The sequence below is a fragment of the Amblyomma maculatum genome, chromosome 1, assembly GCF_055883805.1.
Source record: "Amblyomma maculatum isolate TAMU_Amacu chromosome 1, ASM5588380v1, whole genome shotgun sequence".
Lineage (NCBI taxonomy): Eukaryota > Metazoa > Arthropoda > Arachnida > Ixodida > Ixodidae > Amblyomma > Amblyomma maculatum.
In genome coordinates this window covers 464,177,774-464,321,952 of record NC_139344.1, presented here as the reverse complement: position 1 = coordinate 464,321,952, position 144,179 = coordinate 464,177,774, and the positions used below count along the sequence as shown (strand labels likewise).

Genomic DNA, 144,179 nt, shown 5'->3' with positions numbered 1-144,179 from the left:
AATATTTTTTTTTGTTTTTCAAGACAGAGACCCACAGTGCTGAAGGTTTCCTATCTTCTAGGAAACTGCAAAACACTACGTCGCTTGAACCACCAATGCACACGGAACCGGAAGCCGCGCAGACAGCTACAAGCATTCACACGAAATGTTTTCTTGAATGGCACGAGGAAAACAGTTTTAGAACGTCGAGCAAGATTTATTTTACAACTGACCAAAAGAGGATCACTGGTCGGAGGTCGTCGAAGAGCAAGGCGCACTACTTCTGAATCGCTGCCTGTCTACTGGTCGACCTCATGGAATCTCTTACCACGTGGAATTTATCAGCCCAGTTCAACAAAAGTGGAGAAAACAATTGCTGCAGCTTTTTCTAGTTGCGCCTCTTGGTGCACTTTGCGATAAGGCGAACTCATGGTAGAAATTACGACGTTCAGAATGGTCACATATGCGCCATAATTAAGCCTTGCTTTACAGATCTGTGTCAGCACAGGGATCAGGCAGAGCTGTGGGCGCGCTGCTCACGAAGGTACTCCAATTCCTTTTTTGACATACTTCCACGTGAACCGCTGCTGAACTTGTAGACATTCGGGCATTCATTAGCTACATATGTGGGGAAGCACATAAAATTTCGAGTATATTCACGGAATCAAAGACTGCACAGCAAATTTTAAAAAATATATTACGGTACACCGTCTACCAGTCTCGGGCACTAAACATTATGGAGCTCCTTACATCTGCCCTACTGCAAGGCCACAAGATCATGTTTTAATGGATCCCTGCAAACATCGGGCTCCATGGAAATGAACAGGCAGATGTTGAAGCAAAAAGTGCCCTCAATAATGGCCTCCAAACAGCTATGCCTTTTTCAAGAGCGGATAGGACGCGTCTTCCAATGAACTGCATGAAAAGGGCTACGGCAGCTTACTGGGCCCAACCAGACAGACGCCCGACACGTTCGCATAAGAAGGATCGACGGAACATTAATATTTTATGTTCCGCTTGAAATCCGCACCATCATGTATGCTTGCTACATAAACTGAGTTTAAACATGGCACTCATGTATTTGCGTTTAATAATTAGGTGAACTCCCCGGAATGTTCAACTTGTGGCATCCCCGAGACTGTGGACCATATATTATTGGTGTGCCCATTGTACGCGCGCGAAAGAACAGTTTTAGCCGTCTCCTTGAAGCGTTTCGACAAGAGGCCTATGTCGGAGGAACTGCTGATGGGTGCTTTGCAGGACAAGGGGAAATGTGCCCACACTATGCGGGCTGCTTGCCGTTTTTGCGCGCCTCCGGACTCGGTTCACGCTTGTAAAGCGGACTCTCGTGCCTGTATAATTTTATTGCGAAAGCAATATTGCTAGCACATTTCTGCAGTCGGTGGAGGTCGTTCCTTCGCTAAGGAACGTGACAGCGTGACGTCACGACCAGATACGAGCAGGGGCCCCAACTCGCCTCTTCGGCCGTAGTCGTTCCTTCGCTTGGCGCGCGGCTACCACGTGATAGCGTGACGTCACGACCAGAGAATAGCAGGGTCCCCAACTCGTCTCTTCGGCCGTAGTCCTTCCTTCGCTCGGCGCGGCGGCTACACGGGACGGCCTCCTGGGGCGCCGCGTGAGGGCGCTCGCTAGGAGAGGAGAAACGGGGCGCCGCAGGCGAGCTCCGCTTAATCATGTCTGAGGAGTTGTACAAGGCGTCGCTTTCTTTTTTGGAGAAACGTGCTGCGCGCAATTGCCGGCGCCATGCCGAGGAGACAGATGAAGAAAGGCAAGAGCGGTTGGCTAAGCAACGCGCCTATGCCGCAGAATGGCGAACCCGGCGGCATTCTTCAAGTTCAGTGAGCGAGAGTAGTTTCATGGACTCTCTGAATTCCGAAGAATCGCCTACGAGTAGTACAGAAGCATATAACTACCACAGAAGAAAGCGCCGTGTAGAAGAGCCACCGGACCGGATAGAAGAACAGCTTGCTAAAAGAAGAAATACGTATGCAGAGAAGAAGAAGAAGAATGTTGTGGTGAATTACCAGTGTTTAGACTAAGAGTCACTTCTTTACGATTTTACGGACCACCAAAGCATGTTCATTGGAATAAACAAACAGTAGAACCCATGCTGTGTCCAGCGTAAATCCTTTAGTTGTACAAAAGGCGAAGCCATGCCAAACCACCAGCAGAGCCAAGCGCAGCCAGGGAGGTATTGCTTTCGCAATCACTCAGGCTTAACTAGAGCTAAGCCACAGCTAATTTTTTCATATGCCTTCTCCCACATCGTTAGACGTCATGATCCTTTCTTCTCCCCTTCCCCTAGTGCAGGTTAGCAGGCTAGAGATTATTATTTTCCGGCCAACCTCTCTGCCTTTCCTCTCAAATAATTCCTCTATCCATCTATCAGGTAGACCTACCTACCTACCCACCCGCCCACCCACCCACCCACCTACCCACCTACCCACCTACCCACCTGCCTGCCTGCCTGCCTGCCTGCCTGCCTGCCTGCCTGCCTGCCTGCCTGCCTGCCTGCCTGCCTGCCTGCCTGCCTGCCTGCCTGCCTGCCTGCCTGCCTGCCTGCCTGCCTGCCTGCCTGCCTGCCTGCCTGCCTGCCTGCCTGCCTGCCTGCCTGCCTGCCTGCCTGCCTGCCTGCCTGCCTGCCTGCCTGCCTGCCTGCCTGCCTGCCTGCCTGCCTGCCTGCCTGCCTGCCTGCCTGCCTGCCTGCCTGCCTGCCTGCCTGCCTGCCTGCCTGCCTGCCTGCCTGCCTGCCTGCCTGCCTGCCTGCCTGCCTGCCTGCCTGCCTGCCTGCCTGCCTGCCTGCCTGCCTGCCTGCCTGCCTGCCTGCCTGCCTGCCTGCCTGCCTGCCTGCCTGCCTGCCTGCCTGCCTGCCTGCCTGCCTGCCTGCCTGCCTGCCTGCCTGCCTGCCTGCCTGCCTGCCTGCCTGCCTGCCTGCCTGCCTGCCTGCCTGCCTGCCTGCCTGCCTGCCTGCCTGCCTGCCTGCCTGCCTGCCTGCCTGCCTGCCTGCCTGCCTGCCTGCCTGCCTGCCTGCCTGCCTGCCTGCCTGCCTGCCTGCCTGCCTGCCTGCCTGCCTGCCTGCCTGCCTGCCTGCCTGCCTGCCTGCCTGCCTGCCTGCCTGCCTGCCTGCCTGCCTGCCTGCCTGCCTGCCTGCCTGCCTGCCTGCCTGCCTGCCTGCCTGCCTGCCTGCCTGCCTGCCTGCCTGCCTGCCTGCCTGCCTGCCTGCCTGCCTGCCTGCCTGCCTGCCTGCCTGCCTGCCTGCCTGCCTGCCTGCCTGCCTGCCTGCCTGCCTGCCTGCCTGCCTGCCTGCCTGCCTGCCTGCCTGCCTGCCTGCCTGCCTGCCTGCCTGCCTGCCTGCCTGCCTGCCTGCCTGCCTGCCTGCCTGCCTGCCTGCCTGCCTGCCTGCCTGCCTGCCTGCCTGCCTGCCTGCCTGCCTGCCTGCCTGCCTGCCTGCCTGCCTGCCTGCCTGCCTGCCTGCCTGCCTGCCTGCCTGCCTGCCTGCCTGCCTGCCTGCCTGCCTGCCTGCCTGCCTGCCTGCCTGCCTGCCTGCCTGCCTGCCTGCCTGCCTGCCTGCCTGCCTGCCTGCCTGCCTGCCTGCCTGCCTGCCTGCCTGCCTGCCTGCCTGCCTGCCTGCCTGCCTGCCTGCCTGCCTGCCTGCCTGCCTGCCTGCCTGCCTGCCTGCCTGCCTGCCTGCCTGCCTGCCTGCCTGCCTGCCTGCCTGCCTGCCTGCCTGCCTGCCTGCCTGCCTGCCTGCCTGCCTGCCTGCCTGCCTGCCTGCCTGCCTGCCTGCCTGCCTGCCTGCCTGCCTGCCTGCCTGCCTGCCTGCCTGCCTGCCTGCCTGCCTGCCTGCCTGCCTGCCTGCCTGCCTGCCTGCCTGCCTGCCTGCCTGCCTGCCTGCCTACCTACCTACCTACCTACCTACCTACCTACCTACCTACCTACCTACCTACCTACCTACCTACCTACCTACCTACCTACCTACCTACCTACCTACCTGGCTGTCGGTCTGTCTGTCTATCTTGCTTTACACTGAATCTTGTCGCCGTTAGGGACACCAGTTCACTGAACTCCTGACACTTCACACTACATCAAAAGAATTCTAGGCTGCACTTTGGATCCCTAAACTTCGATGAGTCAAAAGTCTCTATGCGCGGTGGTCCGAAGCCCTCCACTACAGCACCTTTTTCTGCCTATTTTCACTGCCACCTTCGCTATTACGCGAGAGCATATGCTATCAGCCAACAACAGTAGATATTCCCCGTAACAATATATAGCCCCGCTTTAACCAAGCCATATGAAAATGCTTGCGCGGCCTAGTGATAACGTGAAGGCAAGGGCTTTGGCATCCTCCCTTATGAAAGGAGAGGCCCGAGTTGGCAACTACTGTAAATTGTAATATCAGATAGCCTTACGTCCAGTTAGTACTAGGCCATGTCAGCTGCCAACTACCGCCTCCCACGACTACTACTAATACTACTAGTACTTCTTTTTCTTCTTCCAGCCTTTGGATGTAAGGGACGAATGGTCACCAAGAGTATGATCGCTTAAAAGATTTCCCCTTAATATAGAACACAAAACAAGACATCCAAACCAGTTAAGCGCGAAATAGCAAGTGGGGGCTTACTTCTTGTACAAATAAAAAAGCATGTGGCCTTCACTTCTTCTGTTGTCTATTGCTTATAAGCTATGCATAGCCAGGAGTGTAGAGCCATAGCCTCTTTTATACACTCTGTGCCTGTCAACTCCGCGCTCCGCGGCCGTCGCCGCCGCTCCTCCTCCGTTGGCAAGTTACGCTGCTGGCTGCCGAGAGATGGCGACAGCGACGTAGGGTCACTTTCGCCAGGCGAGTGCCGGGTGCGCTGTGAGTGTGCCGGGTGCGCCGTATTGCAAAGCGTTCCGGATAGCCACGCACTGCCGCTGTCTCGCTGTTTCGTGGACTGTTCTGTTGTGTGCAAGGTCATGCTTCTACATTTCTCTGCCTTTGGGTGCTGCAGGAATACAGCATTGCACCAACTAGTAAGTTCAATTCAATTCAATTTATTCAACACCGTGAAGATGTTAGGTGCGCCGACAAAAAGCCAGAAAAAGGCTTGACAGAGGTCGACGCACCCTACAAAAAGTTGGCAGCAGTATGCACAAACCAGCATTAGTTACATAATAAGTGAAATCTCTACAATACAATAATAGCAGCTAGGTGTATATGAATATTGTATAAAACAGAATGTGAAACACATTACCAATAATAAAAAAAAACAAGTAGAAATCACAGTGATGCAACATTGTTGATAGTGTTTTGTATACATTAGTTTACTTGTACATTGTTTAGCAAATAAGGAAGAGTATAGCGCAACATTTGGCGACCATAATTGGTTCTAGTTTTTGGCACAGTTCATGTGAAACGAGCGCGAGTAGAATAATTTTGGTCTTTCGCTTTTAAAAGAGACAGCTGCGTCATGAATGAGCTTTGTTTTAAAATATTAGTCTTGTACCTCCTAAAAAGTATGGTGTCATGCAGCTGGTGAATGGAGATGATGCCAAGTGCCCCAAAAATCGGTTTAGTGTGATCAAATCGCGAAGATTTGGTAATACTACGAACAATTTTCTTCTGAATGAGATGCATCCGTTTAATATTGGTAAATGACCTGATACCCCACACCAAAAAACAATAATTAAGAACAGAAGAAAACAGTGGATTGTACAACATCTGTTTAATGCGCTGCGGCAATAAAAATCGCATTCTGGATACAACATCAGCAACCTTCGGCAATTTGTCCCCAACCATTTCGACGTGCTCATCCCATGACATGTTTTGATGAAAAATCACGCCTAAGCTTTTGACCGAACGGACTATTTGAATCAGCGATGAACCAGTGTTTAAGTGGAGTGTGAGACATGGCGGACACGAAATCAGTTTTTTTCAAAGCCTAAAGAGTACAGCCTTAGTTTTTTCGGTGTTTATAATTAGCGAATTCCATTCAGATCATTCATAGAGAAGGTGCAGACAAGCTATGGCTTGCTGTTCAAGGCCTTGTATGTGTGCGGCTTTAAAGAATATAGTTGTGTCATCAGCATAAATTACAAAGCTTGGAATCTTACTTATGCATACGATGTCACTGACATAAAGGAGGAAAAGCAACGGTCCTAAAACGCTACCCTGCGGAACGCCAGAAGAGAGGCGTTTGAAATTTGATAATTCATTGTTTGTGATCACTTGCTGCGCACGGGAACTAAGGTAGGAGGTAATCATTTCAAGAAATTTCCCGCGAAAACCATAATGTTCAAGTTTGGCTAACATTGTTTTGTGATTGATTCTATCAAAAGCTTTTGAAAAGTCAACAAAAATGCCGAGTGTAAGAAGTTGCTGCTCAAATGACTCTAACATTAGTTGTTTTTGGGTTAGAAGTGCGGTCTCTGTCGAAAAGATTTTCCCAAAGCAATGTTGAAAAGGTGTTAGTATATTATATTTATCACAAAAAGTGGACATTCGCCTATACAGAATTTTCTAAAAACACTTCGAAAATATGGGCAGAATAGATATTGGATGATAATTTGACAGTTGATTTTGGTCTCCACCTTTGAAGAGAACGGTTACCTTGGCAATCTTCATTCCTTCGAGAAAGACTGCATATTCGAGGCAGCAATTAAACATGTATTCTAATACTGGGCTACTTATCGACTACATATTTTACCGGCAGAATTTTAAGGTCATCTATGTCCCGTGATCTGCTGTTGCGCAGAGCCAACAGGCAGTTCTTAATTTCAGTGGAATCTGTTGGCATCAAGTATGCTGTGAAAGGAACCCGCGAGTCAAGGCACTTCACATTCTGCGGGCAAGGATTATCATCTACCAGGGACACGAAGTATTTATTAAATGTATCTGCTAGTTTTTTTCCGCTCAGTCGTTCCTTGTCTACTAAGATATCCAGCATGCCGTCAGCTTGTCGACCACGGTTTAAAATTTCATTTATAGTTTTCCACACAAGGTCACTCCTTTCCAGTACAGCTGGATTAAATAATTTTTCCATATATTCTTGTTTTGCTTGACGAAGAAAGGACGTTACTCGGTTTCGATACGTCTTAAAGCTTGCTAGATCATCCAGATTTCTGCTTTGGATGAAACGATTATAAAGATCTGTTTTTCGTTTTATCATCCGAAGACATTCAGTTGTTATCCAGGGCTTACGTGCTTTGGAAGGTTTTTTTGAAAGTGACAAGTGCAAAGCTGCGTTCATAAATAGACCTAAATGTAGTAATAAACGTATTATAAGCATTTACTGGGTCATCTTCGCTGAGCACAACACTCCAATTCACGGCCGCGAGTGTTTCCCTAAAGGTGTATAATGTGTCATCGTTTATACGCCGATATTGTACAGCAGGAACCGTGCACTGTTTTTGAGGGGAAAAGCGGTCTACAAACATGAATATGGGCAGGTGATCACTTATCTGGGCATTAATGACTCCTGAGCGAACACAGTCAACTGGAGAATTACTAATGAAGACAACAATTGCCGTCGCTGTCTGAAACCGTGTTGGTTTGTTTATGGCATTGGTAAATCCATTGCTCTGCACTACGTACTCAACCTCATGTTTACTTGCACAAGAAGATAACAAATCTATGTTAAGGTCCCCTCCTAGAACTAGGTTGAGCTTATTTACTGTTATCCATTGCAGGTAGTCATCAAGGAAGACAGCGAAATTCGAGGCGTTTCCTTTGGGAGGCCGGTAAATAACAGAGAAAACGTTTCTGCCACTTTGTAGCGAAAGCACTTCGTAATCTTCGTGTGTTACAGTAAAGTCATCCAGAATGCTGCATTTGAAAGATTTTGCCAATGCTATCAAACACCGCCTCCTCATTTACCTGTGCGGTTCTGCAGGTATGTGTTGTGATCAGACAGATGCATAGCTTCGCTACTATTTTGATACAGGTGCGCATCTGGTAAGTGCCAGCTTTGCTTTGTCCTTCCAGTGATCGCTGCGTAGTATTCAGCTGCTTTGAGGCTTGCAAAAAATAGTGCCAGCACCAATGTGTTTATTGAGCGTCAATACTGCAATAGTAATGTTAGATTCGCACCTGTGCTTTCTGGACTGCAATGCTAATTGCTTCCCTGCCTAGCTCGTCTGCGTAGTGTGTTAGTGTGCTCCTGTGAAGCTTTTTTTTTGCAGTGTACGCTAATTACGAAAATTTGTGATAAAATAGAAACCCAAGATTTACCTATTGTGAAGATGACTACTTTAAAGTGAGTTAAACCAAATCTTGCAAAGCCTATATTAATTTCCCTTCTCGCACTCAACCGCATTAAGGCCTGTGAGAAATAATGACAGCACCAGAAGTGTGTTTATTACGCGTCAGTAAGGTAATAATAATAATAAATGTGCTCGTGTATTTTCTGGACAGCGATGCGAACTTCCTACCTGGTGAGCTCCTCTCTGTGGTATGTTACATGTGCTCCAGCGCAGTATTTTTTGTTTTGCTAACTGCGCAATTCTGTGAAAAAAATAAAAACACGAGCTTTGCCTATTGTGACAATTATTTTGGAGTGATCGAAACAGAAAGATACAACGCGTATATTTGTCTTTCCTTGTTTTTCTAGTTACAAAAAAAAAAAAAAAAAAAAAAACGTTTGTACGACGCACTGAATCATTGAAAGTAACAGCTGATACCAAAATTGTTCTCCTTACAGATCTCAATGGCATACTGCGATGCAGTTCCAATCATCTGTAAATCAAGCTGGCTTCTGAAGTGCTATCAGTGGCAGCAGTCACCGTGAACTTTTTTTCCTACTTGTGGCAGCTATTCATCACACCACTTCTACATGGTACTCTTGAAGCACAGTTGCGGTTGTGCAATGTGTAAATAAATGCTGGTGCCTTTCTTCTGAAATTTTGTTTTCTTGCAGCGTAGACTAGCATTGTAATTTTTATATTACCATTGGCGCTAGCGGAGCAGTCATGCAGTTTTTCGAGCCCTGCGCAATTTCTTCAAACTGCCTGACATAAAATGTCGTATAGCGTTGGTGTTATTGCCTAACAAGTATCATGATCACTTGTTATGCTTAGTTTATGTCGGCCTTACAAGTAAATATGCTGAATATGCACGACTCATGCTTAGGAACAGTTATCCCGCTAGCGAATAACAGCGCTCCCTCCCCGCGCCGAATTTCGTACCCGTGCGCCTCGACCCCTACGTCAGCGGCGCCCACAGCGAGGGGACCGCGCAACTTTACTCGACGGCGCCGCTCTATTGTTCGCAGGGCGCGTTGACAGGCACAGAGTGTAAAGGAGGCTATGGTAGAGCATAGTGTCACCAACTAGCCCGCACGTACGTTTTATGAAGTTCACCAGCATTCCTGTCTCGCAGCATTTGTGTTGTGCAAAAATTGTTTAGGTCACGTAAACTGCTTCTGGCCTGGAGGCATTTATTCTAGAAAGTGAGCACGATGGCGAAGAGTGCTCTCCCTGCTTTGCTGGCCGGCTCGCCCGAACACTTTTCAGACATGATAATCTTTTTCGAACGTACCCTCACTTGCTCGCTGTCATTGCCACGCGAGCCGCTGCTTATATAAGCTAAACAAACTTCATCAATTATATAGACCCTCAAACTTTTAGGCAATCGGCTAAGAACTGTGGTAGAAAGCATTTGTACGCGTAGCTATTAGACTAGGCAGAAGCAGATTTTCGTCGCTTGCTAGTGTCCGCCGATGCTACAAAACTAGGTAATGGCACTGTTAAGTAGGTTTGCTCAGAGTCGGATTTGTCTGCTCATGTGCTAAATTAGCAATGTTTTGCTTCTCCCCAACAGAGCAAGGTTGCTGGTGCCGTGCTCTTCGACCTAGATATGGACGACTACGAAGGCATTTGCGGCAAGAGACACGCCCTCACAAGGACTTTCTCAAATCTCCTTAATATGTCTTAGCATTGGTGCCAGGCCCGAAAGACTTCGCACTAGCAGACTCATTTCTTTCGTTTGCTTAATAGATAACGCAATATAATAATGTTGAAAACCTACGCTTTTCCTCCCGTTTCTGCGTCTCTGCAGCATACAGCATTTCGAATGCGCAGTCCGTTGGAGTTAGTTTGGGCACCAATAGACGAAACCGTGTAAACTGTAGCTTCTCGAGACATTTTCGCCAAGGAACTGGTATGAATAACAAGTAAACAATTTACTCAGTATCTGCACGATTGGATAAAGAAGGCTGCTAAAAGAGCCACTACGAGTCCGGTGCGCGGAATTAGGACTTCGTTCTCGATCATTACATCATTACCTATTGATGAGGTTACGCAGCATTTACTCTGCTTCCAAACGTTTTATTTCGTAGGCGTTTTTGACTGCGTTTAATATATAGGAGCTCCATATGCTTTAGACCTTTTCGATTCGCACGGGTTATAGAGAATGATAGCCTGCTATGACTGAGAAAAATATGAATGGTAATGTAAATAATGCAATAGCTTTAAAGGTCCACGGAAACGGCCCCCAAGAAACCACTGATAAACGTGTTCAGTGTGTAGAACACATACTTTTGAGCATTAACGCAAAGTATAACTCCTTGAAACAAAGCCAGCGATTTATTATTAATTTTTAAAAACAGCGTTTTTTGAAATTCGCGGGCAGAGAGAATGTCGCTTGGCGGTGTCGCATGGAACTATTTCCTAGTCCCGTGACGTCACGGGTCGGTTGACTGGCAAGGCTTGCTAGAAGCTGCCATTCGCTGCGGTCACTGCAACCATGACGTCACGGACACACTTCCGGTAGCTGCGAAAGTCGTCTGCTCGTGCGCTGCTCGAACTCTGTGCGGGCTGTTACACAGTTCGCCGCCCTTATCGGTTAGGTGGCCATGGCCCATTAAGTGCAACAACCGAAGCGACGCAGGGATCGGCAGAACGAAGCTGCCTTTACAAATATCTTATTTATATAACGTGGTTTCAGGAGTATCGGAGTGTCGTCCGACGAGGCGTCAACAGCACGGTCAAGCACCGCACGATGGCAGCACCTCCTCGACCGCCGTAAACCCCGCCGCTGTGGCCCCTCCTCCCGCATACCGTTCGCGAACGCCACGGCGGATCGTTAGCACCGATGTCCGAAATAAAGCGTGCTAAAATTTGTTGGCGTCTGGAATACTGAGCCGAATATCAAGTATGAAGCCCTCGTGAGGATCGCTGACCAGCAGCAAATTGCTGGTAAGAGCGATAGCCGTGATACAAGCTAGTTTCTGCTCAAGCCAGCTGCCGCTGGTGCATTTCGGCTGATCCGATCTGCTCGTACTAGCTCTGCGATTAATGCGTCGGCAGAGTTAATCCTATAATTATTTTACTATGACAGGATAGGAATCACTATAAGGCAGTTTCATAAGTAGACGATTTACGACAGCGTTGATCATGTTCCAAAGCGTCGACCGCCGCGGCTTCGAAGCGAAACAATGTAGGCCTAGCGACGACTAGGGACGGTCACGCACGGCGCCGGCGTTCGCCGCGCTCGCACGTTCCACCCCCGCGGTAATTGTGCAACGTACCTCAGCCTGCTCGCGGCATCCCGTGCTGCAAGCGTTGCAAACTCGTGTACTTTCATAGCTAAGGCCGCGTATTTTTTTCACGTTCTGCTCAGCAACAAGCCGTTCAAACGATACTCTAGGCAAGAAAAGGCTTCAGTACGCAGTCGCTGCGCTGTCGGCCGTAATCGAAGACGTCGGGCGGCACCATAATCTATACATCGATCTTTAAACGTGATACAGTGGGCAAATGAATAACTTTGTGAAGCAGACCCGCTCGTACGTTTCGCGCACTCGGGCGCCGATGAGTAGCTTCCGTCAACAGACGCCGTCATAACCTCGGTTAACGCCGCAAACCGAGGTCGTCAAGCTCGGTCTGCAGTAATCGCGGTTAGTGGTGCAACCATGGTTTGGTCCGCCGTGTAACATAGGATAACCACGGGTTCGCGGTTACACTAACCGTCGCTGCGCGAACTGGCGAACTCCTCAGGCGTGTGCGAGCGAGGACACGGCAACCGGAAGTTCGTCGAAGTGACGTATGTCTGGGCGGAGCTTGGAACTTGCTTGTATTCATTGGTTTTTTATGGCTCCCTTCGGCGTACGAGTTGAGAGGGAAAATTGGAAGGGTCATTTTTAATCGGCGATATCTCTGGTGTTGCAAAAGCTAGATCGAAATTTTTTGCGGGAGAATGATGGGTGGTTCAATAACTATCAGTGTTATGGCGTTGTTTACCCTTCTTTGTGACCCTTTTCAGGGGACCTTTAAGAAACTACACGGCTATAGTGTTAGGGATAAGCGAGAATAGAGGCATTTTTCTGGTACACCCCATGCTAGTCTCTGTAATCGAATTGAGTAGACATTCCATATTCTACTGTCTGTTGAGAAGCACCTGACAGCTGGCAGCAAGATCAACTTCTCTTTCGGGATACTGAACATTCAGGTCTCCAAAACAAGCTGACCAAGTTGAAACTTTCCACGAACCTCTTTTTAGTCAATCTATGGCCCGGCGTCTCATTGTTTAACTGTCGTTCCCTGGTTAAAGCCAAATCATTTTTGTTCACATATTCGGCAGTTACAGGTGGGTCAAGGTAAGAGGGTGAAATATCTTTATTTGTTCCTCTACTAAATTGCTGAGGAGAAATGTACGCTCTCCTGATATGCGCTTTTCGATAGGTGTATATGTTTCATGCTGATTTTTTTCTCAGTTCTGCTAATGTGGATACGTATTTCACAACTTTAAGCTATTTGACTATAAAGAAGCAATAAATCAATGATAATTCTATAATAAGCATCTTAGATCTTAGGCATTTCACGTAAGGTCTACCTAAACATAAAATAAAGAAATGGTCCTCTGCATTCGTCAAGTTAAGAACAATAAAGAGGTTGAGAAAATCATGAGTGAAACGATCTTATAACATTTTTAATGTTTTTATCCAGCACGGTCACAGTCAAAGTCGGATACATTTCAAGCCGAACTAAGATACAAGAAAATATTTTGAGAATTCATCCACAATGTCCATGTGTCCGTTTATGTAGTTGGTTTTGTATAATTTTGTATCTTGTACTCACCCCTGTACTCTTGTACTCACCCTGAATAAATAAATAAATACAAAATAGATGCCACCACCATGCCGCAACCTACTATCTGTACCTCCTGTTGATACCAGCGCTTGCAGGAACTCCATGATAACCAGCGGCATTAACGCCACGCTCTATGAAGCGTCAATACCTGGCAAGCGGCCCTATGACCAATAGAGTCACTGAAAAATTTTCAGAGTACCGCAAAGAAGCCTGCGGGCGCCATTTTGCTTCCTGACCACCAGGCGAGGCCGCTGTTTCCACGGCGAGTGACTGCTTTTTGAGGCTTGTAACATGTTTTTAAGGTGAACACAAGAGGAAGGTCCTGGCACGTTTATTCAGAACAGTGTCAACAGTGATTGTGTGCTCGCTAACTTTATTACCATAGTCAAAAATCGATGGGAAAAGTAAGTGTGTAGGTCGATTGGCGAAACCTGCAGGTCGCCTGCACTCGTGAATTCCCGGCTGCCTAAATCCCCTCGTGTTCTGCGCGCAGGGCAGTGCAGTTACATTATAAAATTAGTGTGTGGAAAGGAACCTGTTTGCCGAGATCTCAAGGACGTGAGTATATTAAGTCATGCAGAATGCCTCATATCCACACTGCTCCCTTACAAAAATGGATGTTGGGTGTCTATAGAAATTCAGATCAGATGTGTCAACATACGCTGTTGAAACTCTATTGATAATCATCGACATCTTTAAAGGTGCCGTGTTGACCCCATATTGAGCTCTTTTGGAATAGTGGCCCATGTGTTTCTTAGGAGCACTTTTCGAATTCGCACCACTGAAATTCTGTTGATTTCAGGCTCAACTGCTTCAGAAACTCTGCAAGTGACGCTTTTTGATTTTCTGCTACCTTTCCACTCCTGAACAACAGAAAATAGTACACGACCACCGGTTTGCCAGGAGCAGACATGAGGTGGTTTTCATTAATGCAAAAGTAGTACAGTACATCTCCTAGCTGCGATAACTCACCACATTATATGTTCTGCTCGACCAATCAACAATCCTGTCAGATCAGTGCTTGGTAATGATAAGTATAGTGAGGCTTAAAAGAACAACAAAAAAGATCTTGTTATTTTAAGCCCGATTATACATGCTCACTTAATAACGTATACTCTGACCTGGCTAGATTGTTGATTGGTCGAGCGGAACATAGAATGTGTTGACTGATCGCAGCAAGGATATGTGCTGTATTACTTTTGCATTAATTCAAACCAGCTCGTGTCTGCCCCTGGCTAACCGTTGATCATACATCATTTTCTGTCATTCCGCAGTGGAAAGGGAACACAGAATTAAAATCCGCGTTAATAAGAAACGAAATAAGGATTGCATCGTTGCTGAACCCATACCATGAGCTGGGTTGTTTATTCGCTTTATTTCAATACATGCACAAGGTATGACGCCAGGCAGTTCTTTGTGTAAGATGCTGATACATCCGGGAACTCCTCGCATGCGTAAACTGAAATAAACAATGGAAATCATAATTAAGGTGTGGTATATACTAACCAAAAAATAAAGCGAAGCGATCTGTACGCTGCCCCACGTCATAGGTCAAGAAATTTCATTGCTTGTCTAAAATGAGTTGGCACTCTTTTTCACTGCTTAGTTAGCATCGCCGCTGCCTCCAGAACCCACCAGCATTAACCTACGGCGCAGGTACCGTATCGAAATAGTACGACACTGTGCCGAACAATCCGTCAAGAACGGTCACCATTTAAAAGAAAGAAAATGTCGCGTCCGCGGTAGTGACAAACCTCGTTCTCTTTATCTCTTCCCTCCCCCCCCCCTCTTTTCTTTCCGACGAGGCTGGCTTTCCTGCCGGAAATATGTACGCGCTTCATTATCTTGTAGCACTTACTGTACAAGACTGGCATCAACACGAAAAGGAAAAGCGAAGCACTCACCGAAACGCAGACGCTCAGTCCGCCCTGCTTTTCGCCTTGAATCCAAAACGCCTGCGACTGTTCAACTTCTTAAACACGTTCTCTTCGCGCAGAAGCTCTATCCCAACAACGGACTCCTCCGAAGAGTTCAGTGCGTACGGGTCTCACTTCACTTCGCGCTCCGATGTGAACAAAACAAACTTCGTGATAATCGCAACCAAAGAACCTCCACACGATGCTTCGCTCACAGTGCAACATACGACCACGGTGGCGGGAAAGCGCCAACTGACCCACCGCCGCACTCACGCATACCTGCGTCGCCGTGGAAAGAAAACACATCCAGAAACGGGGCGCAGAAAAACGGTTTCACTTCGGTGAAAAGGGGAAGCCGCGGCCACGGCGCGAATCCGGCCATGCCAAGGCCGCCTCGGTGAGGAGAAACGGCCGAGAAGGCAGAGCAGAGACACCGCGGGGAGCCCCCTCCGAGCAACAGGAAGCAACCCCGACCCTCCTATCTTGCTGGCGCCCGTCCGCGGGGCACGGGGAGTGTGCGTACGAAGGGGACCGGCCGAAGCAGGCGGCCGAATGCGTGTTTGAAAAAGTCAGCGGAAAAAAACGCGCTTTATCCTTCTTCTTTTTTTTTTTTAATACAGCGAATGTTTTTGTTATTTTTGTTCACTAGTAGCCGTGTGATCAAACCGTGATTATTAGAACACCCCACTACTTAAAGTGACTTAATTTTGGCGTGGTGGCCACTTCAAAAAAGGAAAGAAAAAAAAAACTTTCGAAAGACACGCAGAGCGGTGGAGGATTCCAATGCAGACTGCACCTCATTTTGCGGCATTAAGCTGTGGGCAAAAACATCTAGGCTTCTGCAGAATGTCAGACACTGAAGCATATACTGAACTTTGCAACTGGTTTAATGAAGCTCTGCCCTTCCCTACATAGTAGGTTAAATCTAGGATCGTGTTCGTTAGTGCGATGACTCACTGAACTTATTTTTGATATAAAATATATACGTATATCCTAGCATTACAGTTACCTTGTGTGACATACAAAATATGATCTATTACGAGGTTTGAGTATATAGCATTCAGTGATGTGTTCGCATTAATAGTGAGGGGAGCCTTTGCCATCATAAAGATTTCAGGGCCATATTTTCGCTACTTTGTTGCGAACCATGAGCTAGGTGTGCACCGTTAATGTTAAAAACAGTCCATATGCACTTTAATAAACATGAACGTGCACGCAATTGGGCGCTGCTCTTATATTACGTTGCAGAATTTGGCCAATCGTTAATTTCAAGTGAGATCAAAGAAGCATAACGAAATCGCTACATGTTCTCAACATTTACGCCTAAAACCACTTAAAAACATGGGTCAGCCCTAGAGTATCCGCTATTTTCTTCGTGAATGTTGAAAACTGACCACAAAAAGAATATAGAAACAATAGTACAGAAAGTCTATTGGGTAGAACACAATGAAAATTTTGTTGGCCGTTTGAAGACTATACTCAACTGGGGCCGAAAGTCTATCGATATTCAATAAATTCAAAAGGCGGTCAATAGTCCGACAATGGAGTTTCAAAACCCATTTTTGTAAGGGAGCTGCGCTAGACAACAAGGAGGGGGGCTGAATTTGATATTTGATTACGTGATTAAGGTCTGTAACGATATATATATATATATATATATATATATATATATATATATATATATATATATATATATATATATATATATATATATATTGTGAGCACTGTGTGGCGCTTCATCTTCCACACGGCTGAACGTGCTGCTTCACCTTCATCCTGCTCCCTCTTGTAGTCTTGTAGATACACATTGTCATCGCGGAGTGTGCTTGGCTGCAGTGTGCGACCAAGGCTTCAGGTCTGCGATGAAACGTGATCCCCCAAGTCCGACCTTCGCGCTACCTTACACGTGGTGGAGGAGCGCCTTGATTTCCCTGCTGCTTCGTCACCTGCATCCACCTGGAGCTCCGTTCTGGCCGCCGTTTGACCCCAACCACCATCATCACGACCCAAGAGGGCCACTCCGTTGTTCTGGCTTCTATCAACTCGACCCCAGCTCCCCTTGACACTTGGACTGTCAGTAACCGTCAACGCGACCCGCAGATGTTCGCCGGTCTCCGCGGCGACGGCGCAGATAACTGGCTCGACAGCTACGACCGGGTCAGTGCTTTCAACCGGTGGGACGATTCTCTTAAACTAATTAATGTGTCCTTTTATTTGATGGATGTGGCTAAAACGTGGTTCCTAAATCAAGAATCGACGATTCTGGACTGGGCTACCTTTAAACAAAAGTTACGCCAGATTTTCTGTGCTCCTAATGTTCGCATGGAGTCCGCCAAGAAGATGATGCTAGAAGCCCGACTTCAGCGGTCCAATGAGACCTATACCTCTTATATAGAAGATGTTCTTCCACTTTTTCAGCGCATAAATGACACCATCAGAGGACGATCAGGTTCGGCACGTCCCTAAAGGTATTGGGTCATTCGCCTATAACGTCCTGGCCGTGCAGAACTCTACCACGATAAAACGCCTTCATATCGACTTGTCAACGCCGTGACGAACTACAGTCAATACGCCAGCAGCCTGATCCCACTTCCTATGGTTTCACTGCCGACGCTAATCTCCGTGCCCTTATTCGCTGATTAATTCGTGAAGAGCTCTCGGCTCAAGGTAATTTGTGCCGCCCTGCATCTGAGCCACATCCTTCAAGGGCCGGCCTGCGTAGCATTGTCAAAGAAGAGCTGGCCTCAGTGATCCCCCCCCCCAACACCGGTCCCTCCTACCATCTGTGAGGTGCTAACGTACGCCCAGATCACGTCCTTGCCGCCTGCAGTTGGAGCACCTAAGCCACCGGCGCCTACCACTGCTCATATCGCCGCATTGGCACCACCTGCCGCGGCGCCGACATACTACCCCACCTGGCGCCCAGTCCGCCCTGTTTGTTATTACTGCGGGTACCGACGCCAAATTTCCCGCTTCTGTCGTCGCAGGCTCCAGAATGAACGCCGCGGCTACGACTAATTTGAAGCAGACTACCCTCCTCGCTTCTCCAGCTCTAACCACCGTTCATTCCCTGATTATCCCCAACGTTCATCACCCCCGCCAAAAAGCCCCGCTACGCCTGGTGGTTACAGGCCTCCAAGACGCCGTCCTCCTTCGCCTTTTCGCCACTCAACCTCGACTCTCCGCCAAGCCTCTATGACAAAAGGGTGGCTTTTTGGGCTTGTTGGTGCGTGAACATAGCGAGACTGTAGCGCAAAGCAGACAGGACACACGAGAAGAACGAACAACACGAGCGCTAACTTCCAGCAATCTTTATTTCAGACATGCAGCACATTTATACGCCAAAGATAGGAAATCACTTGTGCTGACAGTATCACCGCCGGAGAAAAGAGAGTTCTTTATCGCATAAACTAATAGACGGAGTGCTAACACAAGTCTCTCCGCGCACGTAACGTCAAGAATGGAACACGCACGTAACGTCAAGAATGGGAAGGGTAGTACTCTTGTTGATCATATTCTTTCTTGTGAAAACTTGCAAACCGTACTTGGAACAAACAGTTGTGCTAGCAAGAAATTTTGACATGACCACGCGAATGATAATTGAAGCTGAGAAGATAAATGCTTGCGGAGAGACTTGTGTTAGCACTCCGTCTATTAGTTTATGCGATAAAGAACTCTCTTTTCTGCGGCGGTGATACTGTCAGCACAAGTGATTTCCTATCTTTGGCGTATAAATGTGCTGCATGTCTGAAATAAAGATTGTTGGAAGTTACCGCTCGTGTTGTTCGTTCTTCTCGTGTGTCCTGTCTGCTTTGCGCTACAGTCTCCCTATGCTCTCTGACAACCCCCCGTCTATCAGAAAACTGACCCCTGCAGTTATCGGAGGGAAAACTGCACTCTTCGGCCATCCCAAAAATCCTCCAGAACGTCCCTGGAATATTATTTTAGTTTGGGTTGAAGGTTTATCTGTTGAGGCTTTGGTTGACACGGGCGCCGCTGTTTCTGTGATAAACACTGAATTGTGCTCCCGCTTGTGAAAAGTGAAAACGCCTTACGATGAACCTGAAGTCCGTGGAAATAATGGTGCAATGATTCGGCCTTTTGCTAAGTGTACTGTGCGAGATTTTTTTACGGTGTCCGCCAGCATGCACAATTTGCCGTGATGTCACCGTGCGCTCACCCAATTATTTTAGGCTGGGATTTTCTGTCTGCCGCATCAGCCAGCATTTCGTGTCGTGACATGGTCATTTACATGAACAAAAGCGATCCGTCTTCTGAACCTCCCGAGCCCCGTCATCGCCTGCTTGCCGCTACTGACTCAGTGGTGCCCCCTGGATGCGAAAAACTTGTCGCGTTTACTTCTACTGACATTGATACCGGAGAGTTGCTAATTGCGCCTTCTGATCACCATCTAACCAGTGGAATCGCGCTACCATCAAGTCTTGTTCGGTTTGAGCATGGCACAGCGCTTGTCGCTGCTTCTAACACTTCCCCAGAGTCCATTGTGCTGACTAAAGGGACATGTTTTTCTTGCGCCCTGGACATTCATCCGGTGTCCCTCACCACCCTTACCGCCCCCTCTTCCTCCCCAGCAGCTTCTTCCGATGCTTCTCTCTGTGTTCTCTTTTGCACCATCAATCCTGACCTTCCTGCGACTCACCGCCAAGCTTTGCAGGAAGTACTTCGAAAACACAAAGCCTCCTTTGATGTCACTTCTCCGACCTTGGGCCGAACTTCTGCACAGCACCGCATTATTACAAAAGGTACTTATTTTGTTAGCCGCCGCCCTTACCGTGTTTTGTTATCACAACGTAAAATCATGGAAGATAATGTGAATGATATGCTCCGACGAGACATTATTCGGCCCTCAGCTAGCCCCTGGTCATCTCCGGTCGTCCTGGTAAAAAAAATGGATGGATCCGTGCGTTTTTGCGTTGATTACCGCGCACTTAACAAAGTCACTCGCAAAGATGATTACCCTATGCCACGAATTGACGACTCCCTCGACTGTCTTCAGGGCGCCGAGTATTTATCCACGTTGGATTTACGTTCCGGTTACTGGCAGATTCCGATGCACGAAGCCGACAAAGAAAAGCCGCATTCGCTACTCCCGATGGGCTTTACGAATTCAATGTCATGCCTTTTGGACTTTGTCATGTTCCCGCTATATTTGAGCGAATGATTGACACTGTTCTTAGAAGCCATAAGTGGAAAACACGCTTGTGCTACCTGGACGACATAGTTATTTTGTCTGCGACTTTTTCTGATCATTTATACCGCTTTGATCAAGTATTAACGTGCCTGGCATCCTCCGGTCTCCAGCTCAACACAAAAAAGCTTAATTTCGCCAAGAAAGAAATCAAGATCCTGGGCCACCTCGTCAGCCGCGATGGCATTCGACCCGACCCTGACAAGCTCGCTACAGTTTCGAACTTTGCACGCCCTCAGCGGACTAAGGATCTACGTAGTTTCCTTGGCCTACCTTCATACTTTCGCCGTTTCACTCGCAATTTCACTACCATTGCTGCACCACTCCACCACCTTCTTACCGTCCGTACTACTTTCAATTGGTCCGAAGAATGCGAAAAAGCTTTTTAAACCTGTTGCAAACGCCAGCGGCCGGCGTTCGCCTGCCAACGGGTCGGCGGCCGCGAACCTGTTAGAGCCCAACGAGACTGATGGCTGGGGCAGAAAGAACTGGGTTTATTGTGTGGCTTGGGATTTTATACCAAGCCAAAGAAAAAAGAAGAACGAAAGGAAAGCTGCAAGCAGAGGCTGCCGTGACGCTTGGTGATGACGAGCAGAGCGGAGGCGGGCACACGTGGCGCTGACGAAGCATTTAGCAGTTCGCAGCATCCCCCTTTTCTGGGAATTCATATCTTACTACGGGCCTCCTGACACGTGTTGACCGCCGCAGCACCGGACCCTCGATGTCGCTGGCTGTGGGAGCCTCCGTTCTCTCCAGCTCCACGTCTGAGTGATCCGCAGGTACTCCAGGGCAAGCAGGGGGAGTTGAAGCAGCAATGGGTGCATCGGTGCTTCTTCTGCGGAGCTGGTCCATGTGACGGTGAACAACCCCGTTGTCTGTCTCCACTTTCACGACACACGAGCCCGTGGTTTCCTTGACCTTGCCCGGCGTCCATTTCTCGCCGCTGCTATAGTTGCGGATGTATACCGGATCTCCTGGGGCAAAGCTCCAGCCGGCGTCTTCCCATGACTGGGCCTGGTCGACTGTCTTGCACCTGGGCGGGAAGCACATATCTAGTCTCGTGCGCAATCTGTACCCGACCAACATTTCGGATGGCGAGCGCCCTGAGCGTAGCGGCGTGCTTCTATAGCTGCACAATATTCTTGCCAGGGCCTTCGTTATATCCCCTTCTGAGCACCTTTTAAGTCCATCTTTAATGGTTCGTACAGCGCGTTCAGCCAAACCATTGCTTTGTGGGTGATACGGCGGTGTTCGAATGTGTGTCACGCCGTTCCGCTCCATAAATTGGGCAAATTCCCAACCGATAAAAGGCGTCCCATTGTCAGAGACAACTGTGCGGGCTAGACCAAACTGACTGAAAATTGTCCGGAGGGCCTTGACTGTGGTGCAGGAAGTGGCATTGGATAGGGGTATGGCCTCAATTTACTTGCTATGCGAGTCTACGATGACCAGGATCATCTTGTTTTGAATAGGTCCCGCAAAATCAATGTGCAACCGCGACCATCTTTCCTGCGTCTCTGGCCAGCTAACAGGTGCGTGGGTAGGCGGCATTGGAAGCGCTTGAACGCAGGTTTGACCCCCAGCAGCCGCCCGTTTAATATCTGTGTCGAGACTGGGCCACCAGAAAGTAGACCGCGCAACGGTCTTCATGGAAGAAGCCCCTTGGTGTGCTGCGTGTAATAATTTCAAAAATCTTCCTCTGGCTGCTACCGGAATCACAACACGGTGGCGCCAGTAGAGCAGGTTCTGACTAACGGACAGCTCGTGTCGCCTTTTCGAGTATTCCGCCATCTCCCTCCCTTCCATAACCAAGTGCCTCGGCCAACCCTCCAAGACACACCTACAGACCTTCGAGAGCACTGCGTCTGCTTGCGTGAGCACTTGCAACTCCTTTAGGGGCACGGCAGGCTGGTCCCAGGCGTCCAAGGTCAACACGTAGTCTGCCTCGTCCTCCGAATCCTTGGGAACCTGCTGAGATGGTAGCGGTAGGCGGCTTAAGGCATCCGCGACGAACATGTGCTTACCAGGCTTGTACTGTAACTTATACTTGTATGCGCCAAGCAGAATGGCCCATCTCTGTATTCGAGCAGCTGCCATGACGGACGTTTGCCTGTCATGCTTTAGGAGACCCAACAAGGGCTTATGGTCGGTAATGAGCGTGAACTCCCGCCCGAGTAGATAGTCTCGAAAACGCTGCACACCGAAAACTAAATCCAGGGCCTCCCGCTCAATGTGAGAATAATTCCTTTCAGCGGCGTTTAACGAGCGCGAGCGAAATCCGATCGGACGATGTTCGCCATCTATGCGATGGGAAAGCGTGGCCCCAACACCATAGGGTGATGCATCGCATTCTAAAAATAGCTCTTGTTTCGGGTCGAAGTGCGTGAGCACCGGGGCCGTGGACAGCGCCTCCTTCGCTAAGGAAAATGCATCTTCTTCCTTAGAACTCCACACCCACTTAACACCCTTTTCGAGCAACCGGTACAGGGGGGCTAGCAACGTAGCCATGTCAGGCAAAAACTTGTTGTAGAAAGTTACCATGCCCAGAAACGAGCGCAGCTCGCTCCCATTTTGGGGGGAGGGGGCTGATTTGATGGCATGAAGAGCTTTTTCAGTCGGATGCAGTCCGTCCGCATCAATACGGTGACCGAGATAAGTGACAGACGTCTCGTGAAATCGACACTTGTCAGCACGCAGTTTGATGCGATGCTCACGAAAGCGCTGAAGAACCGCCCTGAGGTGATTGCTTTCGCCATCGTGGTTTTCCGCAATCAGAACGTCATCGAGGTATGCTTGTACCCCGGGCAAGCCTTGCAGAACAGTTTCGATACGCCTCTGGAATATGGCCGGTGCAGAAGCAATTCCAAAAGGCAAGCGATTGAAACAAAACAACCCTTTGTGGGTGTTGATTACGGCCAACTGGCGGGATTCTTCGTCTAGCTCAATCTGATTGTAGGCATCCCTCAAGTCCAATACGCTGAATCGCTGCCCTCCTCCCAACTGAGCAAAAATATCATCTATAACTGGCAGCGGGTACTGTTCCATTTCACACACTAAGTTCAGCGTAACCTTAAAATCTCCACATATGCGCACTCGCCCATCTTTCTTGAGAACTGGTACAATAGGTGTGGCCCATTCTGCGTGAGTGACCGGTGATATGCCAGCTGCCACAAGCCTGTCCAATTCCTCTGAAACTTTATCGCGTAGAGCGTAAGGTACTTTTCTTGCCTTGCAGAACTTCGGTTGTGCTTGTGGCTAGACCTGCAGGTGCACTGGTGGACCTGTCATGCCTCCCAGGCCTCCGTGAATAAGTCTGCGTAGTCCTCCAGAACGGCAGTCTGTACAGCAGGGGTCAAGCTGCGGTCCTGTGGCGAACGCAGAACATGTAGCACAGCTGCTTCTTTGTTTTCGAGTTTCTGCAGCAAATCCCGGCCACAAAGTAGGGGTCCTTCGCAATCTAAGACGATGAGGTTGCAATCGACAGCTGCACTCTTATAGCGCACCCGCATAGGCAACACTCCGAGTACCGGCAGTCTCCCCAGATAGCAAGACAATTTAATCGTCGGTTTCTGCAACTCTGGCCATTGATTACTGTGTGCTTCGTAGGTTGTCCTAGGAATGACACACACTGGCGATCCGGTATCTACATCCATTAACAGCTTGATGCCATTCCAGCTGAACGTTTTTCTAATTGGTGGCACCAACAGTTCGTTTGTAGTCACTGACCATAGCTGGGCTGCACTAGTTTCGCTATCGCTCTCTGTATGCGCTGTGACGTTCACCGAATGGTTTCTTTCCTTTCGGCACATTCGAGCCAAGTGGCCTTGTGTGCCACAACTGTAACAGCGTCGGTGACGCATCGAGCAGGCGGCATTATCATGACCGCTGTTTCCACAACGCTCGCACTGCTTGTCACTCGCGTTCCGCTTCGCGCGCCAACGCCGCGGCATCTTTAATGCTAGCAAGTCAGAGGAGGCTTCTTCGTGCCTTATCTTCTGCGAATCAAGCTCTGCATGCTCGGATGCCATCGCAAGTGCTGTCGCTTCAGCTAAGGTAAGATCTTTTTTTGCTAGCAATTGTTTTTGCAAGTTCTTCGAACTGACGCCACATACGATGCGGTCTCTCAACATCCTGTCGAGCATTGTTGCAAAGTTGCAGTTCTGAGAAATTCGTCGTATTTCGACAATAAAATCTTGTACTCACTCCCCTTCGTGCTGTTGCCGGTGAAAGAACTTGAAGCTTTCGGGAATCTCGTTCGGCGTAGGGTCGTAGTACTTGCTTAACTCGTCTACTACTGACTGATAGCTCAAAGAGTTTGGCTTCTGTGGGGCGACTTGTCCGCAAAGAATATCAATGGTTCTTGACCCAAGCGCGGCGACTAGCAAGGCTCTTTTCTTGGCATCGTCAGTTACTTGGTTAGCTTCGAAATAGGCTTCAACTTTGACGAGGTACGATTGCCACTTATCTTTCACGTCGTCGAACTCAGGCAGGTGGTGGCCCATGGCTGCAGGAAGGTCCGAGGCCTGGATACTATCGACAGACCCTTATGTTATGGGAATCCTCGTCGCCACTGTTGCAAACGCCAGCGGCCGGCGTTCGCCTGCCAACGGGTCGGCGGCGGCGAACCCGTTAGAGCCCAACGAGACTGATGGCTGGGGCAGAAAGAACTGGGTTTATTGTGTGGCTTGGGCTTTTATACCAAGCCAAAGAAAAAAGAAGAACGAAAGGAAAGCTGCAAGCAGAGGCTGCCGTGACGCTTGGTGATGACGAGCAGAGCGGAGGCGGGCACACGTGGCGCTGACGAAGCATTTAGCAGTTCGCAGCAAAACCCTGAAGAATACCCTCACTTCGGACCCTGTTCTCGCTCATTTCGACGACACTGCTTCCACCATCTCCAGACCGATGCCAGCAGCCTCGGTATCGGCACCGTACTTCTGCAACGTGATACCGCTTCTCGGGAAAAGGTAATTGCGTTTGCCAGTCGAACTCTAACACCAGCGGAAAGCAACTACACCATCACTGACCAAGAGTGCCTCGCCGTCGTTTGTGCAGTTCAGAAAATCCGCCCCTACCTCTACGTCCGCCATTTCACGATCGTTACCGATCACCACGCACTGTATTGGTTATCAACCCACAAATATTTGACGGGACGCCTGGGCCGTTGGATGCTGCGTTCGCAGGAATACCACTTCGATGTCACATACAAATCGGGTCGCAAATATCGAGATGCCGATGCTCTTTCCCATTGCCCGCTCCCAGAATCACCAACTAGTGCTTCTTCGTGCCTTCCTGCGTGCACCCTTGACGTCCCAATGTCGTCCAGAGCTCCAAACATCACCTGTGCTACTCCTGCCACTGCTCCAGATCGCTACGCCACTATTTCACACCAGCGAGCAGATCCCTACTGTCTTTCCCTAATCGACCTTCTCGCCAGTGCTTCTCATCCTCCTACCGCTAGGATGCGCAGGCAACTCCAAAAGTTCAAACTTGACAACGGCGTGCTCTCCCATTATATTTATTGCCATGAAGGCACCCGTTTTGTACCCGTTATTGCGAGAGCGCTTCGCACCCGTATCCTGGCGGCTTTCCACAAAGATGCTACAGCCGGTCACTTAGGCTTTCATAAACTTACCACCGCGTGAAAACCCGTTTTTTCTGGCCAGGCCTCGCCTCAAGCGTGGCAAAATACGTCGCCTCTTGTCTGCCATGCCAGCGACGCAAACGGCCGACTTCTCCTCCTGCTGGCCTACTACAACCACTACCTTGCTCTGCTACTCCTTTAGCCGTTGTTGGCTTAGACGTATACGCGTCACTTCCATTGTCCGCACGAGGTAATCGCTGGATCGTCACCGCCGTCGACCACCTAACACGCTACGTTGAGACCGCTGCCCTGCCTAATGGCTCAGCACATGATGTCGCGGCCTTTTTTTTGGAATCGCTCGTACTGCGCCATGGGGCCCCTCAAGTGATTCTCAGCGATCGTGGTCGGACATTTCTGTCGACGATTGTAGCCGAAGTTCTTGAGGCCTCAACTCGGCAGGATCCTCTACCTCGGCTGCACCACCCCCACCGACTCTGCCCACACGACAACGCGACCCGCCGTCGTCGCGATGAAGACGTCGATGACTGGCTGGACACCTAAGCACGCTGCAGTAACTACAACCGGTGGGACGATGCTCTAAAATGTCTAAATGTTGCTTTCTACGTCATTGAGGTCGCCAGAACCTGGTGTAATAACTGCGAACCCCACACCACTAACTGGACCACATTCAAGCAGCAGTTCCGCCAATACTTCGCGGACCCGGCAGTTCGGACTGAGGTCGTGAAGAACAAGCTCTCTTCCCGCCTCCAAGGTCCCGATGATTCTTATGTGGCTTACATAGAGGCCATACTTGCACTTTGCCGGCTTATTAGTCCCACCACGCCGGAACCGGAACGCGTACACTACATCTTGAAAGGAATTATTTTGTAATCCTTCACCTGTTGACGCTATTATTGCGACCTGCCAACGCATCGACCAGCTGCAGACCTCTTTATTGCAGCCCGGCATCGCTCCTGGCCCGACTTCTCCTGACCTCGATCTGCGGGCACTAATTCGAGCTATCATCCGATAGGAGCTCCAAACCCTCAAGCCTGTCTGTCGACACGGGTGCGATCATTGGTTTGGTTAGTGGGGTTTAATGTCCCAAAGCAACTCAGGCTATGAGAGAGGCCGTAGTAGAGGACTCCGGAAATTTCGACCCCCTGGGGTTCTTTAACGCACGGGTGCGATCATTCTTCCGCACCTTCTAATGATGCCGGTCTCCGCAGCATCATTAAAGATGAGCTGGAAACAATCACTCGACCTATGGCATCCGACCCTCCTTCACCCCGCCCAGCACCGACTTACGCCCACGCGCATCATCATCATCATCATCATCATCATCATCATCATCATAAGCCTGACTGTACCCACTGCAGGGCGAAGGCCTCTCCCATATTTCTCCACTTAACCCGGTTCTGTGCTAGCTGCATCCACTTGACCCTGCGAACTTCTTAATCTCATCCGCCCACCTAACTTTCTGCCGCCCTCTGCTACGCTTTCCTTCCCTTGGAATCCAGTTTGTTACCCTAAGTGACCATCGGTTATCCTCTCTTCGCACTATATGTCTTTCCCATGCCCATTTCTTCTTCTTAATTTCTACTAGAATGTCGGTAACTTGAGTTACTTCTCTGACCCACTCTGCACGCTTCCTATTTCTTAATGTTTACCCCTACCATTTTTCGTTCCATACCCCTCTGGGTTGTCCTCAACTTCAGTAGAACTCTCTTGCTTAGCCTCCACGTTTCAGCCCCATATGTGAGTACAGGTAAGATGCGACTGTTTTATACTTTCCACTTGAGCGATACCGGTAAGCTGCAAGTCATAATCTGCGAGTTCTTGCCAAATGCGCTCCATCCCAATCTTATTCTTCCTGTTATTTCCTTTTCATGGTCCGGATCTGCGGTTACCACCTGTCCTAAGCAGACATATTCGCCTGCTACTTCCAGTGCTTCGCTACCTAATGTAAACTGCTGCTCCTTCCCGAGGATGTTGATCATTACCTTTGTCTTCTGCACATTGATTTTCAGGCCTGCCGTTCTACTTTTCCTGTCTAGGTCATAAATCGTTATTTGCACTTCATCCCCCGAGTTGCTTAGCAAGACAATGTCATCAGCAAATCGCAGATTACTGAGGTATTCTCCATCTACCCTTCTCCCTAATTGCTCCCATTCCAAGTTTCTGAATACTTCCTCTAAGCAAGCTGTGAATAGTACTGGGGAGATTGTGTCTCCTTGCCTAACACCTTTCTTTATGGAAATTTTGTTACTTCCTTCATGCAGAACTATGGTTGCTGTGCAGCCACTATATATATCTCCAGCCCTTTCACGTACGGCGCGTCTACCCCCTGATTTCGCAATGCCTGCATCACAGCCGAGGTTTCAACTGAATCAATTGCTTTTTCGTAATCAATGAACGCTATGTATAAGGGCTGGTTATATTCCAAGCATTTTCTATCACCTGATTGATGGTATGAATATGATCGATAGTAGAGTACCATTTCCAAAAAATTGCTTGAACTTTTGCTTGATTGCAGTCTAAGGTTGTCCCGATGCTATTAGCGATTACCTTAGTAAATACCTTATACGTAACAGACAGTAAGCATCACCTCCTCCCTTTGTTCCGCCGCCCCGACTGGCACCGCCCTACAATCACATAAATGCAATGGCGACGGCTGAACCTGCATCACCCTATTCCGCACCTTGGCACCCCTTCCGACCAGTCTGCTACTACTGTGGCATTAGAGGACCCATATCCCGCTTCTGTCACCGCCGCCTTCAGAACGAGCGCCGTGGTTACGGCGCCTTCGAAATTGATCTGCCTTCAACTTCATATTATCAACGGCAGTCTATTCCCAGCCCTCCTCTTCGGTCCTCTCCGCCTCCAGTGTCCTCGTCTGAGACTACTGAAGCCCATGTATCTCGACGCCGCTCGCCATCTCCATACCGCCGGTCAGTTTCTCCTCTCCGTCCCGCAACAACTCTTCCTGTCCGCCATTCGGAAAACTAATTGATGCATTTGCCGGAGGTCAAACTGCACTCTGCGAACTTAATAAAAGTTCTCCTGATCGCCCGTACAATATTATTTCTGTTTTCGTTGAAGGATAATTGGTCGAAGCTTTGTTTGATACAGGGGCTGCAATTTCTGTTATTCACGCTGATTTGTGCTACCACTTACGAAAAGTGATGACACCATATGATGGACCTCAACTAGGTGGAGCCAATGACGTTCCTCTGCGCCCTTCAGCAAAGTACAATGTGCGAGTTGATATCGAGGGCGTCCGCCACCATGTGCAGTTTGCTGTGCTCTCACCTTGTGTGCATCTGATGATTTTTGGATGGGATGTTTTGCCAATTGTTTCAGCGTTAGATTCCTGTGGCGACCGTGTCATCCATATGACAGGCAGTGATTTTGCATCTGACATTTCTGAACACCATTATCCCCTCATTGCCGCAGCTGATATTGTTTTGCCTCCTCAGTGCGAAGAACTACTTACCGTTGTTTCTGACCATATCACTGACGGAGACATACTCATTGCACCATTTCATCATCATCTTGCACGCGGCATCGCCTTCCCGTCAAGTCTTGTCAGGTTCGGCAACGGCTCAGCTCGTGTAGCGGCCACTAACACCTCACGTGAATTCCTCGTGCTGCCAAAAGGAACTTCTCTGCCTTGCATGGTGGATGTTCAACCTCTCTCCCTGATGGTGCTCACCACCCTTCTGCCTCAGCAGAGCGTTTTGACAGGCGTCTCACTTCCTGTTCTCTCAACGACTATTAATCCGAAGCTCACGCCTAACCAACGCCAAGAACTGGTGACATTGCTTCGACATCACCAAGCCATTTTTGATGCCACTTCCCCATCACTGGGACGGACTAGTGTAGCGCACCACCGCATCTTTACTGAATGTAACTCTATAGTTCGCCGAAGGCCTTGTTGGATTCCTCTCTCTCTCTCAAAGAAACGTTATTGAAGAAAATGTAAATGACATGCTACATTGCAATATTATTCGTCACTCAACAAGCACATGGTCCTCTCCAATAGTATTAGTTAAAAAAAGGACGGGTTGGTTCGCTTTTGTGTTCATTATGGTGCACGCAAAAAAATTTACCTGCAAAGATGTATACCCGATGCCGCGATTCGATGACGCCCTTAACTCTCTCCAAGGCGCTCAATATTTCTCGACCTTGGACCTCCGTTCTGGTTATTGGCAAATACCTATGGACAAAGATGACAAAGAAAAAACCGCTTTCGGTACTCCCGATGGACTTTACGAATTTATTGTTATGTCCTTTGGCCTTTTTACCGCACCAGAGACATTTGAAAGAATGATTGATACAGTACTTCGTGGACTAAAATGGATAACCTGTTTATGTTACTTGGAAGACATTGTTATCTTTTCGTCAACTTTAAGCGACCATCTTGGGCGTCTCAGTGAAGTTCTCACTTGTTTCGCTTCAGCAGGCCTTCAACTCAACACCAAGGAGTGCCACTTTGCACAGAATGAAATTAAAATATTGGGGCATCTGGTTCGTCATGACGGCATTCGTCCAGACCCTGAAAAAAGTGTGGCCGTCCTGAATTTTGCTCGTCCTCAACGGACTGCAGATTTGCTCAGTTTTCTCGGCCTGGCATCCTATTTCCGTCGTTTTATTAGACATTTTGCAACGATTGCTGCTCCCCTTCATGAACTACTTAAAGCACGCAGCGCTTTCGTGTGGACTGCGCAGTGAAAAACTGAATTCAAGAAACTCAAGCACGCCCTCACATCGGATCCTTTTCTTGGCCACTTTAGCAAAACCGCTCCAACCATCCTGCACACTGATGCCAGTGGTCGCGGTCTCGGCGCTGTACTTCTACAGTGCGACGCAACTTCCCGTGAGAAAGTATTTGCCTTCGCCAGCCGCACCATGACTCCAGCTGAGCAAAATGATACAATTACCGAGCAGGAATGTCTTGCCGTCGTCTGGGCGGTTCAGAAATTTCGTCCTTATCTATATGGTCGCCCCTTCACACTTGTGACTGATCACCATGCTCTTTGCTGGTTGTCCTCGCTGAAAAATTTGACAGGTCGACTTGGTCGTTGTATTCTACGCCTACAAGAGTAGTACCAGTTCGACGTCGTTTATAAATCGGGTCGCCACCACCAAGATGCCGACGCGCTTTCTCGCTGCCCACTTTCGCCATCAACCTGCATTTTTTCTATGCAATGTATTTCCTCCTCTGACCAGAGTCGATTTTTTCTTGCTTCAACGCATATCACAGCAGTTTAGTTTGCCGCCTCTGACAACAAACACGCTCTCCGGTCACAGCAACTAGCCGACGCCTACTGCCGTCCTATCATCGACCGCCTTAAAGGCGCTTTGAACCCACCCAGTGTTATGCTCCGCCCACAGTTACGCAACTTCAAGCTCGAAGATGGCATCCTACTCCGCTACGCGTATTGCCCTGAGGTAACCCTCTGGATCCCAGTCCTCCCGCGGGTGCTTCGCCCAAGTATCCTAACGGCACTACACGATGACGCTACAGCAGGTCACCTAGGTTTTCACTAAACCTACGACCGCGTGAAGAGACGGTTCTTCTGGCCTGGCCTGTCCTCCAGTGTAGCTAAAGGCATCGCTTCCTGCCCCCTGTGCCAGCGTCGTAAACGGCCGACCTCTCCACCTGTTGGCCTCCTACACAACCCCTTCCCTGTCCAGCCACACCACTCGAAGTAGTCGAAAACGACTTATGTGGTCCCCTGCCACTTTGTGATCGCGGCAACCATTGGAACATCACCGCTGTGGATCACCTTACGCGTTACGCGGAGACACCACCTGTGCCCACAGGCTCGGCTCAACAGGTTGCAAATTTCTTTTTGCGATATATTGTATTGCGGCATGGCGCTCCACGGGTGCTCCTAAGTGACCGCTGAACAACCTTCTTATCGACAGTCGTTGCCGAAGTTCTCCACGCATCGTCCACCCTTCACAAGACCACGTCAAGCTACCATCCTCAGACTAACGATCTGATGGAACGATTTCATTGCACTTTATCGGATATGATCTCAATGTGCATCATACCGGATCATCGAAATCGGAACACTATTTTACCATTCGCTACATTCGCCTATAATACAGCAGTACAGCGGACTACCGATTACTCTCCATTTTGCCACGTTTATGGCCGCCCTCCCACCACAATTCTCGACAGTTCATTCTTCTCTACGTCAGACCGTTCCTCCACATCAGTACCTGCCCAATTCGTATCCCGTGTGACCAAATGCCGCCACCTTGCTCGCCTCAACACCGCAGCCTGCCAGGAAGATCGCAAGAGTCGCTACGATTCTACTCATCCTGAGGTGTCCTTTCGTCTGGTGACGAAGTACTACTTTACGCACCTCTCCGTTCCCCTGGCCTTAGTGATAAATTTCATCACCGCTACCTTGATCCGTACACGGTTATCGCCCAAACTTTTCCAGTGAACTACAAAATGACACCTATTCAGCCCCCAGCCGATTGACGTCACCGTGGCACTGAGATAGTTCATGTGTCTCGGTTGAAGCCATTTGTGTGTCGCGATGCAGCAGTCGCTTAAGGGCGGCCAGGCTGGCCGCTTTCCACCCCCGGGTAAAATGTGTGAGCCTTCCAAGTATCTTCGATCTTCTTCTTTCACATGTACATACCATAATCTGCTTCATCTTCCCGCGGCGCCACCGGTGGCACGCGCCTCGGCTGTTCATCTGAATAAACGCCAGACACGGCATCCCTTGCCCTGCCGTGTCGACCTTGCCGTCTTGACCTGGTATTTTTCCACATTATATATATATTGTCACTAAGAAATGGATTTATGGTAAACGGCAACAGAGGCAGAGGGAAACGGGGGTTCACGAGAAACGCTAATACAGAGACACAGGCTCAAGAGTCTACAGTTCTAGCTAGCCGAAAGGCACGAGAGTCTATAACTTCTTCGTCTTTCAAGCGCTACCTCAAACCGCCAGGTGGCATTATTCTCCTATCGAAAAAAAAAAAACGCTAGCTCTCAGAAAAGACAGATCCGGATGGTAAATAAGGCGTTCAGCGGGTGAAATACGGTTTCATGCGAAGCACATGCACTAGGTCAGACGAGCACTGATGACTAGAGCTCGGTACAGTTACGTGTGGAATAACCTCGTACGTACCTATGTACCTCGTACGTACGTACGTAACACCCTGTAGGGACCAATGTAACGATCGAGAAGTTCTGACTGGCCTGGGCGCACAGGTGTCCACACCCAGACTGTCAGCAGGCTGGAACACGACGTAGCGATGTCAGTCGTTATATCGGCGCGCATCTGTTGCTTGCTGTTTTGTAATGTGATTACGGGCGAGTTGGCGAGTTTCCTCAGCGTATTTGGTAATTTTTCTGCATCAGCGCTAAGCAGCTGGTCGTCAGCCGCGCATGGCAGCATAGCGTCGAGCCTGTACAGGCGCCCCAAAAGTAATACGGAGCACGCGAGCTGTGGCCGAACTAGAAAAAACTGCATGCCAGCGCGCTCTAGCAAAAGATGCGCGGCAAAGAGCGTGGGTACGCCTGCACATCCGGCTGACCCATCTCGATAACTTGATGCTTGCGTTATTGCCGCCACAAGCGAAGCTGCGCTCTACCATCAGTACTCCCCAGGGGCACTTTCAATACACCATGCAAGGATTTGTTGTTTGTCCGCGCCGTGTAGAAAGTTGGCGTGCAGCAGCTCGCGCTTTTTGCTTTTTCAGGAATACCACCATGTTCAGCCTAGTCACCGCCGTGTTCGCTCTCCGCTTCGCGACGAGTTTGTGACTACAAAAACAGAGCAAAATTCATGACGGACGCAGAAAGGGAGGACAAGACACAGGCTCAGATACAGCAACAGATCATCTTCCCTCTTTGCGTCCGTCATGGAGTTTGCGCTGTTTTTATTGTGATGAACTACCAACTAGCTCATGATGTGTTCTGCGAGTTTGGGCACGAGCTATACAATGCAAACACTCATCCATCGCTTTAACAAGTGTGGTCAACGTTTTCTTGGCTCAAGGAAGCGCATGAGAAAACAAACATGCCGGTCGGCCGTTGTTGTCTTCATTTAAATTCAGGAGCTCAAAAGTATAGCAAGTGAGTTAATTAAGGATCGATTTCTTCGGCACAAATTTGTTTTCTTACGATGGAGGAAAAAATACAAGCAGGAAACGAAAATGTCTCTCATTTAGTTATCTGCGATCGGCTATATTTTGCAAACATGCAAGGAGAATAGAGCAACAGAGTGGAGACGAAGAAAAAAAAAACTTTTAAAGGCACTTTTTATGCAATGTCAAAGTTTACTGACAGGTGAAGCTCCCGCTCACGTTAATGACCTCGGTCATACGACGAGGAAGGGACTCATATAAAGAGTCGACGTATCCGGGTTGCTCTCGGAGGTTATCCCACTCCATCTTGATAGCCTCCCAAAGGTCACCTGGACCTATAATAATAATGCATTGATCAGTTGCCGCGTAATGCGTGATTAAAAAATGCATTTAACTCAAACCCATGATTATCAGGCCGCAGAGAAAGCGAAAAGCTTTTCGGCTAACAGAACATAAGTAACTGCTGCAAGAGAACTAGTGAAGAAAAAAAGTTTCATTTGTCTACTTTTACTTGCTTATGCCTTACTGTTTTTAGAATGCTATGATCTTTACTTGACACAAATCAATCTTATTGAGAGATGCCTGCAATTACATGCACGCCAAACACGCCACTGCTGGCCCCATCTTAAGAGGAAGTTGGTTTTATCTGTAAATATGACTTGTCGCCAGTCATTCACATTCCAATGCTCGTGGGCGCGAGCAAATGCTAGGCGCTGTGCTTCTGTCTTGCCGTCAAATACGGCTTCTGCGCGGCTAGACATCCACTTAATCCGGCTTCCTGAAGACGGTTCTGAATCGCGCCCACACTGATGTCTAGGCCGAGGACATCTAGAATTTCTTTGGCGCTCTGAAAAGGATCCGCAACGGCAGCAGCGACGATCAGTTGGTCTGCCTCAGCCGAAGTGCACCGCTCGTGGCCTGGACGTAAAGCATCACCAAGACGGCCGCCTTCATCCCTGTAAGCTTGTATTATCCGATTCACGGCAGTCATCAACATTCCAGTCATGCGGCATATTACTCATTGCTATACACCCTGCGCGCATAGAACAATTTCGCGTCTAATATCCAGTGGAACTCTGGCCTACATTTTTTGTTGAATGGGAATCTCCACAAAGTTCGTTGATAAATACGGGCGTGTGGGCGTGTTTTGCAAAAGCCGCCTAGCCTTTTTATCTATTATCAAGGTGACAGCATGAACGAAGTCAGCTACTGAGAGGCGCTCGGCCGCTATCTCATGCCATATGAATTGGAAGACCCTTTTACCGATGATGTATTCTTCTGGTAGTAACACTGTGGTCCCGTTCACATTGGGCGAGTCATAAATGTCTTGCTGGAAAAACGGGCTGTGCCGCTGTTGGAGTGGACGCCAAAGGACGCCGATATGAACATAAGTGAGGTCGTTTGGTGAACGTTGGAAAGCAATCTACCTCCTATCAGCCGTAGAACTAGTTCATATGACCTCTGGGTGGGAGACTGTCAAGACGATGTGGGACAACCTCCGAAAGTTACGTCAACTTCTCGTACGAATCTCTTTTTCGGCGCTTCGTTTATGTCGTAAATCCACTGGGGGCTTTACTGGTTATAAAACTTGAGTTTGCATAAAATCGCAAATTTCGACGTTATTCTTTTATAACTGTTTCCTTCTTGCCACCCATTTCTACTTTTATATGTTCTCCAGTGTAAGAAAATGAATTTGTGTTGAATAAATTGGGTTTGCATTATTAGGCCACTTGCAATATTAGCACCTATTTTCATCAAAGGCAGTGAATGCATGCTATTTTCTTTTGATTTTCATGCGTTGCCTAAAGCGAAACAAAATTTCACCGCAGTTGCCAAAGCGTTGCACGAGCGTTTATACAACGTCAGCGCAGAAACTCGTCACCAAGTTAGGCACAAAGTTCGGCTGTAACGTACACAAAGATAATGCGGTTGCCGACGAAGCATAAAGCGCACGATGCCGATAGTAAACATTTCTGAACAGCCTGGACGAACTACAAACCATGAGGTACTGAAAGTGCCCCTGGTGAACAGGGGTGGTAGCAGCGCAGCTTCGCACTTTGAGGCGGTAACGCGAGCATCAAGTTATCGAGATGGGTCAGCTGGATGTGTCGACGTCCCCTCGCTCTTTGCCGCGCATCTGCTGATAGAGCGCGCTAATATGCAGTTTTTTCTATTTCAACCACCGCTCGCGTGCTCCGTATTACGTTTGGGGCACCTGTACATCGCGTCCGTATACTAGGCGAAACGTAGTGAATCGAGTTGTGGCTTGGACGGCCGTATTACATGCAAATGTGACATAAGGCAACGTCTCTTCCCATGTTTTATGCCGCACATCTACGTACATGGCGAGCATGTCCGCTATTGTTTTGTTTAGTCGCTCGGTAAAGCCATAAGACTTAGGATGGTAGGCCGTAGTCTTTTGGTGATGTGTCTGGCTTAGTTGGAAAACTTCTTCATGAAAACGCGCTGTAAATACCTTACCACGATCAGTAATGACGTTTGAAGGGGCGCCATTGCGGAGGACAGTCTGCGTCATGAAACATTGCGCCACTTCGGAGCATATTGCACGTGGCATGGCCATAGTTTCCGCCTAATGTGTCAGATAATCTGTAGCCAAGATAATCCACTTATTGCCAGCAGACGATAGAGGAAAAGGGTCGAGAAAGTCCATACCAATATGGTCGAATGGTACAAGCGGTGGGGGAATAAGCTGCAGCAAACCCGCTGGCTTCAATGGCGGTGTCTTGTGCCGCTGGCACTCGCGGCAACCTCTAACATATCGATGAACGGTGGCGGCAAATTTGGGTACGTGGTATGCCTGGCGCACTCTGGTAAGAGGGCGTGCAAAGCCCAAGTGTCCAGCGGTCGGTTCATCACGACAAGCATGAATGATTTCATCGCGGAGACCTGCAGGGATGACCAGAAGATAAGCTCTCTCAATGTTCCGGTGCTTTCTTTGTAGAGGATTCCGTCGCGCGTACGGAAGAATGACAAGTTCTTAGCAAACAGTCGAGATACTGTAGAATCGAAACCCTCCAGACGATCGATCACACTTTTGAGGTATGTATCAGCCCGTTGTCGGGCCTTTAAATCAGAGGAACTGATAATGCCAAGAAAATAGGCGTCTTCGTCCGTACTGTCATGGGCCAACTCCACGGGTGATCGAGACAATGTGTCAGCATCTTCATGTTTACGCCTAGAATTTATAAACGATGGAGTAATCAAATTCGTGCATACGAAGACTCCACCGTGCAAGACGTCCTGATTGGTCTCGGAGACTAGCCAGCCTACACAAAGCATGATGGTTCGTCAAAACTTAAAATTTACGGCCGTATAGAGGTAAGGTCGAAATTTCATTGTGGCCCAAACGATCCCAGGTAGCACAAAGTTGGCTATGAAGGGTGGGCCCCGGTGGGCCCGATGTAGGCAATGCAGGACAGCCCCGGTGGGCTCAATGTGGGTGCTGCAAGAGGGGCCGACGTAGGCCCGAAGCGGGCTGTTGACAAAGCCCCAATTGGCCCCACTAGGGGCCGATGCAGGCAGCCCTTGCGGGGCTGCCCACATTTTTCCGGCATTGTTAAAAGGGCACATCCCGCCAACTCCCCGCGATGGTCCTACTTTGGACCGATTTGGGCAGCCGCTTTGGAGGAACATTTTTTTTTATTTCAGTTAGCCCCTCAGAAAATGACATAGGACCAATGCGGGTTCTATAGCGCTAGCCACACTTGGGCTTGCCCACATTATTCTCATAGAGGTCCGACGTAGGAAATTGATGGAAAGCCCTAGTCCAAGTTTTCCCAATCAATATTTAGGCATATACTTAAGTAATTACTTTATACATGTCTGCACTTTCTAAACAGCTTGAATATTAAATTTTACAATAACTCATAACATTCATATAGCCGAAATGACTTCCTGTACATCTTGTTCAGGCTATGGAGATGTGTGTTCTGAACAGTAATATTGTACTGCGAGTTGCAGGCTGTCCAAAGCAACCACATAAGAGGCAACAGTTAGCAATCAGTTTGTTTTAGTATATGTAGCGCAATTTGCACGAGCGCGAGAACTAAAGCCATGTAAATTTCTAATCGACTAAACATGGCCACAACTGTTATACAAACCATCTATAACAGTAATTTAGGGCAACATCTAATGCAAATAAAAGTTGGAAACAATGATTACGCAATTGCACGCACGCCTTCTAGCCGCATACGGCCGATGTGGGACCTACAGCGGTTTTGTGTGGGCAGCCCCAATTGGGCTGGGTGTTGGTTTTGAACCTAAAGCCCACTTGCTATTGCACGTGCCTTCAAATTCCCCACAAGGGACCAATTTTGGTATCATGCGGGCCCTCCCGCCTTCCAGCCCCATTACGGCCCATGTGGGATATAAAGCAGTTTTATGTGGGCAGCCCCAATTGGGCTGGACGTTGTTTTTGAACCTAGAGCCCCCCTGCTGTTGCACGGGCCTTCAAAGCCCCCACAAAGGACCGATTTTGGAACCATGCGGGCACGCCCGCCTTCCAGCCCCATTACAGCCTATGTGGGACCTAAAGCGGTTTAGCTAAGGCTGCCTCATTTGGGCTTCACGAGGGCTTGCCCAAATTGAGCCCTTATTCATATTTCACCTGCCCTCAAGTAACCTACAAGGGGCCGATTTGGGCAGCATGTGGGTATGTTCGTTTTCTTGCCCCACTACGGCCGATGGTGGTCCCACAAAGATTTAATGGGGGCGGCCTCACTTCGGATCTATGAGGGCTTTCCCATAAAAAGCCCACATTTAGGTTGGATTGCCCTCAAATATCCGGCAAGGAACCCTTGTGGTCTGGATGCAGGAATGTGCTCTGCATTAGCCAAAGAAACGCCGCTATGGGACCCATGCAGGAGGAGCAGGGGCAAGCCCAAATGGGGCTTGCCCACATTTGCCCCATCGGGGACCGATGCAGGTTTTATGATGGTTGCCCCAGCCCCACTTGCCTACATCGGACCTACTGGGGCCCAACATTCTGTGCTACCTGGGAGACGCTCCTTTTCAGAAGTTGAATAGTTTGATTCTGCCCGAGAAAGGGTGCGGCTGGCATAAGCGATCACTTTTTCCTCGCCTTGCTGGCGGTGGACCAAAACAGCACCCAAACCGACGTTGCTGGCGTCGGTGTGAATTTCGGTGGCGGTGTCCTTATTGAAGTGTGCCAGAACAGGAGGGTTGTACAGCCGTTGGCGTAGCTCGGTGAATGCCTCCCGCTGCTGGGATGGATAGATATACAGGACGTCATCCCGTGTCAGGGGCGTTAAGGCCTCTCCAATCTTGGCGAAATCAGCAATGAAACGGCGATAGTACGCGCACAGGCCCAAGAAACGTCGGACTGCTTTCTTCGTGGTAGGAATTGGGAAATTGGCTATAGCGGCTGTTTTGTCAGGTTCAGGCCGGACACCGTCAGCGCCAACCACATGGCCGAGAAATTTCAGCTGCTGATATCGAAGGTGACATTTCTTCGGTTTGAGTGTCAAATCGACAGAGCGAAGAGCGTCCAATACCGTTCGCAGCCGTTTAAGATTTTGGTCAAACGTTTCTGAAAACTCGATGACGTCGTCCAAATAAACCAAACAGGTTTGCCACTTAAGACCAGTAAGTACGATGTCCATCATTCTCTGGAACGTCGCTGTCGCTGAACACAGACCGAAAGGTAGTACTCTAAATTCATATAAGCCATCCGGTGTCACAAAGGCAGTCTTTTCCCGATCGCGCTCATCCACTTCTATCTGCCAATAACCACTTTTTAAATCGATGGAGGAAAAGAACTTGGCATAGCGAAGTCGGTCGAGCGAATCGTCGATACGGGACAATGGATATACATCATTTTTATGTAATTCAGTTTCTTGTTCTCATTGCAAAAACGCAGCGTTTTTCTTAACTAACACCACTGGCGACGACTACGGACTTTTAGACAGCTGCATAACATCGTCATTAAGCATTTCCTGGACTCGTGTCCGAATTGCCTTAAGTTCTTTGGCCGAAATACGCTACGGCTGCTGTCGAATAGGTCGGCCATCATCAGATGTTAAGATGCGATGCGTGGTGATAGAAGGTTGCCGGACTTTCAATGATGAGGCAAAGCATGGGGCGTACTCCAGCAGTAAGGCGCGCAGGTCGCGTTGCTGACAGGCAGAAAGGTCACTGCTAACATCGATGTGGTCTAGAACACCAGAAGTATCAGTAATGTCAGACGCAAAGCATTCGGAAACTTCGTTTAACAGGTCAGCGCGAGCGATGGTAGTAGAGCGATAGAGATGGCGAGATTCATTCATGAAGCTTGAGACGAGAAGTGACCATTGCTGAGAATAATTAAGCTTCGTCCTGCACAGATGCCATGAGGAAATAAAAGCGAACGGTTGCCGTCATCAATTATCGGCCCGTCACCCAGCCCGTCGTAAACAACACTCACAAACACGCTGGAGCGGGGAGGCACTGAAATACACTCGGCTGAAACTCGTAGGGTGCATGTACGTTGGCCGTCGGTGGGGCTGCCAGCCGCTTTCTTCGTTGAGAAGGAGAACGTAAGTTGTCGAAGATAGATGATGGCGCCATATTCCCACAGGAAATCCACACCGAAAATCAAATCACGAAAACATTCCCGGGGAACGACGCAGCTGACAACAAACGTTGACGTACTAATCTGGTATCTAGCCGTGCACTGTCCAATACGAGTAATTACATGCCCCCCAGCCGTGGGTATCTGCGTGCTACACCATGGTGTCATAACCTTCCTAAGATGCGCTGCCAGTTTCCCACTCAAAATTGAAACGTCTGATCCGGTATCCACTAAAGCGCTGACGTAATGACCATGGATGCACACAGGGATGTCCACCGATAGCCGGTCTCGTCAATCAAATGCTGTCGTGTCTGCTTCAAATTTCATATCTGTTCTCATTGGGGGAACTTCTCTGGGCTGACATCTAGTGGCCCCGCCCCGGAAGTCGCTCTACTCAGTCTTCCCGGCGGGGCCTTGGCGAGCGACCAAGCGGTGCTCGCGGGAAGTCACGTGCCATCCGGAGGTTCTCTTGTGCGAGGTCGTCTCCAATGTCATTAGGTTGTTGACCAAACGTGTGTCTAGGTTCGTTGGAGTGAAAACCCTCCGCTCCGAGTTCCCGATGTGGGCACCACCGGAAAATGTGACCAGGTTCCACACAGTGGCTCTCAGGAGTTCGCCAGACCTCCGTTCGTCGTATGTTTGACCGTGGTGGCCGTACGTACCGCGTTGGTTGCTGTACAGTAATGTATTGCATTGACTGCTGGACGGGCATGGCTTGGTTAATGGCAATGTAGACAACGGAGCTTAAAGTGGAACTGGGCGTCGGAAAATGTCAGCGTAAGTCGGACGAGGATAACCAGGAACAGGGGTATTTCGAGCTTCAGCAACATGAGATGTCTGCGTGACTTGCTGAATCTCTTCGCGGATTATATGTGCAAGAGAATCACCCCTGGATTGGAACGTGCCACAAACCTTTTGCAGTTCCTCGCGTACAATTGCAGGAATAATATCTCAGAGGTGGTCAGTATTGCTTACTGCAGCTGTAAGAGGCTCGGCAGCAGTCGTAGCAAGGATGGGGCTGTCGTAGACGGCTGAGCGCTGGTGTAGGACCTTTTCTATTGTGACCGCCTCTGTTAAATATGAGGTAACTGTAGTTAGTGGGCTACGCACAAGACGAGCAAAAGCCTGTTCTTTAATCCGGCGGCATCAGGTGGCGCAGTTTTATGTCTTCAGACTTGTTGGGGTCCACACGTCGAAATATTTTCGTCATATCCTCAACATACATCATGACGGACTCGTTTGGCATCCTTATACGAGATTGTTCGCGCTTATCCAGGCTCCCATACGCCTCTATAATAAGACGGCGGAACTGAGGCCATGATGTCGATGTGCCTTCTCTGTTCTCATACCATGTCAAAGCATGGTCTTCCAGACAGAAAATGGCGTTCTGTAGCTTTAAGTTGTCGTCCCACTGATTAGAGGATGCTGCTCGTTCGAACTGAGTTAGCCAGTCCTGAACGTCTTTATGCGCAGTGCCATGGAACGATTTCGGCACTCGGGGGTTTTGAAGGTAAACAGGAGCACCTTGTATGACCGACGTAGTGCTTTGCGTGGCTGGCCGGAAGCTCGTTGTTGAAGTGGACTCTAAGGACGCGTGTTCGGGAGGAAGGCCCAGGTTCTTACGGCTGCCGCGATGAACTGGCGTGTCCACAAGCAAAAACTTGGTGTCGTTTGTTCGCGAAGGGGTGTCCGACATTGAGAGGTCAATGACCCAGCACTTCCACCAAAACTGCCACGAAGACAGGGATTTATGCGACACGGCAAAAGGGGCAGAGACACACAGTCAAGACAGGGGTTGACGAGAAACGGTATCACAGAGACATAGGCTCTAGGGTCCACAGTCCTAGCTAGCCGAAGCGCACGAGAGTCTACAACTTCTTCGGTGCCAACATATATATATATGTGTGTGTTAGAACGCCGAGTGGGCTGCCTTGTTGAAACGCAAATGCTTTTCTGACCTTAAATATTTTGCTCCTATGTCATTAAGTGAAGGGAAAGTGATGGTAATGCGCTAATGACGCCAATTTTCATCGTGAAGAAAAGATTCACTATATCACATTTCTTCATGCTGTTTAGAACATATTGCAATTTTTGTTTGCTAGATGGTATACTACGGTTGTAGTTCCGTTGTCATTTTCCTTGTACCGCCCTTTTGCTAGAACATGGCTCAATTTTGGCGTCAGAAATCCAAACGATATATGTTGATTTCATGTGTGGTTGAAACACACCGGCCAAAGTTACCATTTGGGGATACACAACAAATTTATTGCGCCAGGCATTCTAATAATTTACCATTATATACTAATCTTCCAGTCTTTTAGGAGTCGCAATGGCATTTAACTAGAAATGTATAGCTAATAAATATGTGCATATATATTTTAAATACATTCATATTAAAAACAAAAATAGAGGGTCTCTTGAATATCTGTTAGGTGAATGGCAAAAGACTACCCTTCCTCTCCTACCGTCTACATATGTCTCATTTCCAGTCAGTTGCGGTCATCTAAGTCATTATTTTGAATATTAGTGGTTTCGTCATCGTAGTCATTATCACTCATAGCTAAGTATTTTTGATGATTTCCAATTAGTTACAGTCCCTTCAAGTTGTCGTTTGACATATTGGTCATTTTACAGTCATTCAGTTCAGTTCAGTTCAGGCGTTCAGTCGTGTCCGACTCTTCCGGCGCCATATCGATAATGGTATTGTGACTGGCCATAGGGTTTTCTTGGCAGGAAATACTGGAGTGGGTTGCCATTACCTTCTCCAGTGAATCACATTTTGTCAGAACTCTCTGCCGTGACCTGTCTATCTTGGGTGGCCCTACACAGCAGAGCTCACGACTTCATCGAGTTTCGCAAGCCCCTCCGCCACGACAAGGCAGTGATCCATGAAGGGGTTTACAGTCATGATGAGTCATTATGAGTCATGAATAGCTATTTTGCCCATTTCCAATCAGCTCTGGTCATTGAAGTCGTCGTTTCGTAGCCATGAAGAGTCATACCTAGTCATTAGAGTCATTACCACTCATAACCAAGCATACTTACTTATTTCGAATCTGTCGTGCTCATTTACAAGTCATCGTTTGACATACTGGCGTTTCGTGATCATTACTACTCATGATGAGTCATGAGTAGTCATTTTTAATTCCCAATCAGTTGTGGTCATTTGACGTCGTCGTTTGACATGTTTGTTGTTTCGTAGTCATGATGGATCAGTCGAAGTCACTGTGGTCATTACCACACATAGCTAAGCATTTTTACTCAATTCCAATCAGCTGTGGTCATAGAGTTTATCATTTGAGAAATTGGCGTTTCTCAGTGAATGGCAGTCATGCCTAATCATTTTGATCATTTCCAATCAGTTGTGGTAATTTCAAATCATCGTTTGACATATCGGTTGCTTTGTATTCATGATGACTCATACTTAGTCGTTCTAGTCATTACCACTTATAGCTAAGCATTCTACTAATTTCTGATTAGCTGCGGAGAACAAAAGTCGAAGTTTGATATATTGTTCGCTACAAGTCATTATTAGTTAAATAATCATCATCATCAGCCTGACTATACCCACTGCAGGGCGAAGGCATCTCCCATATTTCTCTAATTAACCCGGTTCTGTGCTAGCTGCATCCACTTGACCCATGCGAACTTCTTAACCTCATCCGCCCACCTAACTTTCTGCCGCCCCCTGCTACGCTTTTCTTCCCATGGAATCCAGTTTGTTCATCGGCTATCCTCTCTGTGCACTACATGTCCTGCCCATGCCCATTTCTTCTTTATTTTCACTAGAATATCAATAACTTGAGTTATTTCTCGGACCCACTCTGCACGCTTCCGATCTCTTAATGCTACCCCTACCATTTTTGGTTCCATAGCCCTCTGCATTGTCCTCAACTTAAGTGGAGCCCTCTTGGTTAGCCTTCACGTTTCAACCCCATAGGTGAGTACAGGTAAGATGCAACTGTTGCATACTTTCCTCCGATACCGGTAAGCTGCATCATCAATAGCATAGACAATAGCATTATTCATCAACTCTATCAATGTTTGTTTACAACTTTATTTCATTACCTGTCGCCCCCAATTGTTTTCATCCTTATTCTCCTTCCTCACATGGTCGCAATTTGCGAATGCAACATCAGCGCACAATCCCGCGGGCATATTTCCGCTTAATGATTCTAGAAAGGCTTTCGCTTTAAAATAAAAGAGGAATTGATGTGGACGCACATAGATCCACACACGAGCAGGCGACCAGACGCATGCAAGAGCAGAGTATACGATTTATGAGCAACTGAATATAGATGTATCTCTTACCTACCGTCTAGATATTTCACTTAAGGTGATGTCAGCTTTTGCGAAATTACAGTGAATTGGGCGGGGCTTATTCATGCGCGCGCGTTGCACACTGCTTTAAAATGTAACACCTGTTTGGCTCACGCGCACTTTACGCGCGATTATGAGCTTGTTTTGCGGCTGAGCAAACAAAAAACATTGCATTTTTCTGGGCCGATTTTGTCAGCCCTTAGCGGCCGACCTTACAGATCATTTGTTTCTTCCGGAACACAGAAAACGCGTTTCCTCGCTTATTTCTGTTGCCAAAACCAAAGGAACAGTAGCCAGGCATACTGCCTTAGCCTATGCGTGCCAAAAAGTTCTATCCTCATGGGCGAACAGTCCGAAAAAGAGGAACTCCCTCACAAGAAACGTATTCGGCGCGCTCGCTTGGAACGGATACGGCGACGCGAAGTCCCGTGAATGGCCAGCGACGCGCGGAAAAGGACTGCGGTACTCTGAAATTTTCCTGTGACTCTAGACCATGAGGGTGCACAGCGCCGCCCCACGAAGAAAGAAAAAAAATATCACGAAAAGTTGTAGTGCCGGCTTTTCGCCAAGCAGCGACACTCAGCTGGTATTAGTAGAGGGCTGTGGAGTAATTTCGACCACCTGGGAATTCGGCTGCAGCGTGCAATGATCCTCCGTGCGAGCATTAGATATGTGTTGCCTGGGGAATGACGGATGCGCCGCGGACTTGCCAACAGTATGTTTGTGACGGCTGGTACGCGTGCCTCAATGGGCGCGTCCTCAGCGGAGCGCGCGCGCATAGAGGCACCCTAGGTATCTTGAGCACCGAGCGGCTAGGTATCTCTCCGCCAAGAATTTAGAATAGTTATGAAAGCTACCTGAAGGGGGAGATATGAGGAAAGCAGGGCAGGAGGAGAGGCGCCATGGACGGTCGGATCGATCTTATTCGGTAGGCATTGTAAAAAAAAGGAGGCACTGGCTCAGCTTAGTATCGAATCTATACTGAGCACCTTCGCTCGGTGGACGCTTGCTTCGCAAACATGAGAATGCAGCGCGCACATAATACGCACTTAATTTACATCTTCCTAAGAGCGTGAGTAAGGGCACGATGTTGTCAGCGGGTGTACCCTAGAATCTGTCGAAAGCTGGCTAGCGCCAGCGAATGGAACACTGCCACTTCCGCACACTTCGAAGCAGCCGGGTTACTTTTGGCAACGTTGGTACACGTACGGCACGGATACTAATTGGCGGAAAAGTGACGTGCTTTTGTCTTCAATGAGGAGGAAGATTCGCGGCAATGCACCAAGCGCACATACATCCATCGTCGTTTCTTTGCAACAGCTGATTCGAACCGCTGAGCTGAAACGCTTGCCTATCGCCGGCGTAAATGCAGCCTAATGTATCGCCGCTTTGTTACTTGTAGCTGGCAGTGACTAATGCGAACCGAAATATGCAAGCAGGGGGCCCAAAAGACACACTAAACACTCGTGCGTCTATGATGGCGCAGTTTCAGAGGGTGAAGCTTTCCTGCGCATTAACGCAATGAATAAACATTTCAGGCCTAGGTTTTTTATTTTGGTGTTAGATTTTTCCTGCCTGTTATTTTTATTATAGGTGGTCTATTAACCATGCAGTAAAAAATTATTGCTCAAGGTGCAAGTATTTTTCGAGTTAGACACATTGTGTAAAAATAAGGCATTAGGGGTCAATGGGTGTAAAATGCGAAAGGAGCCGCTTTAGTTATCGGGAGTGAAAATGAAGAAGAAAATGAATTATGTTCAATTTTGAAGTTTAGAGCAGTCATAAAGCATTTTGACTTCTTTAGTGATCTGCAATTTGCTATTTTAGCAAATTTGCAGTATACAATGGCTACAAAAAATTCTGTTTCATCCATACTTCAAGGAAGCACCACTGTCTGTTGGCAAAAAGGAAGAAACAACGTACATGCGAGCGCATTGTATTCGTGTTAAGAAAGATAGCAAGAAGCACTGTGTTGTTCTAAGCACAGAGGGCAAGCACACGTTTTACACGTACAGTGATGCACCAGCTGTTGTCAACGTGCCATATTAGCTTCCTCATGCTTCCTTCCTTGAAGTGTCCACAGGACGAAGCCGACGGCAAAAAATGTTCAGATGTTTAGCAAAATATGTAAAATAGGAGTGCAAAATAAGTAATGGCTAATGAGATACTTTACCGGTTTGCTACACAGTTGCTTCACTAGTAATGGCTCAGTCAGTAGCTTTTTCTTCGTCCTCACATCGCACAGGTTCACACAAACGCGACAATAATAACACCGATAGAAACGGAGATACTGACGAAAATATCACAGTAATTTACAGCAGTCGACTGTTCCTGATGCGCTTTTGCAACATTTGTGTTGCGGTGTCAATTGACGACAACAGAGCCGAAAGCGATAACAGCGTATACAGGCACGAAAAGACGGGGAGCACTACAGAAAGGTACTGGCAAGCCAAGTCACTAGAAAATGTCGCCGTTCCTATAGAGAGTACGATTTTCCCCGACCACAGCCATTTCTTCACCGGAGTAGAGTCAATCACACTTACCTACAGCGCTGGAACGGTGTTCAACGAACGAGGTAAAGTGAAATTTTAATGACGGTACTGACATTCGCAGGTAGTACTTGTGCTCTAGATTAGAATGAAAATCGCGTTATATGCGCGAGAAAATTTGTTCATTTCCCCTAAAGAAGGAAAAAGCTTTAAATTTAGTCTCAATTTGCTCCACAACAGACCGCTGGAGTGCTCTAGACAAATATATCGACACTACTGACCCTACCTGCTTACCTAAGCAGAATTGGATAAACTGACCGAGTAGCTAGAACAGCCTAAAATTACCTAGAAGACGTTAGGCTTGGACGCAATCTACAAATAAAGAAATTAAGCCGTGTTCTGACGGCACACAGCCTAAACAATATAGTTGTGCGCTGTACAAGGTTGCTGATAGTATAGTAGAACAATCTGGCAGTGCAAAAATATCTTACATTATCTTGACACAGCTCGTAAACACATGTGTTTCGGACGCACTTAATTTCATGCTGTTGAATGGGCGTTTGGCAACATACTGCAGTAGCTCAGACTTTAACGCAAGACGTATTCTCAACAAATTCGATATGTTTGAGGACCTAAAATTAGTCTACAGCCTGGACATGTTGATCATCACAGAGACAAGGCTTAACACTCATGTATTGGATTTGGATTTTAAGCTAGTACTTCTGCCTTACGGGCTCCTTCGACTGACCTAGACGGCCGTGGCAATGGTGGAGTTGTCGACGTCAAGCAGGAAGCATCGATTAAAAAGTGAATGGCATGGTTAAATCAGAAAAGCGCAAAGAGTACAATTAAAAGCATTGACACTTTCGTTCTTTACCGGTATCGACGTGCTCTTCAGAGTTACCTAACCCAGTTACATCACTTCGTACACACTCATTTTGGTAAACGCACAAAATTAACCAAGGCTGCATAATCTACATTACCAGGGTGCGACTGCAACAGTTTTGTAATAGCAGCATGGATGTAAAAAATTGTGAATGCATTTTCATCTTGATGTTCAGCTTTCCATTAGCGCAACTACAAAACCAACCAAGACGCTTCCAGGTGCAGAGTGCTTGTTACTGAAGCTAGATTTCGCATCCTCTTTTTTTGATTCCTGTAATTAGGCTAGTAAACGGATTAAAAGTTATAAAATGCTTTTGTTGTTATTTTCAGTAGGAATAAACGCTGGTGGATGAGCTCACCACAAAATGAAAAAAAAATATTCAGTTCACTTCAGTCGTTCAGTCGTGCCCGACTCTTCGTGGCCCTATGGACCATAACACGCCACGCGTTCCGGTCTCTCACTATCTTCCTAACATCACATAAATTCATTTGCAGTGCATCAAGGATGCCATCTAACCACTGTGTTCGCTGCCTACCCCTTCTCCGGTGACCATCAACCTTTCCTAACATCAAAGCTGTCTCCAGCGACTCCTCTCTTATTATCAGATGATCAAAGTAGCTGAGATTTAACTTTAGAATTTGACCCTCTAATGAGCCGTCAGGGATTGTGATCGACAATATCGACTGATTTGATCTCCTGGCAGACCAAGGAACTCTCAAGCGTCTCCGCCAGCACCATAATTCAAACGCGTCAATTCTTCAGCGGTCAGCCTTCTTCACAGTCCAACTCTCGCATCCATACATCACAACTGGAAATACCATAGGGCGAGTTATAGGGATCTTGGTTGGCCGCCTAAAGTCTCTGCTCTTTACTAGGCGGTCAAGGCTAGCCATGGCTCTCTTTCCAAAAAGCAGGCATCTCCTAATTTCATGGCTGCAGTCTCCTTCCAGGGTAATCTTGGAGCCCAAGAAGAGAAAATCTGTCACAGCTTCCACTTCTTGTCCCTTGATGCTCTAGGCCTTGATAGGGCAAGATGCCATAATCTTTGTCTTTTTAATGTTGAGTTTAAGCCCAAGCTTCTCACTCTCTTCTTGTACGGGCATCAGAAGTCTCTTGAGTTCCACTTCACTTTCTGCCATTAAAGTGGTATAATCCGCATATCTAAGGTTGTTGATACGTTTCCCAGCAATCTTCACTCCAGCTGAAGACTCGTCCAGACTGGCCTTCCTCATAATGCTCTCAACATATAGGTTAAATAGGCAGGGCGACAGTATGTAGCCTTGTCTCACTCCTTTCTCAATCGGCAACCAATCAGTAAGGCCACACCCAGTTCTGACTGCGGCCTCTTGTACTTCGTACAGGGTCCTGAGGAGACAGATTAGGTGAATTGGAACTCCCATCTCTTGGAGAGCTTGCCACAATCTGTTGTGATCTACGCATTCAAACGCTTTCGCATAATCAATAAAGCAGAAGTAAATGGGTTTCTGGAACTGTCTTGCAATAAACCAATTTGTTTGGTTTCCTTTGAATTGTGGAGTTTAACGTCCCCAAGCGACTCAGGCTATGAGAGACGCCGTAGTGGAGGACTGCGGAAATTCCAACCACCTGGTGTTCTTTAACGTGCATTTAAACCGCCTCCATCGTGCATTTTTTCACCTCCATCGAAAGCGGCCGCCGACGCCGGGATTCAATTCCACTTTCTTGGGCACACCCAGTCGGAAAAAACTACAGAAAATTTTCTGATGTTACGACAGAATTTCTGTGCGGTTTTTGATGGAAAACCTGTTGTGGCAACAGAACATTCTGTAGTAACATCAAACATTTCTGAAGTTACAACAGAAAAGTGCAACAGAACTACAGACAACAGAAATATACTACAGAAAAACTACAGAACTACAGAAACGTACTACAAAACTACAAAAAATCTGATAGTTACGACAGAACTACAGGATATTTTGTTGTATTTTTGACACAGTTCTGTAGCTTTTTTCGACTGGGCAGTACTCGAAAGCCGTAACCACTGCGCCTCCCCGGCGGGAATCAACCAAATTGTCGAGCTGACCTTGTCTTATTTTGAAACTATGGAAACCTTCTTTTTCAACCAATCTTCAAGCCATGTTAATTTTGATTTGGGGGCAACTCAATAATGGAATTGCGCACTGTAAACATAATTACACCCACTGCGGTGGTTCTGTCTTGTAACGCTGGACTGCTGAATTCAATTAAGGAGGCTGGATCAAATCTCAGCCGGGGCGACGGCTTTTCGATGGAGGCGAAAAGGAAGGCGCCCTTGTGTTGTGTAATGTCAGTGCACGTTTTTCGAATCTCTAATTTTCGGAAGCCCTCAACTTGTTTCTTTGACATCCCGAGTTGTTTTACGACGTGAAGCCAGACAAACAAAGCCATTCCTAAATATAATCACCTACACCGTAAACACAATAAGACTCGGTGGAAAACCCCGTTGATGCAAGGGGTAGCAAACACCTTAAATGAAACGTTAAAAATGCGTCAAAATTTAAAAACAAGCCCACTATTCCTAGGTTTCGATTGAGCTTACAGCGAAAGTCACAGCTACATGTCGGGACTCTTTTGCGAACACTATAACCGAGTTGGTGAAGAGTCGAATAGACAAGCATTTATCAAAACCGGAGAGCACTGTGCGCAAAATAGAAATTTTTGGTTCAGTGGTCGATGAGACCAGTATTGTTGCGCCCCGCCGGAGTGGCGCAGTGGTTACGGCGCTCGACTACGGTTCCCAAGGATGCGGGATTGAATCGCGGCCTCAGCTGCCACTTTTCGATGGAGGCGAAAAGCAAAGCGCCCGTGGGCTGCGCGATGTCAGCGCACATTAAGGAACCCCAGGTACTCGAAATTTCCGGAGTCCTCCACTACGGCGTCTGTCATAGCCTGAATCGCTTTGGGACGTTACACCCCACAGACCAAACCAAACCAAACCGTACTGTTGCGAAAATGTTTAATACCTATTTCCAGTCGGTGTTTTTCTCAAACACGAGATCCTAACTTCCAGTGTGGGATTGGACGAAGGCAATGCAGGAGATTACGATAAGAAAGCCTGTCACTTTAATCTAATAAAGCGTGACTTGGTCGGACATCGTAAAGAGCAAAACTGAATTAACGATGCGACATAGGTAAGACCACAACACAGGGTGGTACTGACAACTGTCAGCTGATAGCGTGCCGCCTTTTAGTCAGTACCACCCTATTTGTCTCTGACACTGTTCTTGCGGTTATATTTCTTTTGACACATCTTACAATATTTAGAATATTAACTAAATGGTAGGGCAAGTATAATATTTTTAATACACCTCTTAAACGCTATGACGCTCATTTATCACCTTTCTTGCAAGGAATTGTCATCCTATCAGTGGAAACAGGTATGCTTTAAAAAGATTGGCTATGCGAAAGAATCAAGCCTATTCACAAAGTAGGAAATAAATTTCTGGTTCAGAGTACACGCCGATATGAATATACCATGCATGCTGTAAAAGAATGGATCATATTGGAACCGCCGGAAAGATATGGCGCTGTCATCTATCGAAAAAGACGATTGAAGATCCAGTTAGCACTACCTCCTCCTTCTTTCTGTGCTTAGCTCGTTGCCCTCCAAGATTCAATTCGCTCTGTTGCCGCCATTACCTTACCGCCTGGAGCCAAAATTGTCATGTGCAATGACGTCCTTCAAAATGACACGTCTACCCTGGCGCGTCAGTTGCAGCCCAGAAATCTGTCAGAATATACATCGTCTGGTGGCTGGCACCCCGCAAACCATTCAAATATTCAAATTGAGTGGATCGCACGAGACTCACTCAGTTCACAAACCTCTGTAGATACTTCAAACCACCAAGCGAATCTGCACTCTACACCCTTCGGTTCATACGTTTGAGTGGTGCCACCCTCCATCTCACAAGTAAAGAGCACCTTCAGAGCCGGACACGTGCTTATTGTCCTTCCATGTGCGATAATTACCTGCCGCAGTCTTACTCGCGCAGAGAACGTTGCGCTACGGAGGATCATGGTCGGGGTTGTCCTTACATCTACTGCGACTCGAACAAGGCCTCAATGTCTATACTGATATCCGCGCCCAAGGTGTCCTGCCTTTAACTCCCAGAATTGTGAGGCAGATATCAACACATGTTGCAGGTTTGCTCAGCATTGAAGCCTACAAGGATTAAACAGAACAGATCAGTCCGGAGGGGGGGGGGGGCACTACATCTCAAACAGGACTGAAAACGACAACGTGAAGTTATCCGGCTGCTCGCATCTAGGAGATCCCAGTCGATGGCTGTGGGGAGGACACGGCTGGGACAGCAGCGCCTTGGATCCTCACCAATGTTTTGACTGGTGCAAATGAATGCAATTTCTTTCCCTCGGCACCTGATAGGAGTGGATCACTCGGCAAACAACACGTCATTTATATTGCTTGGACGCTGCGGCCTCATCATCGTTTCCTATTTACCTTTATCAGGGCTGCGATCTTTTTCTTTCATTTATTACCCTTTTTTATATTCCCTTATGGCCTGGGTCAATAAACAATGTTATATGAAGAGATGATGTTAGTGTAGAGACTCATTCATGTTCCTGACAAGCTTTGTAGATGAGCTCAGAAAGTGCTACTGTGACTCCAGAGCCAAGAAGAAGCGTGCCCAACAAACATGGGCTCCCTCGGCACAGCTCCTTGTGGAAATTTGCACCCAGGACTTGGGGCGGTCTTGAACCTTTGCAAAGTTGGTTGTCGGAAGGACAAACTAGGTTGCTTGATGCAAGGCTTCATCGAACAGAAATACACTCACCTAATCAGCAAAGACAATATCGCATCAACCTTGAACGGAATCGGGCATTGCCGTATATTCGAGAACTTCAAGATGCGGAGCGTTGGCCTATGTTGGGTCGCTGTGGCAGCTATTGACTCCACTTCCAGAAGTACCTTGCGACGAGCTAATCTGCTGCCAGAATCTAGCACGCCGTCCCAATGAGCACGCCATATCGTATGTACTCGCTCAGCCTCAGCCCCTGTCGATCAGCTCTGCCGGCTAGAAGGGGCATCAAGTGCCGAACTGTCGCGACAGCTCCAAACTTGCCATACGTCATGCGAGATACCGTGCGAGATACTGAGCCGCCGCAGGTTGAGTTCGACAAGTTTGACGAGGTCGCGACACGTGATGACTACCCAAGACGCACTTCTGTTCGTCCACCTTTGGTTTTCTATCGGTGTGGTAGTCCTGCTTTCGTCGTTTTGCCATCATCGCCTTTCCCCTCGCTACGGTACCACCCCTTGCAATGCAGAGCCAGGCTCCAAGCATCTTAAACCAGCCGTCCTTCTGCTCACCTGCTGCGCTGAACTATTGTTACGAGGTGCAAGCCTATTAAGAAAGGCGACAGAAGATCACCGATTGCGATTGTAGACGACGTTGTAATGAATGATGGTGGACTTAGCGCGAGCGTGTTTCTTCCTCGCCCGTAACTTTAACCGGGGCTACCGAGCGAGCGTCCCGATCGATGGACCAAGAACTCAAAGTTGATCAGATTTATGACATGACAATGACCTTGTGTGGATCGATGAAGGTAGGAGAGAAAGAAGGTAACTTGCCACCATGATAACCGATAAAGTCTAGCGCAGGAAGCTCTCGCTGCCCGGTAGCCAAGATTTGACGGCTGTGTTTCAGGCACGCATCAAACAGCATAAGCGGGGGCGATGTCTTTTCATATAGTGGTGTCTCGGTTGGAGGAGGTTTATCTGGTCGGCTTCTCGCGTCGGTCAAATCCTTTGGTCAGGTTTTCATTCGCTCTGTTTTGTGATGTGTCCTAGTGTGCTCGTGGCATCTCAGGTCGGCTGGGTCTTAATATCGGGTTACTTGTCTTTCTTAGTGTCTTGTGGTCTGGGCGGGAGGTGCAGAACGGTGATGTCGCGTCGAACCCAGCATACTTGGGAACCACCAGGCGAAACGTGGTCCCAGGTATCCGGAGCCGACGGCCCAAAAAGGCATAGGGCACTGAAGCTCCGGATCAGGATGAGTGATGATGACGTACCCCTCACTTCCATCAAAATGTTACGAGGCGGCAACCGGTGAAGAAAGGTGACGGAAGATCACCGAGAGCGATGGTAGATGAGGTTTAATGAATGATGGCGGACCTAGCGTAAGCATGTCTGCCCACGTCAGTGCCCGCTTCTTCCTCCTCGCCCGAAACACTATTAGCAGGTAAGTTTTATCGGGTTTCGGTTTATTTCTCCTCCAGCATTTCGCACACGCAGGTACCTGTCAACAAACTGGTGCTCATCACCTCATCCAGAAACCTAGCCAGCACTGCTTGTATCGTGCAGTCGACCGGAATGACGAACGGCACCGTCAGGGAACAACCCCCAGCTTTATTACGGCTCGTGCATATATAGGACCGTGGGGAGAGAAGGCAGGGGGCAGTGCAGCACGTTTCACATGAGCTGGTGATAAGAAACGGGCACCGGCACTGATATGATACATCCCCCTTTCTTTATTAATAAAAATCAGTCGTTAGTAATTTGTTGAAAGTTCCTGTCATAGCCTAAACGCATCGGTTGCCTTGTGGGTCGCGTCGACCGCCTTGGGAGGGGAGGCTGTGCCGTCGCAGAAGTGGCTGTAGGCTCCCGAGGTGATGAGGTGACATGCTCGACTCCAGTCGGTAGGTCGTCAGCAGAGTCGCTGCCGTCCGATGAGTATGAAGTGAAGCGCTCCCTTGTGGCGAGCAAGTGCTGCCGGTTGCGCCTCAAGATGCTTCCGCCGGTTTGAACGTGATAGGACCGTGGTCCGGCAGGTGATATCACTTTAGCTTTTCTTTCCAAAGAGGACCCTTTTATCCGTACGACGTCACCTTCTGCAAGGGCTGGCAGGTTCCGGCTGTTCTGGCTCTACTGCTTGTGCTTGCCGACCTGGATGGTCGGCTGCGGGCGGAAGTCAGGTAATGGAGTGCGAAGACTTCTTCCTTGAAGCAGCTCTGCAGGCGATCGGCCGTCTTCCAATGGACTCGTCCTGTAATTTAATACACCAAGCCAAAATTCTTCATTTCTTTCGCTTGTCTTCTTAAGAATCCTTTTGATCACCTGCACGCCCTTTTCAGCAAGACCATTTGAGCGCGGAAATTGTGGGCTGGATGTAGTGTGATTAAAGTCATACAGTTTCGAAAAACGTGCAAACTCGCGGCTAGAAAATTGAGGTCCATTATCGGTGCAAAGTTCAGCTGGGATGCCATATCTTGAAAACATTGTACTGAGCTTGTCAATTACTGTGCTCGCACTCAGATCAGAGAGCTTCTCTACATCCGGGAAATTTGACATTGCGTCATAGGCGCACAAATAGTACTTTCCCCCGTACTGAAATATATCGGCACCAACACGCTGCCAAGCTTGATTCGGCGTTGAACGAAGCATTAGTGGTTCTGCTGGTTGACTGTAGGCGTACTTCCTGCAGATTCCACACTTCTGGTTTAATGATTCTATGTCAGAGTTCATCCCAGGCCAGTAAACCAGTTGCCTTGCTGTTGCTTTGCTCTTGGCTATACCGAGGTGGCCTGCATGAATGCGCTGCAATATCTCGGCACGCATGCTTGTGGGAATTATGACCCTGGTGCCCCTCATGAGTACGCCGTTCACAACTGATAGCTCCGGCGCGATAGGCTTCAAACACCCGTCTATAGGCCCGCCTGTCGAAATGCGCTCGATCACACCCTGCAGATAGGGATCCGCCGATGTCTCGCGCACAAGGCGCGTCATTGTTCTGTCACTCACGGTTGACGATAGGACATTGATGGCGTGCACTTCGACATCATCCGTGTCCACAGCGACGACATCAGCAGGAAGCGGCGACCTTGACAGCATATCGGCGAGCTCCATCTGTTTGCCAGGAACATACGATAACACGTAGTTGTACTTAAAAAGCCGCAAAAAGAAACGCTGCACTCTAGGCGGCATGTCCCCAGTTGCTTTCTTAGCGATATCCATCAGCGGCCAGTGGTCACTTTCTAAAGATATCGGACGGCCATACACAAAATGATGGAATTTTTCGCAACCAAAGACAAGGGCAAGTGCTTCTTTCTCAATTTGTGAATATCGTGACGAACGGCATCGTCAGGGAACAACCCCCAGCTTTATTAAGGCTCGTGCATATATAGGACCGTGGGGAGAGAAGGCAGGGTTAGGAAGAGAGGAGGCAGTGCAGCACGTTTCACATGAGCTGGTGATAACAAACGGGCACAGGCACTGATATGATACACTGCTGACGAACGTGAAGTCTGTGGAAGTGTGCCGTGCACTGATGTGCACTTTAATGCTCAAAAACTGCTTGACCATGCATGTCGACGGTGCAGCTTTGTCTCCTCTTGTCGATGCGGGTCCAACCGTTTGAGTAAGCAATTCAAGAATGAAACCATTGCTGGGCCCCAAAGTGATGTTTCAGTGTTGATGTTTAACTACACACCTGATCACGGTGTGTAGTGAGTAGTGAATTATTACTCCCTTTACAAGTGCGTAGTGTAGATAGAAGTCGATTTTGAGCAATCACTTTTTTAAGTCTTATTTACTGTGATTGCCCGATCTACCCATGATGTCACTTTAGAGCTCGACTTTCTAAAAATGTGTGGCGCTACAGTCAGTTTCTGAACGGTAGACAGCCGCGTTGTGCCGCTTGACTTGGTCTTATGTTTGTTGTAATTAGTGTAATATATGAGGCATGGTTACTGAATAAATGTACCGTGTGGCAGTTGCCTACAGTAGCTTTCCTCCGCGGCTTCACAAAGCTAGAGCAGCAAAATTATGAAGCTTTTCGCCCTGACAGTCATTCATCCAGAGGTTTCGCTGGTTCACACAGATATTTTGCGGGCAGTCAGCTTGGGAGGATCCCTACGGATTTTGACCAGCGGCACTTTAATGGGCGCTTAAAAACCTCATCAATTTGTCATGGTTTGTGCGAGATGCCGCTGGGCGAGATAGGTCTTCTTTACCCCTCCCTACCCTATATCTCTACTTCGCAACGTAGTAGCATGATATCATGGCAGAATAGACTCACACGTCCAAGCATAGCTTAGCGTATGTCAGGTGACTGGGCTAGAAGATTGGTACAAAAATATTCTTCTGCAAGCTCGCCTTCATGAAATTAGACTGCTCATACTACGTGCTGCGGGCTGTCCGGTTGTGGTCCCGCGAGTATCCTCGAGGAGCGCATATTCAACGATATTTTCCCAGTGTACCAGAGCTTCGTTTTCGCTTTTATTTTATCTGGCTTCGGATGATCGCTATGATTAATGCATTTAGAGGTTGTGTCACCATTACTGCTAATAACATAACCAATATGTTTCGATAGCAGTGCCACCAGTCGTAATGCTGTCATACTTGCGATCGTCGTTTGTAGTTTTTTATGCATTGGCCTAAAAAAGTTTGCGAAAACGTTGTTAACCCGTCCTATGAGTATCTTAAGGGAGCACAATACCTACCAGGAAATGCGACACAACCTTCCATGTAGGGCAACACACGCAATCATAAGAGCCACCGGGGTATGCGCCGCACAGAACCAACGGTGTACGCTCGGCAATTTCGCAGGAGCTTGTCGCAGAATACCGATGTCACCTAAATTGCAAACATATTCAATAGCCTGCTGAATAATGTTAGGTTGAAAAAAAAAAGAGAGCAGAGCACTAAATAGAAAAGAACATGTGGTGAAACCAGGCACTCTAGGAAGGCAGCAGCGTTGTTTATCGCACAGTCATAGCAGAAAAGCTTTCAAAGTTGGATTAGTACTAGAAGCACACCGAGGATAGAATTGAATGCAGATAGGCTTAAAGTGGTCGATGGGGAGGTGTCATTTAAAAAGAACAGAAAGCGCAATTTGGAATGAAATAATTTTTGCATTAGCCTTGAATGCCCGCTGGGGAATACGTACAGTATCACCAGCAGCGGTGTTTTCGTTTTCTCTGCGTGCAGCACCTCGGGTCAAGTTTATTATGTCGCTAGCTTTGCCATGAAATCGAATCAAAGTTGGCTAAGGGAGGTATTGTAGTTCGTAAAATATAAAGCAGGACATAAAGTGACTTGCTTCGGCTGCCTAATGCTGGATAAATCCCTGCCTTAGCTGCGTTCGTAGAAAAACAGGGACCTCACCAGTTAACCAAAAATGTATCGCAGTTCCTGTCAGTGCGAGTAAGAGTACTCGGTTGCAGCCCGTTTGTATATAAATTGCTTTTGTAGTAAACAATAGCAAACAGAAGGGCGTAAGGAACAAGAAAATAAAAATTATACTGTAACGGATGAAACGGTTTTAAAACAGGTGAACGTCGTATGAAGAACGGACGCACACGGCTGAGAAAAACCCAGATCAGTCTGCGCGTGGCTCGCTTCCCCTGCTTCTTCTTCTTCTCTTTCTGCTGCTTCTCATGCGCCGCTACGCGGCGTAACAGTTCCCCTCGGGCTAAGGAATCTCGTCCTCGGGAAAATTAGGCAGATCGACGATGGCAGCGCTTCAGGCGAGCCACGTGAACAACTTGTGCCTTGCGGGATCGGCGGTTATCCGTCGTGACTTTGGCGATAACGATTCACGTCATTCAGTTGGCCCAACACCTCAAAGGGGCATCGTTCCTGCAGAGAGACTTCGCATATATTTCTCGCTTGCGAATGGGCGTCCAAAGCCAGACGAAGTCTCCAGGGGAGTAAGTAACTGCACAATGATAAAGATCGTAGTGTTCTTTGGAGCGCCTTTGAGAAGCCAGTGTGCGTAAGCGGGCTATACGGTGGACTTCTTCGGCACGGCATAACATCTGGAAACAGACCCATCGTCGTTGGGGGAAAATGGGAAGATGGCGTCAAGGAAAACATGGGGTGTTCTTGCATAGAGTAAATAGAAAGGAGAATAGCCGGTAACATTATGATTTGGAGTGTTATAAGCGTACGTCACATACGGTAGCACTGCATTCCAGCTGCGATGGTCAGACGAGACGTACATGGGCAGCATGGTTGTCAAGGTGCGGCTGGTGCTCTCGGTGAGACTGTTCGTCTGCGGATGATACAGAGTGTCGGTAGTGTGAACCACAAAGTCGGAGCATTTCTTCCACGACATCATCAGTGAATTGCTGACCACGATCACTTATAATAACACAGGGTGCGCCATGGCGAAGAATAACGGAATGTAAAAGAAACGGCGAAACATCAGCAGCCTTTGCAGTAGCGAGAGCAGCGGTCTCCGCATATCTGGTAAGATAGTCAACGCCGACGATAATCCAGCGGCAGCCCTCTACAGTCTTTGGAAACGGACCCAGCAGGTCAATTACTATCTTTTCAAAAGGTGAGGTAGGTGGCTTGACTGGTTGTAAAGGTCCGGTCACCGTGGTGTTGCGTGCCTTAAGTCGCTGGCATTGTTGACATGTCGCAACGTATTGCTTGGTTGTCTCATAAACTTATGGCCAATAAAAACGCTGGCGAATTCGGTGCAGGGTACGACAGAAGACCATATGTCCAGAGGTAATGTCATCGTGCATGGCATGCAAAACTTTGCGCGGAAAATTTTTGGGACGACCGAAAGGAGTGCAGCACCGTCAGCAGAGTAGTAGTTCTTGAACAAAACACCGTCTTCGAGACTAAACTGCGTTGACTCTGCTCTTTCTTTTGCCTCTTGTATAAGAGGCTGTAGTGACCGGTCTTGCGTTGTTCTCGGCTAAAGGTCGCCATAGTAGGAAACGTCGACGTGATTGAGGCTAAACACCCGTCGAAGCCGTCTTCATCGTTAACGGAAGTCGGCAATGGGTGCCGTGACAAGCAGTCTGCATCACTGTGATGTCCACGTTTGTACGCGACACCAAAGTTATATTATTGTAGGCGCAATGCCCAGCGCGCAAGACGACCAGATGGATCGCGAAGTCCGATGAGCCAGCATAGCGAATGGTGGCAACTATGGTGAAGTAGCGTCCATACAGGTATGATCGGAACTTGTGCACAGCGAACACAACTGGGAGGCACTCCAATTCGGTAACTGTGTAGTTCCGTTCACATTTTGTCAACGTGCGCCTGGCATATGCAACAATGTGCTCAGCCCCACTATGCAGCTCCACAAGCACCGCCCCAAGACCGATGCCACTGGCGTCAGTGTGAACCTCCGTCACAGCAGAAGGGTCGAAGTGGTGCAGCAGTGGGGTTGAAGTTAAGGAAGACTTGAGCAAATCGAAAGAGGATTCGCACTCTGGGGTCCACAAAAATTGCGAATCCTTGTGCAGTAGAGAAGTAAGGGGATGGGCAAGTTGCGCAAAACCAGCAATGAAGCGACGAAAATAAGAGAGGCCAAGAAAGCTCCGAAAGACTTTTCAGGGTGCGTGGAGTTTCGAAGTCGCGTACTGCAACAATCTTCTGTGGATTCGGTCTGATAGCATCCTCGTTGACGAGGAACCCGAGAACTAAAGTTTGTCGCTCTCCAAAATGGCACTTTTTCGAATTCAAAATGAGGCCCGCTTTGCCAATGCATTTAAGAGCATTATGGAGCCTCTCATTGTACTCTTGGAAGGTCTTTCCAAAAATGATAACATCATCAAGGTAACACATGCATATTTCCCATTTGAGGCAGTGTCCATAAATCACTCGAACGTCGCGGCAGCGTTGCCTAATCCAAAGGGCATTACATTAAATTCGTATCAACCATCTGGTGTTACTAAAGCAGTCTTCCCACGGTCGGATGGATGTAGAAGAATTTGCCAATAGGCAGATCTGAAATCAACAGAGGAGAAATATGACGCCGAATGCAGACAATCGACAGCGTCATCAATGCGAGGTAATGGGCCTGTCCTGATCCAGAACTTTGTGATCCCCCGATACAAAGGGGAATGGCCGCATCAGCATCATCATCATCATGGGTATGCATCTTTCTTTGTTACCGCATTCAAATGACGGTAGTCTACACAAAATCGCCAAGAATTGTCTTTTTTTCGCACTAGGATCACAGGTGCGATCCCTGGACTAGGAGATTTTCGCATGATTCCTTTCTGCTGCATTTCGTCCACCAGTTCTTGAATTATCGTGCGCTCTGCCGGGGAGACTCTGTAAGATTTTTGGCGAATAGGGGGTGCGTTTCCTGTGTTAATTTTGTGCTGTAGCCGAGAAGCTGGTAAATGGCTACCCGATCCGTTTGAGGCAAAGTTGAACACTTGGGTATGCGTTGTCAAAATGTCTTGCAGAATACGACGTTCACTAGATGGAATCGATTTGTTGACCATGCCCTCGAACTCAGCACAATGTTAAGTCTTGTCTTTCGCGGCTCCTGTGCAATCGGAAATAATTCCAACGGTATGAGTCACATAATTCTGAAATCTCGCGAGTGTCAAACCAGAAGGGAGACAGACAGGCTCTTCTGACACGTTCACAGCCCAGAGGTGTGCGCCACCATCCTTCGCCTCCACGACGGAGCGTGGCACCAAAATACTTTTTTTCGCTCCATTCGAGACATCTGGCTCGACGACTATTAAATGTTTACCTATGAAAGATTCAAAGGATTCAGATGACTTCACGCGGACAAAAGTCGCCGTCATCGCAGGCAGGAGCACATCTTCATTCAGGGCGAGAACTCCTTGATGACTCTGAGACATGAACATGTTATCTAGTAATGCGGGGATAATGTTCGGCTGCAAATAAATTTCACCGGCACTAAAGTCTAAAGTCGCACCACACTCGCGCAAAAAGTCAACACCCAAGATAACGTCATGCGTGGCACGTCTCAATACAACGAATTCTGTCTTATAGCACTCGTCACCAATGACAACTGAAACAGTGCACTGGCCAACCGGAACTAACGATTCACCCCAACTCCACAAAACGCAGTGTTTTTGTCCTATTCAAACTTAACTTTCTGTCGAAGGCGGTTCTTAAATGAAAGGCTCATAACTGAGACAGCGGCACCAGTGTCAACCAAAGCATCCGTTTTAACAGTCACTGACACTTTGTTTTTTAGCATGACGTTAGGCAGAGGTATGCGTGAAATTGACCGTCCGGCGACCTTACCTCCATCAGTCGCACCACCTAGTTTCCCAGCGCTGGAGAAACAAAGCGGCGACGTGGGGATGGCGAACGGGGTTGTCGCTGCGGCGGGGCAGTGATGCTGCGATCGGACAAAGGGGAGTGATTCCGTATATGGCGATGAGGCGAAGAGGGCGATAGAAGGTGGCAGGTGGCTGCTGCTCCCACTGGGCACCATTCGTGAAGCGTGGTGCTCGTTGGACAGGGGGTCGGGTAATTTGACGACGCGGGTAAAAGCGGAAGATATGTCCGCTGCCCCCACAGCCGTAACATACAGGTGGCTGGCGGCTCTGGTAGTTCACTTCAGGATCCCTTGGAGGCCGAGATGGGGCGACAGAAGCGCGACGAGGAGGACCACGAGGCACGTCATCCGGATGGGCTGGACGCTGCTGGAAATAAGGGGGCGATGTTGGTAGCAGGGTCCGCTCCACGCCGTTGTTGCAAGCTGGTTCCCAGTTATTTTGTGCAGCCCATGGCGTGCGCTGTTCCCATGATGATACAGACCTCGATGTCGGGTGGTAAGGTACCTCGAAATTTATACATTGCCGCTGAATATCCAGCTCATCGCGTATAATCCTCCTGACCATAGAAGCGATGTCTTCAGCTTTTGGAATGCCGATACCGGCAACGGTTGTGACATTAGAAAGACGGCCAAATGTGGGTGCTATCCGACGTGCCTTTTACGCCTCAAATGACCGGCACTGCTTGATGACATCTGCTACTGTGGCAAGAGTGTCCCGCGAAATAAGGAAGTTGTACACATCCTCAGCAATCCCCATGAGAAGGTGCCCTACCTTGTCTTCTTCTGTCATCTGCCGGTTTACAATGCGACAAAGTTTCAATATTTCCTCGATGTAACGTGTGCATGTCTCACCGGGCAGCTGGGCTCTCTGGGAAAGTTGATGCTCAACGCGCTCCTTCTTCGCTGGGGATAACCCTTTGGGGATACCCTAATTGTCCTAATTGATTCCAATGTTCTCAGGGCTTTTCACACAACCAACTGAGTGTAGTGAACTGAAAGGCAAATTTATTTTGTTTCACTAGGCATTACGATAGAGCCGCAGTAGAATTACCGTCTTCAATCAAGCTGGCTTCACACAAAGAACGAAGGATTTTTCCTCCACGCTGAATACAGTTGGTAATGGGAATGTGCAATGAAATCAATGATCAGTAGTAATAATGAAAAATAAATTAAAAACAAAGAAAGTAAAAAGGGAGACAAATATTTGCAAACAAATAAACTATACAAAACGACGCATACACGCTTTGACCTTCAATCAATGTTTGTATAGTCTTTCCTGTTCAGTTTTTTTTTTTTGCGTAGTGTACAATGTTCAGACGTATAATATTGTAAGAGCTCCAATGGAATCATTTTTAGTAGGACTAAAATAAATGCGGCAATGACGGTGGACGCGGCTATTTTTACTTGTAGAAAACTATCATCATTAAACGCCACGCGATTTCACTATTGCGCAATTACGATGCGATAGAGCAAGAAGCTGAACCTTCTGAAAACCCTGCTCTGTCGCCTCACGCTATCTCGCGACATGCTCGCATTATTTGCTGCATATAGAGCAAATAAGGTCGATGAAGTTGCCTAGCTACAGATTTGTACATAATTGATTTCTTGTCATTATTACTACTTTGGCAGTTTTGTGATTAATTTTTTACTTAACAAACAGCAAGGTTTCACGTAGTTCAACTGCGTTTCCTCTGTAAGTGATCACGAATAATCAACTACTTCTTTGCAAATACAGACAACAAGGGGGCAAAGCATCTGCGAAAACGTGATTGCATCAAATTGTTCTTTCGCACAAAGGTGCGCATGGATGCCTGACCATTTACGCCGTCGATAGACAAAGTCAGCTCAGCACGTGCACTAGTTTTCGGTATAATTAATGACCCGGGCTTGCGCGACAGAACATGCGGCTTATTTTCTCAAACAACGGTTCACGCACAATTTTTTTCCAGCTTTCGAACGACCTTTTCACAGCACTAACAAAGTAGCACGGTACTACGTAGAGGACATAGAAACTGGCATAAAAGCATTGCGAAACTACTATCGGGCGCGCAAAGGGCTCATGGTGTATTTATTTATTTATTGCTATTGCTATCTTTTGAAAGACCTTAGCAGGGTGGGTACACCATATAAAGGTACATGAATGCTGGAACGAACAGAAGGGAGAAATATGTAAATAACACATTAAAGAAACTACAAAAGAAACACAAGAGTGTAGCGGTACAAAATATGTAAGAAAATTAAAGGTGGTTCTTTAACAACTGTAGTCAAGATTTTGCTACTGCATCATTAGTAAGATTATTCCAGTCTCTAATCGTTCTCGTGAAAAACTAGGTGCACTTTCCGGGCCCCACAGCCCCTTTTACTGTTGCAAGTGGTGCCTGCTTTTTCCTGTTTGTGTTGGTGTTTGCCCGGACCGCACGAGTACGTATGAGCGAGCTGCCTGGAGCATGGCGGCATGTTATCGGCGCAAAACGGAGGGCAGATAAGCGCGTCGGAAGCAAGGCTCGAGGCTTTTGGCCCAGCGGGAGGCCAGCGATGGGCGGTCAGTGAGCGTCACGGGCCGGCAGGATGTACTCGGACGACGGAGCGAGGTCCTGCCAGACGAAGACGAAAGCAGTACCAGTAGGAATGGCTTAGGAGTATTTGCACTTGCTGGCACGCCAGGAGCAATATTTTTGTAGCGCCGTTAACGTTTTGGGGGGGGGGGGGCATTGCTCGCCCTAATCACGCCGCAGTGTGCTCTGCGTTGCCACTGTAAAGCCCTGATCCTCGTTCTGTTTTATTATTGGTAGTTCATTGTCGCGCACCTCGACGGCATGTTTTGAGCACAGTTTCGTCCAATGTTGTTTCTTTTTTAATTAATGATTTCGTGATGACCTGGAAAAAAAAACAGCTTTTAAAACGACTTGGCTTTTCATACGTCGGGCGAGACCATGGCTCGCGGACCCGTATTCTAAAAAGCGGGGCCTTCAACTTATCTTTGTTAATTGTAGCATGTGTGGAGAAAAGGATGGACGGTTCGCTGGATGCTGACGAAGAAGAAGCAGTCTGTCGAATTGCTACAGCCCACAACGTGCAGGTCTTGATCACCCCGCTTTCTCGCCGACATCGACGCCGTAAATGTAACTTTCTTCTACATTAGGTGGAGGTGCGGGTGATCAAGACTAGCAGGATGGGCATGATGACAATTCGACAGACTGCTTCTTCTTCGTCAGCGTCCATTATGCTTCAGAATGACCTAGTTGAGCCTTCTAACAGTCCGTGGTATTCGCTTGTTGTCCTGGAGAGGAAGGAAGACGGTTAAATTCGCTTCTGCGTCGACTACCATCGGCTAAATAAAATCACGCGGAAAGATGTCTACCCTAATACGCGTATAAGTGATGCATTCGACTGCTTACAAGGCACTGAAGTATTTTCTTCGCTTGATTTATGATCAGTTTACTGAAAGGTTCCCATGGCTGCGGAAGATCGCCCTAAAACCGCATTTGTCACCTCCCATGGCCTTTTTGAATTTACAGTCATGCCTTTTGGTCACTCTAAAGCTCCTTCTACGTTCGAGCGTATGATAGGCGGGGTTCTGCGTGGCTTGAAGTGAAGACGTGCCTCTGTTACCTTGATGGCATCGTGATATTCTCGCCGGACTTTGCAACCTCTCTCTCGCCTCAGCAGGTCTTGACATGTCTGGAGCTCAACTTGAAGAAGTGTCGTTTTGCTGCTCGTGAGCTGACCACTTTAGGCCACGTTATGTCCAAGGGGGGTATCCGCCCCGATCCCGCCAAACGTCCAGCTGTGACTGTCTTCCCGCTACCATTAGGCGAATAAGGAGTTTCGTGGGCCTGTGGTCATATTTTCAGCGTTTTATACGGAACTTTGCTTGCATTGTCGCCTCGCTGATGCCGTTCCTCAGAAATAGCTCTGCTTTTTCGCTCTGGTCACCAGCAAGCGACGACGCCTGCAACACTTTGCGCCACCTCCTCACAGCCCTGCCCATCCTGTGCCATTTTGACCCCCAGGCGCCCACCGAAGTGAATGCAGGCGCCAGTAGTGCAGGCACCGGCGCTGTGCTTGCTCAGCGCCCCTCTGGCTTAGGTGAATTAGTAGTCTCTTACGCCAGCCGTACTCTAACGAAAGACAAAGCAAACTACTCTGCAACGAAACAGAAGTGCTTGACCATTCTCTGGGCACTCACAAAGTTTCGTCCTTACCTTTACGGCGTCCTTTTCATGTAGTCATGAACCCTCATGTCCTCTGCTGTCTTCCATCGCTCAAGGACCCCTCCGGCCGCCTGTCACGGTTGACTCTTCGTCTGCAGGAGTATGATATCCGCGTTATTGACCGATCTGGTCGCTAGTGTAAAGACGCCGACATTTTGTCTCGCTCGCCGCTTCCAGCCGACCTTGCCAGCCTCTCCGTTTTGGACTCCGTGGAGCCTTCGTTCAACGTCAGTGACATACCCGCCGAACAAAGAAAGGACCCATGGATCGCATCTCTTATTGACTACTTCTCCAGCCATTCGGCGATTACTTCTTCGCGCGCCCTTCGGCGCCAAGCTTCCTCCTATGAGATTCGGGATAACCTCCTTTACCGGCGCAACTACAACTCAAGTTGGCGCAAATGGCTCCTGGGATTCTGTGCCATTTACGGACTCAAATATGTACAGCTTTCCACGCCGATTCGCACTGCACTCACGCCGTAGTTTTCAAGACGTACACTCGAATCCGTCTTCGCTACTACTGACGCGGTAGTTACAACTCGGTTCTTAGATACGTCCGATCGTGCCTGGCTTGCCAACGCCGCAGACCTACCTCTCAACGTTCGAGTGGGGAGTTACAACCTCTTCTATGTCCGCTAAGACGCTTCGACCTCATTGGCATTGACCTCTATGGTCTTCTTTCTTCCACTGATGATGGGAATCGCTTGGTCATTGTCGTCGCCGACAACTTGATGCGACATGCCGAAACTGCCGCGCTACCAGCTGCTACAGTTCGAGATGTGACCGGCTTCATTTTGAGCAACTTCATTCTTCGTCACGGTGTTCCTCGTGAATTGCTCACTGATACAAACCGTGGTTTCTTATCTGACGTCGTTCAAGCCCTTCTCGCTCACTGTAAAATCATTCACCGGACTGGCACAGCCTACCACCCTCAAAGAACCGGCCTTACTGAACAATTTAATCGCACTCTCGGTGACATGCTCGCAAATTGCGTCGGATACAACAGCACGAACTGGGACATTGCCCTTCCTTATACCACCTACGCCTACAGCACTGCTACGCAATCCAGCACAGGTCTCTCTCCGTTCTTTATGCTTACCGTTCGGCATCCATATGCTCGCCTTGATAACGTCCACCTCTGCAACCCTGACGCATCTGAATGTGCCACAGTGACCGAAGCTGCACAGCACGCCAAAGAATGCCGATAGTGCCCGGTTTTTCACGACCGGTTATCAGTGGCGCCAAAAACATCGCCATGACACTGATCAGAATAAAGCACCGAATTTCAAGCTCGGCTCATTCGCGCGGCTATGGGTTTCAAGGGGCAGCCCCAGCCTCTGAACAAATCCGATCTCCAAGTACCATGTGCTCATTCCGTGTTGTCGAGCGCACTTCACCACTCAATTACATGGTTGAGCCGCTTACGCCATCTTCCGATTGGCGGCGCCGTGGCCCTGAGAGTGTACAGTCGCAATCAATATGAAGGTGAACGCTCGAGCCGCAACCGAGACAAGGAGCAGCGCCACGTTATGTCGTCACCTCCCGTGGCGAGGGAAGCATTTTGGTAGCCCTATTTCTCTCTTTTCGCTGCTCCTGTAACAGCTAGCTGACAATCCCCGCTAGCTAGTAACAATTTTTTCTTTTTTGCGCGCGTCATCAAGCACAGTGCGTTTCTTTATATGTCACGAAAAATCTCTGGATAATCTAGGATGTTCGCCTAGAAGCTCAACCCTATCGCTTCTCGGCGATGTTTTTCTTTTATTTTTAATGCGAAAGCTTTACTTCCCTATGTTCACAGATTTCTGTCCGTAGACACGTTCACAGACCGCGTCTGCAGGCCGTGTCAGCAAACTCGTGTCCGCAGCAATTGTAATTAAGAATTGGTAGAGGTTAATGAGCGGTCAATCGATAGAGGGTGAAGTAATATTTTGTCCGAAAAAATAATTAGGCCAAAAACCTAATTAGATTATCAATTACAGGCAAACTTATAAAAATTAAGGCGAAATTGGTCATTAGCCAATAGCTTGGCGCCACATTTCAATGTATCAAATACTGAAATAGTTAAATAAATCAGTCAGTTAAGGTGACGTCAAGGATGTGACGTCACGCAACCCGAATTCGAGTTAAAAAAGGGCATAGGAAGGAATTGGCAAGCACCAAAGACAAAAATGGGTAAACGAGTAGTGAATTAAGCAACTAGAAGCAAACAGAAGCAACCAACAGCAGCATCCGTGCTACCGCGTAACTCCAATGCAGATTCTGCGTTGCTCTTTATTTTTTTTTAAATCAGCAGTCGGACATATACGTAGGTTATAAGAAAGTGACTGCATTAACAAAATATGCAACACAAGCAGGGTATACCAATGACAATGAAAAAGAAAGGATATGCAGTAAAGATAAAGCAAAGTCCGGAAATGTGTTGTGAAACGACAGTAGTAGTTCATTGAACAGCTAAAGGGAGAGGGAAGCTGTCAAAATTAGGCCTTTACATGATAAAATATTTCTATGCAAAGGTGCTGTCTTAAATATTAGGCAGCTATAGCTAAAGAACAGTGAAATGCTTTACGTTCACCTTGTCAACTTGCGCACGGAGGCGTCATTGTTAGCCAATATGTGAGGCAACGACGGACAGAAACGATTGTTATGATAGGGAAGAAAACAAACAAATACGGTGAGTTAGTCAGGGGGGTGATGCTTGTAGCCCGGAAGAGCGTAGGAGGGCAAGGAGGCAGCGCAATCATTATCTTCGCAGTTCCAAAATCAGCCACTATGTAGCCTGAAAGGCCCACCGGTCAAAGCTAGCGCGATGACCTTCATATCAATTGCGACTGTACATGTGCGGCCCCGTTGTACCAGCGTCCCCTTAAGTCGCAACGATGGCTCCTTTTTTTTTTTTTTTGCTGACGTTGACGTCGTAAGTTAAACCTACACTGCACCTACACCTCCCGGCAGGTATCTCCACGGACAGGCTAATGATGCTGGGGTACACAACACCTTAGATGAAATAATTGAGGCAACACTAGCTACACAACAAAGAAGGCTAGAGAAACATAAGGGTGGAAGGAACATATTGAGGGAATTAGGTATACAACCGAAGAAATACTGGGACACGACAGAGGAAACGAGAGTGGACGTCCGGAAACGAATCCATATATCCCCCCTTACCAAAGAACATGCACCCTGAATTTAATAGGCAAAGAGGAGAGAAAAGGGCCGAAACACAGACACGGAGATTCGAGACGGAAAATTGAGGTAGAATTGCATATGTAGACGTTGCATACTGCGGCAAAGAAACAATTAATGCAGTCGTACGCAATGGCAAGCGAGAAATGGTTACAGCGGTGTCTATAAAAACAAAATCGATACAGACAGCGGAAGAGGCTGCAATAGTACTGGCTCTTGCTAAGACCGATGCAAAATACATAGTCAGTGACAGTAAAAACGCAATCAGGAGCTACACCGCTAGAGTAATAGCAAAGATCGCGGGTAGAATCCTCGATCAAAAGCGAATAGAAAGAGACGTCACCCTTGTTTAGACGCCAGCCCACGCAGGCGTGCCCTGAAGCGAGGCAGAACACAAACTAGCCCGAGATCTCACACACCGGGCTGCGGGAGTGCCACCGGAGCAAGGCAAACAAGAGGACCAGATTAAATATAGGGAAATAACAATGCACTACAGAATGAACAGGAGGGTCCTACCACCACCAGACCCCACGTTAGGCAAATAGGAAGCCGTGTAACAGACAAATACATACCCGACCCCAATTCTTGTCAGCCATATGTGGCCAGAAATACGATCAGACCTATGTTCATTATGTAAGGAAAGGGGATCACTAGACCACATAATATAGGAATGTGCGAAGTCACCAGGCAGGGCTACAAATATAACTAAAGGCGCCTGGGAGACCCTTCTGCGAAGCTCAGATCCAAGAGCCCAAAGAGAAATTGTTCGACTGGCCGAAGATGCTGCCGAAGTCCAAGAACTACCGGCCTGCAACTAAGGCGACTCTCCCACCTTCCGGGTCAAACCCCTGAAGAGCGGGATAGTCACTTTGATGAACGAATAAAAGTTCTCTCTCTCTCTTGTTCTTTGTACCCAGTCGGAAAAACACTACAGGAAATGTTCTGTTGTTACGACAAAATTTCTGTGCGGTTTTTGACGGGAAACCTGTAGTGAAAACAGAATGTTCTCTAGTAACATCAGAAATTTCTGGATTTACAACAAAAAAGTGCTACAGAACTACAGACAACAGAAATATACTACAGAAAAGCTACAGAACTACATAAAAGTACTACAGAACGATAGAACATTTTGACATTTACGACAGAACTACGCAATATTCTGTCGTATTTTTGACATGGTTCTGTAGTTTTTTTCGGCTGGATATGCAATAGTGTTTTTTGTAAATTCATAGAGTACGCCCATGGTATACACAGAGGAGAATGATGAAATAATAGATGTGTCGATAATTTTCTCACTTTGTAATAATTAAAAACAAATTTGGACCTCGAAGCTGGTGTTTGTGTGACACTGGAAGCGAAATACTTTGAATAAGAAGAGCAGTGATAGGTGTGATGATAGATGAGTCGTAGATAAACCGCACTGCTTTATTTTCAACTTTTTTTTATCATTGTCATTTTTAGTGAAAGGTTGGCTTATTATGACGACATACTTCAACATGGAGGGAAAAAGAAAGGGGGCGGGGAAGAGGGATGACCTTGAGAGCACGTCGTAGGGAAAATGGTTTTTAAAAGGGCTAAATCTGAGGTTGTGAGCGTGTTATGTCCAGAAGTTATCGTAGATGGCAAAACTAAAGTACTTGTAAGCATAAACTTGGCAGGCTATTTTATCAGCAGCATTGTTAAACACATTGTTAAACAATATCAATAATAAACAGCATTGTTAAACAATATCAATAATAAATCTTAGAAAAGGAGTACCGCAAGAACAGACCCTTGCGGAAACATCGGACACAACAGGAACTACAGGGGAAGGAATACGTTTTAGGACCACATACTGATATGGTGTCTTAAGTACACTACAACCCATGCCAGTAATTTGCCATATTGTATTTCATTACCTAGTTTATACGAAATTTGTTATGTGAACCACTGTCAAACACTTTTTCTAAATCCGTAATTACAGCATCCGTCTGCTTCTCTTCATTTATTATAGGCATAAAATCGTTGCATAACCTAATTCAGTGGCAGTGGAAAATTCCCAACTGAAGCCGTTAGGTTCATCCGTTAGAAACTCGTTTTGTTGAATAAACTATCCTATATGTTTATATAACGCTTGATGTTTACTTTGTCAGCACTAATTAATAACCTGTCCTAATGCTTTGCATACCGTAGTCATTAATGATATTGAATTTTAGTTGAGAAAAGACGCTCTGTACCCATATTGAATGACTGCTTTAATTCTGGCCGTTCTCGAGGCACTCGGTAAAGAGGCTTGGTTAAATGACTGGTTAAAAATTATGAATAAATACTCGGCACACTGCTCTGCATACCGCTTCATAAAAGCTTTATAATCTCATGTAATCTTGGAGATTCTTTCTTTTTTATTTCAACTTCAGCAGTAAGTTTAGAGCACGTGCCTCGGAAATTACAACAATCTGGAATTGAGGCAAACGGTGTAGTTGGAAGGAAGAAGCCACCATCAGGCTTAATTATCGTTCACACGAAGAATAAAACGCCGTGCACACGAAAGCGCAGTCACGCTAACACATAGTATCCACTTTAAACGGATCATGCGTTCGCGAAGCTGGAGATATATAGCCCCAGAATTTCTCAAGGGATGGATTAATGAAGGAGGACAACTCGGTAGAAGAGTATGCTTCCTTATCGTAGGCGATCTGCTGCTTTAGTTTTTCTGATCTTCTATCAACAGTTGTTTGAGAACAGCTTCCTACTTTTAATCTTTTTGTCATTACTATTAGTTTTGCTTGCTAGCGTATTGTTTCTACCCCGCCGGGGTGATGCAGTGCTAGGGCGCTCGAATACTGTTCCCAAGGATGTGGGATCGAATCCCGGCTCGGTGGCCGCTTTTCGATGCAGGCGAAAAGCAAGGCGCCCGTGTGGTGTCCGACGTCAGTGCACGTTATAGAACCCTAGGTGGTCGAAACTTCTGTAGACCTCTATCACGGGGGTTCTGAGAGCCTTAGTTGATTTGGGATGCTAAAACAAACCAAACCAAACCTCTCTCAAATCCTAGGGTTGCTTATTGAAACTTTTATTGCAGTTCTCAGAATAAAGCGTTCAAGGCACTGAAAATATCCTGTCATTCATATTGCCATTGAAATCTCCAAACGAGTCACAATGAATGCCAAGCGGATCAACATACATATCATCGTGTGTACGAGAAAAAAATTAGGAAAGATAGTGACTACCTCGGCGATGAACGTTTGCATTATCAACGCGCATACTGTCGCGTGGTGGTGACAATGCCACAGATGACAAAAGAACGGATAGGTGTAGGACTGGAATCACACTTTATTTGGCTGGCTCGCGCCCGCAAGAGCTAAGAAACACGGCGGCGACGGTAGCAGCAGTCGTGTTCGGCGGTCGTCGGACTATGAAGACCCGTTGCTATCGGCAGTGCTCAATTTGAAGTCGCCGCGGACACGTCGAGATAAGCCAGCCAAGAAATACTGGAAAACTCTGGAATATTACAGAAACGCTTGTACTGGTCTGCAATCACTACAGCCTAACTTCGGCACATCTTGCGCTACAAAGAAAGTGATAAAGACGTGTTTCACGATACCGAGCATGAACAAAGAGCACAAAAAACTATGTACGCCGCAGTGAAAAGATCGCCTGCCGGCGTTGTTGCAAGGCAAAAACGATTAGTATCTTTCGCGACAATAAAACAGCTCCGTGATTAGAAATACCGGTCGTTACATTACGTTTGATGTTTACTTTGTCAGCGCTACTTACAAAAATAAATCAATGACTGAACTCCGACCGTTGTGGTCTAGTAAGATCCCTAACTGCTTGAATCAGGTCAACCGTAATGAAAATATGAAGCCAAATGTTTTGTGTGTTTTAGGTAGAATCAGAAAACCCAGTCCATTCTGTGTTTGACAAATTTGAACCGCCAGTTAAGGGCAGCCTAAGATAAGATTTTATATGGCACTCTATATATCTATTTTTTTATTTATTAGTAGTTCCATCGGCGAGTTAAGTGGCCTGTTAAAATGCAAGAAACCTTTTTTAAAATTAAAAACCGGCAGTGTTCAGAGCAGCGTCTTCTTGACCAGGCAAGCAACGTGACGAAATCCGCGATGATTGTTTTGGAAAACAATTATTGACGATTAACGAGAGTTAAATATTTTTAAGTATACCGATTTATTTGATTGCATGTAGAGCGACTTCGTATTATGCCACTGATATTCGAAGAAAATAATGCAATAGTACACTCTGTAAACTTTAGTTACTTTTCTGGGTTTACTTTATTTACTTTGACCATGCACTGTAATCGGCTATATTTTAGGAGGGGTAAATGCAAGGTGGAATAAATTATTTACTTTCTGCAACTTTACAACAATGCTTATATCACAGTGCGAGTTTCGGTCACCTATTTAACACGCAACGAATATCCAAATAATTCAGTCGGACAAACATGCGAGGCTTCTTGCTGTTAGCGAAACTAATCCGTTAATACGCCAGACGGTGGCGCAGCTTTGAATTCTTTGATGTTAGGTTTGTTCAGTTTGGTGGCATAAGCTGCACTAGAATGGAAATTGCAGCACCATAATATTCGGTGCTAGTTTTTTTTTTTTCAGCGCATCGCACACCCCTTTAGCCTTGCTATTTCTTTTGCAAAGCTGCAGATATAATTCGGCACGAGTTCGCAGACACTTTGAACTGGCTAGCTGCCAAGTACAGCTGGAGGACCGCATGACTGCGGGTGCGCAACGCAATGCAGGAGAACACGCCTAGTCGGGTCGTGTACGGCGAAGAGAAGGATGTAATGGCTACTGCCAATCCTGATGGATCGATTCGCCACAGCAGCGACTAGGCGTATAAACCGGAAGGAGAAGTGGCATTGACGGCTGACTCGTACACGTGGGAAACGGTTGAAAAGCAGCATTCACGCTGTTTCGACCATTGTTGAGTTTAACGAGTAAAGAAATAGAGGTCGGCTATTTCGCTGCAAAATATGCCCCCTTGCATTTAAAGGAGAGTCATATAACGCACTTGAGGTGCACAAGTAAAAACCGTTTGCATAAAGAACCACGAGAAGAAAGGGCGCGAATGTTTTTGTTTGAGTTTTTATGTGAGCGCGAGCATTGAAAAAAATTGACGCCAGAGCTCGTGGTTTTGACAGTAGAGTGGAAATTATGCTCTTCTATATTTTCTGCAACTGCTATAGATCACCCTGCCTACAGCGTGAAAACGTCACACTCTCAGTTTCACCCAAGCGGGTACAAATGACACACAGCCGCGCCAGGTGTCTCCTGCGAGGCTTAGAGTATGTGGCTTGCTGGTGGTCAGATTGCCGCCATGAGGTCTGTCACGGTGTGTAGAATTTTCTAAAAGCTTTATTTTTAGTAATGAATTTGCCGAGCTGAAAGATATTTTTAGAAAAATGAAAGGGTTCGGTAAGATATCTATTGCTTTATGCAGGAATGAACTAATTGTTAACACCGAAACACTTACGCACTGCAGGCAGTTAACGTTCTAAAAGACTATTTTCTTTCTATCATTTTTACAGAAAATGAAGCTGATCTGGTGGTCGAATATTTATGGGAATGCCCCAAGGTGGAGTATATTTGCAGCAAGGTTGTTCATTGACAACCACCTAAGCGCCGCCATACGGCTACAAAGGAAAACTAACGAGCTTCATCAGAAACTTCGTAATTGAAGACAAGTTCATCCTGGTTTTTACCGGGGCAGTCGCTCTACCAACTAAGTTAACCAAGAGGGTCAGCACAAAACATGGTAGGGCAAGAACGAATTCATCAATAACTTGATCAATAACTCGCATAATGACGGGTATTCCCCAAGCTGGATTAGATTAGCAATAAGGGAGTAATTATTCATTGAAATCCATCTAAACGCAGCTATGAGGCTACAAAAAAAGCTAAACAGAAACCTTTTAGTTAACAAAAAATTTGTTGGGAACCGTAAAACCGAAACGCGTCGAAACAAATACGCGAATTTCTCACCGTTGGAGTTCCAACCTAGGTAGTCTGCAGTGCATGACACGCGGGCCTACTATGCATATACGAAGAGCGTTTTTCTCGGATCGTATTTATTACACGTGGCCATGAGCCGTAGGATATCCAAAAAGCCCTCAGTTAGTTACTTCCCTGCACAAGCTGGGCAGGAGACATGACTAAACGGCCGGCAAGGCTAGACCACTGTCTTGGTTCGCAGAACGTTACGTACGTCTGTGAGCGCACTGTGGCGCGTATGACCTGCAAACATGATTCTTAAGCGTGAACTATGTTAGAGTAATATAACTTTGAAAACATTAACTTCAACATTGAAATAGCTTTAAAAAATTGCGGAAATAAAATGCGGTGTTTAAGGGTCCACTGTCCAAGGTTTGACATTTTAAGCAATGGAGCCCAATGCTTCCATCAGGTGGTAGAATTTGTGTCTGTCATGCTTGGACGAGGTTATTGTTGTGCTGGGGTGATCGTGCTGCTAACTTTTATTGTTGGCTAGACATCTGCTTGGCAAAGGAAAGGCGTGTGAAAGAGGTGTACTTGGGTGTAGAAGAGGAAGTTGTGGCTGAATGTTGAAGAGGAGTGCGTGTTCAGTTTCATATTAGAGTTGGTAGTGTGCGCCTGTGTTGTGTTTTCTATTCATGTGATTGTGTTCATTGCTCCGCATTTCTGGGTACTATCAGCACCAACTCGCCCCTCAAGCTGTTATTTTGGGGCGAATGTGTATTGATTAGATTTCAGTAATAACGTTCAAAAGTTGTTGCGATCTGTGTTATGAATGCAAGCGCTTAGAAATTGTTCGATTCGAAGACTTCACTGGTACAGTTATTTAGTCGCTTTGTAGGCGCATTTTCTTGAAGTGTGACTTCGTTTTTATTATCCGCAGCGCTGTGTATGGTGCTCATTGTATTTGTTTTAAACCCCCTGGTTGATGCCAGTAAAAGTTCTAAATTTGCATGAATAACACATTGAATCAGGATAGCAACGTCGCACCCTGGACACCTTGAACCCAATCTACAAGAGAAACACGCTTTGACTGCTCGATACCCCGAAAGAATCCGCACGTGGAATACTAAGCACCTCGTCAAATCTTTCCGCCTACCGTACCACGCCAAAACCTCCTGCCGCATTGCTGCCGTGTTAAACAAGCCGCTAGAACCAACTGCTGCCCATCCTCGTATCCCACCTAGACACTGCAGCCAGCATTCGACATGCGCCTCTTTGCTCGCCGCGCACTTGGTTACGCAAGTATCACAGCGGCGGCGTTCATTGGCATTTTGTTGTGTGTGCCGCTCGCTTCGAGCCGATGGCTTCGGGAAGTGTTGTTTGTCCGTCTGTACAGCTTCGTCATGTATGTGATGGCCGAAGACATTATCCCGGTTCGCAAAAAGGTGATGTCTTATATGGACGACATGCAGTCGCACGACGACCAGCTTCGCCAACAGGGTCTGCTCAGAGTGCTGGAGATTGGTGCCGGGTACGGGGCCAACTTACCTTACGCCCGGAGGAAGATCAAATACTCAAACGTGGATCCGAACAAGGAGTTTGACACCCTACTCATAAATGAGCTGGCGAAAAGCGACAAGGTAAATTTTAACACCATATATATGCTGGCTGGGGCTTTCGGTGCTCAGAACGGGCTCATTAGGAGATTCTATTCTTGTCGAAGCAGTACTTCACAAGCTCCTACTAAATCATTAAAATAGATATATACGTTCTGGCTCTTATACTCGGGGTTCTCAGCCACCATTGTACTTCGGATACTATCCACAGAAGCTTTTCAGTGGGCCGCTAGTTTCAAGACAAATGAGAAGGCTGCCTCAGGCTTACTGCAATAGTGGCCCCCAATATATGCTTATGAACATTTATAAAACAGACGAAGCATTGTGATGCGTTCGTTGAAACCTGTAAGGCAACAGTGGTAACGAGCTACAAATCCTTGAAAATATTCAGTGAAAGTATCAAGCTTCGAATCCACTTTGCAATACAGGACAAATATTTAATTTTTAAAACTACTTGTAGACGGGCTAGATAATTTTTCAGCTTCAGGCGGCATTATTAGCGCTAAAAATACACACGCACACTAAAAAAAGGAAGGACACGGGACAGATGCTATTATTATTATACAATATCTCAGCGCCTGTCCCGTGCCCTTCGTTTTCTTTCGTGTGCGAGTACATTTTTAACGCTAAGAATATTTAAGCTTCTGTTCGAGAACGAAGCACAGAAATAATAATGCTTAAATTTTCTCCTTCTTATTTTCATGACTTAATTCGATTTCTATTTATAATGTTAGGTCACTGACAAAGATAAAGCCACTCGAATATCTTTGTAGCCGTCAGTGCAGGATCTGTGGCTGAAAAAAAAAATGTCGAAGTTCGCGCTTGTGCTCTTTGCAACTCTTCTACTCGGTGCCTTAATTGGGATGGTAGGTTCGCAAATCCAGCCTGACACAGAACTTGTTGGTAATTTGTTATGTGTTCATTCCAAAATGAATCTATAGCATAAAAAGCAGATATCCACAATTAAGACAAGCAGTGCAGCGATCAACAAAATTGTTTTACCAGCATTATATCCACAGAAACACTGTTGTCAAATTCAGACAAATCATCAGTAATCACTAACACTCCTTTTCTGAGAGTAGCTGCAATAAGTGTGTATTTAAACTGAAGAGAAACCCAATCTCTAAAGCGACCGCTATTAGCTTGTGTTCTACAGTGATATTCGGTACCGTACGGTCGAATATGAGAGCTTACAGAGAGATGGCACTCCGTATGTTTTACATGTTTGAACCAATATTTATGACCACTTTTCTCAGCAGCTTTCATACGTAGGCCACTTCAGTTTAAAATCATGTTAATTTTTATTAATATACAATGATTAATTATATATTCTAGGTTATGCACTGTTTCCAAAAATTACAATTTCATTTCAGCCTTTATCCTTTTAGCTGCTCAACTGCAAAATCGTTTGCGTGGATATATTATAGGCGAGTGTAGTACCTCTAAACATTTTAGTAGTAAACCTATAAAAGATCAACCTCTTAAATTCAGCTCATTACCTGACATTGTCGCACATTTTGAGAGGCCAGTTTGGAACATTTATTTATAAAGAACAAGGTTGTTTTCTGCAACGTTAGGCAATGGAAATATGCAACGAAACTTTTGCTATTAAAGTCACCACCTTGGAGCAAATGCCAGTGTCAGTTTAGCCTTCTTTACATTATTGTTTTATCTCCAGTGCCTGGTTGCTCTCGCTCTCTGCATTTGACCCAGAGAAATGCTTTTGACTACCCTATATATTAACCAACCTTGTAGTAACTCAGAAGGGGTGATTTCACATCTGTCTTCAGCGGGATAACGTTGCCGTGCGGAATTTTAGGGGGAGCAGACCCTAATTAGGCAAATATCTGATGTTTACATTGGGGAAGAGTGTGCTATGGGCCAAATTCCAGGAAATGTTATAGAGACGGCGTTAAAAACGTCATTCAAATTTTTGAAAGCAAAGGAAGCTGTCCTTTATCGGCCGCTACAGTACGACGCCACCTCACTCCGCCTATAACCAGCAAAAACACACCCAAACTGTGCCCCGCCTATTTAGAGTCTTTCCACAGAACTTTCCGCCACTTTCATATTGTCTAATAATGAGCGAGAAACCCCCAAATATTCCTTTACCCGCGACAGCCATTTTAAAAACTTGTGTAATACCATATGCACACAAATTCAAAGTTGTAAAAGACATGGAACCTGGAACATAAGGCTAAAATCTGGTAGCCTTGATGTCAGGGCAGCTTAAGAGAGTTATCACAGCGCTCCTGCTCTTCCTGTTTCGTCACGTTCTTGGAAGCACTTGCGGTAACACAGCATCTTCTACATCCGCCGTTATGGATAAGCGAGCGCTAAAAAGGTTTGGTTGCACGAAACGTTAATGAAGGAGAAAGTAGAAGGGTGAACAGCGTCGCAGTATTTTGTTGGTAGATTACTGGGCATGAACTCCTGGAGTAGTGGGTTTTAATGCCACCGACGTGTTGTGGCTGTTTGTCTTCTGCACTTTGTAATCGTATTTATATAAGTGCGCGATAATTTCACATTGAACAACGCCAAAGAAATCTCCTATGCATAGTGGCAATGGCTGTCAGCTCTTTTTGTATATACCTGTCACGTTTTTTTATATTTGTTTATTGATTTACAAATATGCCTGTGTTATTCTCAGCGTTCTCATTTTATGCGTGAGCGTGTATCCACAAATCTGCATTTGCGCGAAAAAGCTAGCATTCTCAGGCATCGCTGGGCAGTAGTAGACGGACATGCTGGCCATTCACGTGGTTCGACAAGCCGCCGAAGTAGCAGGGGAAGGATGAGATTTGGCAGGGTGAGTAGTCCTTGTTGATTGGGGCTGGCGTAAGGGCAGGGGAAGTTATGACCAGAGGCATTGTCACGAGAGCTAGAGATAATCACTGAGAATGAAAGTATTTAGGTGGTTGTTTAGCAAGCGGTTTGGTTGAAAATTTTGTGCTAGGGAATGGTTACCCTGGGGCAGAGTGGTTGGTGGATGAATACAGCCAGAGAATCGTATACTCTCGATCTACAGTTTCTGTGCCTAGCTGGTCCTCCAGCCGTGACTAATTAACCAGGCCATGCTGTCATAGAAGGCAGAGGCGTTTTACAGGGTAACGCATAGGTCTGAGTTAGAGAAGCTCGACTGTAAGATAGTTGCTCTGCAGGGCTCGAGGATCTGGATAAAGAGATTAAAAAGGTTGTATTTTCCGGTGTAGAGAATTAGAGCCCAATATTCCGAGAACAGCAGGTTGCAGCCTATTTTGAGCATTGTATGGGGGCGGGACGAGTTGATAGGGTCGACCGGGGATGGATAAGTTTAAGGTGAGTGCGGGTGAAGATCATTTAGGATGCCGAAGGAGGGGCGGCCATATATTTGTGGTTTCAGGACATAAGAATGAAAGGAGTAATGATACTCGAAAAGCCCTGTGATAGTCATTCTCATCGGGAGCCATAGCACTAAAGGAAAAGCGAACATTTGAAGATAAAGAGTATTAGGACCAAGCTGATAGAAACAGAGGGAATTAGATATCACAAGGCCCTATCTTGAATCTAGCATCATCGTTGGAAGCCAGACAGAGGAGCAACTTGCCGCTCTTTAGGTAACTGAGTCACTATGCATAGTAAAGAAACATTCACTGTTACACAGGGCCAATGTTTCCAAGTGAGAGAGGGAAGACGTGTCGCAGTAATAGTTTTTCGTAGTGCTTTAAGATCCTTTAATTTTTGAAACTGAGGGTTATAGGGATGTGCGAAAATGAAGCAAGGAGATTTTCTTAACGCTGCGGTACAACAAATAGGCTCGCTTGCTTTCCTATAAATTCGTTGTGCAGTTGCAATTTCTCAGGGCACAGGGCGTGGAATCAATTGCATGTATTAGTTCATTAGTTTTATTATTTATTAACACTTCGAGTCATTTAGGCCTAAGCAGGAGTGGCACAATATACAAAAGCTAGCTGTCAGCTTGATGCATAACACTTACTCTAAATACAAAAATTCAAATACATATAAATGTTTGAAGAAAATCATGTCGAATAATTCAAATCGGAATAAAAACTGGAGAAAAATACCTGAGAAACTCTTGAAGCTACTGTGCAAAATGTTTTGGTTCAGTTATTGTTAGCAGCAAGGAGTTCCAATCTGCAATGGGTTCTAAAAATGTTCCAATACTTTGCGCGGGCGAAAATTGAGACTAAGAAGTTTTTGTGGTCATCTGTTTTTTCACGCTGTAAATCACTTTATGCACTTACGTGAATCCGCAATTAGGCTACGTGCAAAAATTGTGTGTAAAAATATTAATCTGTTAAGCTTTCTGCGAGTCTCTGTTGTTTGTTATGAGGGTCTCAAATTACATCATAGTCGTTCTCTGACCTAATGAATGCGTTTTAGGCTAGTAATCTTGTTTCTTTCGGAGCCCTTAATGTTCTGATTGATAAACCTCAATTTTCTTAGTGAAGGGCTTCATATCTCTGATAGGTGACTGGGTCACGAAAGAGTGCTGGTGCGTGTAACACCGAGATACTTATAGGAGTCTACCTGCATAACTACATGTCCAGAAGCCATATATGATTGCGTCTTTCTTCCAGTACTTTTCTAGGCCCCATCTTAAGAAGTGCACTTTGCAATAGGATATGATCGTCTGTAGATAAAAGTTCGTTAAAGACAGCACAAACGGCCGCGGGTAATCTGACAGGCACGTCGTTATCCACTATACATCAACCAAGACATTAATTTAAATTAAATGCAAATGTGGGCTTAAAACTCTGCTGGGGGCATCAGAAGAAACGCTTAGTAAATCCGATATGAACAGCACCCAATATAAAGAAAGCTAAGTTCCATTGCCTGTATCAATTGAATTTTATCAAATAACGTAGAGATAGAGACGAGTGCGTATTGGATTAGAACTTCGCTGGCCGTTTATGCGCCATTTATAGTGTTCTTGTGAAGTCCTCTTTTCTTTCATCGCTGTTTAACGCAGTTTGCCAAAGACAGCACGCCTAAATAATTTTTTTAGGCTGATGTAACAAGCAGAAGTCATTAAATAAGCATTTTTATTATTGTTGATGTCATAAAAGCGAGTACAGAATGTAAGCAAAGTCGCCGGCTGCTTTCTTTCGTTGCCTACGACTGCTGCTGCTAAAAAAGAAAGAAAACTGAAGATGTTCATCACTCGAGGGTACCTCACATTGCAGTACGTACTATAACTGGCTTTACGTCCTCTTCTTTAAAGCAATTGCTGACTCTGTAAACATCTGAGCCTGATGAGCCATCTGTTTACAGCCGACATGTACATCCCTGCGCCAAAGCGGAAAGACTACGCGAACAGCTATTATTATTGTTTTTCTGTAGTAAAAGTTGTGCTTTCAGGAAATATGTGAATTCAGGAAGACACCCTATGCATGACTCAGAAATGTCCCCTCCAATGTCAAGAAAAGCTGCCATGCAGTTCTGTCAAAACGCGTTGTATTTCTACTTTTTTGAAAGCGTGTATACGCAGGGAACAATAGCGCAAAATATGAGCAGAGATTGTTCACTATAATTTTTATTTACTTTGTTTATATCCCCTTTCTGTGTTGCAGTAGCTGTCCCAAAATACGTGTTGCGCAGACCATGGCAGCGCTCTGCGCAGCATAGTATGTTTTTTATTATACCTAAGTTATGTCTAACTAGCGCCAGGTTGTAAGCAGAAAATGACAATTGATACTATTTGCGAAGACGACCAGGTAGTGTAATGCTTCCCAGGGTCCCTAGCACTTTACAGAACGCTTCTAATACAGCCCCGCGTTGAAATCTAGCTCCGGAAACTTCCAAACTTTCCTTCTCACATGTGTAAATCGTTTCACTGAGCTTAATTCGAGAGTACCATTAAATTAACCTCACCGGCTCTTCATGCTGCGATTTTGCTCAATTTCATGGTGGTTTATAAAATTGGCTTTCCATAGATGAAGGTAGAAATGTATATCGATTTGTATATTCGAGAACAGTTCACCTGTTTACAACAACTGTAATGCTTTTCTGTCATAAGGCTAGCGCAGGCAAGACAAAAAGACAATGTGTAAAAGCCATAAAAGTCATCATCATCATCATCATCATCAGCTTGACTATACCCACTGCAGGGCGAAGGCCTCTCCCATATTTCTCCACTTAACCCGGTTCTGTGCTAGCTGCATCCATTTCCACTTGACCCCTGCGAATAAAAATAACCAGATTGAAAAAAAAAACACGCTTTATCATTCACCTCGGCATAATGCCATCAAGCGCTGCGGATGCACATAATGAATAAATAAATGCATGAATGAACGAATAAATCAATGAATCAATCAATGAATCAATGTTTAACATATTAAATCCCTATAACCGACAATGCAACTCTGGAAATAATCAATTCGGTAGACGTTTGTTGTGGATATTACACTTGTGACTTGATTGTGTTCAGGTAACGCCGTCTATGCCATTTGTTACTAAATAAACCTACAATTCATTTATGGCAAATGGCATTTGATGAAATGTTGAGTTTCAAGGCGGTAATTTTAAGCCATGAGAATAAAACAAATATAATGGCAGCGGTGTTTCAATTTATGTACGGCCTTTGTGAAAATTGGCCATGGCTTAGCTCAGCTAGGCCGGATATACGTAGCGAAAGCATACGTTCTGGCACTGGGCTGCCTACTTCTCTTCAATCTAATCTAATCCCATCCGCTACAGTTAATCCAATCCAATCCAGTCTAATCTAAATAAATCTAAACCAATCAAGTCTAATCAAATCCACTCCAATCAAGTACAGTTCATTCCAGTCAGATACAATCCATTCTATCCAATCCTGTTCAATTCAATTCAAACCTGTCCAATCCAAACCAGTCCAATAGAGTCCAATGTAATTTATTTATTAATCTATTTACAATACTGTAAGCCCTTACGGGCTCTTACAGGGTAAAAAACAAAGAGACAATACAAAAGAAGTCACGCACATTACTACAAGAAATACAATTCTAGTTTTTGCCCGAAAGCCTTGAAAGGTGTTATGACAAATGTAGGTGTTCAGGTTATGAAATTCAACAATGATTTTCGGAAGGAACGAGTACTTAAACAGATCAATTATAGGTGTTTACGGCACAATGGCAAATGAGTGATAGAACGGGCTGATAATCTTCCTGGGGCTCGGATATACAGAATAGAGTCGAAGTTAAACTTATTTTCACAGAGCACATAAAGAAACTTTAGGCGCACTATTTTACTACGTGTTGAGGGAGCTGAGCTTGGATGCATACAACAGTAACTGACTGTGTCTTGCGGTAAACGGAAAATATAAATCTTATGGCTACTCTTTGCATCTTCTCGAGTTTATTGATCAGGTACTGGCAATGTGGGGCCCATATAAAACTTGCATAGATCGGACCATACTTTTAAATGCTTGAAGTTCCAAATCAGGTGTTGATGTTTCAGTTTACGTTTTAAGAAGCCACGTTTTCGTTGAGCTGAACCACATGTATGATCAATCTGTACGGCCCAATTTAATGTTTCAGTAATTGTGACGCCTAAGCATGTTAATTTGTTACACCTTTTGATCAGAATGTTGTTAATACTATAGGTAAAATGTAGGGGAGATTTCTTTCTGGTTATGTTCATCGCAACAGATTTCATTGAATTGATTTGCATATCCTATTTCATACACCAATCATAGACTTTTTCATAACACTGATTTGGCATGATTTCATCATCATCAGCTCTACGTGGCAAAACAAGTAACAATTGTCTGCTAACAGCCACAGTTCCACATGACAGTCTATATCTTCAGCATTGTGGGTAATGTATAATAAAAATAACACCGGACTTAAAACAGAACCTTGGGATACATCGGATGATACATGAGAGGTGAATTATTGTTCGGCGGCTATTTCTACACATTGCTTCCTGTCGGAAAGGTAAGCGCGAACCCAGTTAATAATCTGCAAATCCATTTTATATGCATGCATTTCGTTAAGCAATTTATCAAGACACACTTTGTCAAAAGCTTTACGCAGGTCTGACATCTGTCTGTTTCTTTGAATTGATGGCTGCGGCGAAGGTATCAACAGTTTCAAAAAGTTTAGTTACTCTCAATAAGCGACGTAGAAAACCATGTTGTCTGAGGTAAAACAGATTTTTATTTTCAAGGAAGTCCATTAAATGTTTAGCTATAACATGTTTAACTATAATCTAGTCCAATCCAACCCCGTTCAGTGCTGAGTACACGCTCGCCCGAAATGCGCCGCTGACCTCCCAGCCTATCATCGTCACTGTTATCATCGTCACGCTAGAGAAGGAGAATTAAAATGCGCTAAGCACGATCCCGGGAGCGGCGCTCGGGCGCGCGCCGAGAAAGACGAGGACTGCGTCCTAATCGGTCGCGTTTTTGATGCCCGCCGCCGAAATAGATGAATCGGCCCTCGGCCGAGGTACTATTGCGGCGTCTGCCGCCAGTAATACTTACCGTACCGTCTTTTCTCGTCGGCCTGCCGGTAGCTGGTTTTCAAATAAATTGAATTCAATTCATATTATCTTCAAGTTTCGCTGGAAAGTTTCCTGAATGAAAGCTGCTAGAGCAGCTTGACTAAGTCCAGGAAACCGTTGCAAGGCATGGCGTACACAGCAAGCGTGTCAACAAAATTTTACAATGAAATAATACACACATAATGAAAACTCGCTATATACAACAGAAAAGAAACATCAGGAAGGCTCAACTATAGAGAATTTATACAAAAGAAACAGAGCTGTAACGTAAATAAGATAAAATAGAAGATTGCTATATTAATGAAAATCAAGTAAATAAAAAAATCGTAAAGCCATTTGCACAAAGATAACACAATGCATACGAAAATAATGCATAGATAAACAAAACAAACCATTATATATTCATTTCATAATTTTACAAAATAGCTCAGTAGTTCATTTCTGGTATAGCCAGCAGTGCTTTTTAAAATAATCAAAGTTCGAGGAAGGTTATGAATTAAGACTGGAATTTGTAGTTAATACAAAAGACGGTGTGGTTCATATATTATGATTCCTTGTGTCCAGCGAAGTATGGCGCTATTCTAAATATGCTAAGTTGACAAATAATTTTTGACATTGATGGAAGAAAAAATACATTGTTTGCTGATGACGGATTTCATATATATTGTCGATGCCAACAATGTTATGTGTTTGGAAAACCTCTGTTGTGGGACATGATCATTCAAGGTTAGCAATGAGAGAAACAATTCCTTTTGTAGTGCGATTAATTTGTCCATGTTAGTGTTTGTCGTCGTAGCCCATACTAAATTGCAGTAAGGTAATGGGAATGGAAGAGTACATAATAAATCTGAACTTTACATTTTAAGAGCAGAGTGCTGTGACATCGTGACAGTGCACCTAAACAGAAGAGGCTTTTGCAAAGATATTTCATGTGTGTTTCCGAACTCAACTTAGATGAAAAATATACTCTTAATGTTTTATGCTCTTCAACAATGTCAATGTCAAAACTTGACACATAATTGTGGTGCAAACGCCTCAAAATCATTGCTTTAGTTTTTTATGCATTTAATTTAAGCGGGACAAAACTGATAACTTATCTAGAGTAGCGTTACATTTCATTAAGACGTGGTTTAGGTCTGTGCCAGAGACTATCAGTGCAGTGTCATCAGCGTATATTATAAACTGAACTGTGCTATTTATGTTGATAATATTGCTAATGAACACATTGAACACCAACGACTCCAGGGTACTATCTTGCGGTACACACAGGCGGGTAGGTAGAAACTCGGAAGTTAAATTATGGAGGGTTACAGATTATTCTCTACAACTGAGATAACTTTGAAGTAATAATAGCGGCGTGCCGCGCATCTCATATGAGTATAACTTATTGATTAGAATATTATGGTCTGAACAATCAAAAGCTTTGCTAAATCGATAAAAATGCCTACAGTGAAAAAATTATTTTCTGTATTGACCTACCCGCTCCAAAGCCAAACTGTGATTCACTTAAAACATGCTTCTTATCAAGAAACCTCATTACGCGTATGTGAATAAGCTTTTCTAGTGCTTTAGAAAACACCACAAGTACGGAAATTGGTTGGTTTGTAGGGCTTAACGCCGTAGTGGAGGACTTCGGCAATTTCGACCACCTGAGGTTCTTTAACGTGCACTGATATCGCACAGCACATGAGCGGCTTGCTTTTCGCGTCCATCGAAATGCAGCCACCGAGGCCGGGATTTGATCCCGCATAATTGGGAATAATAGTCGAGCGCCGTAACCACTGCGCCACCCCGGCGAGATGAAGTACGGAAATTGGTATAGTTTTAAACTAAGTTGCGTTCACCACCGTCTAAATTAGCAAAACTCTAGCCGATTTTATAGCAGTGAGAAAAATTCCAGACTCAAGCGCCGAGTTCTAAATATAAGTGAACACAGAGGAAAGTAAGTCAACGACGTGTTTTACTGGTTTAATCTCTGTCTTATTCAGGTCCAAAACATTGGTAATCTTTAAGCACAGGAATATATTATAATCTGAAGTTTCATTCGTTCGTTCTAAAAATATGCTTTCACTTATTTGAGTCAAACTACTCACCTCGGTAACTGTATTCGCAATGCTGGTACAGGGAACGAAAATATTCCCAAATTGGTCAAGTGATTTGCCTTTTATTTCGGGACCATTTATGTTTATTACCTTAGGAGTGAAGTTTCCCTTTTGACAGCATCATCATAATCAGCCTGACTATACCCACTGCAGGGCGAAGGCCTCTCCTATATTTCTCCAATGAACCCGGTTCTATGCTAGCTGCATCCACTTGACCCCTGCGAACTTCTTAACCTCATCCGCCCACTTAACTTACTGCCGCCCCCTGCGACGCTTTCCTTCCCTTGGAATCCAGTTTGTTACCCTAAGCGACCATCGGTTATTCTCTCTTCACACTACATGCCCTGCCCATGTTCATTTCTTCTTCTTAATTTCCACTAGAATGTCAGTAAATTGAGTTATTTCTCTGACCCACTCTGCACGTTTCCTATCTCTTAATGTTACCCCTACCATTTTTCGTTCTATAGCCCTCTGAGTTGTCCTCAACTTAAGTAGAGCCCACTTGGTTAGCCTCCACGTTTCAGCCCTAAGACGTCAATTATCACTCTCCAGGCAATGGTATTGGGCTGTTGAGTAGTATCAGTAAACTGACGTTTGTAGTATGCAGCTTTTGCCCTGCGAAGTCCTAAGTTGAGTTTATTCTTCAACTGTTGGAAGTACTTCAGAGTGTCTTTTGAGCGCGTGCGCAGAAACAAATGATAGTCTATTGTTACGTTTTATCATTTTTAGATGTTCATGAGTAATCCACAGCTTACTTATGTTGCAGTTTCGAGCGGGAAATACTTGATGTAAATATCTAAAAAACTGCGCAATAAAAGCATAATGCGCATTATTCACTATTTCCTTGCACACAACAGATGTCCAGTAGTGATGTAAGATTCCACATCTGAAGGCTTCTTACGCGCGATCTGTAATACGTTGAAGTATGAAAGGCTCTTTTACGTTACAATGTTTCGAGGCTCCATTTCGATAGGTGACAAATATCAGACAATGGTCACTAACTTCAGAAGCCACTGTTCCGGGACTGTAAACATACGTTTCAAAATTGATTATGAAAAAAATGCAGTGCAATCGAAGTAGAGCATGTTGCGGTTTCAATTAAATTCACATAACCAGACGAGAGCAACAGCGCAGAGAAATCACGAACACTGCTTTGTTCCACAAAGTTCATATTGGAATCGTCACCACAAATGAACCGGCGCTGCTTATTAGAAGTATATTTTATTACCTCATCAAAAAATTCATAAACTGTGCAACGTCGCCAGTGGGGGGCCGGTAAAATAGAGAGATAATTTCATTACCAGCTCGTAACGTTAGACTTTCATTATTTGCAGCTATCACCCTAACATCTGGTAGGATATGGCATTGTCTGCGGTAAGTAACATAAAGGGCAATACCACCGCTACGTCTACTCATACGGCTAAGAAAGGAATGTTCACAACCGCGTAGTTGTCATATTTTGCAACCATTTTGGTACTACGTCTCTGTCAACATTACAACAGTAAACTTGAAAGAAAATTGATTCAAAAGAATAACAATTTTATCTTTGTTACAAGCCGAGAGGACGTTAAGATGAAAGGCTGATTAGGTAAACTGATTTTTAAGGTTGATTGTGTGAGCCAAGGAAAATTGGCGGTAATCCATCGCATCCCTAGATATGGAAAAAAAATTCACGCGGTAGTTTTGAGCTGCTTTCCTGGCTCACAGCGTCAGTGTCATTGACAGGCGCGGCGGAGATCTTGCTTAGATCCCCTTTACTTGCTATCAGTATCATAGCTGAGTTTTATCTCTACGTTATTTGCACGCCGATTTCGCCAGCCCAGGACTTTCGAGACGCCTTACCAGCCATTATTGACCTCAGCGATGATAGTTCCATCTTAGAGTTCTAGATGTCCCATGTTGGATGGTGACATGCAAGACAGCGCTGCCTAAAGCCGAGCTCGTGAGCTCCGGCGAGTTACAGGTGAAAAGCCGTCGGTGTCTTGTTACTGACCGTGAACCAAAGGACTCCCTGACTCTTGCTGACGGCGTCACTCTGAACGATGTGCACTATCATCTGAAATTTTTCGGTCTGCAGTATCTGGTTTTAAGGATAGGTAGGCCTCCGTTGTGCTTTCGCTGCCACAAGGTAGGGCATATACGAGGACACTGCCGTACCCCTCGTGGTAATAAATGTCGGCAACGGCCATTCTACAGAGGAGTGCGTAGTGTCGTACGGCGGATACACGCTGCAGTAGTAGCCATGTTGTGAGTGACGCTCTGTAAGAGCATTTAATGGATGCAACAGAGGTTTTGGACGCTGCTGGTGCCATGTCAGTGATTAGGTGTTCAGAATAAACCACTAGCAGTCCAATGCCGCGTGAGGAAATTGCTGCTGTGCAGCCTCCAGACTTGTTTCAGCGTAAAAGAAGAGACATCTGGGCGAGTTGGTATGGTGACATGATAGAAAAACGTCCTGTCCGTTCTTCTCCTCCGTGCACGTCTTTTGCGCTGTTTTTCTATCTTGTTTCAGCGGTCATCAGATGTGTACCAGAGCCTGGTGAACCAGACACCTGTGATTTGTTGCGTCATTGATGACACACTAAGTGCGCGTGCGTGTGCTGTGCGCGAGCCAGAACACAAATGTGTTGCTGTGGCTACGGTGCCGGATGTCTGCGCTGCTGAAAATTTTATAGCAACTGTCGGATCCACCCTCGAGGAAGCTAGCTGCCAGCATGGTTGTGATGGTCTCTGTTGCTTGGATGTGTAATGTCCTACACTGGCCTCGAAGCGTGGCGTGTCAGTGAGTTCTGCTTCCTCTGAAGGTGACACTGTTCCTGCAAAACGCAAGTCACGCAACCGGAAGTCGAAAGACAAGAAATCTCATCGACGCTCCAGACTCAGGAGAAAGGGTGCCAGTTTCAGGGAGAATCACCTTCTAGATTGGCGCCAGACATCACGGATGCTTGACTTAATTGCACTTTGGTTACCATGCCGAGCGCCCAGAAACTGATTGTTGCAACCCTCAAAGTGTGGGTTGCAACAATCAGTTTCTGGGCGCTCGGCATGGTCTCCAGTCTAAGCAGGAACAGGTGCAGCTGCGTCGGCTGTTTTCAGCCAGGACAGCAGCTTGAGCATGTTGGTTATTCATTCTTGATGGAACAGCGCAAAACATCGGGACAAGAGACAAGCGCTGACTTACAACTGGTTTTTATTTCGAAGAAACATTGCTTCTTATACCTTCATCACCCTCTCAAAAAAACACATGCGTCGCAACCATATCGTTCAAGCGTCCACAAAAAAGGATCAGACACATAATCGCAGATATTTATAATCACATTTTTAACATGTCAAATTCTTTCTTAGTCAAAGCAACGGACGGTGTGCTGACACAATCGTCGCGCAGACTCGCTATCGAAGCTGCCTCGATTATCTCTCGGACTAGCTGGTCTTTGTGATTAGCCAAAGCTTTGCATTTTTGGAAAACCGGTGCACAACTAGTTGAAGGGCAATCTCTACAATGGATTCCCAGGTTCCTGCAAGCTTGCTCGAAATTATTTTTGTGTTCTAGCAGCCTTTCATTCATGCACCTGCCAGTCTGCCCAATGTACTGTTTACCGCAAGTCACTGGCAACGAATAAACAAGGCCTTCGGTGCACTCCACAAAGGGGGTTCGATGCTTTATCGTGCATCCCTGCTTCTTTTTGGTCGGATCGGAGTTGACTCGTCTGCACAGACTTTTGAGTTTATTAGGAGCAGTCATCACTACATTCACGCCAGCTTTTCGACCTATGCCTTTCAGGCGATGGGAAATATTGTGAAGATACGGAATTGCTACTACCGGCCTCCTTTCTTTCTGTTTCTGTGCATCATCTTGCTGCTCGGGCCTAGCCTGCATCAGGTGCTTTTTCACCTGCTTGGCAACAGATACCAGCAAGTGCGAGGGGTAACCCGAGTTGCCAAGCCGTTCCGCCTGGCGACGAAAGCTCACATTCATTTTGTGAACACAGGATTTCCTCAAGGCATTCGTGAAGCACAAGTTCACAATAGCCCTCTTGGTCAGCTTAGAGTGAGCTGATTGGAAGGGCATTGGCGCTTTCTGCGCTCTGGGCTCATAGGCCCAGCAGGCGTGCCCTCTAGTGAACTCAAGTCTCAGGTCTAAAAACCTGAGTGACCCTTGAGCAGGAAGCTCGTGCGTGGTAATAAGTGGCTGCAAAGCCTGCGCAAAGCGACCCACCTCCTCCATTACTACTTCTAGCGTATTCGCCCTTTGGCCATCACAAAGAACAAGGTAGTCATCAACGTACCTAAATACCTTTTTAACATTAGTACCTGCAAGGGTTACGTTCAGGAACCTGTCTTTTCGCGCCAAGTACAAATCACTGAGTAGAGGCGCGATGCATGAACCAATGCAAACACCGCGTTTCTGGAGATACACTTTTTCCTCCCAACAGACGTGAGTTGACCTGAGGTACACTGCTAATAGCTCCAGGAACCCTCCAATAGACATTCCGCAGGCATTTTGAAATGCAACAGCACCATGCGTATCTATGCATTCTTCTACAGATACCATCAGCTCGTCATGCGGTATGGAATAATACAAATCTTTTACATCAACTGAGCATGCGGCAAAGGCACTGCTCGAATTGTCAGTTAAAAATCTAGCAATATCGTCCGAAGATTTCACCTGAAATGGGTCGTCAATTGTTAGTATTTTTAATTTTGCTAGCAAGAAGGCACCAAGAATCTTTTGCCACGTCCCTCTCTCAGAAATTATTACCCTCAAAGGCCAGTCTGGTTTGTGAGTTTTTACAGTGAAAAACGCGTCCAAGCTAGACTTCTTGCAAGTTTTTATGCCTCGAAGGAGGTGGTCAAGCTTAAGTTCTTTGCATAGCTTCATAGCAGTTTCCTTTGCTTTCCTAACAGCTGATGTCTTGTGCTCGTCAAAAACAGAGCTGATGGTTTCTAACGCCTTAGTTTTGTACAAGTCCTTGGAAATCACAGCAAAGCCCCCCTCTTTGTCAGAGGTCAGCTCTGACAAAGAGGGGGGCTTTGCTGTGATTGTGAACTTGTGCTTCACGAATGCCTTGAGGAAATCCTGTGTTCACAAAATGAATGTGAGCTTTCGTCGCCAGGCGGAACGGCTTGGCAACTCGGGTTACCCCTCGCACTTGCTGGTATCTGTTGCCAAGCAGGTGAAAAAGCACCTGATGCAGGCTAGGCCCGAGCAGCAAGATGATGTACAGAAACAGAAAGAAAGGAGGCCGGTAGTAGCAATTCCGTATCTTCACAATATTTCCCATCGCCTGAAAGGCATAGGTCGAAAAGCTGGCGTGAATGTAGTGATGACTGCTCCTAATAAACTCAAAAGTCTGTGCAGACGAGTCAACTCCGATCCGACCAAAAAGAAGCAGGGATGCACGATAAAGCATCGAACCCCCTTTGTGGAGTGCACCGAAGGCCTTGTTTATTCGTTGCCAGTGACTTGCGGTAAACAGTACATTGGGCAGACTGGCAGGTGCATGAATGAAAGGCTGCTAGAACACAAAAATAATTTCGAGCAAGCTTGCAGGAACCTGGGAATCCATTGTAGAGATTGCCCTTCAACTAGTTGTGCACCGGTTTTCCAAAAATGCAAAGCTTTGGCTAATCACAAAGACCAGCTAGTCCGAGAGATAATCGAGGCAGCTTCGATAGCGAGTCTGCGCGACGATTGTGTCAGCACACCGTCCGTTGCTTTGACTAAGAAAGAATTTGACATGTTAAAAATGTGATTATAAATATCTGCGATTATGTGTCTGATCCTTTTTTGTGGACGCTTGAACGATATGGATGCGACGCATGTGTTTTTTGAGAGGGTGATGAAGGTATAATAAGCAATGTTTCTTCGAAATAAAAACCAGTTGTAAGTCAGCGCTTGTCTCTTGTCCCGATGTTTTGCGCTGTTCCATCAAGGCTGTTTTCAGGCAGACGACTAGACATTATCGCTGTTCAGGAGACTAATATAGAAAGTGAATCGGACACGGAGACAGTCCTGCAATCGTTTTTAACAGATTAAAACGTATGTGTATCTCACTTGCAGGCCTTTCGATGGGTTGCTTTCTGTTCTTTAAACAGAGTCTCTCTGTTTCTTACATTATGCACCAGGTTGAAGCAGAAGGGCACCTTATATGTTGTGACTTTCGAGTGAGTGGCTAATCGCGGAGGTTTATCAATGTGTATGTTTCAAATAATCAGGTGCAGCGGGCAAGGTTTTTCAATGTTATTACGCTCCTCCTAGAATGCGATCGGTGTTTAGTGTTGATGGGTGACTTCGACTGCGTATGCGACCCACATGACCGTACTGCCCAGGCCTAGTCAAAGTGCCGATCAGAGCCCTGGTATTTATCATGTATCACGGAAAACGCAGGTTTAATACTGGACTGTCATCCACATTCACATGTATTAGAGGAGTTTCACATTCACGTCTTGATTGCATTTACATCTCCGCAGAACTTCTTAAACGACGCATATCGTGCAATGCCAGGCCGATGTCTTTCTCTGACCATCGCATGACCACTGTGCGCATTGGGAAAAGTTCCCGTCCGAAGTTTCAGCTGCAGTGGGCCCCATGAAAGCTTAATGCTTCACTCTTAAAGCAGGAAGATTTTGTACAGCGCGTGAGGACAGCTTTGGATTCTGGCTTCGTTTTGAGTCTACCATAATTTGTAGCTTGAGAGTTGTTTAAACAACAAGTTCAGGACATAGCTATAGAGATTGGTTCAGTCAGGTCTTGCTTCAAATACGGTGAAGAAAAACGGCTTCTACAGAGCCTTCATAATTTACATGAGCTTAAATTTGAGGCTCTTGGCTCATATACAGAGGAAATTGCTACTGTAAAATGCCACCTTCAAAGGCTCGATATAGGGCGCTTTCGGGCGGCTCATGTGTGGTCCCGTAGCAATCGTGCTTTGCAGTCTGAGAAGCTAACTAAACAGGCATTGATTGATGAGCGTCGCCATGCTGCTACCAAACGAGTTTCTCAATTCTATTTTAGTGGTGCCTTGCTCACTAATTCTGATGCAATAGTAGCCGAGTGCAAATCATTAGGCCTGTCTTTTTTCTCTGCCTTTACAAGTAATGCTAATGACGGTCATGTGGAGCGCCTTGTTTATATGATTAAGCAGCTTTCGGAGGATGAATGTAAAGTGATAAGTTCTCCATTTACCTTAACTGAAGTGGAAGACGCAATCGATCGTTTGCCTCTTTCCAAAACTCCAGGTCCTGATGGTCTAACAAGTGAATTTTACAAGGCATTCAAATCTGCTCTCTCCCCGGTCCTGCTCCAAACTATTGAGACTAGTATTGGTGTCGGGCTTCTGCCGCAGTCTTTTACAAAAGTCATAGTGTGTTAATACCAAAAACGTTTGATAAAAAGCACCAATTTGTGCAAGGCTACAGGCCTATCGCGCTTTCAAATATTTATTACAAGAGTTTCGATAATATTCCCTGAAATGGGATACCGACTGCAAAAAACCTCATAAAATCTGTGGCTTCACAACAGGTGCCGTCCAATCTACACGTGGCGCGCATGGTTTTAGAATGTTGCAGTGACACAAAGTCAGTGGCAAAAAGATTTGATCGTGCGTCTCATTCGTTGCTTTGTTCTCTCTTAGATCGTGTTAATGTTGGTTCAATAGGTTCTACTGGGGTACGGCTTTGTTACAAAGAATGTTCCCCAGGATTGATTGTAAATGGCTGTCTACCAGAAACTGTCACCATAGATTTCTCTGTTAAACAAGAATGCCAACTGTCCCCGCTCTTGTTCACTCTATACTTGGAGCCGATTTGCATAGGTGTCATAAACAGTGGTTTTCGTATTATGGGACACGAACTGAAGATTTTAGCGTATGCAAATGACCTCAAGTTTTTCTGCGCCGACAAATTAAGCATTGGTGCGGTTATTCGTTTAACGAAGGACTTCGGTTCAGTGTCAGGTGCTCGAATCAACCGATCTAAGAGTTGCGGTCTCTGGTTTGGAATGTGAGGATTGATGCCTGCTGAATATGCTGGTGTGGCAGGGACATCTAGGTCCCCAAGTAACTTGGAGTCCTTTTGAGTTCCTTACTGGTAAGACCGCGTGTGCGACTCTTCAGCGCTACGCTCATACTTTTATCCCTCAGGGTCTCTATTTTTTGGCCGTGTGGTAACCTGTAATCTGTAGCCACCAAAATTTATTATGTACTGCAAAAATTTCCCTGAGCAGGACTTTATATCCAGCGTTTCTACAGAGCGTTCACAACTTTTGTGTGCAATTCATCTTTTGAATCAATGAGGTGTGGTAACCTTTTCCGGTCTGTAAGGGCCGGCGGCCTAGGTCTAGTGCACCTGCATGTCCGGCAGATAGTTTCGCCTTTCAAGTTTTTCCGTGACGCTTCCCATCTGATAGTACGTTCATTTACGCGAGTTATTCTAGTTGATGGTTTACCAAATTTTATTGTGTTTTCTAAGGTTTCTTTTAGTTCGTGCTTATGGGGTGTAATGCATGAGATGTATTTATCTCTTCGATTTCTACTTGTTTGTTTCTTCCCAGATTTCCTGTTTCTGTATTGTGGAAGCATTTGTACAAAGATTTAATTTCTATGCTCTTTTCTCCACCCATGTACTCTTCTGTGTATTTTGCTTTACCAGGACATGGTGTACTCAAAAGAGTATGCAAAATGCCGTTCTCGCCGTGTACGAAGACTTTCTTTTATGAGTTACACACTGACACCCTGCCTGTTAAAACGTGGTTAGGGCAAAATGACATTTTTATATCTACTATAAATTACCGCCTTTGTGATTCTCCGGAAACCATTGATCACTGTTTCCTCGATTGTAAAGATGCGATATTATTCTGGGATATTTTTCAATGGACATAACAAATAGACTTGATTTGACGCCGCAATTTCTAAAATATCTCACTTCATTGCCATTTGTTGGTAAGCATTTAAACATGTTCTTTCTAATTGGACGGCACAGCCTCTGGTAAACACGAATGATGGACAGAAATTTTGAATGTTGTTTCTACAAAAGACTACTTCTGTAGGATGATTGTCTATTAAAGGGAACTGTATGCACAGGCTTACATTGAACCGAAGTGGCACCTCACTCTTAGTGATGTGCTCTCAAAGCCTCTTGTTTAAATTTTTGTTGACTTGGTGTATCCTATTGCGCATCGAGATACTTTGATGCTTCTTTTCACGATCATTTGTATATAGTCCATGTACACAGGACATTGTTTCAGTGTAGTAAATACCATGATTAAAAAAGCATCCCCGGCGTGGCACATTTGATAAAGCGCTCAGCTCAGAACACAAGGGAGGTATGTAGGTTCAATTCCCGGTGGGGACACTTTGTCTTCGTGAGGAGACCATCCCAGCATAAAATTAGCATACACTTGGCTAGACAATTTCAACATAATCTTTATTGCAAGTGCAGGTTAGTCTGGTTATCTAGCTATGTTGTTGTTGCATTAAAGACGAGACATCTTTCTGGTTGCTTCTTCATTGCCAGATAGTGCGGCGAGCGCGCGACGTCCGCTCGCTGCAGCGATTGCTAAGCAAATGCTCTGTGCCTCCTTGGAGCACCGCCGCAGTAAACTGGCAAGTCCTTGGCCAGTGTATCCTTCACTACAAAATTGTTGAGCCCACAGAGTCTGCTTCTGAGCTGTGTAGTGACGCTTATTTATCATTATAGGAAGTCCTTGCCAGGAGAAAGAATCAGGAGAAAATGAGCAGGAGAAAGAATCTCCTTACGATGAAGACAAAGAATACTGCAAATGCATTATAAGCCGCACGAGGTGGCTCAGAAGCAGACCTTCTGCACTCTGCACTTTTTACAAAGACTCTACCGTTACTAAACAGTTATAGGAAAAAGAGTGACCGTCTCCAAAATTCCGAAATGGTCATGTAAATTCACCTGCCAGATTTTTAGCCCGCCGGTCTCAAATACTTCGAGTGTTGACACAACGCCTAATTGCAATACAATATTTTCCATGATGCCAGCAGTTGTAGGTTTATGGGCACAGGAACAGATTGCATGTTTAGAAAAAAAAAGTTATTTGCCTATAACAGCTTAGCTGGTCTTTCAGTGTAACGTGGTAACGAGCCCCTCCATTTAAGTTTACCTAACTCATTATTTATCGGTATTAGAATAAACTGTGTGAATTGTACGGTTGTTCAAATCGCTCGAACGTTGGTACAGCTACAAAGTTTTAATGATCCCTCCCTTTGTAAGACAAACATGCAGATTCAGTCACCATCTCCGCTTTCACTGCAGTATCACCGGTAGCTGCAGAAAACATTACCAAAGGGCTTGGAATGGGCAACTATTACCCTTCCTTCCCCCTTCATTCACTACGGCAATTAGCTTCTTAATAGCTTCCTATTGTGCGATACGGCCAGTTTTTTTTTTTTTTTTTTTTTTTTTTAAACGGCTCTATTAGTGTAGTTCACAAAGTGGATGACGCTCTGGGACGGAGCTGCGAAATAATAAAATAAAATGGCAGTATCTCAGCTATGCCAGGATATACGTAGCGAGAGGTTCGTTTTCCTGGTTGAGCTTGATGTGGTCATGAATGATTAGCAATGAGAGACATTGGGTATAAGCGTCTTTTAATTATTTTGCTTGACAGAGACGAAGACTGTCCAATAATCTTTTCAGTAGAATGCTGCGATGTCAATTTTGTCAATAAAATATTTTGATTTTTTTTGTCTCCAAACGCAATAAATCATAAATTAGATTATTCACCGGTGTCAAGTCCATTTGGTTTCACAGTCTCTCTTACACATTACACGTGTCCAAATGGATTGTTCACAACATCTGCTTCAAACGTCCGGATTGTAGATGCACTTATAGAAACTCGAATGGAGTGGCGATGGCCACTTCATTCGCGTGCCTTCAAATTCTCTTCTTTGGTCCAAGTTGACTGAACTCTTCCATAGGCGCCATTTCAGCGATTATGCGCCGTCTGTTACGCTTGGAACTCTGGCATCACCTTTTGGCTAGCCGTTCTCTCTGTTCGGGCGTCTCCGCTGCTCTCTTCGCCTTCTTACGCTCATTCTCTGCTGCTGCTATGCACCGCCTTGTACGATCTAGCGGCTGCTGCTTTTCGATGGAGCCGAAACGGAGAGACGTCCGCGTGATGTGCGGTGGCAGTGCGTGTTAAAGATCCCAAGCCGGTCGAAATTACTCCGTAGCCCTCAACAACGTTGATCGATCCTTTTCAGTTCCGCATCTCCTCGGCCCGCCACTGCTCCCGCCACCGCGGCGCTAGTGTCGACCTTTGCGCCAGGGAAGAGTGTCGTCTGCTACAGAAGCGCCGCGTTCCACACTGCTCCCCGAACTGCTCTGAAGCGTTGCTCGTGCTCTGTGGCGTCATTATTTCCGCTTTATAGGTATATTGACTTGAGTGCCGTGACAGTAAGGACGATTGCTTCTTAGAAAAAAAAATGGGTTTCTGCTATAATTATCAATTTTTTTGCGTGTGCATTTCGCCATTTAGCTTTAATACCTGGATAGATATACATGTATGTACGTATATGTGCAAACAATGAAAGGTACCACCGCGTGCTACAACACTCAATGGTGTTTCAGTCTGGCCAGTCACGTTAGGTGTAACGCGATTGGTTATGCAAGTGCTCCGGACGAAAATTTATCGGCGTAGTGGTAGCAGACCGCACCGTGCTTTGGAAATAATAGGGGGCCTGAGTAAAGAAGTCGTATCGTGGTAATCTTTAATTTTAGAGATTTATGACCGATTGGTTTGTGGTAGAGGCTAGTGAGTTAACGAAATCACTGAAGGTAATTGAGCGGGGAATTAAAGGAATTGAAAAAAATTATGAAAAAGGGGGTTCAATGATTTCAGGATGCTCAGCATGGAAGCCAATGATAATTATCCACATTTCAGAGTGTGTAATTGAATAAATAAATAATTGAAATAGTTAAAAAATGAAACCCGCGTTAAGATTTGTACTGCGCAGAATGGAATGACAATGATATCAGATGCTATGTATCGGTGAGTAAAAATTGTAAAATTAAAATAAAAATGAAAAGTGACAAGCATTGTCTGTATGTGTGAGACGCTATAGCGTCTTAACAGCCGAGCATCAGTGTCACCCTTATTTTTAGATTTTCCGACATGATCTAGGTAGGTTGTCTTGGAAGCGAGTGCGTGCTCGCTATGCTCACTCCTTTTTCATCGCGTTCCGTACAAATTAACGTTTTCCCCATCATTATTGTTTTGAGCAATAGTAGACACGCCACCCGAAAAAACGTTTGTGAGGCATAAGTGTGAATCCTCTGACAGTTGATGTCATCTGAACCCGAGGCTGAAGCGATTAAATGACTGCCTGTTATTGGGATATATTCTACCCTGACAGGTATTGTATACTTTCACAAGAGTTTTTGGCGCTTTCTTTGCTCCTTTCTTGAGATGGTTAATTTGTTTCTTTTTTTATGGGCTAAAACGGCACGGATCAGCCAGCTTTTCACATTATGGCCGTGAAGCGCGCTTTTTTCATGGGTTAATGTAGTGCACTTTATGTTTTCTGAACCTTCATTCTTTTCAAAACCTTTAGACCCCTTTAATCGTTAAAAAGAAATTCGTCCTGTTTGTAGCAGATAGTTCCTCCGCTGATAAAGGTCCAACATGCCTTGCATATTTTCCAAAACGTGCACAATCGTCTCTACATCTCTAGCAAAGTGATTGTCAGATTTATATGGGCAACGTCGACACCAGTTGTCCGGGGCTAGATATTCCACAACTTATGACTTCGCGGGCTGCGGCACTAGTAATATTCCTGCATGAAAAAAAAAATCAGCCTATGATAAATGCACATTTTCATTCAGAGCTGCCGATCTCTAAACAGAAAGCGCAAATGTTTTTCCCAATCAGTTAATTAAATTTCAGTCGTCTGATTTCCTCGGTATTTTTCGCACATCGCTTTTCATTGTGCGAAATTGCGCTTTAATTATATTCATTGATAGCACTGTTAGATGATATGTTATACGCTAACAATGTAGAAACAAGCAATAATGTTAACGTAGCACTATAAAGCCTCCAGGACCCTGACTGCGAAGTTCCATTCAAGTGCGCTTATTAAACTACATAAAAACTTATGTTGGCTTTTTATCTCCGCCTTTAGGTATGGGACGAGACAGTTTTATGGATACCGTGAGCTGTTCCACTTGCAAGTATTTCTTGGCGTACATGCGCCTTTGATCATTTTGTAATTAACAGTAAATTAATTATTATACTTACACCTCTAATTTCCTAGGCTACACTGCTCTACAGCTACCAGTCGTAGGTGGCCACAGGAAAAAATATACAAAGCCTTGCTTTATTCAAGCCGAGCGTCACTGGCGCAGAATCCAGCAGCCCTGGAGTGTAGATTTTACCCCACCCTCGAACTTACATTAGTAAGTGAGCAAATGTATGGCGGCGCCGAGTCGTTCTAAGATTTACGTAGGGTCCAGTGTAGCGGGGCAGCATTTTCTGGTGTAAGCCGTGCTTTCTCATTGGTTTCCAAAGCCAGACTCTGTCACCGGGGAAGTAGATGATCTGGTGATGTTGGTCGTCATAGCGAGCTTTCGATCGCTCTTGTGTTTCCATAGTCCTCAGTTGGGCTATTCGCCGCGCTTCTTCGGCCAACCAAAGGATTTCGGCTAAGCACGGGTCGTCTTCAGCGGAAAATGGGAGGATGGTGTCGAAGGTGCGTCGAGGGGAGCGGTCGTGCAGGAGGAAAAATGGACTGTATCCTGTGGTCTCGTGCCTGGCAGTGTTGAAGGCGTATGTGATGAACGGAAGAACACAGTCCCAGTTCTTATGGTCCGATGCGACGTACATTGAAAGCATATTAGTGAGAGTTCTGTTGATGCGTTCAGTCAAAGCATTTGTCTGAGGGTGGTAAGGGGTGGAATATCTGAACTCAGGTGCACATAAACAGACAAGTTCTTTAATTACATCGGCAGTAAACTGGCGACCTCTGTCACTAATTACAACTCTCGGGGGACCATGTCGCAAGATGACTGAATGCAGCATAAACAGGGAAACTTGGTATGCTGTAGCGGCGGAAAGAGCGGCTGTCTCGCAGTAGCAAGTAAGATGGTCCACACATACAACAATCCAAAGATTGTCTCCTTGCGACTTTGGAAAGGGACCCAAAAGGTCGACTCCGACTTTATCAAAAGCAGCCTTGGGCGGCGCTACAGGGTGAAGAATTCCCGGTGCAACACCGGTAGGACCTTTGTGACTCTGGCACTGAGGACAGCTGGCAACATGCTGTTAAATTGTTTGGCGCATCCGCGGCCAGTAAAATCGCTCCTGAGTGCGGTGCAGAGTTCTCGAAGGTTCCAGGTGTCCCGAAGCTGTATCATCATACATGACGCGTAAAATAGAAAGACGGAAGCTTTCAGGTACTACCAGAAGGAACCGATGGCCAGTGTCTGTGTAAACTTTCTTCTATAGCAGCACATCAAGGAGGCAAAACTGGCTGTTCGAGGCTGGGTCCTGAGCAGCATTCAAGAACGGCTCCAGGTGCTGATCGTTGTGTTGTTCTTTACGAAAGGTGTGAGTATCGAGAAATTTCGGACATAAAGCAGCGACGTAGTGGTCGAAGTTGTCCGCGTCGCATTCCGTCGTGGCAAGTGGCAACCGGGAGAGGCAGTCCGCATCGGCGTGCCGTCGGCCACTTTTGTATGAAATGCTGTAGTCGTATTCTTGCAAGCGAAGTGCCCAGCGGGCCAGGCGACCAGACGGATCACGGAGATTGAGTAGCCAGCATAGGGAATGGTGATCAGTTACTATTACGAAAGGCTGTCCGTACAGGTAGCAGCGAAACCGCTGCACGGCAAAAACAACCGCGAGACATTCCTACTCGGTGACGGTGTAGTTGCGCTCCGTCTTGCTGAGAGTCCGACTGGCGTAAGCAATCACATGTTCACGGTTGTCATAGCGTTGAACGAGGAAAGCACCGAGGCCTATGCCACTTGCGTCCGTATGTACTTCAGTTGGAGCAGAAGGGTTGAAAGCCTTAAGATAGGATGGGATTTTAGGAGGAACTGCAGTTGTCGGAAAGATGAGTCGCATTCAGATGTCCACTGGAATGGAGCGTCTTTATGTAGTAGACAAGTGAGCGGGTAGGCGACATCTGCAAAACGAGGGATGAAGCGTCGGGAATATGAGCAAAGGCCAAGAAAACTTCGGAGCTCCTTCACATTCCGAGGTTGCTGAAACGCGGCAACGGCTACGGTCTTCTCAGGATCAGGCCAGACGCCGTCACCATTGACGAGGTGACCAAGCACTAACGCCTGTCGCACACCAAAACGGCACTTTTTTGAATTGAGAACAAGTCCAGCCTGGCGCAAGCGTGGACTAGGAGGTCGTTGTGCTCTTTGAATGTCCGGCCAAAAATGACTACGTCTTCCAGATAGCACATACAGACCTATTTCAGACCACGTAGTACAGAACCAACAAATATTTCAAATGTTGCGGGCGCATTGCACAAGCCGAAAGGCATAACATTAATTTAAATAGTAGATCGGGAGTGATAAAAGCCGTCTTCTTCTTGTCTGCTAGGTGCATTGGAATTTGCCAGTATCCTGACCGCAGGTCGACAGATGAAAAGTATGAGGCAGAATACAATCAGTCAATGGCGTCATCAATGCGGGGAAGCGGGTAGACATCCCTTTTAGTGACTGAATTCAAGCGGCGGTAATCTACACAAAATCGCCATGTGCCATCTCTCTTGCGTACAAGAATTACTGGAGCCGCCCAGGGACTTTATGATTCTTGAATGACACCCTGAGCCAACATTTCACGTACTTGCTCATTGATGACCTTGCGCTCGGACGGCTCCACGCGATACGATTTTTGGCAAATTGGACGTGCATAACCGGTGCCAATTCGATGACTGGTGCGAGACACGGGAAAGGAGCGTGAACTGATGGGCTTCGAGAAGTCCAAAACGGATGAATACTTCCACAGCAGATCTTCCAAAGAATCACACTCTGTGGCGTTCAGAGAATTACTAATCATGCCACGTAGTTGTGCATTCACTTGGGATCACGCGACATTCAGCTGGGGTGCGTCCGTAACCAAAGCCACTAATATTGGCATGTCTGAACTGTAAGAGGCAAGCTTCATTCCAGCTGCTAAAAGAAATGGCTGCGTGGAGCAATTGATAGTCCACAATCACGTGCAGCCTTTGGTTACCGAAACCAAACAATTAGGAAACAGGAGAGATTTCTTCGCACAGCTCGAATAGTTAGGTTTCACGATTGCCTCAAGCGTTTCGGCAGCACAACGAGAACACGAAACCGGAATGTACTGGATAGACATCGGAGGCACAACAGTATTGTCGCACACGCACAGCACACCTTCACAAACAAGAGGTTCCTCAAAGAACTCAGGCGGTAGGCAGCCGTCAACACTGATCTCGCCCGTGCGGCAGTCTACGGTTGCGGCACACATGCGCAAAAAATCTATACCAAGAATTATATCATGTGTAGTGGGGTATCACGGCGAATTCTGCAGAAAATACGGTTCCCCCAAGACAGACCTTGGCACTGCACACTCTGACGGGATACAACAAATCGCCACTAACGCTACCAAAATTTGCATTTCTGTCCCAGGAAAACATTACTTTTGGTCCCAGTAAGTTTTAAACTCATAATTGATATTGCCGCACCAGTGTCCACTAATGCCATTGTAGAAGTACCGTCAACAGACACACAGAACTTATTTTTTAGCATAGTCACGGAACGAGGTACTTCTGCGAATAGTGAGCTTTCATCGGCGGCCTCACCTCCATCGGCCGCGGTGCCTAGTTTTCCGGAGCAGTGGACTGGGAACGACGCCGCGGGGATGGCAAGCGGCGGGCACGAAAAACGGGCGGTGGAGTCAGACTCCGGTCGGAAGCCGGGGATTGGTTGCACGCGCCACCGGGCTGAAACTGGCCATGCGGAGGAGACGACCAGTACTGACAGGAGTCAACTGGGTGATCACTGGTCGGGTCTGGATACGTTCGTCGGTCATACCGCGATGGTTGACGACGGCGGCATTGTCTTGAAAAATGGCCCGGTATTCGGTAACAGACAGGAGTAGGCCGATGAAGGGGTCGGTCCCGCTGTCAATAAAAGCCAGGATCGCGCTGATCTGTGAACCGGGGTGCTCGCCTAGGTCTTCGCGGCCGAAGGTTGTCACGCTGATCAAGATGTCTAGAAAAATAGGGCTTGCGAAATGTTGCTGCGAGAATTCTTCGAAAGAGGCAGATTGTGCTGCGTGAACAGACGAAAACTCAGGCTGCGATTGCAAATTGTAGGCAGGTTGACACGGAAAAGATATACGGTTGGACACTGGGGACGCTTTCCGGCAGCGGGAATCGAGCCGGAGTAACTCTTCAAGAATAATCTGCCGGATAGTTGAAGTGAGGTACGGAGGAACATGCTCGTCAACGCTGGCGACGGTTGTCACATTGACAAGCCTTCCAAACTTAGGAATTACTCGACGGGTCTTTAGTGCTTCGAATGGGTGGATGTGACGGAGGACAGCGGAGACAGTCGAAATGTCATCTTTGGCGATGAGCAAGTTGTAGACATCAGCTGCGAAGCCCTTCAAGAGATGCCCAAGTTTGTCCTCCTCAGACATGCGAGAATCGATGGTTCTGCACAATTTGAGAACCGCTTCGGTATGGGTAGTGCAGGTCGCATCAGGTAATTGGGCACGATTGGCTAGTGTCTGCTTGGCCTGCTTCTTGCGCCCTGACGAATCGCCGAAACACTGTTTGAGTTCGGTGGCAAAGCGGTCCCATGTCGTCAGCGTGTCTCGCGGTTTTCAAACCAGACAAGGGCGGTGTCGGTCAGGAAGAAAACGACGTTGTCGAGTTGAGTGGCGAAGTCCCAGCGGTTGTAACAGCTTACCCGTTGGTAATGGTGGAGCCAGTTGTCAACGTCCTCCTCCGCTGCGCCAGCGAAAGGACGAAGCTCTTGGTAAGGTTGGTAAAGGCCGAAACTCGCCTGATTAGAAGTGGCAAGAAGCACCGGACTAGGCTCAGTCAGTGGAGGCATTGAAAGCAACAGTGACGGGAGTCCAGCAAGGCGGCTGCTGCGGGCGAGGCTCTAGGGGTGCGTCGATGGTGAAATGACATGGGACCAAAACCGCAATCTCCACAAGTAATGTAACGCTCTTGTCTCTATGTAATTAACCATTCTGTGTCCAAGAAGATGGTCCACACGAAACAGGCGACACTTCCACTCCCACTCCCTTCGTTCAGCTACTACCGAGTTCTTCATCTTCATTTATCATATGGACTGTAACAATATTATTGAGAGTGGCAGGCATAGTAATTAAGCTTAATAAGCGGCATAAACTGAAAGCTGTACAGGCCTATGAATCTACATATTGGTATGATGGCCACGCAGTTGAAAGCTTCTACGAAGATGTACAATTGGCAATGCGAAAAGTAAAAACACAGTATACTGTACTAATGGGTGACTTCAATGCCAAGGTAGAGAAAAAGCAGGCAGAAGACCCGGCAGAAGGTGACTATGGCATTGGTTCTAGGAATAGCAGAGGGCAGCTACTCGTTGAGTTTGCAGAGCGCAATAATTTAAGAATTATGAATACTTTCTTCGGCAAACGGAAGAACCGGAAATTGACAAGGAAAAGTCTTAACGGGAGACTAAAATGAAATTGACTTCATACTGTGTTCAACCCCCGCCATTATGCAAGATGTAGAGGTAGTCGGGAAAGTGCGATGCAGTGACCACAGGATGGTGACGTCCCAAATTAGTCTAAGTCTGTAGGAACGCAACAGGTTAGTAAGAAGTCCATCAACGAATTAGGGGTGAGGGAGTGGACAGAAGAGTTCAGGATCTCGCTACAAAATAGATATTCAGCTCTAACCGAGGATGGCGACATTACCCTATAAGCAATAAACAATAATTTCAGAGATATCATTACTGAGTGCGCTGTAAAATTAGGCGGTAGGAGAGTTAAAGAGGATACCGGTAAGGCTTTTAAGGAGACGAAGAATTTGATTAAGAAACGCCAGAGTATGGAAGATTCCATTACAACAGACCAGATATAATTGGCAGAGATATCAAACCTAATCAATAAGTGCAAAGTGGCCCATATAAGGAAGTGTAACACGGAGAACATTGAGCATGCGCTAAAGCGGTGAAGAAGAAATTAGGCATAGGCAAAAATTAGATATATGCGCTATAGGGCAATGTGGGCAACGTCATCACGATTATGGAAACGATAGTAAAAGTAGCCGAGGAGTTCTATACTGATCTCTAGAGTAGCTAAAGTATTCATGACCGTAATGAGAGTGGTGGCAGGGAAAAACAGTCAGACGCTCCACCAGAGATGAAGGACGAGGTTTAGAAAGCAATGGAAACTATGAAAAGGGGGTAGGCAGCTACAGAGGATCAGATAACTATAGCTTTGTTGAAGTACGGGGGGATATCATGCTAGAAAAGTTGGCTACCCTGTATACGCAGTGCCTGGTGTCATCGACGGTACCAGAACCATATAAGAACGAAAACAGTATCCTCATTCATAAGAAAGGGGACGCTAAGGACCTTAAATTACAGACCAGATAGCTTACTGTCTGTTACGTATAATGTATTTACTAAGGTAATCACTAATTGAATCAGGACAACCTTAGACTGCAATCAAGCAAAGGATCAAGCAGGTTTTCGGAAACGGTACTCTAGTTTCAATCATATCCATACCATCAACTAGGTGATAGAACAATGTTGGGAATATAACCAGGCCTTATACATAGAATTCACTGACTACTGCAAAGCATTTGACTCAGTAGAAACGTCGACGGTAATGCAGGCATTGCGCGATCAGGGGGTAGACGAGCCATATGTGAAAATGCTGGACGATATGCATATAGTGGCTGCACAGAAATCATAGTTCTGCATAAAGAAAGTAACAAAATCCCATAAAGAAAGGTGTTAGGCAAGGAGACATGATCTCCCCAGCGCTATTCACAGCTTGCTTAGAGGAATTATTCAGAGACTTGGAATGGGAGCAGTTAGGGGCAACGGTATGGGGAGAAACCCTCAGTAATCTGCGATTTGCTGATGACATTGCGTTGCTAAATAACTCAGGAGATAAACTGCAAAGAATTATTGGTGACCAAGACAAAAAAAGAAGAAAGGTAGGCTTGAAAATCGATATGGAGAAGACTAAGGTAATGTTCAACATCTTAGGGAAGGAACATAAGTTTACGTTAGGTAGCGAAAGACAGGTAGTAACCGCAGATCTGGACCATGAAAATGAAATAGCAAGAAGAATAAGATTGAGATGGAGCGCATTTGGCAAGCACTCGCATATTGGGACTACTCACCTATAAGGCAGAAACGTGGAGGCTGACCAAGAGGGTTTTACATAAATCGAGGACAACGCAGAGGGGTGTGGAACGGAAAATGGTAGGGGTAACATTAAGAGATAGGAAGTGCGTAGAGTGGGTCAGAGAAACAACTCAAGCTACTGACATTCTAGCGGACATCAAGAAAAAGAAATGGGCATGGGCAGGACATGTAGTGTGAAGTGAAGATAACCGATGGTCGCCTAGGGTAACAAACTGGATTCCAAGGGAAGGAAAGCGTAGCAGGGGACGGCAGAAAGTTAGGTGGGCGGATGAGGTTAAGTTGGTAGGGGTCAAGTGGATGCAGCTCGCACAGAAGCGGGTTAATTGGAGAAATATGGGAGAGGCTTTCGCCCTGCAGTGGGTATAGTCAGGCTGACGATGATGATGATGATGTGATCTCTTAAGGTGCAGCAGCCAGAGCAACATACGGACAGAAGACAAAAGGAAGGACACATAGGACAGTCACGAGCGCTCGTGACTGGCGTAGGTCTCTTCTGTTATGTCTTATGCCCGTACTTTGCTGTAATTTCTTCATACAATGCATCACCAAGTAGACTATTCCGGCAGCTTCCTTTCCGGATGTCATCTCTTGAGGTCGCACAACCGGCTAGCCAATCAGTGCTCGGCTATGTGACCTATACCAACTACGAACTCTACACCTCACGATTTTTCTCTCTCAACGGTAACAATGCTGGCGTAGACAACGCCAGGTTTAGTGCAGAAGGGTGCCAATTAAGCTATCGCGGAAGTTTTCCTCGCCCTTGCGAAAGGAAAGCGTAGCTTCTCTAGAAGCCTGGCTGACGGCATGTTAATAGAGCTCAGAGTTCAAGCGCTAAATATCACAAACGTCACAGTTGCGGTAACTGCGATACTTTCACGGTATCCCTGTATATAGTGTTGTCCATAAAGTGGGAGGGAAGTTTATATAGCGGTTTTGTTTTTCGAATTCAGTCTCTGTACGCTCTTTTACGGACCTTAGGCATGCGTGCGTCCAGTCCACTAGAATCTAGCGTTACGACCAGGTACTAAACATATAGCAGCCGTCCGAATACTTCTGTCGCATATTCAGTACCTGGTTTCCACTTAGTGCTTAGTAAAAAAATTCATAATGAATAAAACACGGTTGCTTGCTGTGTTGAAAGCAGCCGATGGGAAAAGCGACAGCATTGTTTTCGAATACGGCTTTATCTTGTGGCCTCCACAGCAGGATGACAGATCAGACAGATTGAAAACAGGCGGTGCATTCCTTACGGGCTAATAACTTATTTAAATTCGCCTGTCCTACAAGGCTCTTCATACTGTTGCCTTTGAAGTTACATTCTTTTCTAGCAGCCGCTCTGCCTTCACAGCTGCTGTTTTGAAGCACAGGACATATTTGTCTCCCTTGCTTAGTGCGTTCGTTTAAAGATTTAGGAAATAGGGTCTGGTTTGCTCGTGCAAGGCTTAAACCACTAGCAAACAACCGAGAATGACTAAATTATAGCGCTAATCTACAGAATCTCATGCTGTAAGCAATCTTCGGTAATGTGCCATAGTGCCCCGAAGCGACTGCTACCAAGCTCGCAATAATCGACAAGGCGTTCCTCTAACAAGAGCAATACGCATGCTAGAGAAAATTACTGTAGTCCCAGAATGCAATAAAAATATTTGCCACTCTAAAACTTAAAAAAAAAAAACGCGTTATTAAGACTTTTACGAAGTTCAAACCAAGATGAGGCTGCTCAGCGAAAGGAAGGAGGCAGAATATGAATACCTTGGCTCAAGGAAGTAACTGAAAGAATTGAATACACAAAACGATATGTAGGCAAATGTATATCACCCTGTCTGGGTTCTGCTACTCTCAAGCAGTGACGCTAATGTCTGTCAAGCTTGGCTTCTGTTTTTTGACACGAAGAAATAGTATCTTTTCCGCAAGGAGGAGATAATTAGGGTCATTCCCACCTGGGAGAGGAAAAGTTCGAGAATGAGCTTTACATGATGCGCGTTATCAGGCAATATAAGCTCTCCTGAAGCGGTTCGTTTCTCTGTTTCCAATCACAGATAAAACTGAACTCACGCACTGCTGTGACACGGCCTTCTCTAATTACTCAGAGCTCAGTCTATCGACTAGGGCTACTGTTATTACATTCTATCCTGTCATTAAATAGTCAAGCGCCACTTCATTCAAAATGTTTAACCAAGAACGACTTATAGTTTCTGTTGTCGGTGCGGCGAGGCAGATCACAGCACCTTACCGTGGGAGAAGACGAAGGTGAACATATACGAATATTGGTGGATCACACCTTGGAGCATCTACATCCTACATGCTTCTCTATCGCTAGATCAGTGCATGCGAAAGCAAGTTCTCCTAGTCACGAGCCGGGCGAAACCTGCTAGCGGTCGGAAAGAGTGTACGACCTGCTCTGCAGCTCTCATGGCGCACGTGCATTCCTGGCGTCACTTAAGTGCGAGGCGATAACCTCACTTTGGTTGCCTCCCGGTACTGTACACCACAGCTCCCGTGGCACCATCCATAGGGATAATCTACCAGAAGTCCTAATTAGTTTGTCCTTGCACAAACTGACGTAGATGTTAATCAGCAATATATGGCTCGTGGATGTGTTATGCTGGAGATAAACCTGTTTCAACCTTACAGCTACTTTAAAGCGTAAGTTCTACTATTACAAGGGTACAAACTCGACTACAAATTTCCTATCCTGCTTTCACCTTGAAACCTGGTGGAGGTCAAATAACTTAGTTTGCTTTAATCAAATTGAAGCAAAATGCAATTTCGCTCAAGGCGGCTAAAGGTGATATTCAAGTCACCTGAATGGTCCTTCGGTTTCATAGTGGACGTGCATCACAGCTCCGCAGGCACAGAGCAACACAAAATAATCGGTTAGATTTTGGTATGTAATATACAATTCAAACGAGGAGTAAGTTATACATAAAGCAACCATTTGCGTACCTGAAGAGAGCTGATTCAAAAGCAGTGCATGCAAGAACACAATGAAAGAAAGTAATGTAATCACTTAAATTTCAGCGAGTATACTTTCGTTTCTTTTTTTTTTTTACGCAGGTTCAGAAAAAGGGTGAATATTCCATTATTTCAAATGTACCAGGGTAATGGTTCAAAAAGTTAGAAAATTTCTGGTGAATCAACTGCGTTTTATAGCCTGTTATTATTTGAGGTTTTAGAAAGTTCACATTTTTGAAGACAGTGGTGATCAGCGTTAAAAGGCGTATTTAAAAACGTGTTACAATATCTTCTGTATTACCGTTATACAAATTCAGATATTCGTTCATTATAGAGAGCTGTGATACTTAATGTTTCACTTCTTTTGAACTACACTGAAACAGAATAATATCTCGACAAATTGTAGACCCAATGAAGTCCTTTTTGGTTTGCAAAATATGAATTCTTTCCACTGTTGTTTTCGTACCCGCTCCACATACTAACAGACAGCACTGCACAGGGGACTGGACAGTAGGAATATATATAGTTGCTATGTTAGGTGCATTGGAAGAAGCGAGCGAAATTTGGTCAGAATAGTATATTTCGGACAGTTGTCTGGTTCCAAAGTCAAAATAGTAAGAAGAGCGGAGATTTTTGTGAAAGATGGCACTGAAATATTTTTGCACACACATTCTAAGAAACTATGTGAAAAGACAGCGATTGATAGTTGTATTTATTGATTTATTGGCAGTTGCCAGAATTATATATCTTTAATATCATTTAACATTCACTGGTTGGCACAGAGCCATATCGACAAATACCCGCCGGCGGGGCGCAGTGGCTATGGCGCTACCTGTGCCCAAGGACGCGGGACCGAACCCCGGCCTTGGCGGCTGCTTAGCTAACGATGCGTGCACGGTACCCTGACAGGCATGCAAAGCAAGGCGCCCGTGTGCTGTGCGATGTCGATGCACGTTAAAAAACCAAAGCTGGTCAAAATTTCCGGAGTCCTCCAATATGGCGTCTCTCATAGCCTGAGTCGCTTTGAGACGTTAAAACTCAGAATCCAAACAAACCCATCTCGGCAAGTCTTAAAACAATTGGCCAGCTTCAGACACTGGAGAAGTTAAGTTTTGGGAGGAAAAAAAGGCACTCTTGTCATCAGCATACAGCAAGAAATTAAATGTTCCAAAGATAGCAATGATATCATTAATTTATATAAGAAATAATAAAGGGCCATAAATTGAACCTTGAAGGATCCCGTATTAAATTATTTCATAGTCAGAGGAAAAATCAAAACGACCAACTGCCAACGGTTTGACAAATAGCCTCGAAATAGCTCAAGTGTAACGCCCTTTATTCCGTAGTGTGTAAGTTCTGCAAAACTATTTTATGCGTAACTGGTTCAAAATATTTATTAAAATCGAAAAAAAAAAACATTCTGTGTTATGTGCTAACTTCCCTTTAATGCATAAAAGGGCAGATTAAGTTACCGTACGCATCTGCAAACTATACTGGGTTGCAAATAGCAATGTAGTTTCATTTATATGCTTAGTTAACCTACAGTTAATCTCTTTTTCAACTATCTCGACAAAACAAAAAACTGAAGCGCTCATATTGAGCAATAGTTACAATAGTTACTAATGCAGTCGACTAGTGCCTTGGTGCAGAACTATGCCTTTATAAATTTTCATTTTATTCGGAAATATTTCTGTATATAATACTTTATTACTTCACTGGCAAATATTCCATATAGAATATCAGGAAACATATTTATTGGCGCCACGGCAATGCCATCTAAACCACTTGAAATGTTATTTTATTGTCAATAATTGGGATAATTGTTTCAGATACTATACGTTTAGATACGTGATCGCATAAATCACTAGCAAGGACATCTGTCGTCGTTGTCTAATAAAGATTTAGTATTATCAGTGACTCAGATAATGGTACTGATAATATTACAGAAATCATTACAAGACAAATTGTCAACGAAGGTGCTACCAACAAGGAGGTGTTGAAGCAAACTGATGTTAAAATCACCCATAATAATAACAGGAAGCACGAGTACAGAAATTTTGTCTAACATTCATTCAAGAAATCGAAACAATTCCTCCATTAGTACGTGACTGTGGTCTATAAATAACGCACACATGAATGCGCAGGTTTCTAGAAAAAGCGATTCAATGTTCTGGTTCAAAACTGTGCAGTCAGACGAAACTTCGTAGCAAAGATTTTAATTAATGTTTCAAATGCTAAAACAATGCTACGAAAATATTGTCATGATAAACAAAAGTAGCGTCGCGAGAACTGCTATTTTGCTGAAAAGCGGAACTCCGCAGAAGTTACCTTCCACTTATCAATCTTGTTAAGGGAAACGTCAGTCAGTCAGTCAGTTCAGTCGTTCAGTTGTGTCCGACTCTTCGTGACCCTATGGACCATATCACGCCACGCTTTCCGGTCTCTCACTATCTTCCTAACATCACATAACTTCATCTGCAGTGCCTCGAGGATGCCATCTAACCATCGCGTTCGCTGCCTACCCCTTCTCCGGCGACCCTCAACCTTTCCCAACATCAAATCTTTCTCCAGCGACTCCTCTCTTCTCATCAGATGACCAAAGTAGCTGAGCTTTAACTTTAGAATTTGACCCTCCAATGAGCAGTCAGGGTTTATGGTCGACAATATCGACTGATTTCATCTTCTGGCAGTCCAAGGAACTCTCAAGAGTCTTCGCCAACACCACAATTCAAACGCGTCAATTCTTCGGCGGTCAGCCTTTTTCACAGTCCAACTCTCGCATCCATACATCACAACTGGAAAGACCATAGCACGAGTTATACGGATCTTGGTTGGCAGACTAATGTCTCTGCTTTTTACTAGGCAGTCAAGGCTAACCATGGCTCTCTTTCCCAGAAGCAGGCGTCTCCTAATTTCATGGCTGCAGTCTCCTTCCGAGGTAATCTTGGAGCCCAAGAAGAGAAAATCTGTCACAGCTTCCACTTCTTGTCCATTGATGCTACAGGACTTGATCGGGCAAGACGCCATGATCTTTGTCTTTTTAATGTTCAGTTTAAGCCCAAACTTCTCACTCTCTTGTACGCGCATCAGAAGTCTCTCGTGTTCCACTTCACTTTCTGCCATTAAAGTGGTATCATCCGCATATCTAAGGTTGGTGATACGTTTTCCAGCAATCTTCACTCCAGCTGAAGACTCGTCCAGACCGGCCTTCCTCATGATGCACTCTGCATATAGGTTAAATAGGCAGGGTGACAGTATGCAGCCTTGCCTCACTCCTATCTCAATCGGAAACCAATCAGTAAGACCATGCCCAGTTCTGACTGTAGCCTCTTGTCCTTCATACAGGTTCCTGAGGAGACAGATGAGGTGAATTGGAACTCCCATCTCTTGGAGAGCTTGCCACAATCTGCTGTGATCTACGCAGTCAAACGCTTTCGCATAATCAATAAAGCAGAAGTAGATGGGTTTCTGGAACTCTCTTGCTTTTTCCATGATCCAGCGATGGTTGGCAATTTGGTTTCTAGTTCCTCTGCCCTTGCGAAACCCAGCTTGCACTTCCGGAAGCTCCCGATCCACATACTGCTGCAGCCTTCCATGGAGGATTTTCAACATCACCTTGCTAGCATGCGAAATAAGCGCGATCGTGCGGTAGTTGGAACAATCTTTGGCACTGCCTTTCTTTGGAATGGGGATGTAAACTGACCTCCTCCAATCCTGTGGCCACTGCAGGGTTCTCCAAATCTTCTCACAGAATGCAGAATGTTAACAGCGTCATGGTTTAGGCTTTGAAGCAACTCAGCTGGAATGCCATCAATTCCGCTAGCTTTGTTCTTAGCAAGGCTGGCTAAGGCCCATTCAACTTCACTCTTCAGGATTCCCGGCTCGAGATCAGTAATCACAACCGTCTTATGTTGGGTTTGCACATTCGGGTCCTTCTTGTACAGTTCTTCTGTGTATTCCTGCCACCTCTTCTTTATCTCTGAGGCTTCAGTGAGGTCCTTGCCTCGTTTGTCCTTATCACGCCCAGCTTAGCACAGAAGCTTCCTTTGATATCTTTGATTGTCTTATGCTCTTGTGTTCCTTAATTGGCTGTTGTCCTCAACTGCTTCAGGAAGGCATTCTTATCTCTCCTTGCTATTTTCGGAAAATCCGCATTGCGAGCCTTGTATCTTTCTCTTTCCCCCATAACTTTTGCCATCCTCCTTTCCTCAGCTATTTGCAAAGCCTCTTCAGATAACCAGTTTGCTTTCTTCCATTTCTTTTGCTTTGGAACTACCTTAATAGCAACTTCTTGTATTATATCACGAGCATCAGTCCACATCTCTTCGGGCTCTCTGTCTTCTAGATCTAATTCTTGAAATCGATTCCTTAGTTCCACAGCATATTCTAATGGAATTTGATCCAGATCATACCTGAAAGGCCTTCTAGTTTTCTGCGTTTTCCTCAATCGAAGCTTACTTTTGGCAACAAGAAGCTGATGATCGGTGCCACAATCGGCCCCAGGCCTTGTTTTTACTGCTTGGATAGCGCTTCTCCATCTCTGCCGGCAAAGAATATAATCGATCTGATTCCTGTACAGACCGTCCGGTGAAGTCCATGTGTACAGGCGCCTCTTGTGCTGTTGAAAATGAGTATTCGCTATGGTCAGGTTGTTTTCTTGACAAAACTCTACTAGCCTCTGCCCAGCTTCATTTGGCTCGCCAAGGCCGAACTTGCCTATAATTCCTGATATTTCTTCACTCCCGACCTTAGCATTCCAGTCTCCTATGAGAAACGTACACAGCGGTAAACGGCAGTTAACTGTCAGAAGCACACATCACCACAACGAACCCAGCTTGCCCATTGACGGCGGCGCAGCAGGCCGCACCCAGTGCGCTTCCATAGAGCGGCCGTGGCATGTCGGTCAGTGTGCGATTAAGGCGCTCAGTAAGACCGTTCGTTCGCGGATGGTAGGCCGTGGTGAATTGGCGACGAGTAGCGCATGAGCGGAGAAGGTCATGAACCACTGTAGCAAGAAAACAGCGGCCACGACCTGTGAGCAGTTGACGCGGAGCGCCATGAATCAAGACTACGTCATGCAAAAGAAAGTCGGCAACGTCGGAGGCGCAGCTCCTGGGGATGGCCCTGGTTACAGCATATCGGGTAGTATAATCAGTCGCCACAGCAATCCGTGTCCAGAAGTCGACGTCGAAAAAGGCCCAAGAAGATCGAAGCCGACACGAGAAAACGGCTCAGTCGGCACTGAGATTGGTTGCAGGGGCCCACTAGGTTGAAGCGAGGGTGTCTTTCGGCGCTGACATGGCTCACAAGCGGCGACGTAGCGACGAAAAGAGCGGTAGAGACCAGGCCAGAAAAATCGGCGCCTCACACGGTCGTACGTGCGTGATACTCCCAAGTGTCCTACTGTAGGGGGCGTCGTAAAGTTGGGCGAGGACAGTAGAGCGCAGATGAGCCGGAACAACCAGTAAAAGGTCCGCGCCATCTTATAACGTCTCGTTATGGAGCACTAACATGCTGGCGGAACAATCACGGTTGTTGCGAAGCTGGTCTATAATTGGTTACAGAGCAAGATCACGACGCTGTTCGGAGGCAATATTTATAAAGTCCGAGATGGACAAAATGTAGTAGTCAGCAGTATGGTCGGACAAATCGGGAGGATCTACGGGATGGCGGGACAAACAGTCAGCGTCTTGGTGTAAGTGGCCGGACTTGTATACCACAGTAAATTCGTACTCTTCTATCTGCAAGGCCCAGCGGCCTGGGGGGTCCTTAAGTGAGGACAGCCAACATAAAGCATGATGGTCTGCCATTACACAGAAGGGCCGCCCAAACAAAAAGAGCGGAATTTGGTCAGCGCCCAAACAAGTAATTGTAACTGATAATTGCGCTCAGAGGACGAAAGCACGCGGCTCGCATAAGCAATGACGCGGGAGGACTCATGCTGGGACTAGGCAAGGATAGCCCCAATACCATGGCCGCTAGCGTCGGTGCGCAGTTCGGTAGGTGCAGAAGGATCGAAGTGTGCCAGAACAAGTGTAGTGAGGGCGGAAATAAGCGTCGTGAAGGCATAGGCTTGGTCACAACCCCATGTGAAAGGTACGTTTTTTTTTTCAGAAGTGCAAAGTGACGTGCAGGCCAAGGAAGCTTTGCACGTCACTTGAGCTACGCGGGGTAGGGAACTCGCGCACGGCTCGAACTTTGTCAGGGTCGGGCTGCACACCATTTGCACCAACCAAATGACCCAGGGCTTTGATTTGGCGCCGACTGAAGCTGCCTTTTTTGGCGTGTTCAAGGCCGGCGCGGCGAAAAACGGCCAGGACAGTAAAAATTCGATCAAGGTGGGTTGCGAACATGGAAGAGAAAACGACGACGTCATCTAAGTAGCATAAACGTGTTGTCCACTTGAAGCCACGGAGGATCGAGTCCATCATGCGCTCGAATGTCGCAGAAGCGTTACACAGTCCAAATGTCGTTTTCTCGCGATCCCGTTCGTCGACAGTAATTTGCCAGTAGCCTGAAAGCATGTCGATAGCAGAAAAATAGCTGGCACCATGCAAGCAGTCAAGCGAGTCGTCAATTCGCGGAAGAGGATAAACAGTTTCTTTGTTATTTGATTTAAGGAGGCGATAGTCGAAACAAAATCTCCAACTTTTGTCTTTCTTTTTGAGCAATGCGACAGGGGACGCCCAGGGACTGCAGGAAGGCTCAATAATGTTTTACGCCAGCATCTTGTCAACTTCTTTCTGTTAGCATGCAGCTCAGTAAGGGAAACACGATATGGCCGTCTGTGGACGGGGCTGGCGTCACCCGTATTGATTCGGTGGGTCACGACGGATGTTTGGCCCAATGGTCGGTCCCCGAAATAAAGTATATCAGTGTACGACAGCAAAAGGTCCAAGAGAGCTCTGGCTTGGTCCTCTAGCAGATCCGCAGATATCATGCTTGAAAAGAGGTTCGTATGGTAAGTAGCTGATATATACTGCTCCGACTGATGCTGAGGCGTTAGAGCAGCAACTTCACAGTCCGCCAAAGGAAACAGATTAGCAAGTGCGACGCCATGGCGTAAAACTTGGGTCGAGCGGCTGAAGTTAAGGACAGGAAGATAGGTGCGGTTAGCAGTGACAATCACGACGGTATGAGGGAGTATGATGTTGCGACGGAGAACATCGGTAATTGGGCAAGGGACGTATGTGCCGTCAGGAACTGCGTGGAACATAAATAGCAGCTTCGGGCGGTAGACGAACAAATTCGGCGGATCGGAGGCGGGGCTTGACATCGGTGTTTTCGGAGCCGTAATGCAGATCTCAGCAAAGAAGGCCAGTTGAGCAATCAGTCAGGGCAGAATGGGCCGTTAAAACGTCAATGCCCAGGATCGCTTCGTGAGGGCAGCGGTCGATAACAGTGAAGAGGACAGGAGTAGTGCGACCGGAAATACACACGCGCGCAGTGCACAGTCCCAAGACGGCAGCGACGCTTCCATCGGCGACACGAACGGCGCATGAAGCGGCGGGTGTGACAAACTTTTTGAGACGGCGGCAAAATGATGAGCTGAGGACTGAAATTTGGGCACCAGTGTCAATGAGGGCAGTAACCGAGGCACCATCCATACAGATGTATAGGAGGTTGCGGCGATGAACGAGGGTCAGCAGATTTTCGGGCCGGGTCGTCAATGCAGCATCACCTCCGGGAGCTGCATTGGTTAGTTTTCCGGAAGAGAGCCAGAAAAGTGGGGAGATTATGCACGGCGAGGTAAGGGCGAGTGGGACCTCCTGGTCTGAGGCGACGGTGAGCGGCTGGACATGCGCGGGGCTGACGTATTAAAGTGACGAGAGTGCGTATCAGGGAAATGATTTGGGTGGGGACCATATTCGGCGCTGCGATCAGGAAAGTAGCGGGGTCGAAGTGGCGGAATCCAACGGCTGCGGCAATGACGAGAAATGTGACCGACACGTGAACACTTGAAGCAGATGGGTCGGTCATCCGAGGTTCGCCATTCGTCCGGGTTGCGGTAGCGGTAGCGGTATCACGTCGGCATGGGCGCAGTCGTAACTGCAGCTGCTACCACCGGAACGGTGGGCTGTACAGATGGCTGTGCGTTAGGTTGAAACGAGGGCTATGAGGAAGACTGGCCAGAGTTGAAGCCCACGTTCGCGTTGAGGCCCACATTTACGAACTCCTGGCGGACGACAGATTGTATTAAGGCTATAGTAGCATCTGCCAGCTGAGGAGCGAACGCAACGGGCGTCATAGCTTCTATCTCTCGGCGAACAATCCTGGTAAAGTTGGTGGGATGAAATGGATGCTGCAGGGTTGCATTATCTTCGCACGAAGACGTAGCAGCTGTGTTTGGCAAGTGGTCAAAGCGGGAAGTAATGCGACGGTGTTTCGCTTGCTCAAACTGCCGGCAAACTTGGATGATTGAGTCGACCGTCGGACAGCCTTTGCAAAGCAGCAGATTGTAAACATCGTTTGCAATTCCGTTTAATATGTGGCCCACTTTGTCTAACTCGGACATGGTGCTGTCCACTTTTCGACATAAGGCTAGGGTATCTTGAATATAAGACAAATATGATTCCGTCGAAGACTGGGCACGGGATGCGACGTCTCTTTGCGCGCCAAGCTTGCGTCCGATCGGCTTGCCGAATAGATCGCGAAGCTACTCCTTGCACATGTCCCAGGACGATATCGTCTTCATGCGTCTCAAACCAGACGCGCACCTTACCCGCCAGATAGAAGATGACGTTAGCGAGCATGAGGGTCGCGTCCCAATGATTGTGCTTGCTGACGCGCTCGTACATACCAATCCAGTCTTCTACGTCGACATGGTCGGTGCCGCAAAAGGTGCCCGGGTCACGAGGCTGCCTCATGACGGCTGTGGAAGCCGGTGGTGCAGCTGAAGCTGATGTCGCGTCGGATGGCATCGTGATGGTACCAATCTGGCGGCCACTACACAGATCCGGGTTTGCTATAGGCGCACTTCCAGCAATCCTCCACCAAATGTCAAGGGAAACGTACACAGCGGTAAACGCTAGTTAACTGTCAGAAGCACACACCACCAGAACGAACCCAGCTTAGCCTGAGCGTCGTCTTCTTCACAACACCATACCAGCGCGTCGTCGTCATCTCGATATTGCGCACCGTAACAATATCAGTACTATTTATCCAGATCACGTTCGTCATAGATCCTAAATATCTCTTCACCTTCTTCCTTTCCAACAAAGATGCGCCCGTCGTTCTGCCACACGAAGGCATAGTTAAGTTCAGTTTCTTTTAAAATGGCTAGCCAGAGAAACCGTTTCTTTTCCGGAGTAAAGTTGCCTAGAAGCTTCACAATCGAATTGTCGGCCATGAGAAGGATAAGACGTTCCATCCATTTCTGCTTTAGGGATGCCTGGCGAAATCTAGAAGAGCTGAATGTTTCCTTTCCAGCCTTCGCTAGCAAGCGATACAAAAATTCAAGATCTCAGTCTTACTTTCCATGCAAGACTGAGACTTTCCATGTAAATTATTCCATCCATGTACTTCCATGTTCAGTCTGCGGATGTACTGCTCTCGTTTGTTCATTCAAAGCTTTGTTCTTCGCTTGCATAGGGTTTTTCAGCTTCGTTGTTTTCTACCAATTTCTTGTAGCCATATATTTCTTTTTATTCTCTAGATATTCAAACACTGTATCATACTTGTCGAAAACTAACTTAATTTAGCTTTCAATTCCGACACCATTCGCAGCAAGTTCATTGAATGCATCGTTGCATTCTGAGGTGTTAAATGGGCAGCCACGGTTTTCCTTACCGCTTATTCACAAGATGCGCATTTACAGGTTGTGCGAAAACGATGCGGCTTGTTGCAAAACCTCGACGAAGATACAGAACAATTTCTACGGTGATAAGGACAGTTACAAGTGGAGGATACTAAAACATTTCTTCGTCAATCACTTCCTAAAGGCGGGCCGAAATTCCGCCATGTTCTGTGATGAGGGTTTACTGATAAAACAGCAGCAATAGCAGCAGCGCCATCAGCAGCAGTGCGCAAGATGACTTTTAACAAAAAGATACTAAAACCAGCAAGCTGCAAAATATTGCGTAGCGGTTATAGCGAATCGAAAGGCCCATGCTGCCTGCCACCGCTGCCTGCCACCTGCGCAGCCTGTCGATTGCCCTCTTTTAAGCACGGCAAGGGCACATCGATGTTCCAGAGGTCGACAAATCAAGCAAGCAGCTGTTACCAGGGGGGGGGGGAGGGGGGGAAGAAAGTCAGGTAGTTCCAGCCGAGGTGAGTTTGAAACGGGCGTTTCTGCAAAAACAAAATGCGTAGCATGTATAAAAGATCGTAGGCCCCGTGCTGCCCACGCCGGAGCTGTGTGCAGTTTCTCTAGATGTCGAAGGAAGAAATATAAATTGGTTTACAGTAAAGGAAACGGGTTTTGATGGTCACGCTTCACCATGGACACCTGATCCCCGCCGTAGTTAGGAAAAGGAATGAATGTGGGAATGAAAGAAACAAAGAAATGCTGCGGTGGAGGAAGGAATTATCTGGACAACCTAATAATGTATGTAATAATGCACTGCCATAGCAGAATGCACGGATTCCTATGCATTTCTCTTCCTTAAGAAAGGGGCCACCGCTATCGGGTTCGAACCCGTGCAGTCCAATACAGTAACCGAGTATCTTAAACAATGGTCAACCGCGACGGGTAGAAGGCTAAACCAAGTATGCTGTATGTATATATCAGTGTATGGTTGATGGTCAATGCAACCATATTATCTAGTTATAGTTAGTGATAAGGTATTTGAGAAATAGCCATATATAGTTAAGCATGCAAAATATAATGATTAAACCGTGTGATGACGAGAGCAAGCATAATCCTATACTAATTATTTGTATATTGAAAATCGCAATCTAAAATGTATTGTGCTGTTATCAATGGATATCTACTGCAAGATCCGGTACAACCTGACAGTTTACCTAAATAATTAGCTACAATAATTAGCACTATCATTTGCCATTCTAATATGGTGCATTCCGCAGTGTCTCGTTGGATAGCTACTGCAGAGCACATTATAGTTAAACCCTTGCTTATAGTTCTAACCAAAGCGCACAAAGCAGAGCTTACACTCGATAATGTAGGTTTGAAAAATGTTGAACCCCAGCTGTTCTTTTTTCATGATTTACACACAACTTACACAACTCCATATTCTCGGTATAGGATGCTGTCAGCGCTACAACAGCCTTCTATGTTGCCTAAATTCAGCTAGAATCATATGATCGAGAGCATGCGAGTCGATAAGTATGCGAACTGATTGTTCTTTGTACTTGTGGCTGTTCCATCCATACCTACTGGAGGCAGGACCTGTCACGGATTTGCTTCTTTGAAACTGCGGGTGCCTAAGTGCTGGATGAGTGTATTCCGCTTTTGAAATCGTAATCACCTTTCTCAAACTCCTTGCTGCTTCGACAATTGCATGCATCACTGCTTCCAACGAAGCATGCCGCCGGTGTTCGCCGTAGCCACTTGTCCTAGATTGGACAGAGAGCCGCAGGCTCACACTTCCTTAGCACCAACAAATATCATTGCGCTAATTGTAATAACGGTGCCTAAATTTTAGACACTGATAGCTGACCGTAAAAAGGCTTCAGAGCCTTATTTGTGGAGGGGGTGATCAACGAGGAATATATGGTTTGTATTATGTCTGGATGAACATGCTGCTTACCGGCCGCCAGGTCCACTTGGAGAACTCGATCTGCGGTCATGGCGAAGATATGCGGGCACTTCCGGACGGCCACTTTGATGTAGTGCTCATGACATTCGTGCTCTGTTCCGCTGACAATGGTCACCAGATTCTCGACGAGGCGAAAAGAGTGCTGGTCAAGGTGGGTATTTTCCGCTATTCAGAATTAGTGCACCGGTTTCGGGCCACCCTTCACTTGCATGTACCCTGGCGCCTTTCCCTCGGCGTACTGCTCTTTAGTGATGTTTTTTTGAGCACAATAGTGCCCAAATGTTGTTACAGGTACAAGAATACGCCTTCTGCCAACATATATCACTAAATATGTTGTTTTCTGCATTAGTCTAAAAAAGAAATACAGATGAGACATGGTTTAAAACCGCTAGCAACACGGAGAAGAAAGGTAAAAAAACGCAACACAGCGCCGTTTTGTCTCACTTCTACTCTTCTTGTTTGTGTTGTCCGCACTGTTAAACCACATTTCAATTGTACGCAGCCCAACTTGCCCAGTTTTCTGCCCGCCGCACAAATTAATTTGCGGTCATGCAAAGTCCTTTCATGGGTTATTTACAGACTGTCGTCGCAGCTGCCAGCTGAAATCTGTGAAAGAGTGGGAGCCAGTCAGAAAATCGCATCTTCTTCCCTTAAAGTCGCTGTTCATTAATATTCATGCCTTCGGACTTTTTTTTATGGGCTTGCAACATTTCTGCTGATAACAGACATATTGAACAAGTAAACCTGAGCGATAAAGACGTGACTTAAGAAACACACAGGCACGAACAACGCGCAGTTTTGTTTTTGAATTTTGCAGAATCAAAGCGACTGTAGAACCCGAACATGCCCTTCCAGATACTCTTCTCCTGTCTCGATTGTGATACTGACGGCGCACTGATGCAGTCGTCACATTTTTGGCAATTAGGAAGACCTTATTGACCTCCATTTCAGTTTTGTCCCTTGCCCTACCGAGGAAGGTGGTTCAATCCAAACAGGGATCATATCTGCAGCTCTTGCAATGCAGATGTAAATTGCTACCTGTGCCGGTGCGCATAGACCTATTGTGTTCAAGGGCCCACTTATTGAAGCACCGGCCGGTTTGGCCGATGTATACCCGGCCGCAAGATAGATGTATCTGGTAGATAACCCCGGAAGCATACCTGGTGAACTTAGTCTAATGGTTTATCCTGCACGTGCTGTGCTCCGTGTCTCTTCGTTCCTTTTCTCTCGAAAGCAATGGGCAAACGTTTTTCAGCTTTACAGGTGCCGAAACTACAACACAGAACCCATATCTGCCTGCTACCTTTTTGATATTATGAGATAGACAGTGATTGATAATAAGGCATTACAACTGTAGGAATCTTGTCTTTGCATCATTCTTTCATTTCAGTGTTTTTTAACTTCTGAAGAATGCCTTCACATGAACTAAGAATTAAGTGCTGAGTGTAGCCCGAGGATTTGAGCCGCTGGACTTAATTCCGGAAACTTGATGAAATAAAGTGAGCACGTGACTTCTCAAGAGCAGAGAGACAACTGTTCATGATGATACTGTGTTTCACTAGTTGAGAGTGAGCACTCGTAAAAGGCAAAAGGCCTTTGTTAGCGCGAGGACAGTACGACCAGCAAACATGAGCTTCGGAGAAAAACAATTTAAGGCCAAGAAATTGGATCTTGTGGTCCCTTGTCAATCCGTGAGTGAAGTGTAAGCCTTGCCCCTCAGAGGGGAAGGAGTCAAGAATGTTAGCGACTACACAGTCGAGGTCAAGGTTAGAAGAGGAATCTAGGATCACAAGATAGTCGTCAACATAAGAAAATACATGTAGCACCGAATGCTTTAAAAGCTCTTGTTCCAGGCGCCTGTCAAAAGATGCCAAAAGCAGGAGCAACGGATGACCCAATACAAATGCCAGATTTCTGGACATAATAATGATCATCGTAAAGGCTAGCAGTAGAGCTGAGGTAAAAGTGTACAAGTTCTAGAAACTGGTCAGTGCTGATGCCGGCAGTGTTCCGGAAGTCTATTTCACCATGTTCGTCAATTTTGTTCCTGATTGCTTTAAACAGGCCGTCATGAGGGACGGAGTAGAATAAGTCCTCTACGTCAATTGAGAAGGCTGTACAAGGTGTTGGGATCCCTTTTTCTAGAACGGCCACCAGGTCCTTAGAGCTGCGGATGAGGAAAGGATCACACCCAACAAGCTTGTCGAGGTGTGTCTTCAGGAAGGAACCCCGAGCATGTTGCCAGCTCCCTCTCTCCTATATAATTGCCCGAAGAGGGCAATCCTTCTCGTGTGTCTTGCCAGTAAAAAATATTTCCAAAGAGCCACTCTCAGCTTTTGAAACGGCCAGCGCAACAGAATCGAGGTTCATTCGCTTCAGGAGTTGGATAGCTTGCCTTCTTTGGAATTTGATTCGGAACTCAACGGGTTTGAAGTTCTTTAAGACTGCTGCCTTGGCTTTTTCAGCAAACATTCCATGCGGCAGGACAATGAAGCCACCCTCCTTATCCGCTTCCATTATTGACAGGTTGTTAGCGCTAAGGTAGGACACAATTCTCCTAACAGGAACCTTCCGTTAAGTGAGACGACTTACGTTCCGCCTGTGTGTTTCTTACGTCCCATCATTTTCGTGCAGTTTTACTCGTTCACTTAGTGTGAACCAAATAGCCCTTCAGAGTGTATTACTTCAGGACAACAGACATAATGCTCTCCGGCTTAAAGGATTCGGTTATGCTGTTTGCACAGCATCATTGCTTTCTCGCACAACTTTGAAAGTCAGCTGCTTCGTTTGGTAATGATAATATTATAATAGTCATACCAGTATTATTACTTATCCTAGGGCATGCGACACAAGTGGTCTCCTAAAGCCTCCCACGTATTAAACGGCGGAAACACGCAATTATATTGACACGAATCATTCAAATCTTTTTGTGATTTTTCGACAGCCACCTGCATTCGGCATTATCTCTGTCATTGTAGCGCGCGGAATAATTTGTGAACTTTGCTTTTTCATTTTCGTTGTCGCGAGATGTAGCTTTATCATTTTCTTTGCTTCCGAAGATGCATCGAGGTGTATCTCGAAGATTCCAGGGACTCGCGTATGTTTCTACAATGTTCCGGGTTATTCTGGCCACCGTTTGCCGCTTTATCTCGATGTTTCTTCGCCTCCATTAAACTGAGCGTTAACGGGGCCACGACATTTGCAGTCCGACGACAGTCGAGCATGATTGCTGCGATCGACTCCGCCGTATTAGTTATTTTGTGGCTGAAAGTCAGCCTAAGGAAGTTGATTCCAGCCTGCGCTAGTATGTTCGTTTGTCGTCTACGGCATTGTTACTCCCACGTGACAATATAATGAAATCGTGTTTAAACAGTTTAATATAAAAGAGGAAAGGGATACCTCATTAAGATGCTAGCTCAAACAAACATGTACCAAAAAGCCTATAAAATCCGCATTCTGTCATTACAGCTTTTCATTGAGGTAGTACGCGCAGCCAAGCATAGATTGTATGTCATTATGCAGCTCAAACGGAATATACAATAAATCTCTCTATATTGAGCTGACTCTGTAATTGGACTCATTTATACTCTTCACAAGCGATGAACTACTATCGATGCAGCGAGACCGAGAAGTGGTAGACGTTACGTGATAAATACCTAAATTGTTTAGGAAAGGTAAACTTTATAATAAACCCAGTATCTCGGCATATATTTTAGCTATTATTTTGTTTTGGACCGAAGAATGTATTTATTTTAACACGTTAAAAAAAGAACATAACCTAATAGCAGCTAATTATTTTTCCATATGTTTTAGAGAGTCAGACAACTCAATAATTTTTATTTGGTCGAAAGGGCCGTGTGGGAACATAGTAGGGTCTTTTTTTATATTCCAAAAATACTTCAAGTGACAATTTCTATCGAAAACCTGTCAAACGCTGGCAAAAATAGTGTTTTAGAATGATCTAAATAATAGCCAAGCCCTAAATCATATCTAGGTTTAACGACCAGTGCAGGTTAGGATTAATCCTTACCTCCCAACGAACCACAGATTTACCGCGAACAGTGACGTCGTAGCACAGTAGGCTATACACAAATTATTGACAAGCATGTTACCTTCTGAATGTGTTATATTTTATCTATTACTTTCTATTACACAGACATAGGCCCGTAGCCATTTGAAAACGTGAAAGTGCGCACGCTATGAAAGGTACACAGTCCTAACAAACGCAGATACTCTAAATTACGTACAAATTTCAAGGCCTGCATTTGCAATGAGAGTGATCAGATCGATAAATGTAGAGCTGAGAGCTAGGAGCCATCCTTTAAATGGGCTACGAAAGCAGTTAAGTTTCAATTTGGATGGGCTGGCTTTAATCAGAATTCATGAAAATGAGTTCATAGCGCACACTGCTAGTGCTGAAATATTAGAAAGTACATCCGTGTAACTAATGGACAGGGCTGTGAAGGTAGTATCGTCAACTTACTGAAACAGGCATTTAGGTATAGGACTTGCGAGGTCAATAATTTAGGTGTTTAATAAAAACTGGAGTGAGTATGAACCCTCACGAGACGCCGGCTTTAATTTTCAGAAGGTCGCTCCTGGCTCACACTTATCTCAACGTATTGCCCATTCTCGGCTACAAAAAAAAAAAAAAAGATTTTGAAAAGCCCAAGAAAACACCACGAAAGCCCAGCATAGAGAGTTTACATAATAACCGGCTATGGCAAGCGATATCAAAGATCTCCTTAATATGCCGAAACAATGAACACGAAACTGTGTTACAGTTAAACGGTCGGTTCAACCTATAGAAAAAGTCGACAAGTGACATTTACAACCCTTTTTTTTTGTTTATTTATTTAGTAATACTGCAGGCCAATACTTTGGCCCAAGTAGGAGGGGCTATTTACAAGCAAAAAGAAGGCATAAAAAAGCGTATAAAATGTAACATGAAATGAACATAATGCCCTAAAAAGAACCACAAATGAAACGTCAACATCCCTAACTTGTACAAATATTATTTAGCAATGCAACCATGAAATCGCTGCACTAAAATACAACAATGGGGAGTGAATTCCACTCGTTCACCGTTCGAGAGAAAGAGCTGTACTTGTAAGCGTTTGTTTTGCGAAGATCGGTGCAAGCAGATACTCATGACTGTGTCGTATTCTCCTCGTAGAAGGCCGACATATGGACGCTGGTAGCGCCTTATTATTTTTTACAGAAAGAGTAGTATGGTAGTAGTACAAGACGACAAATTTTTCTGCGTATTTCGAGTGTCTGTATTTTATTTTGTATTATTATTGAGGACGGCGAATCCTTCCTGGTATATTTCCCGTATATAAATCGCACAGCTTTTCTCTGGACTCGTCCGAATTCTTTAGTGTCCTTTATAGTAAGCGGGTCCCAGAGTTCGGAAGCATATCCTAACTTATATCTCACTATTGCATTGTAGTCTAACATTTTAGTTCTTACAGGCACGTTTTTAAGCTTTCTCTTTATGAACCATAATGTTTTTAGTGCAGCTGAGCAAACATCTAAAATATGGGCGGACCACTTGAGCTTATTGTTAAGAATAACGCCTACGTATTTGTATTTGTCAACTTCGAAAGCAGTTCCATTTCCAAGTTAGTACGGAAAAATGTTAGGATATATTTTTCTTGTTACGCGTAAAAGTGCAGTTTTTTCCGCATTGAGCTCCATTACCCAATTGGAACACCAGTGAGTAATTTCTGCAAGGCATCTCTGCAACACATCATGATCATCATGGGACACAATTTCCTTGAAGATAACACAATCATCCGCGCATAACCGAATGGACCAGGAATAACATCAATCAAGTCAATATTATATAAAAAATAACAGTTACCTTTCACCTTACGTTTCACAAAGTTATACTAATACGGGAACAGATTATTAAGCTTATGCAAAAATTTGCCATTAAAAAGCACCTGCATTTTAAATGTGTGCTTAGCAAAGCAAGATAACAGGGGTATAGTTCTGGTACATATTTTGCGTAAAGCCTTTGTAAATAGGGCAATGATTACCGCTCTAATGCTTGAAGGAATAAAAAAAAACGATAACAAAACATAATTTCGTGCGTTATCAACGGATAATTCACCAACTTATTGCGCTTAAGATTTATTGAGCTTAGGCTGAAAACAATCGACGTTAATCATCATCAGCAGCAGCAGCAGCCTGACTATACCCACTGCAGGGCGAAGGCCTCTCCCATATTTCTCCAATTAACCCGGTTCTGTGCTAGCTGCATCCACTTGACCCCTGCGAACTTCTTAACCTCATCTGCCCACCTAACGTTCTGCTGCCCCCTGCTACGCTTTCCTTCCCTTGGAAAGATTAATAAGTCCTGTCTAATCAATAGCAAATACGCAGATTGTCACACGGTGGAGTTGGGGTACATGACGATAGATGCCATGGAGTTGAAATCTGGATCAGTTAGTACTAGTTCTTGAAAAAAGCCAGTAAAAAAGACGAACATAGAGAAGAGAAAAGGCACGCACAACGACTCAACTAACGAATGCTTTTTAGTGAAAGAAATACTCACCCGGTAAAGGTAGCAGAGCATGTGCAGAATCTAGAGATGAGCCATGCTCTAGCGCTGTCGGATGCTGTTGTCTTCTACTCAAAAAGAAAAGGACAGAACGTGTGTTTTGCCTTTTCTACATTTTCAGCGCCAAAACAGGGCGCAATATCGGTCTCATTGCCTCTAGACCTTTTGACACCTCTCAACCCAGACAACCATATCAGATCCAGGAGATGTCCATAAAATGCACCCCTCAAAATATTTAATATTCAGAGGATCTCCACAAATACCCACAATTGGTCCAGTGGATATTCCAGAGATGTCCCTATTGCCTCACAGTGGACGTCCACATGGACATTCATTATGATGTCTAGAGGACATTGCCAAATCAGTCTCTGGACATTGCATGGACATTGCCAAGATGTACAAGCATGCACTTTCAACGGAGCTAGGGATAGCTGTTGAGCAAACCACATAGCGTGAGTTATAGTTTTATTCACAAAAGGACTGCAAGCTTTCAAACACCTTCCCCTCTTCATGGGTTTCAGTTTGCGTCCGTGCTTGTGCCTCCTGGAAAATATGAAAGATGAAATGAACAATAGAGTGGGGTATTAAGAAATTTACAGGTAACAGAAAATAAATAGTCACAAAAGAAAGGCCGTATGCACAAAACAAACTTGTCTGAAGGCTGGCAATAGAACTTACAGCTATATAACAGTGAAAAAAAAAATGGATGTAAAACCTTTACGTGCGAAGAAAATAAGCCTATTAACATGCCCGTAGTTAAGTGAATAAAAATTTCACAACCTGTTGTCTCTGTAACAAGGATAGTTAACAATTTGTGTTCACTTCTTTTTCAATTAAGGTTAGAAGTTGTTTTAGAGTGTAAGCTGCACTATTTAGGCTACAACTTCAGATTTCACCTCGCTGGGACTGAATAACTTCAACCTAATTAAGCATAGGTGTCCACTAAAAACTGAGACATACTGTGCCTTCCTTTCCCCAAAAACCAACTAAAAAAAATTAAAAAATAGCGGAATGAAAAGGTGGTGTTAAGGCACTCTCGCATCTACTGTTAATTAGAAGCTTGAGCACCCCCCTAATTCAAACCGTGTACAGCCTTGGTAAACCATGCAAAATCACGCTTCCTTCGCTCATTTAAATTTATTCAAGCCATGCTTAAACAGGCATCTAACTGGTATGTACATACACAGTTTTGTACAAAATAGCGGCTAAATTTTCATACCTTGTTTTGCAAGCCTTTCCTGTTACTGTTTAAGACAGCATGGAGCATGTTGGAGCCATTTCTTTATAACTGCTTGCACATCATCCACTGTTGCAACATACTGCATGTTTGACCTTGCAGCCACTGAAACAAATACAGCAGTATAGTAGCTGTGGTTCATTATTAAAATACCAAAAAGAAGGAAAAATTGTTGCCAGCCACTGCAATTGCTATTTAATAACTTAAGCACCTGAGTACTGAGCTGCAGCCAGTGGAAATAAAGGAACAGGGAGAGGAAAACAAGGACAAGTAGAGCGTAATAACAGCAAGAAAGGAAAAGAGAGTTTCATACACTCTTCATAATATTCAGAAAAATATACAGTGTGAACAAGCTAGCACCGCACGCATAGCAAGACAACAATCTTATTCTCTGAAGTGAGCTAATAAAGGCCACTCTAGCTTTTCTAAAAAAAACTTGAACAAAAAATGGCAAAGCGGCAACCCATTTTGCGATGAAGGCATGCAAAAAGTGATGTTCGCAGCAAGTGCTGTTGGCCTGGGCGTGTTTAGGAGGCTTCTGCAGTCGCGCGGCAAATCTGCAAAGCAGCTATGCTTTGACAGCTTTTTAAGCAGGGATGTCGCGGCCTTCTGCGTAATGTTCTCTTCTAGTATCCACTCCCGCAAAATACATTTTATGTCAATATCAGCAATGTCACTCGCACATTTGCTAGGCGTTGGACGCGCGCAAAATGGCTCGCCGCTTAAAGAAAAAGCTAGAGGTTCCGATGACGCAGGCGATCCTTGCGCGGCGGGAATAAACTCTGGGTCAAACATGGCAGAGGTGGGCTCCGGGCTGTCATTGCGGGCTAGCTCTCCAACTACCATTTCTGGTTTATGCGCTTCTGCACACTCGTCGGGTTCACCAAGAGCAGAAAACGTGGCACGAGTATTCCTCGCAGCTGCCCGTGCTGCCCATGTCTTCGCTCTTGCTTTAGGCATAGCAGAAAAAGTCGTGCTCTTAGGTGATGCTGAAACGTATACGTACCTTTGAAGAAACATACTTCACGAACAAGGCAATGCAGGGCGATTAACAGCTTGAAATGACTGCTGCTGTCAACTTCGTCAGCGAAGATGTGGCCGTGTGACGCGCGTGCGACGATATGCGGCTGGCAGCAATTCAGAGAGCGGTCGAGGCGATGTGAGCTTGTGTCAGCCATGCAACATATGCATGCCAGGCACAATGACACTTCCGGCTTCCAGGGATCGCTTCCGGTTGTACAGGAATGTACTGGTAGGGTGCATAACTATTACACCAAGCGCGAGCTGCAATACTCGGAAGCGCCAAGATTAGCAGACGTCCCCAAAATACGACGACGCCACTCGCGACCGCTGGGTGTATAGCAATAGGCATGTACTAAGGCATGAGTCATCTGTGGACACACGTCCGCGTTGCACTTAAATTGACCGCGTCTTCTCGCTCGCACGTGCATTATGTTATTGTGTTGTGGTGCTGCGCAGCGTAGGCAGGGAAGGGAACGAGATGAACGCCGCGGACGCCATGAAAGAAGAAAAAAAAAAAGGCGTGCTACTCCGCGCTAATTTTGTGGTAGAGTTGCCGAAGATCTCATGAAAGTGACAGCGCGTCGCCCAATAAACGCATTATTCATGTTCATAACAAATGTATCACATAACAAGTCTGCAGGCAAGGCATTTAGTATTTTTCGCTCGCCACAAAGAATGCACTATTTCTTGATCGCGAATGTAGGCAGGCAGCGAGTCTCTCCAACGTCCTCTTCAACCTCTCCGGCACGAGCAAGGAGCTGCCCACGTTTTTATCATGCACTGTGGCATGAGTCATCTGCGGACCGCGTTTTCTCGGTCGCGGGAGGGGGGGGGGGGGGGGGGCTGTGCAGAGGAGGCAGAGAAGGGACAACAGGGTCTTGAAGATGAAATTGAGGGGCTTTACTTTAAGACTCTGCCTGCCTTTCCACTTACCTCTATCCGGTCCGCACAACGAGCTACCCCCACGTTTTTCTCTGGTAGCGCCCGGAGACAATGAACCACATCAAATCAGTCAAATTTCCAGGAAGCTCAACTCACGGGCACGTGCTCACGCACAGTACGCTACGCAAACACGATCCAACACCACGGCACGAAAAATAAACTGCATTAAAATGCTATTAAATTACTGGATATTTCGATTATTTAATTTCTTACGGCAATTTAAATTTCGCACCTTGTGACATTTTTGCAATAGCATATATTAATGTAGTCGACAATTTGAATATGTTAGTCAAATCTACATATGGTATTTATCAGCGGAATTCGGTAGCTAAAGAAAAAAAAAAAGTTTAGTAGGCCGGTGCGGTAACATTCACGTTTGGCTAGTGCGCGCTGCCTGAAATTGCGGCGAACCTCTAGAAACACAATCTAGATGTGTCAGCAAAACAGATGTTTCATTAGTCCGAATCAAAATTTGAAGTACAAATTTGCTGAACTATGCATGTCCACTGAAAGTCACATTATAACATCGAAGTTGTGTACACTGTGTGATATCTTCACGACCACGCAAAGGTAAGGTCATGAGGATATCCACTAAAAGATGATCTTTTAATAATGGACGCATGGACATCTCATGGGTGTACAAAAATGACGTTTGATATTGAGACCTTTTGTGAAGATCCTATGGATATTGCTGGTTGTGTGGGAAGGTATTTAAAAGAGACGAAAGTTTCCTAGTAGTAGAGCCGGCATTCTGAAACCTGTTTCGGAGATGTATGCGTTTAGCGTGGCGAATCATTGCATTTACAAGATTTCAGGTTTGCTTAAAGCTAGACCTAAACAGCGTTCAGGCTGTTGCTGTTCGCTACTGGCCAAGCAAATATCTTGTTTTTTCGCAGATACTGCAGTATATCATTGCCCATTCGTATTATACATTGCGCTGCTTTATGTTAATTTTGCTCGTTTTTTTTTTCAGATGTCTACAGCAGCGAGCTTGTCATATATACCTATTGGCGACATATTTTCCAAGAAGCTTTTCTGATCACACTCCGATACCATTTGGCAGATAAATTTAAGATCACGGATAGATCACAGATAGTCCTGTGTTCGCAGCACCTATTAATAATTTGCCGATCAGTTTTGTAACTAGGTGGTTGGACTTGAGACTTACGCTAGATAGAAAAACGATGGCCGTATTCAGAGGAGCTTTACGCTCACTCTAGCAGGGAAATTGCCTCCTTGAAACATACGAGATGACGCCAAGTTTTTTCGTAGAATACAGAAATTTGAACGCATTTGCGTAGTCACAAAGCCTTCGATTAGAGGCCAGAAGATAAGCGTAAGTGCTTAAAAATTAACAAAAATGAGGATTTAAACCGGTAAGAAGAGCTGCATCATGAAATCTCTTCATTTAGCTGTAGAGACGTATAATAATCAAGCGAAGACGCGAAAGAATAGCTAAAGTACAAGTGAGAACCAGCAGGCTGCAAACGACTTAGTTTCTGTGAACAGCGAGAGGTACAGGGATCGATATCCCGCACCTCCACGAAGATGATCCGTGGCAAGATAAGGCCAAGAGATTACTCTAAGATGACTCCGCACACAGCACACAGGAACACAGTAGCGTTAACCGGGCACCAACCGACACTGCTCGCACGTCGTCTTCACCAAAACTCAAGAGCTTTTTCTTCTGCCGTCCTCATGCAGATACCAGTGCACGCACCGCCTAATGTAGCAATATAAAGTAACGATCGAAGTAAATATGGCACAAGGGATCGCGACACAGTCCTTGTGAGCTATCACGTGTCACAAAAAAGGACAGTCGCAACGTAGACATCACGGAAGGAAGACGACGGCAACTCGACTCTTTATTCCATTCTTCCTATGGCTTCCTTTCCTTTCGTTTCTTCTTTTATTTCTTCCACTATCTTCGTTTTGTGATGTCTATGCAGCGCATTGTTTTGTTTTTTTTAGATTATGCATCAAGGACCCCCTCCCCCCCCCCCCCCCCCTTCCTTCATCTCCGAGCGTATTACGTCTCTTCTCTTATTGAGGCATCGCGTTTGTTCAGACGATAAGAAATATTTTAGTATGTCTAAACATTCACTTGTGTTTTATTTATTTCAGGGTGGACGGTTGATATTCGCCGAGCATGTAGCTCATCCGTGCGGAACATTAGCAAGGCGGCTGCAGGACCTGACTAGCCTCTTTTCCAGAGGTGTCACGTGCGGCTGCCGCCAGAACCTCGAGACATGGAGCATCTTTGAAAACGGCGGATTCGTGACACTGGTCATGAAAGAAGTTCATCTGAACTTACCTTTACCATTCAGCCGTACCTTGTACGGCTTTGCAGAGAAATAAAAGCGGTACGAATTTTTCCGATGGAAGCAAGGTGCACGTGCAACTTGTTTATACATTTTCCCCCATAGAGAGAGAATGACAAATCTTTAAAAGCTCCTACGCTTCAGTGAAAAAATAGGCGTGCGAGAACGGAAATATATATTGTACTCACGGTAGTAAAGAACTGCTATATGCTAGTCGCCATGAGTTTCCCGACAGCCAAAGGGGATGCAACTTTTGCTTATTCATGAAGACAACCTCTGTGCCTGCTCGCACAGTCTCAAAAAACAGTTTTTTTATTCATCAGTCGAACTTGATAATGCTTGAGCCTTCCAAGCGCTCATTTCACTGGAGTTAGGCATTTACTGCGCGACACAACCAGGAAATCGTAAAGTAGCAAGCCACAACATTGAATCTCTCGAGCAACGCGTCCATGATGGACTGAGACATTGCAGGAGCAGTTGAATTTTATGCAAAGATACCTGAAAAACCTTAGACACGCTTTAACCGAGCATAATATTTTCAGTCTTCACGTGCATGAAATCGCCGATACTTGGTGTTTATTTGAATATCTGTGAATATGTTTTCTTCTGAAAGAACATTAAAGATGCCTTCTTCTGCAGGCAACACATAGTGATCAGTACTTGAGCCATGTTTGACAGCAACCTTGATCTATCCACAACGTCTGACTACCATATTCGCCTGCGGCGTTCACTAGCGAGTCTCTGCAGCTGGCTTCGAAATTCCTCATTTTTCCGGCGTTCGAAACGCATATTTGCTCATCAGGGTGCTGAATACCATCAGGAATAGCTCCGACTTTGCAGCGTGCTGAATGAATTTGTTCTTATTACCAGCTGAAATGGTTAGACCTTAACTTAAAATTACTTCACTTGTTTCATTTCTTTCATGAATGAAAGATAGAACTGTGTCAAAAAAGGCCTGACGAGGTCGCAGTTCTCTGATACAGTGTACGGAGCGGAACACTGCAGAAAACAAATGCTAACAGGCAATTACAGCAAACAGCATAATTACAAAAAACTGCGCTATAATAGCCCATATTTTTCAAGTAGGAACATAAAGTATGCTGTACACTTAAAAAGAAGCAACCATTTATTTTACCGCACCCTTCATCCGTCATAACATTCTTTTTATGCCCTCAGGCAATAAACATCGCAAAAATAAAAAAAAAATACACTACCAAAATTCGTTCAGTACACATCAGATGATAAAAAGTTGCATTCGTTAAAAACAGAACGATAATTGATATCTAATTATTTTATGTCAGTGAGTATCAATTGCTTTTTCATGTCTCTTTATAATTTGCTTTTAGGCACGTGAAACATGGAACTTGAATGGATGGGCTATTCAAAACTACATCTGATGAAAACTTATTAGCATATTTTTGAAACACCTGGAAATTGCATTTTCTGCTACATTGAAATGCTATAGAATGTTTCAACTTTGGATTCAGCTGCTCGGACCATTTTTGATCCAGAAGGTATGCCAGTGCTATTAGTATGTCGACCATCAGCAACATTGCTTCTTGCCCCATGTGCTGCACAATGAAGCCTGTCTTTTCGTTCTCAGCATTACGTCTTCGTACATGTTAAGATGTCGCGACAACTTTGCCTACACTGGGGAGAAGAAATGCACGGACAACGAGGCGTGCAGCGGGAAAGCCTATTTCAACATTCATTTCTGTTCCATTCGAAGAAAACTATATGCATCAAAATTTTAGAAAACGAATTTGGCGATCTCTTGCGTTAGAGTTGACATCGTTTGTGCTTCTTAAGATAGAATAAACATTTGTTAATGCTGAAAATGCACTTTTTTCACTCCTCAATGTTTTTATTTCAACAAATCCATCGCCCACTGAGACATATCTTGCACGTAACAAAATTCGGCAACCGTGCAGCAGACAGAAACCTAACTCGGAGCCTTCTTATTTTTTTGTTTTTTGCGTCTGCATTTCACAGACAGATGTCGCTCAAGCTAATTTCCTCACTAGCCGAAGACACCGCACGACCGCTTCCGATCTTCTGCTAGAGCTGTCATGAAAGTGCTTCGCATCTTCATGACTACCTATAAACGTCGCCTTGACATCTGCTGCACGTATATGCTGCCCAGGCTACATCGGAAAGGCATAAATATTGTCGGAATCCACTCGGAATTGCTCCAGCAAGCAGATAAAAGTAGTATCCGATATTATTTACCCGCGTTTCCTAAGGGGGGTACCAGACATTAATCGTAATTGCACTTCATGTTTTCTTTTTATTTGCCACTGCCGTATTATTTTCTGTTTATTTTATATGTGCTGTCTATTTAAAGGCATGACCATTGTTATGAAGGCAATCGAAGATATCAAACATGACGTGAGCTCTGAAACGCAGTTGGCTAAACATAGTGTACGTTCCTTTTTTCTCACTATACTTAGCAACTTCAGGAATGCTCTATCAGGAGATCAAGGTATGACTGCGAAAGGAAAGAGAACACATTATGACTGTGATGCCTTGAAGCAAGAAAACAAAGACCTGATCAAGAACTTGACAGTAGGTATCATTGCTGAGCTAGAGGAGAACAGTTAGCTGAGCAATGCAGGAATAAATGTCGTACAGCTCACAGTCCGAACAACAGGAATTGTATTGCATATTGCAGATGCCACCCAACATCACCTCCACCCAGCCAATATTGATATTTTTCACACTGTCAAGACGGACAACAATCAGGCGATTAGCTTAGTATTTATATTCACGGCCTGATGCAACAAACCTGTACCATAAAGTACTGAAAAATGCAACCTTGTCGACTACATTGCAATAGACTACAAATGGTTTGGTCACCGGCTCTGCGGGAATGAGCTTGTAACACAAAATAAGTCCGCTACTGCAAGTCAGAGAAAAAAGAAAGGCACACAGTCTCGCTTAAAACAGTTCTGGTACGGTCCCGTGGTCATGACAATACCTAAGGCTTCAACCGAAGAGACTGATTATGTTCCACTTAAATTGACTCCTTATTCGGCTGACTGTAACTCAGGAAATAGCCAAGGAGCTCGGCGACTGTTTAAAGTTGGCGAATACACATCTCAATTAAGGATTAAGCCTTCGATGAAATAACCTGGTAGAATGCGGAAACAGAGGCTAGTTGGTACAATCATTCGAGATACATCTCGGCCGTCTGCGAGACGAGTAAAGTAATAAATCCACGCCTAGTAGCTAAGACTTCATGGCCGCGGCTAATGGCAGTAACAAAAAAACATTACAAAAGTTTGTGGCTTTACCATCAGGATCAGGTCACAACCTTAAAAGGCAAAAAATTTGTAAATAACGTCATACGTCCTGCACAATTAAGTATTGTTCTTCTTCAACTAGTGTTAAATAGAAAGAAAGAGAATAAGAGCCTTTTCATGCCTTCTAAATTCAACAAATCTTACACTCGATTGAAGCATGCAGATCATGAAATATTATTTTATATTGTAATCGGCTGTAATTAGGGTGGACCAGTTAACCTACTTGCTGGTAGCTACCGCACAATCATAACTGTGTCAATTTCATTTTAAAACATGTCATTGCCATGATTACGACGCTGTGCAAATACTATGGTATAATTTGTCTTATATAAACCGACCAACAAGTCTTAACGGATGAGTCAACATCCTGTTAATAGGCACGTCGGTTTGTACACAGTTAGCTGAATAATATTTTTGTCGAAACGATATTGATATATTCAGTTTCAAATCGACGCGACTGTTTTTCTGGTCTTTATTTTCACCTCATGAGAACTCGGCCAGTATGTTTTCACGGTTTTGAGCATGCACTGTTTTCTAACAGGCATGGCAAGAAACGTGGTGGCTAGGAAAGAGTTGCCTAAATTGAGGACCACATTTGTCCGCTAAAATGAGACAGGAAGCTTGCAGTGTATGTCAGTGAAAAAATACTTGTTAAAAACATTTTCGTATAAATCGCAAAAAACATTGCCTCTATCAGGATATGTAATGCGAGAAAAAATAAACGATTATCCGTAAGGGTAGCATACTGAATTCAAAGTAAGGCAAGCGTAGCATGATGGAAAAATACAGCGCAGAGAAGGACGAGGACAAAATGAATGTCTTCATTTTGTGTCTTCATTTTGTCCTCGTCCTTCTCTGCGCTGTATTTTTCCATCATGAATAACCAACACGCCCAGACTGCTACGGTATTGAAGCGTAGCATGAGGTGGTACGTGAGGAAGTTTGCGAAGACCGAACAAAAGAAGGTGGCAGAGGACGGAACTGATTGGTAGTATGTGTGAGACCCTTGCCTTTGAGTCGCTTTATTCGGTGTTGTTTCAGTTCCCGAAACATCGGTTCGCGCGTAGACGAACATTTATTATCAATATATGCCCAGCCCAGCTCAACATCACACATTACTAGAATTTTATGTCACGAGATTTGTAAATGTTAACAGGCCGTTCCCCTTAACCTGTACCTGTTCTTGTAAAGGAGACCTCGTGGCTATGAAAAACATCAATTATATATATATATGTTTTCATTTCACTTTGCATGTGTGACCATTTCGTAGTCTTTGTAAAAAAAAACACTTTCACACGCGTGATTAAGCAGTAAATACAATCAATAAACGGCTTCACATCCCTCGAATACAATTAGGAAACTTGAAAGCTGGTTATAAAGATTAAAGCCTCTGTGGAAAATTTTCAATATTTTTGGACATTTTTGTCATGGTATATTGTGTAATGCTTTTGTTTCAAAAGTCAATCAGCTTGAACGGCTGTATACATCAGATCACCCACTAGGCTACACTAATTGTCGAAGACAAGCACAAGAAAATTGTCAGGCGTATAAAAAGTAAGCAGGCTGGCGTTCTAACACGCTAGAAATTACTCCAAAAACGTTTTAAAATTGAAATTCCTCCTCTATGCGGTTGCTCCCGCAACTTATTTAATATGCATCTGTCTTGTAACCTGAAGAATAAATAAAGGTGTTTGGACTTGCTTTTAAACAGGCCCCTTTTTTAGAGCGTGCAACATGAGGATTAAGAGATAGCTGGTTCGTGCCTGGCCAGCTCTTTTATTAACGTTTTCTCAACAAAAACTTACAGCCATTTTCAGGCTCGTTTTTCGAGAGAAAGGTTAAATCCACAACATACATTTATCAACACTGCACAGCCATTGCCTACGTAGGCATTCTCTTAGCTTTATTAGGCCACATCGTTCACGATTGAAATGCGTAGGTATTAACGATTCAACACTGTCAGATGTGTCCGGCAAGTCATTATGCTGGGCAACTCCTGCCTATCATACACATAAAGAATATTTCTAACAGTAGTGACCGTGCCGAAAACATTAAGTAGGCAGATGACAAAAATTTATTTCTTGCTTCAGCTGTCAGACGCCACCCGATACACAGTGCACACCGCCTAGTCTCATAACTCGCAAAGTGCTCAGACATGAATTTGTAAAAAAAAAAATTAAACTGTTTTTTTCTCAATACTCCTTAGTGGAACCGTCAGCTAGTACTCAGATTCTCGAAAATCATTCGGTGTGACGTGCTGTAGCCCAGTAACATGGGATGCTCACAAAGCAGTCTTTGTTGAGCACTTTCAAAATTTTTCGAAATAACTTTATGTCTCATGTGTGTTCTGCATCCCAAAAATCAATATTAAATTCTAGTACGCCTTGTCTATTCGAACCTGATATATTTTTTTCTTGTTTTCCAGAGGGAAGCATTATCCACGTACCTTTCATAGTACCATTTTATCAAAAGGGGTAATTCTTTTTAAAATGTTGTGCAAATAAAAAGCAGCCTAAAATACTACTCAGCGGGACGATTACTCTTACTGATTGTACTGCGGAAATTTGACCTGCAGTTGCCAAGAACTGAGATTTTTAAAGATGGTGTGAAACATTTCTATCATGCTCATTATTTTTCTAGCAATTAGGTTTTATTGAAGAGTTTCATTATAATTAAAGTTGAATTATTACAGTGTATTCCGTGATAAATAGCGGTGTTTCACATTGTCGTATCATAGTGTTTACACTTCACTGTTTCCTTTATTTTTGCTCTGTCTAGTGATATGCCTTTATTCCTTGTTGTCGTCCTTTGAAAGACTGAATGTACTTTGTATTCTCGTGAATTGTATTCTTCTGTACTCCCAACGCCTGCCTAAAGCCTGGATTCAGGCTAGCAGTATGCAATAAATAAATAAATAACAATAAATGGTTTTGAAAAATCAAGAAAAAGATCGAACACTATGGTTTTGTTCAAAAGTTCGCAATAATCGATCGTTCTGTGCAAAAAATGTCTGCTCTTTTGACTTGTTGTTATGAAAAGCATATTAGGCTGAACATATAAAATTATGAAGTTCAATAAATGAGGGCTTATAAATAAAATTTCAGAAATATTTCTTCCACATCTTCATAAAACGGATAAAATGGACACAAGACAGTAAATTCACAAAAACTTGGTGCAGCTGAGCTTAAGTAAGCTCAGTTAGGCTAGCGAAAAGTTTGTTCAGCTTGGTTATGCTGTGTTAAGCCAGGTTGGATTTGTAGTTAACATAGTTTGCAGAGCGAGAGATTGATTAGGCATAGCCCGGTAGCCTACATGCTTATTAGCCACGTAAGGTATCGATCCTAATATTCTGGATAAAGTTTTCATGAAACAGCAAAACTAAACCTTCTTGATGCTGGTGGTCAGATATGGCCTGCAGTGGTTTAACTCCTCCATCCCTGTTTGCTTCCGGCAAGGAAACGCAGCCGAAGCACTGGTTCTATCGTGCAACTCCTCAATGGCTATCTGCGAATCTCAATTAGACATCACAACCGGGTCTAGATGACGCGAATGTGTTGAAAGCATTTTGAAGCGTGCTTATATTGTATAAGCGTGCTAAAAAATAAAAAACAATGTTGTATATATGCGATCATATGCAAAGGTGCGGATAAAGTTTGCCAGGTGTGAGAAGAAGCAGCAACAAGTGCGCGAAGTAGAACCGAGGGCGTAGAAGAGGAAAGAGTCGCCGGTTCTGCGCACTTCACATGTGAAGAAGAGGGCCACAAGAAGTGGGGGAGCGCCGCCGGTCCACGCACCGCAACTGATAAGAAGGATCCTTGCGCCGGCTCCTAGGATCGCACCAGACATCGCATTGTGGTGCCGATGACTTCAGCTCGAAGAGGTAAATAAATACTTCGCTTTATTAAAATCTGGTCATTTTTATTTTTTTCTAGCTATTAAATCTGCGGTTTGCATATAGGCGAAAATGGCCAGTCAACAATCAACAAATGGAAATATGTATGCTACCAGATGCTATTGGCAGGTGTTATCTAATATCCATGGTATCAAAAGCACTGGTCTTATTAATCGCCAAAATCTGCACACACAATGCGCCATAGCTGCATTTTTGAAGACTGGCTTTAAACACGCTGTTTGCTCATATCGCATCCTAAGTAGAGGTAATTCGAAGTATTTCTATACTATAACACTTCAAGCATTTGCTACTTAAGAGCCTCTGAACTAGATTCTGCCTTTGTTTTCAAGTTACAGTTTCCGAGTTGCAGATTATGGTTTATTGACTCTTAAGAGCTCCTACGCGGCGAGTGACATAATGATACAGCAAACAACGCTATTATAAACAGCAAGAACGTTTCTTGTGACAGTGGAGAAGAATGGGAATTTCGGAAAGGCATGAAATAACGTAGCACAGAACAATTATAAATACACTGTGGCCATCATGCTATATCAAGGAAACGGGAGCACTGTACTGCAGATAATGGTTTAGCAACTTATAAAAATGTTACAATTGCAAGGCGGTACTTCAAAAGGTTATGCGAAAGCGTTTGACTGCGTAGATCACAGTAGATTGGGGCAAGCTCTCCAAGAGATGGGAGTTCCAATTCACCTCACCTGTCTCCTCAGGAACCTGTATGAAGGGCAAGAGGCCACAGTCAGAACGGGGCATGGTCTTACTGTTTGGTTTCCGATCGAGAAAGGAGTGAGACAAGGCTGCATACTGTCGCCCTGCCTATTTAACCTACATGCTGAGTGCATCATGAGGAAGGCCGGTCTGGACGAGTCTTCAGCTGGAGTGACGATTGCTGGAAAACGTATCAACAACCTTAGATATGCGGATGATACCACTTTAATGGCAGAAAGTGAAGTGGAACTCAAGAGACCTCTGATGCGCGTACAAGAAGAGAGTGAGAAGTTTGCGCTTAAACTCAACATTAAAAAGACAAAGATCATGGCGTCTTGCCCTATCAAGTCCTGGAGCATCAATGGACAAGAAGTGGAAGCTGTGACAGATTTTCTCTTCTTGGGCTCCAAGATTACCTCGGAAGGAGACTGCCGCCATGAAATTAGGAGACGCCTGCTTCTGGGAAAGAGAGCCATGGCTAGCCTTGACCGCCTAGTAAAGAGCAGAGACATTAGAATGCCAACCAAGATCCGTATAACTCGTGCTATGGTCTTTCCAGTTGTGATGTATGGATGCGAAAGTTGGACTGTGAAGAAGGCTGACCGCCGAAGAACTGACGCGTTTGAATTGTGGTGCTGGCGGAGACTCTTGAGAGTTCTTTGGACTTCCAGAAGATCAATTCAGTCGATATTGTCGACCATAAACCCTGACAGCTCATTGGAGTTTCAAATTATAAAGTCAAAGCTCAGCTACTTTGGTCATCTGATGAGAAGAGAGGAGTCGCTGGAGAAAGATTTGATGTTGGGAAAGGTTGAGGGTCACCGGAGAAGGGGTAGGCAGCGAACGCGATGGTTAGATGGCATCCTAGAGGCGCTGCAGATGAAGTTATGTGATGTTAGGAAGATAGTGAGAGACCGGAAAGCGTGGCGTGATATGGTCCATAGGGTCACGAAGAGTCGGACACGACTGAACGACTGAATTGAACTGAACTTCAAAAGGGGCGGGCACTACGCTGTCAGTTGAACTAAAGGGTAAGATAACGTAAGAGCTGGTTTTTGAATTCGACCGGATCGCTGCTCAGATGTAATCATCTCAGGCAGCCCTTTGCACAGCTCAATGACGAAAGGCGAGAAGGAGCCTAATGTATAGATTTAATATAGCGTCATTGGTTCCAACACTCTGGTTAGGCGATCGCAAAATTCCAAAAGGTTCTGGGATGAAACTTTGGCAAAGAAATGGAGTGCTGAATTGTTTATTATGTTTATGTGCAGGTTTACTAAAACCTATAGGTATGGGGTCGCTAACACAAAGAATAATAAAAAACTAGGTGTAATCAGGGATGCG

General features: G+C 45.8%; 1 protein-coding gene across 1 annotated transcript; it reads left to right on the top strand.

Annotated features, from left to right (window-relative positions):
• The first annotated feature begins 23,874 nt into the window (after positions 1 to 23,874).
• Positions 23,875 to 135,008, top strand: LOC146209850 (thiol S-methyltransferase TMT1B-like). The gene is made up of 3 exons (XM_084604442.1): positions 23,875 to 24,240; positions 122,826 to 122,975; positions 134,719 to 135,008. The coding sequence occupies exons 2-3, from the start codon at positions 122,865 to 122,867 to the stop codon at positions 134,950 to 134,952; spliced, it is 345 nt and encodes a 114-aa protein (XP_084460568.1). The 5' UTR covers positions 23,875 to 24,240; positions 122,826 to 122,864; the 3' UTR covers positions 134,953 to 135,008.
• Positions 135,009 to 144,179: the final 9,171 nt, after the last annotated feature.

Excerpts from the sequence above, each read along its gene's own strand:
- LOC146209850 (XM_084604442.1), top strand. The coding sequence starts at position 122,865 with ATGCGGGCACTTCCGGACGGCCACTTTGATGTAGTGCTCATGACATTC. Across the intron at positions 122,976-134,718 it reads CGAAAAGAGTGCTGGTCAAG|GGTGGACGGTTGATATTCGC; the intron begins GTGGGTATTTTC and ends TATTTATTTCAG.